Source organism: Podarcis muralis, chromosome 13 (assembly GCF_964188315.1).
Source record: "Podarcis muralis chromosome 13, rPodMur119.hap1.1, whole genome shotgun sequence".
Taxonomy (NCBI): Eukaryota; Metazoa; Chordata; class Lepidosauria; order Squamata; family Lacertidae; genus Podarcis; species Podarcis muralis.
In genome coordinates, this window is record NC_135667.1 from 34,355,824 (window position 1) to 34,500,002 (window position 144,179).

Below are 144,179 nucleotides of genomic sequence, written 5' to 3' on the forward strand. Positions count from 1 at the left end.
CGGGGGTGGCTCGTGGGCCGGTTAAACGACCCTGTGGGTCGCTTGTGGCTGACTCCTGGTTTAGATTCTAGAGCAGCCTTTCTCAACCTGTGGGTCCCCAGATGTTGTTGGACTACAACTCCCATCACCCCTAGCTAGCAAGGCCAGAGCTCAGGGATGATGGGAGTTGTAGTCCAACAACATCTGGGGACCCACAGGTTGAGAAAGGCTGCTCTAGAGGGAAGGTAGAAGCTACTTGACTAGATACTCGCAAAAGAAACATTCTCTTCCAGTAGTGAACACTGAATTTCTGTCATTCCCATTTGAGATGTTGGGTGGCATTTGTGCACCCAAATGTCTGTCAGGGACTGGTTGGATGAGGAAGAATGGTGGAATCTGCCCAATCAAGAGCTCCCCAGGGAAGGCGCAGAGGAAGAGGATTTTGACCCTGGGCCTGGTAGTGGGACACGGGACACACCTGAGGAGGGGACAAGTTGGGAAGTGCTAGAAACAGGGTGCTTGAGGGATAGTGAAGAGACCGGAAAGAACGAGGAGTTTTCCATTTTGGATGTAGGCACCAACAGCGATGACAGAGGGGAGGCGGACCTTGCAGTTCTCTCTTGGGGCCATTCTGACAGCTTCTTTGCTGAAAGCTTTCAACCCCCCCCTCCACAATCCTAGAACGTGATGTTTATTGCAGGCATAGGCAAACTCGGCCCTCCAGATGCTTTGGAACTACAATTCCCATCATCCCTGAACACTGGTCCTGTTAGCTAGGGATCATGGGAGTTGTAGTCCCAAAACACCTGGAGGGCCGAGTTTGCCTATGCCTGGTTTATTGCATGTTGCCAAGCGAGTGGCGAGCCAGGCAGACACAAAGGGAGTCCATTGGAGCTCACCGTAGCCAAAGATCACAGCGAGAGGGGCCTGACAGTGGGCTAGGGAGCAGTGGCGTAGTGTGGGTTGTCAGTACCCGGGGCAAGGCAAGTAATTTGCGCCCCCTAACCCGTGGATTTGCGCCCCCTAACCTGTGGATTTGCCCTAACCCCAGATGTTGCGCCCGGTGCGCCCGGCCCCCCCTGCACCCCCCACGCTACGCCACTGCTAGGGAGTAAAGGAGGGGCTACAAGCCCATCTGAACAACTGCTTCATTAATACTGGAGCAACCTTTAGTAATCTCTGTGCTTTCTTTTCCTTAATGAAGAAACTAACTGCACGTTCACGAAGCGCGCCTCTCTCTCTCTCTCTCTCTCTCTCTCTCCGAGACTTGCGAATGACCTGCTCTGCCTGTCAGCTCTCTGACAGAGTCCATGTTGACTGCAGCTCATGGATCATCAGAGCGGTTTGTCCATCACTCCTGACACCCATTAATGCAGAGACAGAGAACTAAGGGCACTGCAGGTGTTGGAACTCCCATCAGCCCCAGTCAGCGGGGGCAAGGCAGAAGCAGTTTGCCCCCTTTCGCCAAAATGAGAAAGTGCAGTCCTGCCCTACCTCAGCCTCCCTTACCTGGGTTGTGTGGTGGAGGCAGTGCAGGGACTGCCTTTGAGGCTTCCGCTGCCTGAGGCAGCTGCTTCAGCTTGCCTCATGGGTGGGCCAGGTTCTGGGGCAAAGGATGCTGGGAGATGCAGTTGAGCAACATCTGAAGGGTGCCATGTTGTGTAGTCCTAGGCCTTCACAGGAGGAGGGGGAGCTGGTTCTAAGGGTCTGGGCTGTGAAGGGCCTAGCAATTGTGCTTTTCGCACGCGCTGTGGTTAAAAAGGCGTTGTGGACAGGGATGAATATCTGTCGACGTGACGAGACAAGAATATGTATGACTTAACCACCGATGCCATTAAAAGGAAGCTGTGGGCCTGAGAATGAAGAGAGGAACTGAAGGGCTGGAAATATAGAAGTGGCTTAAGATGCTGGTTAAGGTTATGTGCGCGTCAGTGGCTTCAAACACAGTGAGGTTGTTTCTTCCTCCTCCTCCCCATTTCAAGCTATATTTGCAAATTGTGTGTACACAGCTGGGGTTGGGGTGGGGTGTCGATGGTCTTCACTAGCTGCACGTTACCTGTTTGTTCCCCCCATGCAACCTCCCCCAACAACTCTCTATTCATGAATCTTGACATCTGAGCATGTGCAATGGCAGTCCCAAATGTACACACCTCAGCTTCATGGTGAAGTGGACGTGGCTTATGTTTTCAAATGGGATGCGAACCAGTTTGAGGGGAAATGCCACCAAACAGCAGCATTTCTCAAGAAACTACAGCATACAGGTGACTTGTGTGGCTAACGTCATGTGTACGCTAGCAGTGGGAGCACACTGGAGCCAGAGTAAACAGCAATGTGTGCCGGGCTAAGACAGGTGATGTTGGGCTCCAGGTACCATCAGCTTCAGGCAACGCAGCCAAGGTGGTGAGGACTCTTGGGAGTTGCCAGCAGCCCTGGCAAGGATGGGTGGCAGCCGCCTGAGAATGGTTCCATTTTCTCTGGTCTTCAGTTCTTCTTGGAGAAGGGAGGGAAGCACATTAAGAGGGAGGTGACGCGGGTGGCGCTGTGGGTTAAACCCCAGCACCTAGGACTTGCCGATCGCATGGTCGGCGGTTCGAATCCCCGTGGCGGGGTGCGCTCCTGTTGCTTGGTCCCAGCGCCTGCCAACCTAGCAGTTCGAAAGGACCCCCGGGTGCAAGTAGATAAATAGGGACCGCTTGCTAGCAGGAAGGTAAACGGTGTTTCCGTGTGCGGCTCTGGCTCGCCAGAGCAGCTTCGTCACGCTGGCCACGTGACCCGGAAGTGTCTGCGGACAGCGCTGGCTCCCGGCCTATAGAGTGAGATGAGCGCACAACCCCAGAGTCTGTCAAGACTGGCCCGTACGGGCAGGGGTACCTTTACCTTTACTATACAGTCGAAAAGATGGCTTATAAAACCATTCATTGCAAACTAGAAGTGGCTTCACCCCACAGGCCAACGGATACAGTGGTACCTTGGTTCTCAAACTTAATCCATTCTGGAAATCTGTTCAACACCCGAAATGTTTGAAAACCAAGGCATGGCTTCCAATTGGCTGCAGGAGCTTCCTGCACTGAAGCGGAAGCTGTGTCGGACTTTCGGCTTCTGAAAAACATTAAAAACCCGAACACTTACTTCCAAGGGTTTCGACGTTCAGGAGCCAATTTGTACATCAACTAAGCCGCTTGAGAACCAAGGTTCCACTGAATAGGGAGATTGGTTTAGGACAGAAAGGGCAACTCCCCAGGAGGGAAGGATATCCCCCTCTCCTCAATATGCTTGCGAGGGTCTCAAGTAGAGAGATTCATACATTCAACATTGCAGGACAAAACAAAAAACAAAATTAACAGGCTACAGGGCATTTTGGACACTTGGAAATGAAGTCACAGAGCATGCAGCTATTGTTGAAGTGTACGCAAGACAAAATAAATCGAAATTTGTTTGCTAATTGTTTCTTTCTTTTTTTGCACGCTTACAAAAAGAGTTTCCATGGCTTTTAAGTTCCAACAAGCATTGACAGACCAGTGGAGGAAAGGGAGTGAGTTGTTGACAACAAAGCAGGTTTGCAGAGGAAACAGAATTAAGGAGCAGGCGAAGGCGAAGCAAGACAGACTGACAAATGGGTTGGTTGTGCAATCTGCGGTGGATGAGCAGGCGGCAAGCGTAAGGACAGGAACATCTTGCTGGTTTCAGGGAAAGCAGCATGGGAGAGGGAAATTTAAGGCTGCAATAGAAATATCATAAATAGAGAAGAATCTGGCAGGTCTTGGGTTGCACTCACAGAAGTGCCTCTCGAAGCAATCTGTTGATGATCATTGCACACAAGGGCAGGACACACAATCCACATAGGACCGTATGACCCACGTATGATCTCATGGACCATCACTTATTGTTTACGTTAAGCACACCCTTGGGATTTCTGCGGCAGTGGCATGTATCTCACTTAGAAAGATACAGGCTTTGCTCGGATTAAAAGTTTTGCACGGTCCCTTTTTCCAAACTTTGTCCGGTACCTGTTTCCCCCATTGCTAAAGTCTTTGTAGCTATTGACTGAATGGATGTGATTTCTTCCCAGGCATGGGGTTCTCAAGCAATTTTTCCAGGGGTGGAAGAAGCAGGCTCGGTTCTCACCAAAAAAGTAAGAATAGTACCGTAGATGTGCATTTTTGCCCCGTATCTCAGGTTCTACATATGCTAAATACTTGCTCTTTTTAAAAAAAATGAAGGCTAGAGAATGGGAAATTATGGTTCATCTGTGGAAGGAACATCCCCCACTCTCCATAAATGTTCATGTTCCTAGGGGAATGCAGTTCTGCAAAGGCATCCATGGGTATTGAAGAGAGAATGTCAACACCCTTATCAAAATACCATGCCCAGGGTTCTTTGCGCGAAGTCATTAGTGGGTAAAAAAGTAAAGGGACCCCTGACCCTTTACTTTTCAAGTCGTGGCCGAATCTGGGGTTGCGACGCTCATCTCACTTTACTGGCCGAGGGAGCTGATGTATCAGTGGGTAAGTGGGTACAAAAAAACATCATATAGATGTAGCAGAAAGAGCCACCTTTTTCTTTAAAATGATGCATTTGTAGCACAAGACCCAACTCCACGTGGATTTCCCACCTTGCCAAACAATCCGTTTCTACTCCGCAACCCCTGCCTCCAATCCGCCATTCGTTTGGGAGGACGTGGCTGCTGCAAACTGACAAATTCAGCATATGGGGAATAGAAAAACCCAGCCTGAATCTGCAAGGAAAAGAGCTGTGTAGGAATGGGAAAATGCCCAAAGGTGAAACCCAGGCCAGCAAGAGCCAAAATGTGCAACGGGAGCACAACTTGGGTGCTTACCAGGATGATGCACACTTAGAGAAAAATGGCGCCTCAAATGTATCTTTGCTTCTCCTCATTCGCCCACTCTGTAACTCAAGTGCACACCGTCCCCGACTGGCTTCTTCTTCCGACCCATTCAGTTCTCAACACACTGGACTCTTTGCTTGTTTTGCTATTCATTGCAACCTACAGGCCTCCCGATCCTGTTCATTCCCCCTTCATTTTAGACACCAGCCTTTTCTGAGCAGCAGGAATACTGTACTCCTTGAAGAGGTTGTCTTGCCAGGCAAGGAAGGGGAGAGTAGAAAACACCATTCATAGGCTGCTGCAGCAAAAGTGCTTTCCCTTTTTGTTCCCGACGTGCTCGGCCAAAGTCATGGAGTGGGGATGAAGCTATAGTCCTTCAGTTGTTGTTGGACCACAGCTCCTATCAGCCCCAGCCAGCATTGCGAATGGTCGGGGATTATGGGAGTTGTAGTTCAGCAAATATCCAGAGGCTGTAGGTTCTCCGTCCCTGATCAGAGTGGGTCATCTCAGCCACAAAATGAGCAATGATGCCAGGAATCATCAAGTCCAACCAGAAGATGTAGCTGGGATAATCTTTCTGGCTCTCCCATTCTTTTCTGGAGATGCCAGGTGCACCCCAGCCGATTTAGATAAACAATTAAAGACAATTCTGACATCCTGTTAGATGGAGTAGGATCTGGAAATGTAATTTTTTTTTTTAAAGGGTGTTTCGTTAAGTGAGGAGAACTATATTCAACACCTGTGAGCAGTCGAAATGCTTTGGTAGCGACAGAATTTCCCCATGCGCTAAGAGCGCTACTGAGAACCAGCCCGAGCGAAACGAGATGCGTGGGTTTAGCAAATGCAAAAGTATTTTGCTTTTGCTTTCCAAAAAGGCAATCAAAAATATTTAAAGTGGCCTGTCATCCACCCACCCTTCCTTCAATGGATTTCCTAACTGCATAGTGAGCCCTTATCTCTCGGCTGAAGGAAGGGGAGACCCAGAGACAAGAGATTTTGAGGTGGAGAAAGCCCAGAGAGAGCGAGATAGAGCCTTAAGCCAAGCGTGAGAGAGCCGTGATGCTATAATCGTTCAGATCTTTCCAAACGAGAGCAGCTGTTTCCTCCCGCCAAAGGTCTTCCCCGCCCTCAACATTTCTTCTTGAGAACTTCTTGAAGGTGATGAGAAATCTCTACGGCAGAGTCCCAGGGGACGACCGTGGCCTGGTAAGTCCCAGGCTGGCTTTTCCCAGTCTCCTGAATGAGCTGGTGCATGGGGTAGCCTTTCCTAGGGAAGGCGACGTCGCTCGACTTCAGCGCGGTGGAAGGGCAGAAGTCATTGGCTCCGTCCCCGACGTAGAAGACACGGTCGAACCTGGCCCCTTCCTGTGCCCTCTCTGCCAGGTATTCTGTCAGGATCTTGTGCTTACACATGTTGGCCGGGCAACGCTTGCAGTTGTGCGAGTGGTAAGGGCCCAAGGTGAAGTAGCCTCTCTTGTCAAAGCTCGAGGGGTTGCTGAAGATCTTACGGAAGAGGGGATAGGCCCCGGCCGCCTTCAAGGCGCACTCGATGCCAAACATGTTGGCGTCGGAGATGAGGATGATCTCGAAGTGGTCCTGTTGCTTGGAGAGGAGCTGGAAGAGGTCAGCCATGCCGGGGGAGAGCGGGATCCTTTCGTAGGCCGCTTTGAAGTCGGCCATCTTGACCCCTTGGTCGCACATGTACTGCAGAACCCGCTGCATGTACTCGTTGTAGAAACCCTCGCGGTACGTGCTGCGGATCGACTCCGGGAGCTGCTTCCCCGGAGCGGCCTGGAGGATGGACTCGTCGCTGTTTTCGTTCACGATGGTCTCGTCAAAGTCGAAGATGAGGAGGTATTTCTGGCCCTGCGTTACGGCCATAGCCCTGTCCTGCAGCAAGAACAGAGGCGAGATCCATTACGCGGAGTCCTGTGGCTTTCATTCGTTACAGCAAACGGACACAGTAGTACGTTCAAAGCACCTCCAAGAAAGGAGAATCCACCGCCTGAGGGGATGTGTTCTACTCAATGTTAGAAACTCAGATATGCAATCTAGGCGCCAAATGGCTCCTTAAACCAAGGTTGCAGTCGCCAAAACAGAAAGTCTGGTTGCCATTTTGGGGCAATATGGCTCTAAAGTCTTTATTTTTCAAAATATGGGCTGACTGTGACTAATTATCAGTTAAACCTCTGGCTAGTTCAGATGACCACCTTGAGTTAGGTTAAGAACTTGGAGAATTTACAAGAAGAAAAGTCACCGGATTACAGGGACAGTCTAAAACATAGATTGGCCTATCCTGACGTCTTTTCCTTAATGGCGACTGCTCTTGCTCAGGCTGCACAGAAAAAGCATTTTGGTTCCTGAAATTCATTCTGATTGTGCGATATAACTGATCGCATTCTATGGGATGGGGTATTAAGTGTGTGAAAACAGTCTAGAACCAATGATCCCCAGAGGGTGGAGATGTCAGATGCTATCCTGGTGCCCGGGCGCCTTCACCTGATCGCAAGTGGTCAAAAGCCAGCTGCAAAATGCGCCTGGCTCCTAGCTAATTTCGAACACTGGTTCCACTGAGTCTTAAGTACCCAGCGGCAACCCCTAGCCATGGGCAGGGTTTTTTAAATCTCCCCCTGCCTTGTACATTCAATGTCTCCGACTACCAGCGAGTCACCTTTCATTTCCCAATGGAAACTCCGGTATGGAAAAAGCGTAAAAATTTGAGTGGGGAAGAAAACTGGGCCCACAGGCCTGCCGAGTCAGCTACTTAGATGAAATCGCTACAGCCCGGTTGCCTCTTTGAGCATATCTTCCCAGCCATAATCTTTTCCCTCATGTTATCTTCAACTCTGACCGTTAAGAGGCTTAGCCTGCAAGTAAAGGGGATCAGAGGTTTGCGTCCATCTTAATCCAGGCCGCGGCTCCTTAGCGAGCAAGACGATTACTTGCCCTTGAAACCTGCATGCCAGTGCCCCAAAAGGACAACCGATGTGAGGCTGGGAAACTGGAGAATATACTTGAGGTGGGTGGAAAGATGGCTTTAATCTGTGTGGGGATCTTTGTGTTGGGTGAGGATCTGTGTAAGGCAGCTCAATACTGGATTTCCTGGAATTCAGTAGAAGTTATCACCATCTGGATTTTCACTGAGTTTTTAGAACTCAGTGAAAATCAAAGAAATGATGATGGTAGGGTTTTAGTCCCCACAGAGCTTTGAAACCCCTAGCAGAGTCAACACATCTTTCCTGGTGTCAAGGTGGTGGAGCCTCTGAGCCCCACCTGACTGACTGACCCCCTCCCACACCATCTCTCCAGCCTCACTTCTCCTACCTCATCGACTTACCTGCGCGCTTTGCTCTGCCATCGCACTACTTTATATAGATCCTGCCCGCCAATCAGAAATGAGGAATGCCAGCCAATGAAGAGACGGAGGCGTGGCCTAGAGGTTGCGGGCGGTAGAGGCAAAGTGGTTAAGCTAACAGACAGAGGCATCTTCTGCCAGAGTCGGACCAAGGCGTTTTCGCCGCTGAAGTCCAAGCTACCCCCCCTCCACACAAACACACACACACCTCCAGAGGCCCTGCTGCTACCAGGGCCAACCCTGAAAGGAGAAAGGAGCTCGCTTCGCCCTGCCTTCCAGCAATGGAGGCACAGCTTGGCTTGTGGCCCCTCCGTGCAATGGCGACATCCAGGCTTTTGAGATCCTGGTTCCCTGCAGCAGATGCAGCCCATTTCCGGAGATTCGTGCTCACCTTAAGAAAGCATTGCAGCCCGACACCTTCGAAGCACCTTCTCATCTTCAGTTCCTTAGTAGCCAACACGCTGCATCAACCGGGGTTATCTCTCTCTCTGCCTCTCTTTCTCTCCACAGGAAGGTCTCTTTGCTGCCAGAGAAACCACACACTGCCATTTTTGCAAGGGCCCACAGCAGTGGCGTAGCGTGGGTTGTCAGCACCCGGGGCAAGGCAAGTAATTTGCGCCCCCTAACCCGTGGATTTGCGCCCCCTAACCTGTGGATTTGCCCTAACCCCAGATGTTGCGCCCGGTGCGGCCGCCCCCCCCTGCACCCCCCACGCTACGCCACTGGCCCACACTGAAACATGCCTGTCCCGTTATTTCTCGCGAATAAGCTCCAGTTATTTATTTAAAAGACAGCCTTGCTTTCGACACCTCTGTTTCAGTCCAATAAGGCTCCATGCACATCCCACATGGAAAGTACACGGCTTCCTCGGAATAATTCTGGGAACTGTAGTTTCCCCCCAGATACAGCACCTTTAACAAACTGCGGTTCCCAGGATTCTTGGTGGGGGAGTCATGTGCCTTCAATCTACGACATGTACGTGCCATAAATCTGGTGCAAATTGAAGCGCATGGGAGCTCAGGATGCAGAGAAGGTCTGGCTTCTCCATCACTGAGAGAAATCCTGGAGAAAGTCTGCATTCTGTGGATCTCTCTAGAAAAGTGGCGCCCTTGCGCCTGGCAAAGCCATTTTGGAAGAGAGGAAGTGACTTCTTTCAGGGTAAGGAAGTAGTGGACCAGCCTCAACTCTTTCTCCCAAAATGCAAACCACTTCCCACTCCCTACTGGTTCCTGGTAGCCATCAGAGACTACTGCAAGGGCATTTTTTATTTTTATTTTGCAGTCCCAGGACCGCACTCCCGTCGGGGGTGGGTTACCTTTGGGATACGGGGTGAAGCAATCGATGAAGTTGCTAGCTCTCTGTACTAGGATACATTAAAAACATGCAGAAGCCAGAGGGGTCTCTACACCCACCCAACCCTCTTACAGTGGTACCTCAGGTTAAGAATTTAATTCGTTCTGGACGTCTGTTCTTAACCTGAAACTGTTCTTAACCTGAGGTACCACTTTAGCTAATGGGGCCTCCCTCTGCTGCCGCGCAATTTCTGTTCTCATCCTGAGGTAAAGTTCTTAACCCGAGGTACTGTTTCTGGGTTAGCGGAGTCTGCAACCTGAAGCGTCTGTAACCCGAGGTACCACTGTACTGGCTTTGGCTACACAAATCAATAATTTTCATATTCAAAATAATAGTCATTCACACCTCTCTACACCCGTCAATCAAGGTATCATCATAGGATACTTTCCAGCTAGGCAATGGCACTCAGGGAGGGCATGGAATAAGGCCTAGAATCATAGAATTGTAGAGTTGGAAGGGACACCAGTGGTCATCTAGTCCAACCCCCTGCAATTCAGGAATCCCAGCTAAAGCATCCATGACAGATGGCCATCCAACTTCTGCTTAAGAAACCTCCGCTGCCAAGCAGCTCCTACCGTCAGGAAGTTCTTCCCGAGGTTCAGTCAGAAATCGGAATCTCCTTTCTTGCACATTGAAGGCATTGGGTTCGAGTCCTACCCTCCAGAGCAGCCTCACATCCCATTGTAGCCTCACATAATATATTGCCTCACAATCACATCGGGCAGCTAAGATCCTATATAAACCTGCATGGACGGCTTGTTTGTTTCAGCCATGAACTCTTTCTTAAGAGATGGGTGCAATTGGCAGAAGAGAAAAGCGTCATCTTCTTTCGCTCCGCTGCCATCATGTGGCCAGAAAAGGTAAAAGAGCGAAATTCTAAGAAAATGCTTGATAACTCGTGGAACGTAACCTGCAGTTTGATCCACTGAGAGCACTCAAGCATACTTATAAAAATAGCAGGGAGGCAGATGTACAGAACAACAGTTTTAATGCTGGCTGTTGTCAGTCTGCCCCCTGCAAAGCTGCCTGCCTGTTTTCATTGTGTTCTTTTTTTAAAGAAAGCACTACACGGCCATTTATTCATTTAAACCTTCTTTTTTTAAAAGAAAACAAACAAGGAAAGTAAATTTTATGTGTCATAAAATTGCCCTGGGGTGGTGAGCGGGTTTGTGATGTCTCATGGACTAGCCAATCAGCGCTGCCCACTGCCAAATTCTGCTGCAAAGTGGCAGGACTGGTTTCCCTGGTACGCAGATGGCAGCCCTTGCTCTTCGGAACTCCCTGCCACTTGACACCAGGCTCTATTAGACGCCTGCTGAAAAATTGTCTTTTCCAGTGGGCCTATCCAGAAACAGGATTCGGTTACATCTGTTTTTAAACCGCTTTAAATGTTTGATTGTTTTTAGGTGTTTCACTTTTTACAATAGGTCGTGTTTTCTTTTCATTGTATTTTTTTTTAGTCACAGATGCTTTGGGGGCTCCTTGGAAAGGGCAGGATGCTAATTTAATAAACAAAATAAACATACTGAGGACGCCAGATTTGTGCAAGAAAAACTGAAGTGGATGATTAATTTTTTAATCCTCAAATTCATATGCTATTAACTCATCAAGCAGATTAACAGATATGTTGTGACCAATCTGTAGTCTGGGAGCAGACCTGAAACTGACTTTGCTCTCATCTGAAATAAATAAATAATAATAATATTTTGGGCGGCTCCCAAAAGAATATTAGGTAAAGGTCCGACTCTAGGGTTGTGCGCTCATCTCGCTTAAGAGGCCAGGAGCCAGCGATGTCCGGAGACACTTCCGGGTCACGTGGCCAGCGTGACGAAGCTGCTCTGGCGAGCCTGCACCAGCACAGCACACGGAAACGGCGTTTACCTTCCCGCTATAAAGCGGTACCTATTTATCTACTTGCAATTAGGGGTGCTTTCGAACTGCTAGGTGGGCAGGAGCTGGGACCGAAAGACGGGAGCTCACCCCGCTGCGGGGATTCGAACCGCTGACCATACAATCGGCAAGTCCTAGGCACTGAGGTTTTACCCACAGCGTCACCCGCGTCCCTAAAAGAATATTAAAAACACGATAAAACATCAAACATTAAGAACTTCTCTAAACGGGGCTGCCTTCAGATATCTTCTAAAAGTCAGATAGTTGTTTATTTCCTTGACATCTTATGGGAGGGCGTTCCACAGGGCGGGTGCCACTACCGAGAAGGCCCTCTGCCTGGTACCCTGTGACCTCAATTCTTGGTGTCTGAGGGACACTGAGGACGTTGGAGCTGGAGCTGGACCTCAGCATCCTGGCTGAATGATGGGGGAGGAGACGCTCCTTCAGGTAAAGACTTGCAACAGGTAGTCCGGAGAGGTTAAAGGCTTTGCTGGTCACTGCAATGTAAACCTATGCTCCGGCACAGTCTAAGAAGCAATGCCTGTGTGGAGTGAGGAGGGCTGAATTCTATGAATGAATGAATGAATGAATGAATGAATGAATGAATGGGATCCATTTGTCCCAGTCCCCTGCTTTTCTGCCACATCCCTCAAAGCTACGGTTCAAAACCCCAAACACACAGAAGCCTCTGAAAAATCGCTAGCTTAAATCCCACTGCAGGGACACACAGACGGCGAATCTCTGCTCCAGCAGATGGCAAAGTCCTAGCGCTGCTCTGGGCCGGAGAGCACTTTCCTTTTCACAGGATGTTCCCTGTCCTAGGCTGCCCCCGGCTTGGCAAGCGCGGTGCGGAACATGTGGGATGTGCAGAGTCAGCAGTGCCACATGCTACCAATTAAGCACAGCGAGACGTGGCACCTCTCAAGCGATGGTTCATGATTTGTGTTTTGCTTTTAAAATTTATTTTTGGGGACAACCTAAGCTGGTCAGATTCTTGGGACTGGGCTATGCCACAGGCAGGCAGCTGTCTGTGTGCAGATCCATTTATACCTTGCTGCAAAGAGAAGGCAGAATTCAGAGAACTAGCAAATGGCCCGATGCAGGACATCTTTGGGTGTGGGTGCCCATATTGCTCAGCCCCATAGGATGCCAGTAAGGCAGGCATGTCCAGAAGTACATTTCGGGGACCCAATCCGTGGCAGTATATGTTCTTGGGTAAAATTGTTAAAAAGCTCAACCACTTCAATCCTAAAAAAAGCTCAAGAACTTTGGGGTAAACTTCAATCCTAAAAGGGACGCGGGTGGCGCTGTGGTCTAAACCACTGAGCCTCTTGGCCTTGCCGATCAGAAGGTCGGCGGTTCGAATCCCTGTGACGGGGTGAGCTCCCGTTGCTCGGTCCCTGCTCCTGCCAACCTAGCAGTTTGAAAACCTAGCAGTGCAAGTAGATAAATAGGTACCTCTCCGGTGGGAAGGTAAACGGCGTTTCCGTGCACTGCTCTGGTTTGCCAGAAGCAGCTTAGTCATGCTGGCCACATGACCCGGAAGCTGTCTGCGGACAAACGCCGGCTCCCTCGGCCTATAGAGCGAGATGAGCGTGCAACCCCAGAGTCGTCCGCGACTGGACCGAACGGTCAGGGGTACCTTTACTGAGCTAGATAACAGTATATGTCCTGGGGTAAAATTGAAAAAAAAGTCAACAACTTCAATCCTAAAAAAAGCCCAAGAACTTTAGTCGGCCCTCACTTCATCAAATCTGGCCCTATTTGAAAAATGTTTGGGCACCCCTGCAGTAAGGGAAGGTGGACCAGTGTTAATGCTCTCGCCCACCCCCAAGTGCAGTGCTTCTGAATAGCAGGCATTTGCTTATACAGTGGTACCTCGGGTTACATACGCTTCAGGTTACATACGCTTCAGGTTACAGACTCCACTAACCCAGAAATAGTGCTTCAGGTTAAGAACTTTGCTTCAGAATGAGAACAGAAATCGTGCTCTGGCGACGCAGCGGCAGCAGGAGGCCCCTCAGATACTGAACATTTAAGTTCCAGTGAAGGTGAGGGTTGGACACAGCTTCTCACAGGCAAACCCAGCACCATCAAAGCTGCACCACCACTCTGACGCTCAGCCTGCAGCGACCTTTTCCCACTCCTGCACCTGCAAGGCTTGTCATACGACAAATCAGGACCAGTCACGTTCTCGGAGCATCAAAAGCGAAGAGTTAAAAAGCAGGCAAGCACGCCGCAGCCTTGCTAAGGCAGGTCAGCTTGCTCCCTTTGCCTATTCCAGCAAGTCTGAATCTGGTTGGTCAAGGTAAAGAGATAAAGGAGCCTAGCAACTACAGGAATCCTTGTCATGGAAATGATTAGAGTGCAGGGGCCTCTGTTTGGTTTGCAGATTTCTAGGGATGCAGATTTGAGACAGCTTCCAATTTCATGCAACTGCCCAATATTTCATTTCTAACTTGCACACATTTCGTTTTATGGATGTGCATCGTGCATTTGTGAAAGGCCTCATTTCACGATGCAACCAGTGTTGGAAACTCATACAGTGGTACCTCAGGTTAAGTACTTCATTCGTTCTGGAGGTCTGTTCTTAACCTGAAACTGTTCTTAACCTGAAGCACCACTTTAGCTAATGGGGCCTCCCGCTGCCACCGCAGCACTATTTCTGTTCTCATCCTGAAGCAAAGTTCTTAACCCGAGGTAATATTTCTGGGTTAGCGGAGTCGGTAACTTGAAGCATATGTAACCTGAGGTACCACTGTATTTGGCTAATTGTGAAGTGGCATCTTAAGCCTAAGTTACAGTCACCGCAACGGAATGTCTAGGTGCCTTTTTTGGGATTGGATTATTATTTTTATTTTATTTATTTATTTATTTTCATTTCTGTACCACTTTGTATTTTGAAGAGAAACCTCTCAAAGCAGTTTACAACTTATTAAAAACTAAATACAGGCAACTCCCCATTTGCACAGAGGTTGCATTCTGGGTCATTGCGCTGTGTGGGCCCGGGGTTCTGCGTCAAAGCATTCTTGCGGCTCACTTAGTCTAAGAGGTTGAACCTCCCTGATCTAGAGGACCACAGGTTCACCAGCCGGTGTAGTGCAGATGGCAACAAAAGTAGGCTAAGTGTATGGCACACTATGTTCCCCGCCTACACTCCCCAAAGGGAAGTAAAATCAATCACACTCCCAACTCTGCAGATGCAGGAAGTTTGGGCAGAGGGTGTGCGATGCTCCCATGGTCTTAGAGCAAAGGCTACGGTGGAGGCGGCACTTGAACACAGGTCTCCCATGACCAAGACCCAAAGCTGCAATTGCTCCGTCTTCTTTTGGACTTGCAAGGGTGGAATTTGAACTTTCCAGCCAGGGCAAAGGCAGCCCAGGGACAGCCTCTTCCCTAAAGCAGCCTTCCTTCCTTGGGATTCCTCCACATGCCTCTGCACCGAGGTCTTATTGATTTGCAGAAGGAAAGGGCCATTCGGTGTGCAAATAACACAAGCGTGCCTCTCCTTGGGCAATGCCGCCAAAAGCACTCAGAACATTTCAAAATACCTTCCTCTCCAAAGAGGCATTTGCGGCCGCCCTACCTCTGTAGCTGGCGAAAGGCTGGAGAGGAATACAATGTTTGCGTCCCTGTTTAACCTCCCTGCTGAGAAACTCCAAGCACAGCCTAAACATCGGAGAACTGTTCTCTGGAGCACAGCTGAGTCATGCTAATATTTGGCACATCCAGCAGCAGCAGCACTGGGCCTGGGGGAAGGGAGATAAGAGCAACAGAGTTTTCCAGAGAATGAATCAACGATTCCCTGGGCATGGGAAGGGAAGGAAAGGGGGGATATCTAAACACGAGCCAGGACAAATACTCTGCTCCAATTGCCAGCTATCCTGGGGCAGTGATGGGGAACCTCTGCCCCTGCCCCCCGACTCATACCCTTTATCGGATGAAAATAGGGGTGCCCTATTCCTTATTTAGGGACGCGGGTGGCGCTGTGGTCTAAACCACTGAGCCTAGGACTTGCCGATCAGGTGGTCAGCGGTTCGAATCCCTGCGACGGGGTGAGCTCCCGTTGCTCGGTCCCTGCTCCTGCCAGCCTAGCAGTTCGAAAGCACGTCAAAGTGCAAGTAGATAAATAGGTGCCACTCCGGCGGGAAGGTAAAGGGCATTTCTGTGCACTGCTCTGGTTCGCCAGAAGCGGCTTAGTCATGCTGGCCACATGACCCGGAAAAACTGTCTGCAGACAAACGTCGGCTCCCTCGACCTGTAGAGCAAGATGAGCGCCGCAACCCCAGAATCATTTGTGACTGGACTTAACTGTCAGGGGTCCTTAACCTTTTTATTCCTTATTTATTAGCCCACCCATCTGACTGGGTTGCCTCAGCCACTCTGGTCGGCTTCCAACATATATACAAACACGAGAAAACATTTAAAAACTCCCCATGCAGGGCTGCCTTCAGATGTCTTCTAAAGGTTCTATAGTTACTTATCTCCTTGACACGGACGGGTGTGTGTGTGTGTGTGTGTGTGTGTGTGGCTTAACTCCATACCCTCCAATGAAAATAGGGACTTAACGTTCTACCATACCCTCCAGCAATTCCCCAATGAAAACAGGGACGTCCTAAGGAAAAGCGGGACATTCCGTGATAAAGTCAACAACAACAATACAATTTTATTATTTATACCCCGCCCATCTGGCTAGGTTTCCCCCGCCACTCTGGGTGGCTTACAGAATATATATTCAGAATATTAACGGGACGGCTCCTGTAAATCCAGGACTGTCCCTGGAAAACAGGGATGCTTGGAGGGTCTGCAGACTTCAGTTCCCATCAGCCCCAGCCAGCATGGCCAAAGGTTGGCAGCTCAACAACATCTCCATCCCTGTCCTTGGGGACCGCAGAGCCAGTAGAGGGAAGCAGGTGCTGGCCTTTGCCAATCAGAGCAGAGGTGGGGAACCCCAAGCCATATGTGGGGCTCCCCCCCCCCCCAGGCCTCTGTGTGGCCCAAGGTCTCACCTCTCACCAGCCCTGCTCCCGAAGCCAAGCCCTTTTTTTGTTTGCCTTGTGCGCGTCCTCGAAGGAGGATAATGATGCCTCTGGCGTGGGTGGAGGATAAAGAGGGCCAGGCGCGGGTGTGGAAACCAGCCGCGACGTACATGTACTTTTATTGGTCTGCCCACTTTTGCCTGTGGCCCAGAAGGGAACGCAGCCTGTGGTCAGAAAACAATGCTTCCCCACCCCTGGATTAGAAAGAGCCAAGGCTGCTGGGTTGCTTCCGCCCAAGCAAAGCGTCCGGGGAATTTAAGAGCAGCCTGGCTCCAACCAGGTGCCAACCGTCTGTTTTACAGCTCGCACCTTTGCTCTTGACATTGTCACACTGATCTCCCTCCACCTTTGGTCTCCACTCCTCTTTCCTTTATCACTCATCTTTTTAAGTTTGTAGATCTCAGGGCAGAGGCCTGCTTCTCACATTATTATTATTATTATTGTTGTTGTTGTGACTGATGTGAGCAGTGTGGCCTAGTGGTTATACAGAGTTGGACCAGGATCTGGGGAAGAGCAGGGTTCAAATCCTCACTCAGCAATGACTTTGGGAAACAGTCGAAATGAATAAAAAATTGTCCAGTAGCACGTTAGAGACAAACTAAGTTTGTTCTGGTAGCTTATACCCCGAACAAACTTAGTTGGTCTCTAAGGTGCTACTGGACAATTTTTTATTTATCTCGACTGCGTCAGACCAACACGGCTACCTACCTGAATTTGGGAAATAGTATTTGTCTGAAACGTGGAATATACATATTTTTATATATGAAATAAAGTAATCAATCATGGCTATATCGGGAACCTCTGTGCTCAGCTGCGAAATAAGACGAAAAGCAAATTTGGCAATCTTAGTGATTGTCATCTCTCTTCCAAAAACTGGTCAGAGCTTAATAAGCCTTCCCTGTTTTCTTTCGAGCCATTCATGATGTGCACACCCCCCCCCCCCGGATGACGATAGCTCTGCTACCAAAATATGTGAGCAGGACAGTTGAAGTACTACAAGGATGGGTCAGTTAGGTCAAATAGGACCAGATAATCCACAGGGTCCTTTCCAACTCTATGACCTGCACGGAGACGAGACACAATGTTTATCCTCAGCAACTATTACTCGCTGACATACCATCCCTGAACAAGGGGGTTTGTATGTATGGCTGTCCCCCAATATAAAAACATTCCCTCCGGGCAGAAAACGAGCATTTCAGGCCTCCCAGACTTCCTCTCTGCCGTGCTAGCTTCCTATGTGGAGGGGATACTTGCGTACGGTGGAGTATCCATCCAATTCGTGCCAGAAATGGTCAGAAAACTGCCCTTGGTCGTACCAGAGTGATGACACACCAAAAACTGGCCCGATAGCTAAATGTCTTTTCTTTCTGCACAGCCCCTTTCTGCATATAGAGCAACTTACAATCTTTGCCCAATTTATCGTTCTCAACAACCCTGTGAGGTAGGACAAAAAAGGCAGTCACTTCTGCACCGTGTCACCCGCAATCCTCAACCGGGGTTGCCATGTCCATCCAGTTCCAACAAAAAAATTCAGGCATTCCTCCATGTTAAGGAGAACTGCACTGAGCTTTGGAGAGGCTTTGTTTTAAACGGAATGCCTTTAATTTAGAGGAGAGGCATTTAGGTAGATTCTAAATTTAGCCTTCTCTGTTTTTCTTTGAAGAAGCTGGTCTGTTCTAAAATCCCTTCTTTTCCACACTGACAGGATAAACATATCGCTTGCCTAATGGCAGCTGGTTTGTAGGAGTCCCCCCCCCCCCCGAAGGGAAAAACACCTGACCAGGAGGTTTTTTTTGTGGGGGGGGGGAATGGATGAGAGAAGGCCAAGAAGGACAAACAAAAAAGGAAAAGTAATAGGGAATGAAATAAAACTCTGTATGGAGAAACCTCTTATTTGTATTGGAAGGCTCTACATCCAGCAAATAAAACAGCACGTTTGTTTGGAGAGGATCTCTGGGATGCTATATTTGAAGGCGTCTAAACCACGATTTCCAAACATGCCCTACATTTGGAGTTACTCTCTTCTTGCAACAGAAGGCTCAGAGAATGTGGGTGTTGAGAACTTTGCATGGGGAGGAAGAAGGGAAGGGCAGGAAAATGGGGAAGGTAATTGGGCGAGAAGCTTAAGAGCAACTGACGAACGGGGAAGTCAAAGCCGGGATACCAGAAAGATGAGTGCAATTTTTTATCGGTCTGCAGGGGCAAGAGGTATGAGGAACACACCGCATTTTAGGGTGGCGTGGGTGCGTACATGTGGATAAACGTTTCAGCGAAGGGTTTGAGCAAAGCAGCTGTGTCCATGTGCATTCGGGAACGAGGAAGAGCCCTCAAGATAAGACAGGGACTTTTGCCAAGAGGTACAACTCTTTTGATGCAACAGCCTATAATCTCGCCTCCTTAACTCTGCTTGCAGTTACTTTGATTTTTGAGAACCCAAGTTTCTAAGCTTTCAAAATGGGAAGGATCTGAAGATGCAGAGGCAATGATTGGTGATTTTTTTAAGGAGGGCAGTGGGGGTGCTGAGCAGGGTTTCCAATAGCCTAGGTTTCAGTGCCTTGTATAACTTTAGGGCTGGGGAACATCTGGCCCTCCAGATGTTGCCACACTGCAGCTTTAATCATCCCTGGCCATTACCTGGAGGGCCACAGGCTCCCCATATCGGCTTTAGATCCTGACTCAAGAAAGAATAATATAAACTAGAGTAAAAGGTAAAGGTAAAGGGACCCCTGACCATTAGGTCCAGTCATCGCCAACTCTGGGGTTGCGGCGCTCATCTCGCTTTATTGGCCGAGGGAGCCGGCGTACAGCTTCCGGGTCATGTGGCCAGCATGACTAAGCCGCTTCTGGCAAACCAGAGCAGCGCATGGAAACGCCGTTTACCTTCCCACCGGAGCGGTACCTGTTTATCTACTTGCACTTTTGATGTGCTTTCGAACTGCTAGGTTGGCAGGAGCAGGGACCAAGCAACGGGAGCTCACCCCGTCGCGGGGATTCAAACCGCCGACCTTCTGATCGGCAAGCCCTTGGCTCTGTGGTTTAACCCACAGCACCACCTGCGTCCAAGAAACTAGATTACACAATTGCATAATTTGCATGGGGGGACCTCCACCATATGCTGAGGGAAGAAGGCAGAAGCACACACAATCCTGCTCATGGCACAAGGACCAAGCTGGAAATCTGTTTCTACTTGCAGTTACCATGAGACAAACATGACCTTGAAGATGTCCCCCTTCCCCCTGGAATTGCTAATGTAAGCCTTGCATTTACAATCTCGGGGGCACGACAAAATTGCTGCTGGCCCTAAAAGAATTGGGGTGGCCCTGGGAGGGTGTTGGGTTCAAGCCACTCCTCTCTTTGCTTCAGTTCTGCCTCTGTAGAATGGGAATAATAGTCCTGTGTAGGACATTTTTGAGATGGGCAAGGCTTGTAACGTAGTTGTACCTTGGTTCTTGAACGCCTTGTGACTCGAACGTTTTGGCTCCTGAACGCCGCAAACCCGGAAGCAAGTATTCCAGTTTGCAAACTTTTTTGGAAGCCGAACGTCCGACGCGGCTTCCAGTTCAGTGCAGGAAGCCACGCCTTGGTTTTCAGAAGTTGAATGGACTTCCAGAATGGATTCCGTTCAAGAACCAAGGCATGGTTGTATTGTAAACTGCATGCAAGCCATCAGCCTTGCAGGAGCATTTTACACTGCCTTGTACCGAGTTAGATCATTGTGTCCATCTAATGCACGACTTGCCTGCTCTGACTGCGAGGGATTCTCCAGTACAGTTGTACCTCAGGTTACATATGCTTCAGGTTACATACGCTTCAGGTTACAGACTCCGCTAACTCAGAAATAGTACCTCGGGTTAAGAATTTTGCTTCAGGATGAGAACAGAAATCTTGCTCTGGCGGCGCGGCGGCAGCAGGAGGCCCCATTAGCTAAAGTGGTGCTTCAGGTTAAGAACAGTTTCAGTACAGACCTCCGGAATGAATGAAGTACTTAAACTGAGGTACCACTGTATCTCAAAAACCCCTTCAAATCCCAGATCCATCCAATCCCCTTGGATTGATTATGAAGCTTCCTGGATCTGCTTGCCCTAGTACAGCCCGCAGACTGGCACTTCAAACTGGCACTGGCAGCAATGTTGTCTCCTTGGCTCCCCTCAAACACCTATCTACCCCGGCTCTCTTGGAGTAAAACCCCCAAAGCCTGCATCTTTGGAGTCCGCAAAGATCTTGATGCCTAGATCAGAATCTGCTATGACCACCATTCTATCTTCTGTGTATTTGTTGCGGTTACATCCTGTCTCTATAGGGAAAAATATCAGCATATGCCCAGGTTGGGTCCCCAGGCAGCCTTCCAACCAAACACGGACAAGCCAGATCTTTGGCAAGGCTGCTGTGTCATGAGCCTCCAGACGATGTCCTGGGATGATAAGCAACTTCTGGCCTCCCATTCTAATGGGCAGAAGCTGGCGGTTGCAGGGACCCATCCTGCCCCGGAATAAAATATCGGTGGTGGTGGTGGTGGGAGGTAAGCCCCGCCATCGATCACATGACATGGTGCACACACACCATTTGAATGGCAATGTCCATCAACTTGGGGTGGTGGTGGTGGCGGCGGCAGCCCGCTCAAATATTTAAGGAGTTTGCTCCTATGCTGCCCCCATTAGGTAAGACAACTTGCCTAGCCCTTCCCCATCTACGAGATCCTGCATAATCCGCTCACCCCACCCCAAATGGGACAGTGGAATCAAAGCTTTCATGATCTCACAGCATGCAAAACAAGAACAACATTAAAAAATAAATAAATAAAAAGCCAACTACAAGGACAAGTCACTTCCTCCGCACCAAAGCAAGATGCTCGGATGCCATGTGGTTTTTGGTATAGGACAGTGTGAAGGGAAGGCAACTTTTCTAGGCATACCTGTGCCTTGGGCACAATGCACACCTCGACATCCTTAAATGACCTCCCTGGATCATCGCCACCTCTCTTCCCACAACCTCCTTTCGTCTAACACTCCAGCAATCAGCATCTAGAGGCAGAAATTCTTCCTAAGTGCAATGGGCAGCTGTTTTATAAGGCAGAACAACGTAACTGGACCACAGATCGTTAATGGCTAAGGTTATATATAACCTCTCCTTCCTCTGATCCCATCAAAGAGCTGGGATCAACCCCCCCCCAACAAATTAACTCTTCATCACTTACTTATCCACATGACATCTCACCCCATGGTACTTTGTCGCTACACTTATCTATCAGCCTTCCCCCTACCCATCCCAAAACTTCTGCAAAGCTGCTGCCCCCGTCGCCCCAAGTCTACTGCTTCCAAGATCTCCTCTGCCACTCAACGCTACTCGGATTCTGCCTCCCCATCAGCACCCTCCTGCCCCCCCCCCCCAGGGTCCCGGGCCCCATCCACTTTCTCTTGTGTCCCTTTTGCCCTTGGCCAGATCTCAGCTCAACTCTGCTCTCTCTTCCTCTTCCCGTAACACCCCAAGTGCGGCAGACTCACGTGCGCTCTTGGACCGGATCCCAGCCGTCAAGCGGGAGATCCCTAGTTTCGCTTCACACTTCCAACTTTGCTCCCTGCATCGCTCTCCATGGGGAAAAAAACAGCTTTCCCCTTCTCTCTCCCTGGCCAGCTTCCTTTTGAACGCCGAGGGCCGGCGGAGAGCTGATCCTTCCACCCCTCCCCTCCTTTTTTTTTTTTTTTAAAGGAGGGTTGGGGTGGAGGGGTTGTGGGGAGAAAGCGCCCCCCGGGTCCCTCCTTTTGCTTCTCCCTCCCCCCTCCCCACCCGCACCAACCCAGCAGAGAATCCCGGGTCTCTGGAAAGAGACGGAAACTAAGCCCGGCGCTCGCTACATAGGACAACCGCAGTCCCCGCACGTCACAAGAGAGGCAGCCAATAGCAGCGGCTCCTGGGCAGAGATCAAAAGAGGAGACGCCGCAACGGAGAAAGTGCATCCCGGAGCGCGCGCGCGCGCCCTCCTCCACGCCGAGGGGAGACACTTCGGGGCAAGCAGAGAGAGTGGGGTGGGGGGGTATCCCCGTAAAGTTTGCGCCCTGGTCCCCCTTTCATGGGCGTAGCCAGGATTTATGTCGGCAAGGGGAGGAGATGTGTGCTGGCAGGACGCCCACCTGTCACCATCCTCTATCCAGTGGTCCCCAAACTTTTCTCAGCCCACTGCCCCCTTGGTTCCATAAACTCGTCCCCTGTGGCCCATTAGAAAGCATTCAGAACGGCAGTTCGCATGACCCACCGAGGAAGCTCATGACAGCGCAATAAAACTCGAAAAGACAACGATTCATAGCGCATTCATGCAAAATCCAGTTAAAATTACTTTGTTCAATTGATTCAACAAAACTTGATCCACTGATGCCAGCTTTTCAAAGCCTGATAGTCATTTACACGACCCCCAGCGCGCCCCCCCCCCCGTGCCTAGTGCCTCCTAGGTAATCCACACACAAAGACCCCGGAGGCAGTAACTACTTTGGGAACTACTGGTCCAGTAGATTCAGAATGAAATGTCTCAACAACAGTTGTTTAAAATTCATTTCTTTTCACCCCAAGTGCTCAGAAAAATCTGTCAAAACCGTTCTACAATCTCTACTTTTAGCTAAGTATTTTTAATGTATTTGCTTGATTTAAGTGTGGGGCAGCTGCCCCCCCCCCCCCAGCTACGCTTTTTCTTCTTCTTTGCAATCACGCTTTTTAACTTAAGCGCTGCAACCGGTTCAAGAGGCCAAGATGGCGCTTGGAGTCTAACCCCTGTCAAAGGAAAGTGCCGGCAAACGTGTTTTAAAGGGGGAAGAGGGAAGTAGAAGAAGACCTACCTGTACCTGTGCCATCCTGAGGGTGAAAGCCACATGCAATGGGTAGGACCAGAGTGCAAAAAGGGCTCTAATCGAGTCATCGTCACCTGCCCTGAGCCAGCCCTTTATTCTCAGATGTACCTGCACAAGGCGACGCCACGCATTCCCAGCAGAAATCACCCCCAGGGCGAAGGAAGATGTTTCTGATAATTATCTCCTTCCGCATTATTAGGGCGCCGCCTCGCTATCTGGTCAGGTGAAATGCAAAACAACCCTTCCCCGCAGAACAGCTGCTGGAATTCTGCCTCCGAACAAGGAAAAAGCCACAGCGTCCGGCTTTCCAAACAAGTTTCTAGAACTGATGCTTACAACAGCACACTTGAAAGCGTGTGAAGACATAAGCCCTGTGGAATCGGAAGCTGAAGTGCCACACTGGTGCAGAACAAGGCTCTGGTGTCATGCACAAGCACCTGTCCCATTAGACAAAGCTAGAAAGTATTCAAAAATGAAAACTCTCTACCACTGCGGTACATACAGTAGGATTACGTAATTGTGCACCCCTAGATCACGCTGAAAAGGCAGAGAAAGAACGTCAAGTCAAGCCTTATGCTGCAATGTGACCAACTCACCCACTGCAGCCCAACTCCTGCTATTCAGACCACAGTACAAAAACCACACGGTAAAAAACTTCCCTAGGTTTCTTCAGGTCACTGGCCTAAATCCGATATGGATTTGCTGTGCTCCTTTTGTGATCAGAGGGCATATCAAAACCACAAGACAGACATTGGTTTAAGAAACCACCTTCTCCTTCCAGAGGACCCTGAGAACTGCATTCCTGAGTTCACTCCTGAGTTGGCATCCCTCCCCTCCCCAAATCACCCCCGCCCCCATTCTCAGTCCATAAAATTTGCAGCGTCACCTGTTTCATAAATGCCAGAGGCGATCTGCAAAAGTGACAAAGGCAGAGTTTGCTAGAGACAGAGGGTTGCATGCAATGCTTGTCATACTCAAAAGAAGACCCACTGAAATGATTGGCACAGCTAACTTCACCACATTAACCTCAATAGGCCTGATCTGAGTCAGATCAATAGTTGGATGCAGATCAGTGTTTTGGCAGAAGTCAGGCCAGCCTGCAGATTTCAGTTTATGAAAAACGATTTGGTCAAGCAAATGAAACGTACCACTTAAATTGAGAAGGGATCTGATGGGGACTTATCATTACAAGCATTAATTAACTGGGTCATTTTAAAAGTTACCCTTTCCTGAGCTAGTTCTCTGATTTTTCCAACATATCTCTGCCCACTTCTAACACTCTAGATGGGGGACCTAAGATTTCCCTTATGTTAAAGCGAAGCCAAATATATTCCATGACCCTAGTAACTCCTACCCTTATGAATGTTTAAACATTAAAACTAAAATGATTGAAATTATAAAAAATAAAATTATTATTAACCAGGCAGCCAAGGGCACGTGTATCACCAACAAGTGTTAAGGTTTTTCACCCTTTCACTCTGGAAGAGTTTAGTTCATAACATTTGTGTCCTATTATTCAATTTCCCATTAAGAGGCTGGCAAACTAGAGAGTTCCTCAAATGTCCTCACACACCCCTCAAACAAATGTGATTTTAAAAAGCCAGATTCAGCACCTGTACCATATAGCCAGCTCCCGGTTCACTACTCAGCAAAAGACTTGGAAATTAAAGAAACAAAAATAGTCATGTTTAAAAATAAAGTTGCCACGGCTGGAAAACCTCACCCTGCTCCTGGCTAACTATAGATTTCAAACTGTGCCACAGAGAACATTAGATTACAGGGTTCTAAGCAATGGGTGGCATGTTAAACAACCCTGCCACCACCCTAAAATACTGTGGACAGCTCACCTAAAGCATCTTTGGTTTTGCAGAACCTTCTAATTCAACACCACATGTTTGAGAGAGATAAGGGAAACGGGTCATTAAAGCACAGGGTGCGGTCCTTGCAAGGACTATTTTAGCCTACCAGAAAGCTGCAGATGTTGTCTCTACCAACTACCAAAGAATGTCTGAGGTCTCCCTATATTTAAGAAGTCTCCACACTGGCATAATGGCACCAATTATACCCATACCAGGGCAGGCCAGTAGGAAATGCAACTCATTATTAAACTGATCACTCACGCAACTGTGACAAACTTGACCCCCTACCATTTTTCAGACTCAATCAAAGAGTTTTCATCCCCGTGTTCTCACAAGTTCTGTGTAATTGTTTTTCTTTTTCACTTAAATTACCTTTTTGGGGGGTAATTTATTTTTTTGGGGGAGGGGAATAGGAAACCTTTTGGCCATGTTTGCAAACTGTTAACTGCAGTTGCTCTGACCAAGGGAGTCACAAAAGCAACACAACATTCAGGGTCCAGTACCAAACACACAAGTGTTTAGAGATATAATTCTTCTTCTTTGGCGATCACTCGTAGCCGAGTAAGATTGTCTTCCATAAACACAGTCTTAACAGTTGAGTCTGTAAGTGACTGTGGAGGCCAATTCTGGATCCACACGTCTTTCCAATGGGGGAATTAGTTCACCTGTCTTCCCAAGTGATGTGTAAAAATTTTTGGAGACACAGATGAGAATGCATAACTGGGCCTTCTTGGTTGTGGCTCCACAACTCCATATTAAAAGTTAGACATTAAGCAGGTCCCACCTCCTGCATTTAAAGGTGGCTTTAAAATGCTTCCGTAAGTTTTTGATGGGGTGCATGGATGAAGGCAGTTAACTGGGGTGTGGGCTAGGTTACTGTTTTATGCTGGTAGTTTTAGTGTTATTATTGCTCACTATGTGCTTTAAAAAGGTTTTATTAAATGAACCTGTAATTTAAAATACTGTAAGCGCTTTGTGAAGGATTTCCTCACAAGGTGGATTATAATATATCATCATCATCATTATTAAAACATACATTTTTGTTTCACAACTTGGGACCAAGCATTCCATTCAGGCAAGCAGGCTGGTGTGAGAGGGATTGGTCCTCTGTCCCTTCTTCTGCCACCAGCACAAAAGCCAAGCTCTGGTGGAGAGACGGGACATTCTGTCCCTTCTCTGCCAGAATCTCCCTCCCTATTTTTTACTAGTCTGTCCATCATCTAGCAACCTGCATTACAGTCTTGCTCAGTAAGTAGGGGGTGGGCCTTATGGGCCTTGGATAGCTCAGTTGGTTAGACCATGGTGCTGATTACACCAAGGTTGCAGGTTCGATCCCTGTATGGACCAGCTGCATGTTCCTGCATTGTAGGGGGTTGGACTAGATGATCCTCAGGGTCCCTTCCAACTCTACAGTTCTATGATTCACAGAAATGCATAGTGTTAGCTACTTATAACACTTCATAACTTTTTGAGGGCTTATGTACAGTGATGGGTTTGTGTCCATTCATGACGGCATGGGTGCATTGATAAGTGCAGTTTCCCTCACCAATCAGTCTGGGGAATATTATACACTGAAGTTTCAGACACAATTGATTTATCCCTTTTCTCAAGCTGCATTTGATCAGAGCAAGACGATGCAGGTTAAATGCCTAAAGATAAGAGCAGGGGTCAGCAATCTTTTTCAGCAGGGGGCCAGTCCACCGTCCCTCAGACCATGTGGTGGGCTGGACTATATTTTGAAAAATAGGTAAAGGTAAAGGTACCCCTGCCAGTACGGGCCAGTCGTGACCGACTCTAGGGTTGCGCGCTCATCTCGCTCAAGAGGCCGGGAGCCGGCGCCGTCCGAAGACACTTCCGGGTCACGTGGCCAGCGTGACGAAGCTGCATCTGGCGAGCCAGCACCAGCACCAGCGCCGCACACGGAAACGCCGTTTACCTTCCCACTGTAAAGCGGTACCTATTTATCTACTTGCACTTAGGGGTGCTTTCGAACTGCTAGGTGGGCAGGAGCTGGGACCGAACAACGGGAGCTCACCCCGCCGCGGGGATTCGAACCGCCGACCTTACGATCAGCAAGTCCTAGGCACTGAGGTTTTACCCACAGCGCCACCCGCGTCCCTATTTTGAAAAATAATAATGAACAAATTCCTATGCCCCACAAATAACCCAGAGATGCATTTTAAATAAAAGGACACATTCTACTCATGTACAAACACGCTGATTCCTGGACCGTCCTTGGGTTGGATTTAAAAGGCGATTGGGCTGCATCTGGCCCCTGGACCTTAGGTTGCCTACCCCTGGATAAGAGTGTCCAGCTGTGACTTGGGATATATTTCTGAGACAACCCCCTGCAAACAACAATCCATACTCCAGTGTGCTAAAGGGGGAGCAAAGGCAGAAAGAAGCTAGAGTGCCCCATCCCTCAGCTACTCATCCTATTTCATTCCACAGAGATAAACAAGGTTATTTGTGTCCACAATTACACAAAGCCAATCATAAAACAATTCCTGCTGATGCACTCCTCCCCGATAAACATTTATGGTACCAAGGAACTATACCAAGACGTGCCATGCAATGCTATCTTAAAAATAAATAAATACAGGAATTTAAGAGCTGCAATTATATATTTTTATCTCTCAAAACTGACCGCACTTTGGACAACAAGGGAAGAGGGCAGAGTGTAATGCAATTTAGCGTTTTAATTTGCATAAAACTAGTGAAAGGACAGTGGTCAAAAGAAAAAATACAATAAATAGCGAGCTTATCTCTTTCTCAAGTGCTTGCTACAGCTCCAACCTTGCATTTCCTTGCAGTCGGATATTCAGATAGCAGACTGGCTTGCTTCAGGCCAGCTTGCTCCTGTAAAGTTTCACAAGAAAACAAAAAAGAGCCTTTGTACAGAAAGTCAGCTGCTCCAAGCATAACACAGGAAACGTTACATCAACTTGCAACAGTTGTGTCAGCAGCAATTCAATAACCATCAAGAAATGTTGGACCATCTGTTTTAAATGGAAAGGAACTTTGCTTCAGTTATGACACAGACACAACAATGATAGGGCCTGACATCACCACTGCCATCCCTTCAAGTCTGCTGGAGAAAACAGGCTTGCAGCTTTTCAAACTGACCGAAAGATTAAAAATTGCACATATCTGCAACCTCTTTATGCAGCTAGATTCTCAGCAATTATCTGGACAGGTTCTGTAAGAAGTGTCCTAGCTGTTGCTTAAAGAACACCCACATCCCAATTGTGAATTGTGCTAGAGGTTCCTCACATGATAACAAATGAGTATGATTCATGTAATTTTGCATAAATACTTCCAGCCCCACGCATGGGCTTCTGTAGCATTTGCAGTACTGTATTTTTGCAAGAACACTGGCGTTAGAAGGGCAGGGAAGGAGGCAGACTGGGAGAAAACGTTAAGAGGAACCTTTGAATAAGTGGGCGGTCAGTAGGAATTATGCAACACAGAAGCGACACACCCTTCGTCCTAGGACAGCATTATGCAAAATTCCATGTTCGTTTCAAGCTCACATACGCACAGGGGATACACAGAGTTTCCTCATTTTCCTTCTACTGTTGCGTTATAATTATGCACCCTCAGTTACTACTGATAAACAATGCAATTTAGCATTTTAATTTGCATAGAAATTAGTGGAAACAGATGCTGTGCAGAAGCGATGCAGTCTTGACTTAGGAGGGCACAGAATGTTGCTCATTTTGGTTAAGGATTTAGCAGCACCTGCGATGTTGTAGAGGACCACTCCACATGGACACAGTACATTTGGTTGCCTGAAGGGCATGCACTGCCTCCACAAGTGCTCTGGGAATTGGTGGGCACCCAACACACATGTCCCACACGCCCAATGGTAGGACCAGAGCAAAGCTTAACACAAATTAACTGTGATGTTAGGTTAAGGAGAATCAACTCAAGCACAAGAACAAAAATGGGCAACCATGTTCAAGCAGTGCAGCCCTGAGCCCAAAAACAGGTCGCTCCACACCATCAGTTCCCTTCAGAGCAACCCAAAGGCAGTTCTCTTTTTAATGCAGTTGGTTGGCAGACTGGTAGCTTGGTATTTAGCAGCATTGAGCACCAGTTTAGCAAAGCAAAATTATGCCCCAATCATCAAAAAACCAATAAATACGAAAAGCAAAACCTTAAGCAAAGAAAGGCCAACAGCCTGCTGCTCTGACAGTTTAACACAAATGCCATTAACATTGAATTATATTTAAAAGTATGTTTTAGGGAGATGACTGTAGAAGTATTTAAACATGGAGATTTTAAGATGTTGCCCTAGCTGCAAATACCCAACTACTCATTACCTCGAGGCTGTCCCTTTTTCTCAAGAACAGTTTCTGTATATAAAATTTCTTTCCCTGTTGAAAGGTGAGTACAGATGGGAGATAAGGTTGTTAATAAGACATGCTACAGAGCACAACAGAAAAGTAATTTTGCAACAATGCCACAAGGAAGGTTTTCTGTTCTCAGTGTCTAAGATTTAATTTAATTTTTAAAGAAAATATGTAAGTATATAAATATGGGCGACAGGAATGGACAAACAGTGTTTTTATTCACAGTCCACAGTGGACCTGCCAAAGAGGTTGCTTGTTAGAAAAGGGAACATGGAGTCTCTTCTATAAGCAGCAACTTCCACAAGCTACTAATTTTGCAAGTTTGCTTCGATTGCCAGCTAATGCACGATAGCTCCAGCATTTATTCCAAACTGCATCCATGTCTGCACATAATGCAATAAATAAATTGAGGGTGGCGTATTTCTGGTTTGCAACGTGCAACTTATTTTTACTGCAACATGCTGACAGAAGTATAATATGCTATTGTCAACTTGTGCGTTCCATCTATTATCCAATCTTACTACGGTGCCACCTGCTGTAATCCTGAAAGCCAAACTGCAGGAATAGACTTAAAACTCAGAAGCTTATTCAAAAAGCCTTTGCAATTGAAACAGAGATACAGATGCCAAATCAATATTATAGACTCTCTCATTCTGTGTGTGATGGCATTAGTAATATCCAACTAGTCTTTCAAAACATCCACTTTCTGTAGGCTTTTTTTTTACTTGTTTGCTCCACTCTAGTACTCTGAAGAATTGGAGCCCAGTGATTTTTAAATGAGGAAAGTAACTCAATTCAGTAAAACCAAGATGAGCTAGTTCTTAAGTCTACATGGAGTAATTTTGGTGGCAAGGAACTGCACCCTGTTGTTCAGCAACCTTGGCAAAACAAATCCCAAGTAGTTTGTCATACTCACTGCTCAAGCACTTGTGCTGGGGGGAAAATGTACAGTGGTACCTCGGGTTAAGTACTTAATTCGTTCTGGAGGTCCGTTCTTAACCTGAAACTGTTCTTAACCTGAAGCACCACTTTAGCTGATGGGTCCTCCTGCTGCTGCCCCCTCACCAGAGCACGATTTCTGTTCTCATCCTGAAGCAAAGTTCTTAACCCGAGGTAATATTTCTGGGTCAGCGGAGTCTGTTACCTGAAGCGTATGTAACCCGAGGTACCACTGTATTGAGTTTAAATCAGTTCTGGGAATTTCAGAAGGAACAGTGATCCTAAAACCCAGATGAGAAGACGTTATGATGGGGCACAGGTGATTTGCTGCCAAGAGTCTGCTACAGAGGCCCCTCCCACATCTGCAAAAATCTCTATGGTCATAGATCTAGGCTGCTGGTGGTTTCATCAGTGAGAGGCTCTGAAATGGGGCATTCGAGGGGCGAGTTGGAAGTGGCTCTTGATCTGCTGGATCCAAAGTCTTTGATTCCTCCGAGAAGCTCTAGGATGAATTTGAAGCTGGCAGAGCTAATTCCTCCCTTCCCTCTTGGTTTCAATGGGGGGATTTTAAAAAAATAAAACAGAGAATTGCCTGGGCAAAAATAAATAGAGGACAAAGGTAAAAATCCCCCCTTGCTCTCAAACCAGCCAGCACAAACTGGCAGACCTTTGAAAATGGCAATCTGTCCCCTCACCTTAGCCATGGATGCTTCCTAACTTTCAATATGTCAGAATCACTGATTCTGTAAGAAGTTCAGCTTGGAAGAATGTATTGATGCAAAGATCAGTCTTAATTATGCAGACATACTGTGGTTGGCAAATTGTTAGTGCCTCTTTTAAAGTTTGAAGCGACTCGTAACTCAAAGGGATAGACTGTCCTTTCTGACATCAGCGCCAGTACTGCACTAGTTAAGAGCACGAAGAGGAAATCAAATATTCCGTTTAAGCAAAGCTGGCTTGCATTGCCACCTGAAAATATTTGCAATGAGATGCAACAAACTGGATTCTTATAGCATTCTGAAAGTACCGGTATAACTGTCAGACACACTTCCTTCATGGATTTGCCAGGGTCAGGGCACTCAGGCTTTCTGCAGCATCTTTGAAGGAAATGGACTCCAAGGTTTCCCAAGCTAAATTACTAAAATCCAAGCATAAATGCCACTATAGGGAAACGAGAAGGTGCAATATGCAAAGTCTTATGGCCTCTGAGGGACGCACACAAAATCCATGTAACCAGTGCCTGTCCCACTTTTCCCAGGTTCAGGAAGCGATCAGCACGGACACCTCAATATCCCCAATAATGAGAACAAGTCAGAACCCCTCCCACAGAGCTGCATGTTCTGAAACCATTCGCTTTTAGGACAAAAATGTTGAAATTAGTAGTATATCCATGAAATCAGTAGTATATCCATGAGTACGCGGGTGGCGCTGTGGGTTAAACCACAGAGCCTAGGGCTTGCCAATCAGAAGGTCGGCGGTTCGAATCCCCGCGACGGGGTGAGCTCCTGTTGCTCCTGCCAACCTAGCAGTTCTAAAGCACGTCAAAGTGCAAGTAGATAAATAGGTACCGCTCCGGCAGGAAGGTAAACGGCGTTTCCGTGCGCTGCTCTGGTTCGCCAGAAGTGGCTTAGTCATGCTGGCCACATGACCCGGAAGCTGTACGCCGGCTCCCTCGGCCAATAAAGCGAGATGAGTGCCGCAACCCCAGAGTCAGTCACGACTGGACCTAATGGTCAGGGGTCCATTTACCTTTACCTTAGTATATCCATGAACAGGTTTAGTTCTAATTCAGGCTTCCAAAGGACACATGGAGAAATAAATGGGCAAGGGGCTGCATTTGTCAGTTGTCCGCAATATCCTCATGCCTTTCAATTCCACCCCCTGACCTTTTTGTGTTGATGGAGGCTCTTCATGTGTTCTTCCGAACACACTTGGAACCTCTCCACAACCAGGAACTTGGCTTGGCTACTGCAACACAGCGGCTGCAAATCCATCCATAGGTAGGAAGGCAGATAGATAATGTGAGTAGAACTGCAGCTGCCCCCATCTGGCCACTTGCCAGGTTTACCCACACATATATATTAATACAACTCTGAAGTGTATAGAATCAGCCGCATATTCAAAGAGCCAACTCAGCTGCTGTTTGGGGGAAAATAACACACCCGTCTCAAGTAGTAGGATTCATAAATAGCAGCCAAATACTGTAAATTTATTGAGAAAACCATTTTTTTTTGCAAAAGTGGATTACAACTGATTTTACCACAATGGTTTTTTTCTTTCTTTCTTCCTATAAAAGTAGATTTAACAAGCCAGTTTGTTGACCTGTGGCATATCTATACAGAACTGTAGGTTTGCAAACATGACATGGAATGTATAAAACCATTCAGGGTAGTTGAAGATGACAAACTGTTATGTATCAATTATTCACTTTTATAGCTAGCTTTACTACCTACAAAAGAGAAGGAACAGATGTTATCACATTTTTTTAAAAAATACTTAATTTTTCCAGAAAAAAGGAGGAGATTTAGAGGTTTTTATTCAAATATGAATAGGTATGCAAAAGGCCTAACACTATTTTTTAATGCAAAAATCAAAGTTAATAGAGATGGTAAAAACACAATTAGCAACCTTGAGGTGCAATAGACAGGGCTTTCTGTTTGATCAGATGTAATCCCTCACCTAAGATTTAAAAGCCTAATTTTTAAAAAGAGAATGGCATGCTAGGGATCAGCATGATGGTCTTTGGGAGGGGAGGGGGCGTGAAATGAAGCTTAAGGAAATTTCACCTCTTTTAATCATGAGTGTATCACTGTGCCTTCTCAAGGAGCCAACAGCTATTTCAGCTGCTTAAAACGGTGCTGTATTTCAAATTCCGTAAACTACATCTGAATTAAGAACCATGACTCTCTGCATTCAAACTAGTTTGCCACAATTTAGTGCCACTGGAGACTTTGAGAAAACACAACTAGCAACTTGCTTAACATTCAAACATTTCTTTGCCACATACCTGTGAAACCTGAAGTCAAATCTGAAAGAAGCTATCCTATATAATATGCACCTCTTTTCTATACCAGACACTGCTTCACTGCGTGCACATACTCTGTGGGTAAACATTTCAGGCAACATAACAACTGCTTTCCTGCTAATTCAAGGTTGTTGTTTTTACAAACCAAACCAAACAGCACCTTATTTGTGGTTCCCCACTTGTATCCTAACGAACTCTTGAACCTTTCGAGGAGGGGGGGAAACAAAAGCAGCATCAAGTATGATTCCCAGATTAAGTCATAGCTTAAACACATATCTATAAAATGAACTAGGTCCTAATGTATGCTAAAGAAACAACAGCATACCAATTCCAAATGTGTCACTTCTGGTTGAGTTCTTCCTTGCATCTTCATACCCCCAATTCCCCCCCCAATGAGAGAGTCTATCCTTTCTGAAACGTTCCACACTTCAGTCCAGCAGAGGCAAGTGAAAAATGTTTGTGGGAATACAGTAGTTTAATGTTCTTGTCTAGCAACCCTCGAGTGACATTGAAAGAAGGTAACCGTCACGTTTAGGAAAAAAACAACACCCTACAAATAAGTTATATAAAGTTCTGAAATCATCTCCACTTCTGAGGCAGCCTTACCAGAGACTTAATGGGTTCCTTCCTCTCCCTTTCAAAGCACCTTTTTAAGAGTAGTACAGATGTAAGAATATTTTTTGTCCCTATTATAAGCTATTTGCATCTTTTTTCCCCTTAAAGAATCACATTTGAATGATTATAAAAAATTATCTATTGTAACAACATAGGTCCAGCTACACTGAAAAAAATTACACCGCTTATTTGAAATACATTTCATTTTAGAAACAGGCTACTAAATAGGTCTATACAAAAACTCTAAAATAATTTTTCCGTATTAAAATAAAGAGTGTGTTAGGAGAACTACTCAAATGGGATTAAGTTTTGTTTACCGTCTTTTTCCTATAATGCTTGATATTCTGCGATCATGTGGCTGGCTCACTCCATAACCAGCACACACACACACACACAACCACACACGCACACACACACACACACAAAACCACACACACCAAAAAAAAAAAAAAAAAAAAAAAAGCTGAAAAGAAATTAACAAATACACAGTGATAATTAATGCTCTGGGATTTAGTCTCACAGTCTCTGATTAGTACAAAGGAAGCCAGGCTCATCCCCTCTTTGAGGAGAAAGTCCGGGATATAAAAGCAAGCATACCTCATCAGCTGATATGAAATTATAAAAAATTTCACAAGTCTCAGTCATTTTGAAATCTAAAAAAGTCAACAGTAAAACGTGCAAGCCGAGTTGGGCTTCTGTCCTATCGGTTCCCCTGGGCTTGATGACCACTTTGCAGAACAGTCAAGATGCACGTGAAGTTCTTTCCCTTCCCTGGGGGCCTGCAGAAGCCACCGCGAGATTTCTTGAGAAGGGAGCACACTTCCAGGTTCTCAAGACCAACTGAACGGCAGGCAGAAGACAAAAGCAGTTAGTGGTGCTGTACTGAACTGTTTTTCTCTGCTAGGTGTCGTAGAAAACTGTCTTCGCCTTGGCCCCTATGATTTAAAGGCTCACTCTTAAACAGAGCAGGAGGTGGGGGTAAATGAGGGACGGGGGGCACAGGGACAGGGAGGTGATGTGGATGGTGGGGGTGGAGGTGCAGGTGAGAATATGGGTGGGCAATGGGGCGGGGTGGAAGCGTGCTCACTGGGTTCATATTGATTGGTGGAGTAGGAGCAGGGACGTTCTGTGTGTTCGCAATGGAAGGTACAGTGGTGGCAGGAGAGCTTGTGGCTAGTGTGATCTGGGCAGCTGGTGGCACGTTAACAGGACTGGTAACACGGAAGCACTTCTCCTTGTGTGCCTTGAGCATGTTGGAAAAGCGGAACCGCTGGCCGCACACGTCGCATGGATATGGCTTCTCCCCTGTGTGAGTTCTGCGGTGTCTCTTCATGTTGGGGCGGCTGGTGAAGCTTTTGCCACAGATTTCACAGATAAAAGGCTTCTCTCCTGTTGGAAAATTGAAGGTGGAAATTCATTCTCCACCTACCTCAATCAGATATTCATTAACCGCAGGAAAAAACAGATCTACAATCAAAAACTTTTCAAAGGCTGAGGAATACATTAGGTGCTATGTTAAAGGACCCAAGACTTAAAATCACACAAAAATGATCTTAGCTAAGAAATGCTTATGATGTCAACTTGGTTTAAATCCTTGATGCTTCTCTACTTTTCATGCCTAGAGGCTGCACTTCTTCAGTTCCTTGACTCTCAGTATAAAATGGGAGCTATCCAAATGGGAGCTCTTTCCACCCCTCATCCTTCAACACAGCCCTAAACCACCTCCTCCACAGTCTTGCTTGCAGAGACGACCATGTGCCCCAGGATTCTATCCCTTCCAATTCCAGTTTGCCATCTCCCCAATTATTCTTCCTTTTCAGCAGAATATAATCAGCCTATTCTCCAGCTCCTTCTGTATTGTGTTCAAATGAATCAGCAAGACAAAAAGCCCTCTCTTGACCTATTCCACCCTTCTATCTATGGTCACATTTTTTCTGTTAGATCTTTCCTCCAAACTCCCGGAATACGGATTCTATTCTTGCTGTCTTATCCACCTCTTCTCTCAACCTACCACAACTGGCTCCTGCTTTCTGCACTCAATGTAACCTGCTTTATAAGTAGGCAGACCATCTGGTCCAGCACACTCTGGCTAGCAGCGGCCCTCCAAGGTTCCAGAGGCTGTCTTTCCCTCTGAAAGCGGACAGGGTCCATGTGTCACTGCAACTTTCACTTCGGCCTCCCATTTACTAACCTCAGTTCTTTCCTGTTTAGCTAACAACTCATTCACCTCTATCATTCAGATGATGCAACACCTTGTCCCAAATCCCTACGTTCTTTTCCCATCCCCTTCTGTTTCCAGCACAAACACATGCTTAAAGCTCTCCAGCTCCCATAACCTTCTATACTAGATGCTGCTCTTTAAGGCCTTAACTTCTCCAAGAGCACACAAACTCTCCTCTAAACCCGTATTTTCTGGGAAACCTGGATATTAACCCTTTGCATTTCCCCCACGTGCAATTCTGTTTCCTTATGTTTGGTTGTTGTTTACCCTTGACTTTCCTCCACTGTACATCAAAATTTTTAGACTGGGCAAGAACCTGTCTTTTTCTTTTCATGTTCTGCATTATTGTTATTAATAAAACTGAGGGGTACATGCTGATGACTCTCTTTATTGTGGACTGCGTATGACCTTTTTTGGTCTAGTGCAGTGGTTCCCAAACTTGGGTCTCCAGCTGGTTTTGGACTACAACTCCCATCATCCCTAGCTAGCAGGACCAGTCGTCACAAGATGATGGGAACGGTAGTCCTAAAACAGCTGGAAACCCAAGTTTGGGAAACCCTGTCCAGCGTACTTTCACATTATAGAATAAAAAGAGTACATCTTTACCAGTGTGGGTTTTCATGTGCTCATCGAAGTACTGCTTCATGTTGAAGTCTTTACCACACCACTGACACATAAACTGCTTGTGTCCAATGTGGATGCTCATGTGGGAACGGAGCTGGTACTTGTACTGAAACCTTTCATCACAGTTCTAAAAGAAACAAGAGGGTACAAGTCTTTCATTTGCAAGAATCAGGGTAAAATAAACTATAATGCAGCAGCAATGTATCCCATTGTGAAGAGACCCAAAAGGCTCTCATTCTGATTTAGCTTTCATTCTGCCTTACCACACCCAGTTTCAAGGCTGCTTAGGCTATCATAAAAATAATTGCAATAAAATCCTGTTGTGCTACTAAGTTCCCAGGATAGTTTCCATACTATTTCAAAAAATTACACCGTAAAGGCTTGATCAGTTTATTGTGTTGGGAGAAATGAAACAAAAATATTCTTTCAGATTTATGGACTGTTTCTTAAGGGCAAGGTGGAAAATTTCATTTCCAAGTCGAAACACCCAAGAATCAAGCTTTTGAAATGTAAGAATCAAAGTAAGTCACAATACTGATGCACATACTGGATTGTGTCCAACAAAGTCATTCCATTCACGCAAGAACATCTGCCTGCACAATGGAACTTCTTCTTCCCCTACCCAATTTTTGCAGATAACATTTTGGGGGGAAGGCAAAAGCTTCAATTTGCTTTTCTATAAGACCATTTCTTTCTCGCTTTCACCTTTGACAATCCCATTTTCCGCATCTCTAAATCTACACTCATACTCAGTTTTATTCTTCTGCTGCCTACGCTAAGATAAAATAGTCAGAATTTGCTGTATGATGCACCCTGCACCCCGAATTAGCAAGAGTGCATACCTCACACCGGAAAGGCTTCTCTCCCGAATGCTGCAGGGAATGAACTTTGAGTGACATACTGCGTTTGAAGGATTTTCCACAGGTTTCACATGTAAATGGCATGTCCTTAGTGTGTGCTGAAAAGACAAATTAGGGAACAAGTATTTAGAGAGGAGAATCAGTAAGTGGTGAAAACAATGCTAAGTTCTATCCAAAATTCCACTCTGCTGTGATGGGCAAAAAAAAAAGAGGATGGAAAGGGTCAAAAAGCCACTGAGTCCAATCTCATATACTGAGAAAGGACTCTTCAAACCAACATACTAATATCCATAACTGATGTTTATTTTATTTCTATAGTGCCCTTCAGCCAGAATGCTTCCCAGGATGGTTTATAAGAAAATAATTACAATATAAATGAAATAAAGCAGTATCATAATTAGATTTTCCAAATCCGCCCCCCCCCGAAAAAAAATCACCCCCCCATTTTTCTGGGTTTTTTCCAGGCCTTCCAATCTCTAATCACAATAAGAACTAGCAATTAAAAATGGCATGTGAAATTTGAACCATAAAAAGCCCATTGCTGCGCACAATAACCCCAGAGGAGGAGGGGCCCAAAGAACACATCAGATATGTCCATAGAGCCATTATTAATTGAGAAAAAGAAGGCTAATAATCAGACTATGAGAAAAACTTCCTTCTGCTGAAAATCTTTATAAGACCCTGAGGATAAAAGTAAAAAAACTACCTACATAAGACTTAATATCAAGGAAGGAAGCAGCCTTTTACTATCATGCCTACCCTGCTCTACATCACACCAGTAATCTTAAACTTCCCAGATGTATTATTGGGTAAAATAACACACATCAAAGTCAGCACTTGGTGCTCCTGCACTGGGCAGATTTAACAAAACAACTGAATAATAAGGTAGCCTGGCTTTAGAAATGTCAAGTTGGAATATAAGATCTGGTATGATCTTCTAGGTTGTTGGTTAAACAAGTTATTCATTACTGAGCCAGAGTTCTTAGCAGGATGCTGTTGTAACCTTTGTGTCTTGGGCAGATTCTGCTGTAACTCAGCTTTGTCAAAGAAAATGTTTACTAAGTAAGAACCTGGTAGGAAGGAAACAGTGTCAGACTTCAGACCTGCTAAGACTTGAGTTCAGATTCCCCCTTGAGGGTACGAAGCTCACTGAGAGCCAGTCTCTCTCCCTCTCTCCTACCTTATAGGGTTGTTGCGAGGCCCACGTGCAGATGTGTTTGCATTCTTGTGCATGGATTTGATTTGCAACTGGGACAGCCGTGCCTGGACTGGGAGAGCTTGGCCACAGTAGTTCAGGTTCAGGCACTGGTGACTTCAAGGCTGGATTACTGCAATGCACTCTCGTTGGGACTTCCCTTGTGCTTCATGCAGAAGCTGCAGTTAGTGCAGAATGCTGCAGCCTGGCTGCTGACACCTGCCCTGTCTGCATGGAGCACCTCTGCTCAGAGATCTACTGGGCCAAGTTCAAGGCGTTAACTTTAACCACAGGACCCACACTTCAGAACTCCCTTCTTAAAACATTTTTGTTTAGGGAAAACCGATGCAGACCATGTGGAAGCTGAGTTGTATCTCTTTGTTATGATTTTAGTAATTATGTTTGAAATTGTTTTTATTTCTTTTAATCGAGATTCTGAGTGTTTGATTTTTGTTCTGTTGACAGCTCTGTTGTTTTCACCATCGAATGGTATATAAATTTTGCAAAACAGAAGAACAGAATTTGAATTTCAGAGCAAAGGTAGCTTTGCTTGTGCAGGTAACAGCATTGATCTCACCAATAGCTGAGTTGGTTACAGCATGGTGCTAGCAATGTCAAGTTTGCTTATTCAATCCCCGTAAGGGAAAGCTGCATATTCCTGCATTGCAGGGGGTTTGGACTAGATGCCCCTCAGGGTTCCTTCGAACTCTACAATGTTTTTCCCCATGTGAACATTCTGTTGACAAGGGCATTTCCCTCCACATTTTGGCCTCAGCTGCAAATAGAGATGGCAACGGCTGATTAGAATGAATAAGGTTACAGTACTGGAGAGGAGACATAGACAGATCATTTGTCTATTTATAACCCAGGAGGCACTGGCAACAGTATAAGGAAAGTACTTTGAACGTTCTCGGAAACAAGCAGCAGAGAGATAAGGAACCACAATATGGGCAGCAAAAACTCACCAACCATGTGCTTTCGCACGTGAGCCATTGTGTAGAACTTCTTCTCGCATATCTCACAGGAGAACTTTTTCTCTGCATACCCATGGACAATCTTGATATGCTCATGGAGGGACCATAGCTTCTTGAACGATTTATTACAGGAAACACACTGAGGATGGACGGGACAAAGAAGTGCAATTCACACAGAGCTCATTTCAGATGGGACAAACCAGCTGTAACCGAAATGCAGTGAAATAAGGAAGGAAACCACAACCCTAGATACATTATTTTGTGGCAACTGCTGAAATGCCACCCACTTCACTGTAATTCTGCTGCGCCGATAGAGCTCAAAAGCTGATAGTCCGATTAAAGAATGAGTGGGTTGTTCTTGGACTTACATCGCCACCTGCTGCTTCCGAACAGCAGCTACATCTAGATTAAAAACCTGGTGGCTGTGATGGGAGTAAAACCAACACAAGATTGGTGTGGATGGGAAAGAAAGATTAGGATTACAGTATTACAAACCCTATTCAGAGGCTAAAATATAACTTGTACTAGCTGGTTTAGAAGTATGCATGCCCACGAAAGCTTATACCCAGAACAAACTTAGTTGGTCTCTACTGGACAATTTTTAAATTTATTTTAGCCGGTTTAGAGACAGTGATATTCTAACTCAGATAGATGCCAGCAGGTTTTCATTTAATCACAGTGATTGGAACTTGTGAAGTCTAGAAAGCCCCATGTTATGCAAACAGAGTAAATCGAAAGTGAAGCATATTTGCCTTTCTTATCCAGATTCTTGGAATCGAGAGAGTTTTGACAGTAACTGGGACTGGAAGGAAGGAGTAGAACATAACATCCAAATGTTTTCCTTCTACCAGGGATTTATGACAAATTCATCACATCTAAACAAGTTAATGTAAGTTGGAAGTAATGAACCTTGGTTGCAAAGGGAGACAAATTTGAACTTATCAATTAGTAGTCAAAATAATTTTTGTTGTTTTAATAACTAATGTCTCCATTTTCTCCAAACACAGCTCCAAAATGGCTTAGAAAAGTAAAAATTGGACCAACACAGCAAATAAAACACCATGTAACACAATTTACATCAAGTACTAGACAACATGATTATGAGCTAGGAATGTATATAGGCACAAACCTTAACACAACCCCCAATGGCCCAGTTATGCACATGGCCGTGTATACTGTGAGCTTAAAAACTGAAATTCTATACCAAGAAAAGCTGAATTTTGCCCCCCTGCATAAATTATGCTAAATGTATCAACAACGGCAGTTGATAAAAGTTAAACAGCATTTTAAACAGAAATACTTAATACTTTCTCCTAACACTTTAAAGAACTTTGAAGGTTTCTAACTCAACCCCTGGCATTCTTCGAACTAGTTAGTCCACTCCACAGTCCACCTTAGTGGGCTTCAGGTTGTGACTCTTCTCTAATTTACTTGTAGGATTCAGGGAGGTAGATATGGAGACAGAAGTTAATTGGATTTCAGTTCCAACTGAACATGGCAAGAGGATTGTCCTAGCTGAGACAGTGGTAGCAGAATGAGGAGTTGGAACTAGTGAAGTGAAGCAGCAGCAGCAGCTTCTGTGCTTCCGTGTACCAAAATCATACCCAGGTACAAAACTGGAACCTGGAATAGCAGAGGACTTCTTGGAGGGATGAATGAAAACAACCGGATCCCAGCAATAATATCAAGCACTTGGAATACAGCAATTACAAATCTATTGAACACATGAGGTTTCCCTGATCCAAAGCAAGATCCAGCTCTTTAGCCATGGTCCTTAGCTCCAGTGTCTGAGGAATGACACTTCTGCGAGTCTTCCACTTCTAAGCCACCAGATGCAGGTATGTCACCACCCAAACAGGCAACAGCTTAAAAGGCGGCCCATAGTAGGAGCTTCAGAAGGTTTGCCTATTAGTTCCCTTAGTCCTTTGCTACAGATGATAAATGTTAACACAATCAGAATAGCTGGCTTCTGAGTACAGGAACCCTAAGGAAGAGAGCTAGCAGTTGCTAGCGCAAAGTCCTGCCAACTCATTCATCAAACATTTGCTCCCACAAGGACCCCATTTTCATATTCATTCCTGGACTGCTTACAGGCCCTGCAACCCCAGAAGTTTCTTGTCGGAGTTCAATCTGCTCTGCTGCAGATAAGACTGCCCAAAAACTCTGCCTGGTTCTTGGAAACAGCCTATACTTTGACTCATCAAATCTGATAATATTCCTGCAATGCAACACCTGATGCAATGACTATTTACACAGGCACCAGATTAAGAGACACTGATACCCTTTGTACATTTATCCCATTAAAAAAAAATTTAAACAGCATAAGCAAATTCAAAATACACATCAATACACTGAATGCTTTTATCCAGAAGGTTTTAGATTTATACAATCACTTCAAGATCCAGCACAGCGTTCACTCTGGGCTAGTACCCCAGATTCTGAACTCCTCCCCCCCCCCTTTTAAAGCAAGTCACTAGTCCCCCTAGAAAGGAGGTTATGGGGCAAAACGTGCAGGAATCTTCTAAGTGATTTCTGTGAAATGAGTGAGCGTGATGTGGCCATCTTGTATATTTTTCCTGGTACTGTTCTTAAAACAGCAACAACATTTGAATGTATGTGTATGGCTGTCTGGCTAATTTTATGTTACGCCATTCCCCATGGCAGCTATTTTGTATTATGCCAAGTCTAGTGACACCCATTTTGTGTTATGCAACATGTCCCCATGACAGCCATTTTGTGGTTGGTGCCCTTAGCACTCTCTCAAAAATTGAAACACTTCTACTGGTTCAAAAAGGTTGGCAACCCCATTCTAGCAGTAAGGGTAAAGGTACCCCTGCCCGTACGGGCCAGTCTTGACAGACTCTAGGGTTGTGCGCCCATCTCACTCAAGAGGCCGGGGGCCAGCACTGTCTGGAGACACTTCCGGGTCACGTGGCCAGCGTGACATCGCTGCTCTGGCGAGCCAGAGCCGCACACGGAAACGCCGTTTACCTTCCCGCTAGTAAGCGGTCCCTATTTATCTACTTGCACTTTGACGTGCTTTCGAACTGCTAGGTTGGCAGGCGCTGGGACCGAACAACGGGAGCGCACCCCGCCGCGGGGATTCAAACCGCCGACCTTTCGATCAGCAAGCCCTAGGCGCTGAGGCTTTTACCCACAGCGCCACCCGCGTCCCTATTCTAGCAGTAGCCCAAGCCTAAAACATGTCAATGAGTTTACGAGTAACTTCAAATAGCTAACCACATTTACAGACCGATTTGATTCAGATTTACTCATAAGCCCAAATTCAACAGGACTTAACCATCAGAATTGCTGGTTTAATTGCTGCACCTTAGCAAGCCAATGTAATAAGGATAAATGGTAATGAAAACTTTTGTCAAATGGGCAATGACAGTTGTTCGACTGTCTTCTTTGTGACAATTTACCTACAGATTTAAACAGCAATATGAGGGCACATGCTTTGCATTGAAAAGGTCCCACGTTTAATATCTGGCATCTCCAATAGGCATGGGAGATTCTTGTCTGAAATATTGGAGAGTCACTGCCAACACAATACTGGGTTAGACAAATCAATGACCTGACTCAGAATGAGGCAGCTTCTGTCTGTCTGTCAGTGGCCTGATCCACATGTCACTTCATAACCAGGGGTGGGGAACATGGGTCAAATCCTTATCGCTCCTACATCCTTGTGGGCCAAAGCTGACGGGTGGGCAGGGCTGTTTGCACAACATCACAGTGCCATCAGGTGATGGTCACCAGAAGTTCAATGCAGCCTGGGAGTCATTTTGGACTCGCAGCTGTCCATGAGGGCGCAGGTCAATTCTGTGTCCAGGGCAGCTGTTTACCAGCTCCATCTGGAACGCAGGCTGAGACCCTATCTGCCTGAGGACTGTCTCGCCAGAGTGGTGCATGCTCTAGTTATCTCTCACTTGGACTACTGCAATGCACTCTATGTGGGGCTACCTTTGAAGGTGACCTGGAAACTGCAACTAATCCAGAATGCAGCAGCTAGACTGGTGATTGGGAGCGGCCACCGAGACCATATAACACTGGTCTTGAAAGACCTACACTGGCTCCCAGTATGTTTCCGGGCACAATTCAAAGTGTTGGTGCTGACCTTCAAAGCCCTAACAGCCTCGGCCCAGTACAATAGTACCTTGGGTTAAGTACTTAATTCGTTCCGGAGGTCTGTTCTTAACCTGAAACTGTTCTTAACCTGAAGCACCACTTTAGCTAATGGGGCCTCCTGCTGCCACCGCGCCACCGGAGCATGATTTCTGTTCTCATCCTGAAGCCAAGTTCTTAACCTGAGGTACTATTTCTGGGTTATCGGAGTCTGTAACCTGAAGCGTATGTAACCTGAAGCATATGTAACCCAAGGTACCACTGTATACCTGAAGGAGCATCCCCACCCCCATCGTTCTGCCTGGACACTGAAGTCCAGAGCTAAGGGCTTTCTGGCGGTTCCCTCACTGCGAGAAGCCAAGTTACAGGGAACCAGGCAGTGGGCCTTCTCGGTAGTGGCACCTGCCCTGTGGAACGCCCTCCCACCAGATGTCAAAGAGGGAAAAAACTATCAACCTTTTAGAAGACATCTGAAGGCAGCCCTGTTTAGGGAAGCTTTTAATGTTTGACAGATTATTGTATTTTAATATTTTGTTGGAAGCCACCCAGATGGGCAGGTGTGTGTGTGTGTGTGTGTGTGTGTGTGTGTGTGTGTGTATAATACACACACACACACACACACACACACACACACACACAAAATGCACCATGAAGGGCTTGCAAAGAGCATCACTGACCAACAAGCTTGATGGTTGGCATTGTCTGCCTTGGGAGACAATGAAGAAGTATGCCTTTGGGGGGTGAAGTCAAACGGCTGAGAGGTTGCAGTTCCAGACAACCATACACATGACATAATGCTAAGCCAAAAGCAGGAGATGAACACCGCAACCACAATTTCAGCAACATGCACTGTCAAATTTAAATAATAGTTTAACAATGCAAACCAGGCCATGGGAACAAATTCACGACCATGTTTTTGGCATGTTTATGGAGGGTTGTGGGGCACCTTAGGAGAATGAGCGAGTTTGGAGGGCAAACATTTTGGGTGACACATTTTTTTTGTTGGGGGGGGAGAGAAGGAATTCACTGCTTATGGCTATGAGATGCCTGGAGTAGTTTTTCCTTTTATATACTTAAAAAGTTATGCTGCTGTTGTGTCTGGGCTGAGAGATCAGCTTTATGGTTCCCTTCTCACTTCTTTGCCATACAGTTCATTTTTCAAAGCTGTAAGGCTGATTATTTATCAACAAAGCTTTGAGCTGCAACTTGGTTTTTTAAAAGTACTCAAGGAAACACTAAAATTGTCCCCAGCCCCTCATAAATGTAAACAGGAAAGTCTTTACCTGAAAGCAAAGCACTTTCCCTCTTCACTTGGAAGTCCCCGATATTCTCTCCCCACCTTCACCAATGGACACAAATTATGTAAGGTGAGAAAGGAGGCTCTGTCCCGCCGTAGCTACACGTGAGACTTATTTGTTAAGTAAAAAAGGTGAATAAGGGGCAGTTTCAGAAAAGTTTATAAAATTATGCAGAGTGTAGAGAAAAACAGGCAGAGCAGTCTCTCTCTCTCTCTCATATAGTACTAAAATTCAAGGTCATCTAATGAAACTTACTAGAAGGAGATTCAATACAAACAGGAACATTTGGTCTAATTTAGAAGGGTTGCTTTTGTATTTTTAATACCCCTTTCAACATACTCTTTAACATTATCTAATGTAACCAAGTCATCCCACTAGTATGATCGAACGATTCACATGTTTGTCCCTGCTTTTGTTCTCATCCTAGCAAAGCAACCAATTTATCTGTATCCGCCCTTTAAGAATTTGACGGCCCTGGTTTTCAGAGATGGAGAAAATTCAAGGCTGAGAATGTCAGCAAGCATCCTAAGACGGTGTGCTTTGAGGGTTTCTTCATAAGTACTTGTGCTACACGGAATCTGGATGTCAATGCAGTTTAACTTCCATTGAAGTAAATATAGCAGACACCAATACTGTATTATTTTAGATGCCTGGGAACTATTTTTAATTTAGTAGGTCTACCCAGACATATAATTTAATTAGGTAATGTTTTATAAAAGTTTTGTTGCTTTTATTTGTGTTTTGTTGATAATTGTTTTATTATGTACACCGTGTAGGATTTTTTTTTTTTAATTAAGCAGTCTATAGGATTTTCTAAATAAAATAAAATGCAAGGACTCTGAATAAATAAAGTTTGTGATGAGGAGAGAACCCTGAGCAGGATTTGTGGTGATTGTATGCAGTTTCTATAGGACTCTTCATAAAACCTACAGCTTCACAATCCCTACTTCATCTCTTTGTGGTAGCAGCAGTCTCTCTCCCCGTTGTGGCACCTAGAACAGTTTCACACAAGATCATTCCATACATAGTTCTTTAATGTGTGTACAAAAGTCTATTTCACAAGCAGACATGAGCAATAAGTTATCTAGTATACTCGGACTCCTGTCCATTTGTTGCACATGAGTGTTTACAGCTTTCCTACATGGAAATACTATCGAGGTAGGAAAATAGTCTTGCATGAAACAGCATCTGGATCCATCCTTGTATTTGCCTGCCCATCAATTCAAGTTTTCCCTCCTTCCTCATCAAAGCATGTGACACCACACATTCTACAAGCAGAATTACTAAAATAAATAAATACAAGCTTTAAATTCAGCCTGTCCTTAGAACCTGAATTGCCTAGAGCACAGCAAGCTCAGCTTCATGTTCATGATTGTTGGAAATAAACCTCTGCTCATACTAACCAGCACAGAGTGCGTTAAGCTCTATTTTGAAGCACCTTATATTTCACCTCACCTGTAACGTTGTGTAGAAAAACCCTAAGAGCCACTTCTTACTCCCTCCCTTTCCCACCCCCCATTCACACAGGTTAGTTTCCTTAGGTGCGCAACAGGAAACGCTGACAGAAGCAGAAAGGCTTGGGACCTTGTTCTCCTCAAAGGATTTCCCCCCTTTCGAAGTGTCCAGGGGACAGCAGAAGGCAGGGAAATCTTGCAAGCAGGCAAGAGAACCTACCTGAATGTTTTTTTCACAGTCTGTTTGCTGGTGGAGGGAGAGCTCACTTTCTAGAACAAATTTCTTCCCACACTTGTCGCAGATCTGCATGCGCCTGTGAGTGACGTTCATGTGCTTCTCCAGATACCAGCGTGTGTTAAACACCCTGGGGCACTTCTCACAGGTCAAAGTCTCCTTTTCTTCACACTTTGATTTCTGCACAGGTGCCTTGGGCTCCTTTGCAGCTTTCTTCTTACGCTTGGGGGGCTCAACGCTCTTTCTACGGCCCCTTGTAGTTCTGGAAGTAGGGGAAGTTGTGGCGGCTGCAGCAGATGCAGCTCTCCTTGTCCTCCTTTGTGCAACACTATCTTTCTCCTCTCTTTGCTCTTTTTTCTTCTGCCTCTCATTCTCCTCCTCATCATTACTGTCTTCAGTGGCCTCTTCCTCCCCACTGTCACCCTCCTCTTCCTCACTGCTGGTCTTAAGAACAGCAGTTTCTTTGGATTGGGAGGGGACCCCCTTCTCCCCTTTTGAAACATTTAATGTTTGGTTGTTAAGGTTTACCTCTACTATTATCTGCTCCCTTTTGTAAGTCACTTCATCTTCCTCCTCGTCCTCCTGCAAGTCGTCAGAGTTCTCCCTGTCTTCTTTCACGGCTCGGACCTCTCCTACTGTTCTGTCCTCCTTGAAATATGGCTGTTCCTCTCTTTCATGGAGATGTGGTTTACTTGCTTTTGGGTCCACCAATACGGAGTATGGACTCCCAGACTCCCTTTTGTAGACTTTGGTGGACAAATCAAGTTCCTGGCTGGCACCATGGTAGAAAGTGGGTGGCACTTGAGCTCTGTCCTCTTGCGCCATCCCTGCTACATGTGTGCTGCAGTTTTTAGCCATCTGCTGGCAAGAGCTGGCTGTTTCATTCATGGGGGCTCCCGATTCATTGAGCACCTTGTATTCCAGAATACCAAGGAAGTAACTCCTCTGGAGCAAGATGAATTGTTGGAGAGAACTAACACATGACTGCCTTGGGGAAGCAGAGCACCAAAGCACCCCGTGCAGGTCATGGAACTCTGGCTTTACAGCACGAGGAAATCGGCAGCAGTTCACAGGAAGAAAGCTGCCGCTCAACAGCTGAACATCTTGTCTAGAAAAGAAGGAGAAAATTAAGTCAGTGGCTTAAACATAACTAAAAGAACTTATCCCTGTGAAATCATTGGCTGCCTAACCTAAACAGAGTACAGGATTTGCCGCACAAGTTGTTAAACATTCTTAATAATAATGGCTTATTCATCTTATTGCTGGGGGTTGGGGCGGGGAATTAATTCTACTGCTGGAAAATATGTGGCTTTCATCTGATCCTCAGAGCAGAGGAAGGTCCTGAAACACAGTTCCAAATAAATGGCCTCATCTAATTGAAAGATGGCACATAACAAAAAATAGTTTATCCAAGGTCAGTCACCAGCACTGGCATTCGTCCATTTAACATCATTATTAACATACTTCCCTATTCTTATGTTCAACACCACAACAGAATTAATGTGCTGCACAATTAAACTTCATTGAGTTGGTACAGTAAAATACTTCTCAGATTTAATTAAAAATAATAATAATCACACATTTATTCACACATAATTGAAAACTCTTGCACACACTAGTCCGCCCACCCATCAGTTTTGCCAGAAACAAATTATGAGCCCCCCAGGTATCCAACTAAGTTGTATGGTTCCTATGTGTCTGCAGGTACACATTCAAGAGACATAGATTGTAATGCAGCATGGAACTTGGCATTCCCTGTCCTTGGCTTTTATTTTTTTAGATGATTCTAGACCAAGGGTCGGCAACCTAAGGTCCATGGGCCACAAGCGGCCCATGGGGGTCGCTTAACCGGCCCATGGACCCCCACCACCCACTCGGTCAGCTCCCGTGCACAGCACTAAACCGGCACGGAGGGGAGCGGGAACCACCTTCTGCAAAGCTGGGCAACTTCCCATTGGCTGCTGGAAGCTCCTGCAGCCAATGGGAAGCTGCGCACGACTCCTCTGCGCTGGAAATAGCGTTTGCGCATGCGTGCATGCACACTCTGGCCCACCGCGCCCCAACGCACAAAAACTTTGCCAATCCCTGCTCTAGACCCTACAGCTGTGACATCCATATTAAAAAATCATGGGTAGTACCTAGTGAAAAAGCTTCTCATGTTCCTAGTTCACATAAGGACTGGTTACCTGTCTATAGCACAATACTGTCTACTCTGACTAGCAGCAGCTCCGAGCAGTCTTGGACACAGGTCTTCTCCACTCAATCCTCTTTACTAGAGATGCCAGGAAATGAACCTGGGGCCTTTTGGACGCAGAACATGTGCTCAACCACTGAGGTACAGTCTAACTCAGAAGCCAGAGAGGATAGGAATTTCAGGGGTGGGGTATCTCATCATCATCATTTATACCCCGCCCATCTAGCTGGGTTTCCCCAGCCACTCTGTGCAGCTCCCAACAGAATATTAATGATAATAAAAAAGCGATAAAACATCGAACATTAAAAACTTCTCTAAACAGGGCTGCCTTCAGATGTCTTCTAAAAGTCAGATAGTTGCTTATTTCCTTGACATCTGTGGGAGGGCATTTCACAGGGCAGGCGCCACTACCAAGAAGGCCCTCTGCCTGGTTGCCTGTAGCTTCACTTCTCACAGTGAGGGAACCGCCAGAAGGCCCTCGGTTGCTGGACCTCAGTGTCCGGGCTGTCATATGCTCTATATAGCTCCTTTCCTATTCTGCTAGGAGGACAGATAAATGTACACACACTTCCTTGATTTGCATAATTTATTCGGGCTTCAATATTTGGATTTTCTTATTTAAAAGGTTTTATGCTACCTTTCCAAAGTTCCCCCAAAACAACTAAGACTGCCACTTACAAAAATCAACAATGTTGCTTGTAGGGTTTCCCCCCCTGTTTTGTTTTTCTTAAAACAACAACCAAACACTATAAAATCAAACAATCAAAAACTCAGAAACAACCAAGGGCAGGAAAACAGTGTTGGAGGGGGCGGGGAGCAGTCAGTTTTCAAAGGCCAACAGTTTTGCCTGCCTTTGAAAAGCCAACAGGGAGGTAATTGTACAAACATCTCTTGGGAGTGAGCTGCACAGCATCAAGGCTGCTATGGAAGAAACCCTGCTGCGGAGTCAGCTCATGCTGGAACACATTTCCTAAGATAGATAGGACCAATCTGTTTAGGGCTTTAACAGCAAGAATAAGCTCTTCTGAACTGAACCTGGAATGAATGGATACTTCAAAACGGGTCAATATCAGACCACACATAGAGGCTTCTGCATTCTGCACTAGAAGTTTTCAAGTCATTGTTAAAGGCAGCCCCATGTAGAACACAATACTCTACTCTTGGAGGCAACCAATGTATGGATAACCACGGTCAGGTTTCTATTTTCCAGCAACAGGCATAGCCAGTATATCAGCCAAAGCCGATACAAGGCACTCCAGGTCGTAGCCATCAGCTAGGAATTAAGGAGCAACACTGAGTCCAGCAACAAACGTAAGTTACAAACTTGGTCTTTACAGCAAAGTTGACCCTATTCACAAAAGGCATTTCTTCAACCAGTCTACTGAGTTATCATCAGCTATCTTATCTGAATTTAGTTTAAATTCTTCCATCTGTATTTAATCCACTACTGGTCACACACATGTATTCTAGAACTAGGGTGTCTTGTCTGGGGTTTGATGAAAAGTAGTAGTTTTTGTGTGTAGCAAGGTGTCTAAGACAGTGGATTTATAACTCTGGAATAAGGCATATCTACCAGACACATGTTGGACTGATCTGCTTTCAGCAGTTACATAACTATTTCAAATGTCGAAGATGCACACTTGCTACATAGTTTTCAGAATACATATAGTCCCTAAGGACATGCCTCCTACAGTGTCTTTTAGGTGCAGTCACTTTTTCCATGCTGCAGGGAAGCACAGCAAAGCAAGAACTCAAATGGCAGAACCAATAAAAAAGAATTGTCCACCTGCCAGAGGGTGTGTGTGTGTGTGCTCTGGCCAGTGTGCACCAAAAAAAACAGCTCCAGTTTGCCACTGCCATGTCTTCCCTTCAAAAGCTGAAACATTAAAAAGGCTCTTATATAACAAGTAACTTTCTTGACAGCATGTAAATGCACAAACAGCTTAGGTTTTTGCCTTTTGACAGCAAACCTCACTACAATATACTGTGATCAATTGCTCCCTTCCAGGTCAGTTTCCACACAGCTTCATAGTTGCATGTACTTTGTGTGTCCAAATAAAAACCCATAGATTAATTATGCAAATAGCATAGGCATACATTATTTCAGGGGTCAGCAGGGGGCCGGTCCACTGTCCTTCAGACTTTGTGGGGGGCCGGATTATATTTTTTGGGGGATCTGGACAGATTCCTATGCCCCACAAATAACCCAGAGATGCATTTTAAATAAAAGAACACATTCTACTCATGTAAAAACACACTGATTCCTGGACTGTCCACAGGCCGGATTTAGAAGGCGATTGGGCCGGATCCGGCCCCCGGGCCTTAGTTTGCCTACCCATGGTCTAGAAACTATGTTCTACCAGCAGTTTCCATTTGTGATTTTCCCCCCCTAAAGAAACTGGTTTAGCAAGACAACCAAGCAACTGCCTGTTGCCCTAAAACTGCAGCACTAGACTGGGGTAGGGGGAGGGGGAGAGAGGAGGACTGCTGAATGGATCTAACAGCAAACAAGTTCCTGAAGTCAACTTATGTATTCTACATTCTCTTTACCCTGTTCCAACTATATAAAAATAAAACATTTTAATACCACCTTTCAATTATATTCCAGGATGGCTTACAGAAAAGAACAAAACAACTGAAAAGGGAAATACAAACATACAATAACAGTGTTCGAAACTCCCATTGTTCTAGGTGCATTTTTCCACTGGGAATTTCATTAGCTCGAGCAATTTCTGAGCTCTGGGCGCAGTACTGCAACTAAGATTTCAGATTAAAACTGCCGCTGCTGACGGCATGGGAGGAGAAATTCCTGCTTGCTTGACTTCCAAGAAATCACTGCAGCGTCAGGCAAGGTGATAGGTTCTGCCTTTAAGCTGGCCTCACAGGAAGGCAGTGTTTTGAGGGGAGGGCAGGGAAAGCATGGCTTTATTTTTTGCAGTCTTCAGATGAGGACTAGACCATGTGAAAAATGAACATAAGATTTTAGGGGCAGTTCATTCATTTCCAACTTTGTATTCTTATTATTAAAAAAGTGTGCCTCAACATTCCGTTGTGGCACCCATAACCTAGGTTTAAGATGCCATTTAGCTCCTAACTTTCATATCTCAGTTTCTAACACTGTACAATAAGCAAAAAGTCACAAAATCATAAAAGTAGCATAAAGCAGTAAAGGAGGATTAAAAGGATTCAAAATGAATCTAAAAAGCTTGGGAAAATAAACAAAAGTCTTAGCCTGGTGCCCAGTGGACAATAATATAGGTGCCAGACAAATCTCTCTGGGGAAAGTACTCCACAACTAGCATATGACCACCAAGAACATCCTGTGATCACATTTAACATATCTGGGTTGCTTTAGGGTTCAATAACAGCCACACAAGGAGCTGTAGGGAGAGGACTAAGGAGGGAGAGATCAGGACTGCAGGATACAACTTTCCCTTCACATTAAGTTCCCAATGAAAATGGCCTCTCCCAGGTTTCTGATGTGCAATAGCAGCTGACCCTGAATATACACACATCACTACTATTTAACAAAAAATACAGATACATTAACTGTGAACATGAATTTAACACTGTGCATGCTTTGGTCCACGGTCTCTCACAAGAAAAACTCAAACAACGGTTTATTTCACATGACTGTTGTGAAGATATGCATAAAGCAGATGACACATTAAATAGTGCAGCGTCTTCTGGAATTATTTTTCTGTTGTCTGCACTACAGCATTTGGAGAACCTGTTTGTGCTTGGGTGAATGTCTGCTGAACTCCAAATACTTCCTGCAGAATACAAGTAAGAAACAATCTTTTAAGGCAAAAAGAAGGGAGGCTGTGATGCCACTAGTCAACAGAACATGCTTTGTTTGCTTATCCAAAACCCTGAAGCTTCAACAACTAAAAGTTGCAATTAGAACCATTGGGGGGGCGGGGGGCGTATGCTTGAAATGCCTAGGACTGGGTGCAGATTATTTTCAGTGCCAATATCACATTGTGAGCAATCTTATGGGGCTACATGCTAGTGGTGGAAAGGACCAGAAGCACTCATGGATGGTGCAGAGTATGGCTAGGCCTAAGTCCCTAATAGTCACTCACTCAGATGCAGTCTCTCTCAGATATACAGTGGAACCTTGATTCTCGAACAGCCTAGTTCACGAACAAGTTAGAACCCGAACGTCGCAAACCCAGAAGTGTGTGTTCTGGTTTCCGAAATTTTTTTGGAAGTCAAATGTGTCCTGAGCTTGTTTTTAGTGTTGCGCTTCTGTTTCTAGAGAGATCGCACTGATTGGGGAGGTGAGGAGAAGCGTCCCAGCAGCCCAGTCGCTTTGACAAGAGAGAGATCGAAAGATCACGCTGACTGGGGCAGTGAAAAGAAGTGTCCCGGCAGCGCTCCACAACCCAGCTGCTTTGACGAGAGAGATCGAGAGACTGAAAGATTGCGCTGACTGAGGTGGTGGAGAGAAGTGTTTTAGGGGTAGTTTTTCAACAGCCTGGAATGCATTAATCTGTTTTGCATTGCTTTCTATGGGAAAGCGTGCCTTGGTTTTGGAATGTTTTGGTTTTGAAGCGGACTCCTGGAACAGATTAAATTCGAGAACGAAGGTACCACTGTATTTCAATGCACATTTCAAGGGTGCATTGCTAATGCAGCTACAAGGAACAGTTACACCTGAATAGGGTAAAACAGAAAGGAGGCAAGGGCCTATTGTAAAGGTATAGAGGAGGTGCTTAACAGATGAGAGGGAAAGAAAGCAGGGGATAGAAGCCAGAAATAATTCTCTAGGAAAGTCAGCTGTGAATGTTATCAGAGGCTCTCACTTACCCCCCAAATAGCTGCTTCTTCCACATATTTAGCCACAGTTCCATACACATTCCCTGCCATTTGATGGGCAGGAGCAAATCCAAGTTGAAGTTAAGTGGCAGGGAAGGTAGTAAAAGGTGTTTGGGGAACCACCATCCTTTCATTTGGAAGCTCCCCAAGTACCCTTCACTCCAAGAACTGCAGAAAGGAATAAAACAGTACAGTACTCTGCTTTTGAAGAAAAAGGAAAATGATTGTAACAATTGTCAGCCATTGCACCAGTTCCCAACTATCAACTCATTGCATGCCTAGCAAACAATGTATGCAAATAAAGGGGCACTGAGGTCTCAGACAATGGTAAGAATTGGTACAATAGCAGCCACTGTCACAAGAATACCACTCCCCCTGTTCCTTGAAGAAAGTAATAGCAGAAGTCGACTGAAGAGAAAAGCAGAATGGGTCAGACACCTAAGATAAGAGAATAGAGAACAAGGAACAGTGAAAGGCAGGATGAAGGCAACAAAGAAAACAGAAGATGAGGCAAAACTGGATGAGATGGGCAGATGGGACCAAGTCATCACCCAGGTACTGCTCATCTGTATGGTCTCCTTTCCATTCTTATTGCAATCAAGTTGTGTATACCTCATGAAAAATCTAAGATGAAGAATCTATGTAAGCTAAGTTCATGTCACACCAAACCCAGTTCCACTATTTTACAAATTCATTTCCAGTCACGCATCAAAATATTTTTAAAGAACGAATTACAGATCTAACACATGAAATAGCTCAAAGTGATACAATCATTTTAAAAACTGGTTTTAATATATTCCCCCTAATGCATTTGCATGTTCTACAGCTGTGCCAAGCAGAGCAGGCCTGTGATTTTCCCGCTAAAACGGAGGGTGCAATGACAGTCATATTAAAGCAACTGTATAGAAAAGGAATATTTAAAACAAGTTTAATATACTGTTCCATGAAGGACCCACAATATCCTAATAAAAATCTATCAGACGGGTGATAAAACATTTAAACCAGACCTCAGCAAATGCTTTATACAAAAGATTAGAGTAGAACAGGGACAGAAAACAGGTTGTGAAGAAACAATGCCTACTGACTATAGTTACGCTTTTTATTATAAACTTTTTTTAAAAAATTAACAAAACACCTTAAGACAAAGACTGACATTCTTGACCAAGGCTGCATACACACTCACTCAAAGAACCACGGGAACTGTAGTTTTGCAGGTGCTGAGGAACTGTAGCTCCGTGAAGACCAAACTTCCAGGATATTTTTTTAGCATGGGGGGTGGGGGTGGGAATGTGCTCTGACTGTGCTTCAAATGTATGGTGTGTACACAGCCCAAGTAAACATTAAAGGAAATTAAAGGAAACAAAGCTCAGTCACTGTTCATTAATTAATCGTTCAGCGTTATAAGAATGAGCTGTGTTGATCTGCCACATGTGCTCTCTCTCTCCCTTTTCCACACATGTAGGAAGAAAAATGAAAGCTTGTGTATCAGGAAACTGATTTATTCAAAACCAAAAGTGAAAGTTTTCAATCTTCTACCCTAATAGCACTGTGTTCCTCACTATAAAAGCATGGAATGCCACATTGGAATAATAGATGAAAAAGGTAGTATATGAATCTGAATGTACTGAAGACATGACAAATTTCAGTAAGTCAGTTTTGAACTAAATTTCAAAAAGATGCAAAATCCATCTACAGTGATGAATAAATAGACCAAACTAACACAGAAACCTGAAATCCTATTCGTGCATTGAAAAGAACATGTACAGAGATATGTGTAAGGGGGAGTGGCAAGCTCCCCTCCAATCCATTCTTGCCTGCTCCACTCCTAACCTTCCCATACTGAGCAGGAAAGCCTGAGAGAGGCTTCAGTCTGAACCTTAAAAGAATTGTTAGCACATAGAATATTTTACTAAGCTGCTATCATGTTTCCATGAACCATCTTTCCAAGCATAAGAGTTCAGTTTCTTGAGACTCTCATCTTTCATGAAAAAAACAAGTTCTGAGCCCTTGGGGTTGCATAAATATGCTTGAAATATGGCTGCGATTGTAGAAGCCAGAAGGATGGCTGAATGAGGTTTCTAGCGGCTGCATGTGGAGTTTCACCTTTTTACCTCTCCATGGCTAACAGAAAGAAAATTATGGAAAATAATAATTGCTGTGTATGTATAATTTGAACAGGCTGCAGAGTCCAGCTTTTTCCTAATGTCATATAATAGTCCATTGATTTTTCTCCCATTTCTAAAAATGCATTGCTTGATAAAACTTTGTAACCCAATACCAGACAAATCAAGCAATTTCAAAGTTATTATTTTTTTCAGGTGATTTTCTCAAGGAACCATAAATTTCTACTTACAGTCTATTTGTAAATTGGGAAGAGGGGAAGTTATTTTTTGTGTTGAAAATAAGTTGTGTTTCAAAAATAAGTGTCAGCACTTCAACAATTAGTTCAACACTTAACTGACAGCTGCTAGGATGACTATTTGTTTTCACCCCAACTGAGAAATGAAAAGATTCTTCTGCCCCGTCTAAGTGTAACACGAATGGCTGCATGCACACAAATGCAGCGAGAGAATGCACACAAAGGGACACCTGGAAAAGAACAGGGTCATAACCATACATGTAAAGGGGGCAGTAGGAGAACAGGGTGGAGATGCCAGGCAAAACTGGAAGTCTGAAAGGGGTTGAAAAGAAAGGTGAATGTGCTTGAGTGCATGCCAAATGATGGGTTGTTTAAAAATCATCAAGAGCATGTTTCGCATTTTCAAATGCACAGATTTTCCAAACAAGCATGGATACCAACAACTAATACTATACCAGCTAAAAGACAGCCTAAAATTCAACAGAACCTTACACAATGAGAAGCTCTGATCGTATGTAAGAGCCTTTACATGATCATACGAACAAACCATCTAGTAAAGCAGAGCTTTCCAAACTGTGTGTCATGACACGTTAATGTGTTGGCTGCAGTGTGTAGGTATGTTGCGCGAACGCTCCCTGCGCTCCTCCCAGGGCTGGAAAGTGGTTAGTTTAACCTCTGGTTTGCTAGCAAAACTGAATTACTGTGTCGTGAAATGATGCATGTCTAAAAAGTGTGTCACCAACATGAACAGTTTGGAAAGCTCTGTAGTAAAGTATCCTAAACTTAAGAAATTCCATAAAGCCGTCAATTAATTTCCTTGAATATCATGACCATCCAAGTTCTGGTAATGAGACAGTTACAAACTTTTCTTCAGATCACACAAAATTTTATAAACCTCTTTTCATGTCCTGCGTGCCCTGCAGTTGTATCCTTCCTTCGTCAAGAAGATGTTCCAGCCCATTGATAATTTCGATTTCCCTTTCTTGAACCCTTTCCAGCTCTACAATATCCTCATGAAGACTGGGCACCCACACTATTCACAGTATTTTAAGTGTGGTCATACAAGGAATACAACCATTGAAATACTACAGGAGTACCAGGCTGCCCATATGGGCTTTGAAGGCGAACCAGGTAGCTTATACCATGGCACCTCATGGACCCTAATGCTTAGCAATAACTTGGACCCAACACAAATACAACAATAACAGGTAACATATTATTTAGGGTGCTATATATAATGATCAACATCAGAAATGAGATCTCTTTCCTCAGAGTTCTTTTTATGCACAGAAAACTGGTTTCATTTAACCTGTTAGCAGTCATGATTAAATAAATAAAATATAATATAAACTATAGACTTAAGCATTTGCTTGTAAACAGTTCAGATTTCATTTTAATTTGCCACTATTTGATTGTTACAAAACTACCATTGATATTATTATTATTATTAACAAAAATCTATTTTTAATCCATCCTGATATAAGCTTATGAATGTGTGGATCGCATAGGACAGGAGTGCTCAAACTTTTTTCAACGAGGGCCAGATTTGATGAAGTGAACGTGCGTGAAGGACGGCCAAAGTTGTTGAGCTTTTTTTAGGATTGCAGTTTAATCTCCAAACTAAAATAATATACACTGTCAATAATTTATAGTATTTATGTCAGCTGCAAATAAACTACATTTTGATTCTGTTTATGAATCGCTTTCCATAAAACATCTAGAAGTGATTGCACAGTAAAATAATTGATAAGCTTCAGCCCTATGACAACTGGAGTTTAAAAAAGTTTGTGAAGTATCATTATCACCCTACCTGTAAGTTAAAAAGGACTGTCTTAACTGGCACCAGTAAATAATGAAAGGAAGGACTAATGGAATAGAGAAAGAGATTCCTCAAGGTGCTAGCATGATTTTGAGCCAGTTCACAAGACCCTTGTCTCTTTTACTAATCATGTAAACCTTGGGTCTGTTTCAGAAAAGAAGACAAGGGGCGAATTAACTCAACAGCAACACAGAATCACATAACTGTAGCTATCATCATTTTTATTTTGAATGTTAGGCACCTTGAGCAATATTCAGTTGGAAAGGTGGGATATAGATATTCTAAATAAATAAATAAGAATAGTAACTATTCTGTGCCTTCTGCTGATCCCATGTTTCTCTAGGTTAGAGACATGAGATGCAAAACAATGCACAGTTAAAGTCAATAAAATCTGCATGCGTATAACTGCATGCTGCAGCGTATCCATTGCTTTTATAAGCTACTTTGACTTCTACAATTCTGTCGCATGCTATCAAGATGAACTCATCATAATGTAGTGCACATTAATTTTGCACAGGAGTCAACAAACGCTAGCATAATGTTGGCTGTAAATAGTATTGCCAGAGTGAATGCAGAGGACAAGTCAAATGACAGGCCAGTCACAAATCAACACAAGCTGCTATTCAATTCTTGCAATAATCACATATACACCACAGCCAGTCCTGGAACAATTAAGGACACCCTAGGGAGGGAGGAGAGAAAAGAAGACAAGAGGAATGACACTCAGCATATCATGGAAATTTAATACACGGAGCCATCCCCTGTATCTCATTTTAAACCACTGTTTTATGCAATCCATGTACCTCAACAGAAACTAAAATGAAGCGCAAATACAACACTACAACAGAATTAATGGAAAACATTATCTCAAATCACTACAGTTATGGACACTGCCAAAACTTCCCCAGGGCCAAAAGTTGAACACAGGACTTCCGGAGGCGGCGCGAAACCGTGATGGCGGACCTCTTCGAGCTCTGAAGAGGGGCACCGCAGAAAAGGGTTGTTTCGCTACGGCGCAGCGGCAACCCATCAAGATAAACCACGGACAGAGTGAGTTCGTGGCCGTGGGACTCGGCGGGCACCTGGAGCGACCCCAAATTCGCAGAAGGGACCCCGTAAGGGGCTCCGGAGTGAAGGAGGGGGAGCGGTGCTGTGAGTTCATCGCTCTTTCTGCGGAGGCGAAGCCGCGCGGCTGTCACGGATGAGCGCTGACCTTTCTTCCAAAAATATCAGCCTGAAACTGCAAACCCGTGAGTAAGGATTTAAGATTTGTTGAAATAATTTGAAGAAATTCGGCTGAAACCGGGAGACGAGAAAGAGGAAGTCCGTCTTCCGGCACTGCTTTCAAGATCAAAGCAGACTGTTCAAAGAGCGGAAAGCGCTGCGAACAGGGAAGCCTTAAGGCTTTAAAGTGGGACTTTCGTGCACATTTGAACTCTATCTTTAAAGGAAAAATACAGCTAAAGATACAGTCAAAAATATCGTTTAAAAATTGACTTGGAGCGGTCTCCCAAGGGGTGAGGGAAGACTCTAACCCCAAATCTTTGGGTGGCCGGGTGAAGTTGCTTAACTGCGGAACTGTAACAAACTTCCAGATACTTTTGTAACTGAAGTGCAACTTTTGAGCTTACTTAGTTTGAATGGATACAATTGCAGGCACCTTGCTGGAACTTTGTTAAGTGTTTTAAAGTGCTCTGCAGGACTCTCTTCTTAGTGTTTTGGAACTAACTTGTTTTTAAAACTGTCTTCAAAAATGGAACAAAAGGGACTTTAATGGCGGAAAAGTTACCTTCTTCTTACTAAATTTTGGTGGCACTCCCCCTAGAGGATATTGGGATAACAAAGGCCTGGGAAAAGTTTTTTCTGTTTACCTTCTCTCTCCAGATTGTTTTTAAATTTGGGCTTGTCTTTCCCATGGGACTACAACATTTGACCTTGAACATTGACTGATGAGTGGCACAGGAAAGACAAGAGCAGCCAAAGCTAAGGAAGCTAAGGAAAAAGAAAAAGCGAAAAAGCAGGCACAGCTTTTGCAAACAACTTTAACTCAGGGACGCAGACTATCAGTTCCAGCTGTGCTTGCAATACAAAAAGTAGAAAGTGAAAAGCCTGAAAAATCTGAGGAGGAAGATATGGCATCAGGAGGATCAGAGGCAGTACTGAAACAAGTTTTGGAACAATTATCAGCATTAAACCAAAAAATTGATAATCAATCAATAAAAATTGACCAAGCTACATCCTCGATCCAAAAACTGACAGATCAGGTTTCCCAACATACCCAAGCAATTGAAAAATTGCAAGGAGCAACAGAAGAGAATCGTAAATTGGCAGGGGAAGCTGTTCAAATTGCAACAGCAGCTAAAAAAGAGGTTGAGGAAGTGAAAGCAGAAGTCAAGCCTCTGCACAAACAGGTAGGGGACCAACAAACCTACCTTTCCTTGGTGGAATTGAAAAATCGCCAGACCAACCTCAGGCTGAGGGCGGTGCCAGAAATCGAACAAGGAGATTTGATTGGATTTTTGACAACAGAGTTTTCAAAGTTTTGGGGCCTAAAAGAAGATAGTGACTTTAAAATAGTATCGGCTTTTCGATTGGGAAGATTGGTAAGAAAAGATAGATCAAGAGACTGCTTAATAGCTTTGAGATCAAGAGAAGAGAGAGACAAAATATTAGGCCTACATTTTAATAACTCAATTGAGATACAAGAGAAAAGGGTGGAAATTTACCGAGACATCCCTAAACAGTTATTGGATTTGAGAACCACCTATTCAGAATTGGCCAAGCTGTTGAGACTCAACACAATTCCTTATAGGTGGGAATTTCCACAAGGACTATCATTTACTTACAAACAGAAGAAGGTTAAAATAAGAACGCCAGAGGACCTACAAAAGTTCCAGCACGACCACGGAGAAGATCTCCAAAAAGAAGCAGCAGCCCATTGGCCTCTACCTAAACCAGGACCCATTCTGCCAGCAGGCGGAGGGACGCCTATACCCTCGGAACCAGAGGAAAAAGAAGACACACCGCTCTAGGTGTAACAGAATAGTTCAGGATGTCTCTGCAGCTACTAAGTTGGAATATAAATGGTGGAAATTCCCCGGAGAAAAGAAGGAGGCTATTTCATATATTGAAGAAAGAGCAATTGGACATTATTTGTTTACAAGAAACCCATGTAACCAGGCTCCACAGGAAAGTTTTGGTTAACAAAAGACTAGGCCAAGAGTTTATCTCTTCAGATAAGGTGAAGAAAAGAGGAGTGGTGATCTACGCTAAGGAGAGCCTGTCACCTAAATTTCTATTTAAAGATGAACATGGAAGAATTTTGGCAATTGAAATTCAGACTCAAGGAGAAAAAATATTGTTATTAGGAATTTATGCTCCAAATGACGGGAAATCGGAATTTTTCAAGAAGCTGCATGAGACTTTGTTGGACTATCTGGACTATGCTAACATCATAATGATGGGAGACATGAATGGAGTGGTGTCTACACATATGGATAAGTCTTACAACCAAAATTTAACATCAGACGGCAGACTGCCTAAAACTTTTTTTGAAATGACTGACAATCTGGATTTGATTGATATTTGGAGGACAAAGAACCCCCTAGGTAAAGAAGGCACTTTCTTCTCTGAGGCCCACCTGTCTTGGTCAAGGATCGACCAAATTTGGACCTCCAGGGGGCTGGCACCCAAGACCAAAAAGGTGGAAATCTGCCCAAAAACATGCTCCGACCACAACGCTCTGAAAATAGAACTCAGACTAACTCAACCCGGTTCCTTCAGATGGAGAATGAATGACACACTATTAAGAGATCAAGAGATCGTGAAGAAGGCCCAAAAAACACTAAAGGATTACTTTGAGATAAATCTGAACACTACAGTAGAAAAAAGAACAATCTGGGACGCAAGCAAAGCTGTTATGAGAGGGTTTCTGATACAACAGAATACAATTAAGAAGAAGCTCTGGAATGGAAAGAAAGATAAAATATTGGAGAAAATACGTCAGGGAGAGGAAAAATTGAGAACCAAACCAAAGTCAAAGGAACTGCTGAGAGAAATTAAATTCCATCAAGCAGAATATTCAAAATTGACTAACCAGGAGATTGAATGGAAAATAAAACAGATGAAGCAAAGATCTTTTGAATCAGCAAACAAATGCGGAAAGCTGCTAGCCTGGCAGCTGAAAAAAAGACAAAAGCTAAATACGATAACAAATCTAGAGATTGAAGGAAGGATGGTACAGAAACCAGAAGAAATTAGGAAGTGCTTCCACAGATATTTCAAAGAACTCTACACACAGGGGCCTCAGAAAGAATCTGAGATAGACCAATTTTTAAAGATAAATGGATTATCAAGAATAACTCAAGATAAAAGATCAATCTTGAACTCTATAATAACTACTCAGGAAATTGAAGGTGCCATTCAGAACATGCAACTAGGCAAATCTCCAGGCCCGGACGGGCTTACCTCCAAATACTATAAGACTTTGAAGGATTATTTGATACAACCTTTGTTGGAGGTATGCAACCAGATTTTGGATGGGAAGAGGGCACCAGAAACGTGGAAAGAAGCCTTCATCACATTGATACCTAAGACAGAATCTGAAAAGACTCAGCTCAAGAACTATCGCCCCATCTCACTCCTGAATGTGGATTACAAAATATTTGCAGACATTTTGGCAAGCAGACTTAAAAAAGTCTTAAATGAAGTAATTCACAAAGACCAAGCAGGCTTTCTCCCTGGTAGACATTTATATGAGAATACCAGAAACATCATTGATATCTTGGAACTTTTACAAACCAACATGAACACAAGGGCGGTGTTAATTTTTATTGATGCGGAGAAAGCATTTGACAACATATCTTGGAGGTTCATGAAGAAAAACTTGGAAGGGATGGGAGTGGGGCGGGGGTTTGAAAATGGGTTACGAGCAATTTATTCAGAGCAAAAGGCTAAATTAATAGTGAACAATGTGGTGACGGAGGAGTTTAAAATTGAAAAAGGGACACGACAAGGGTGCCCTCTATCCCCTCTTTTATTCATTTCAGTCCTGGAGGTGCTATTGAATATGATAAGGAAGGACCGGTTGGTACAAGGGATAGAGGTCGGAGTGAAACAATACAAATTGAAAGCCTTTGCAGATGATCTAGTTTTGACACTGCAGGAGCCAGAATCCAGTACAAAAAGAGCTCTTGAACTTATATCTGAGTTTGGTCGGGTGGCGGGATTTAAGTTGAACAAGCAAAAAACCAAGGTTTTGACCAAGAATTTGACACTTACAGAAACAGAGGGGTTTCAGAGAGAAACAGAACTGAATGTGGTAAAAAAAGTGAAATACCTAGGGATCTATTTGTCTTCCAAAAATTTGAATTTATTTAAGGACAACTATGAAAAATGTTGGTCGGAAGTTAAAAAGGATTTAGAAATTTGGTCAAGATTGAAACTTTCCTTGTTGGGAAGGATTGCAGCAATAAAAATGAATGTGTTGCCGAAAATGTTATTTTTGTTTCAAACCCTACAGATCGTGGACAGAGTGGAATGTTTTGGAAAATGGCAGAAGGATATATCTAGGTTTGTCTGGCAGGGCAAAAAGCCCCGAATAAAGTATAAAATATTAACAGATTCAAAAGAAAGAGGGGGGTTTGCCCTGCCGGACATGAGATTGTATTATGAAGCTGCAGCCTTCTGCTGGCTGAAAGATTGGTTTTTGCTAGAAAACACTGATGTCCTAGATCTGGAAGGTTTTGATAATGCTTTTGGTTGGCACGCATACCTATGGTATGACAAGGTTAAAGTTCACAAATTGTTTAAAAGCCATATTGTCAGAAAAGCAATTTTTGCAGTCTGGACGAAATACAAAGACTTATTAGAGAGTAAAACACCGAGGTGGGTGTCACCGGTGGAGGCCAAGGCTGGAAAAAGACCCAATATGGAGGCTTATTGGCCGAAATATTGGGAATTAATTGAAAAAATTGGAGACAGTTGGAAGTTGCAGAGCCAGGATAAACTAAAAAACAAGGTGCGAGATTGGTTACATTATGCTCAAATGCAAGAGGTTTTTAAAATGGATAAAAAAGTTGGTTTCCAGGAGGAGAAATCGAAACTAGAGACAGAATTGCTAGAACCAAAGACCAAGATTTTGTCTAGAATGTATAACTTGCTGCTTAGGTGGAACACACAGGACGAGTTGGTTAAATCTGCTATGATAAAATGGGCACAGGATGTTGGACATAATATTATGTTTGAAGACTGGGAGAGGTTATGGAACACCGGAATGAAATTCACGGCATGCAGTGCCTTGAAGGAAAACATTATGAAAATGATATACCGGTGGTACATGACCCCAGTCAAGTTAGCTAAGATACATCACCTGTCTGACAATAAATGTTGGAAATGTAAGGAGGCAGAAGGTACATTTTATCATCTCTGGTGGACCTGCCCAAAAGTGAAGGCTTTCTGGGAAATGATTTATAATGAATTGAAAAAGGTATTTAGGTATACCTTCCCTAAGAAACCAGAGGCCTTCCTGCTGGGCATGGTGGACCAGAAAGTGCTAAAGAAAGACAGAACGCTGTTTATGTATGCTACTACAGCAGCAAGAATTCTCATTGCAAAGAACTGGAAGACACAAGATTTACCCACGCTGGAAGAATGGCAGACGCAGTTGATGGACTACATGGAATTAGCTGAACTGACCGGCAGAATCCGAGATTTGGATAAAGAAACAATTGAGGAGGACTGGAAAAAATTTAAAGACTATTTGCAAAAATACTACAAGCTGTATGAATCTTAAGATAGTGCATGATTAGGAAAAGTTATGCTTCTGCAATTATGATTAAGTAAATTGCAAAATAAGTGATAAAAGAGAAAAGGAGACAATTTGAATCGAACATGTTATGTTTATTTTAAAGGCATCGAATATGAGATACAATATATCGAATTTGGGTACATAACATTGGAAAGTTACAATAAGGCATGAAATAAGGTAACAAAATGCTGACATTGTTAATGTAAATAACGCAGAATCGGAAGGGGTGGGGAAGTCCAAGTTGTTTTTGTTTGTTTTTGTTGTTAAAAAAAGGGAAAATTTGTTTCTTGCAATTATGTTATTTGTTTGTAACCTATAAAATTATGGAAAGAAACGCAATAAAAAATTTATAAAAAAAAAAAAAGAAAGAAAAAAGAGCAGAGAAAGACAAAAAAAAAAAAAAAAAAGTTGAACACAGTCCTGTTGAAAACAACCCTGGGCATGCACACTGTACTATTTGTTACCCTAGGAGTGTCTGAGTGTTATCCGCATGCCTAATAACACAAGCACATATACAGCCTCCCAGCACTTGCACCATCACGAAATCCCACCGTGTTCCAGATCTAGAAAAAACACTAGAAAAAACAGTTTTTCATCCCATTCCTAACTGTCCTGATTGAAGTAGCCACATCTACCAAGTACAATCCTATTTCACCCCAGCTCATGAATGCTTCTGCTAAGGCAGCAGTTATATGGAGAGGAAATCTTTCTAGTACTTTATTTTTTGGTGGAAAAGTTTCCATTTCATAAGTTGATTAGTATCAGTGAATGGATGCCAACTGCAAATACAATATTAGGCAAGCGTGGCTGTTTCAAAGATTTAGCTTTGTTTCCTCAAAGTGTTGTTGTTTTTTTAATAAAAAAGGCTAAAATAGAAAATTCTATTTGCGACACAAATTTGCAAAAATGTCCTAGGCAAATTAGGCTATTATTATTTTTAAACCCCACATGCCTTTACAGAAGGCATTTCAGTAAATACAAGTCACCCTCAAAGAAGCAATGTACACTCAAACTTTCGGAAGGATTATTTTAGATCACAAGGTATCACAGCAAGTGCAGCCTTTCTTCCCCTCTCATTGCTCAAACTGAAGCAGCTACAATGCAGTCAGTACAATTATTCCCTGGGCCAGTATGCTAGGAAATAAGCACTTACCACAGGTGCAGCAGCTGAAATAGCTAGTGCCAACATCCAGATGCTGGCATAGTTTTCTGCTAATTCTGGATTATCCCTTATCATTGCTCCCCCCCCCCCCAATACATCCATGACACAGAAAACAGCTGTTACCCCAAAGACTTTTATTTTACAGTGGTACCTCTGGTTAAGAACTTAATTCATTCTGGAGGTCCGTCCTTAACCTGAAACTGTTCTTAACCTGAAGCACTACTTTAGCTAATGGGGCCTCCTGCTGCTGCTGCACCGCCGGAGCTCGATTTCTGTTCTCATCCTGCGGTAAAGTTCTTAACCCAAGGTACTACTTTCAGGTTAGCGGAGTCTGTAACCTGAAGTGTTTGTAACCAGAGGTACCACTGTACTTCCATTTCTCCCAAGGCAGCCCACTACCTACCAGTGTTAGAAACTCTAATATATAAGCTAGGTTCCAAATGACTCCTTAAACCAAGGTTACAATCACCAAAACTGAATGTCTACTTGCCGTTTGGGGGCAAGATAGCTCTAAAGTCTTAATTTTCAAAGGATGGACTGACTGTGATTAATTCTCAGTTAAGCATCTGGCTAGTTCAGATGACAACCTTGAGCAAGGTTAAAAGCTTTGAGAACTTAAATAAGAAAAGTCCCTTGATCCAGGGACAGTCTACATATATGCTCTTCCTACCTTTTTCCCTTAATGGTGACACAGACCATTCATAACAGAAGAACTGTGAGCACGGGAGTGGGCAGGAGTAAGTGAATACAAGCGGCAACTATTAACTATAACATTGTTCACTGCTTCTGCTTAGGCTGCACAGAAAAAGCATTTTGTTTCTGAAATTCATTCTGATTGTGCAGATAAAATATAACTGATAGAATTCTACAGGATGCGGTATTCGTGTGTGAAAATAGTCAAGATCCAGTGATCCCTGCACCTTCCAGTTAAGTTGTACTGATTTTTTCCATACATTTAAAGTGCTGTAAAATGGATATTTAGCTGAAGGATCTGAACTGGAATAGCATAATAGATTCTATCTGCTAGGTGACCATATGCTGCAAAAAGAGTAGGGCGTAAAGGGCAGTAAGAGCATGCCCACATGAGTTGGGTTGTCATGCAACCCTGTATGCACATACACAACTCTCCACCCGCCTCTTTCCCTCATTAACCCTTGTTGCCAGCTGCTACCATTAGCCAGTTACACCTAGCAAAACAAACTTGATGCTAAGGCTTCCCAATATATATCTAGCCTGTATAGTGTGGTGCTGAAAATGACAAGGTTGCAGGTTCGATCCCCACACGAGGCAGCTGCATATTCCTGCACTGCAGGGGGTTGTACTAGGTCCCTTCCAACACTACAATTCTATGATTCAGTTCTATGATATGGCCCACAACTTGTTTAGGAGCAACATCATCATCATCACTATTATTATTATTATTATTTGTATACTTCCCTTCATCTGAAGATCACAGGGTGGTTCACAACATACAAATACAAAATGATAACATAAAATACAGAACAAAAACTAACACAAATCAATTTAAAAGGCTACATAGAATGTTCAATCAGCCAAAAACCTGATTATAAAGAAATACTTTTGCCTGGCGCCTAAAGATATGTAATAAAGTCGCCAGGCGAGCCTCCCCAGTGACAGCATTCCACAAACAGGGAATGCACAAGAAGGGGTTCAGATTTTGATCACATCTCTTCCTAGTTTTAGTTGGTGCGACAATCTCTGTAGGGCAGACATTTAACTGCATCACTTGAGAAGGTTTTGAGTAGATCCTTTTTCCATCTTCATCATCCCAAAAGCTGTAAACTCCATCCATCATGCAAATAGCTCCAACTGTTTTCCTAGTTGTACAAACTTCTATCTGGAATACAGAATAACTCCACCACCCCAGTTCAGCAACCACTACTGACACCCAGAGACTAGCTTACATGAACATACCTAATTCTCACATCACGCACAATTTGAAGGAGAGTAGATTTGCATCTATTTTCTTATTAATCCTATTTCACCTGAACAAAACTATCCCATTTGTCTCTCCTGCTTTACTCCAGGAACCATCACGGTGCTCTCCACCACAAATCACCTGAGTTCTCCCATTGGTATCCTTGTGAGAAAGAGCAATAGTAACACTCTCTAAAAGTCTGCTGTATAGCAGCCTAACAATTCTCCAATCTATCACCAGAGGAGCATTTTAAGAGTAGGGAGTATTTAAACAATGATGTTTGAAACAAATGTGTAACTTTCTTTTTCTACAAAATGAGATTTTAAATAGGACTTAACCAATTAATTTTCAGACTTTCTAGGAGTTAAGATTCAGGTTGCATAGAGGTACACCATCCAAAGATATACTCCAAGGTAAGCTTTTATGAAAATAGTGTGACATAACACACTGATCTGCCATGCACAGGTTGAAGTTAAGTCAATTTACAAACATTAGACACCTGAAGCTTATTTGCAGATGAGGAGTTTGGTCATCGGATACCTGGGATTTTTACAGCCCTGATTTTAATCATATCAAATGTCAAACTTCAAATAGCAGTGGTTTGGAAGAGAAGGAACATTGTGTGGGGAAATGATAACATTTCTACTTCAGTAGTGGAACTTTTTCTTTTTTTAACTTTTTTACTATTCGCGGACCTAATGTAACAGAACACCCGAGGGTGCAAGGAGTCTCTTAACACTGCTTCCCTTCCCCCAATTCCCAAGATCCGCATTAAACGGAGATATTCCCAGCATCAGAGTTGTCTCAGGAGGCGGCACAACTTCCTCTTCCAACCACGCCAAACCTTTAAAGTGATGCCAAACTAAATGTTCCCCTCTATGCCAACTTCTCTGCTGAAGAAGCACCTTCCACCTCAACTTTCCAAAACCCAGAGAAAGCCTTCAACTTTCAACCCTTCGACCAACTGAGCTCCCCACTCCCCCACCCCACAAAACTCGGCCCATGAAATCTTTCCCTCTTTCTCCTTCGTGGTCCAAAAAGGTTGCCAGTTTCAAGGAAGAAAGGCTCCTGCAGCCAAACCCTCCGACCCCAACCCCCCATCCCTGACACTATCTCAACTGTCCAGATCCCAAGCAAGCAAGAGCACTCTGCACATGCTCAGGTGCACGCTCGCCCCTCCCTGACGCTCCACAGCCGGGCCTCGTTGGCACTTCGAAGCGGGAGGCACGTTACCAACAACTAAGCAAAAGAAGAAGGAGGCTGTGGAGCTGAGCAGGAGGAGCTCGGCCTGCCCTTTCCCCAGCCGGAGGGCCTCTTTCCCTGCACGGACTCACCCAGGCCGGGACTCTCCGGGGCTGCCACCGGCGCTGCTCCTCCGTCGCCGCTCCGCCTCCTCCTCCGCCGCCGCGGTCCATGCCTAGGCAGGGGAGGGGGGAAGGTAGGGGCGGCCAGGGCCCTCTTTCCTTCCTGCCCTCCCCCTCGGCTCGAGCCCCCTCCTCGTCCGCCGCCGCCTCAGGACCAGGCCTAGGCCCCGCCGCTCCAGCGGCTGCTCCCACTGACGCTCTCCCTGTCGCTCGCCCTCCCCTCGGCGGCCGCCGCCGCCGCCGCAGCGCTACGTGGCCGCCGCCGTAGCCAACCAAAGTCAGTCAGACACTCAGCCTCGCGACTGCACCGCCCGCTCCACTCGCAACACCCTCCCCCCCTCCTCCTCCTCCGCCCCGCGCGCGCGCTCTCTCTCTCTCTTCGCTTTTCCTTCAGCGTCGCTGGCTGGCTGGCTGGCTCGTCGTAAAGGAAGACAGCGACTGCGCTTGCGTCGTCGCTGTCGTCGCCTGAGGAGGACTTCGCGCGAGAACGCGCGGCGGCTTCCCTCTTCCTCCCCCTCCCCCTTTACTCCGTTCGCCGCCCCGCCCCTCGCCCAGCTCGTAACCTGCGCGCGCAATAGGCGCGAGCGCCGCTTTCTGAAGCGCGGCCGTTCCGTTCCTTTCCCTCCACCCTCGAACGCTGGCTGGCTGGCTTGGACGGCGGCGCGTGCGTGGTAGGAATCAATGTCCCCGCGCTCGCGCGCTCTGCTGCTCTCACCGCCTCAGGTGAGACGGGAGGAAGGGGCGGGGCCGAAGGCCAACAAAACAAAACGGTGCGGGAGGGAAGGAGGGAGCCATCCGCGCATGCGTGCCCAGGGGCAGCTACGAAATTCTGCTAGTTTCACTGAAATATATATGTTAATAGCAAACATAATATCCCGCCGTTTCCATATTTATCCTTCGTCTCTCTGTCTGCCTGCCTGTTTGTTTCTGTGTATTAAGACCGATCCGGGTTTTTTATTTTTATTAATTTTTTTTATTAAAAATAAAATAAAAAAACCATTATTTCTGTGGAAGGTTTTAATAAATACTACAGCTGCTGATGGTGGTTGGAAAGTGTGGGAAGGCACGGAGGTACTTCAGAGTGTGCACTAAGAATGCACGCTCTTCAGTTAATCTTTGTGAAGGTGGGTCAATGTTTTAGGAATTTTGTTAATAAATTTTATTTATTTATACCCCACTGTTTTCCCTGACAGGAACTCAAGACGGCTTACAGATAAACATAAGAACAGTTAAAAGCATGGGGGGGGGGAAATAATTAAAACAACAACAACAATAATAATAATTAAACATTGATATGAGGTAAAAGTGCTCTCTCTCTCTCTCTCTTGTCCATATATAGTCCTTTACATTTCAGAATTAGAGATAAAGTCCATCTATTTGGAATATACAAAATTGTTATAAGAACTTTTAAGGTCTTAGATATATAATAAATGTGCCAGGCAGGCACGTACATGAGTGTGTGAACAGCGTGGGAACAGTCCTGAAACCATTTTGATACCAAGCTGACCAATTACCATCTCAAAGAAATGGCCAGACTACCAGAAAAGGCAGTCAGATAAGGCATTATCAGATAACCTGGCAGACAGGAAAAACAACAACATTCAAATTTCTGTTGTAGACCGCCTTTTTTGTGATGTAGGTATGATGTATGGAGGGGTGGTCTTGAGCTCCAGGGCAGGGAATTTCAAAATGGCTAGCGTGCCGTTCAAGGTCCTCCTCCTCTCTCCTACATGTGGGGGAGCACCCTGTTTCAACAGCCCATAAAAATCAGGCTTACTAGCTGCTTTGCTTCTCAATATTCTCTGGTTGGTCTCTGTTATTTTCTCCTACCAAGAGAGAACCTACAAAAGGACTCTATATGGGCTCTTGGGTACCCCATAAGGGAAAAGGAGCAGTTTTTTTTTTTTTACTTATACCACAATGAAGCCAGAAAAGCAGCAGTGGTTGCTACCCGTGAGAGGAAAACAAATCCAATTTATACTTTGGAAATTAATGACGAGAATGCCCATTGCCACTGGAAACAATGGGAGCTATCCGAAGGCCCTTAGGAAATAATGAGCTCTCCAAATAACCTTTTTTATATGACTGCTCCACGGAAGTAGAGCGCTTGGTTTGTGTGCAGAAAACTAGGTAACTAGGGAAATAATCCTGTCTGCAATTCTGAATAATCACTGCGGGTGAGCATAGATGACTGTTAGCTAGATAGGCCACTATCTTCTACTCAGTGCAAGGCAGCATCCTAAGCTCCCATAAGAAAGAGCTGCCGTTGTTTCCAGTGGGCATTCTTGTCATTCATTTTAGTCCAGGCATAGGCAAACTCGGCCCTCCAAATGTTTTGGGACTACAACTCCCATCATCCCTATTAACAGGACCAGTGGTCAGGGATGATGGGATTTGTAGTCCCAAAACATCTGGAGGGCCGAGTTTGCCTATGCCTGTTTTAGTCTATCCCAACATAAATACCAGGATTGTTAGGGTTAGCGGACCTAGAAACCAAGGGAAAAGCAGCTTTGAAAAATAGAAGGTAGAAATGTATGCAGCATAGGAATGATGCTTTATTGAAGGTAGTTGGGTGGTGGTTGACGCTTTTCTAGTCTGTCTTTTATTCTCCCCCTCTTTATTATTCTTTCCATGAACAGTGACTGGGTGTGTCTCAAGAACCATCATGCCAAAGTGTTACCCAAATCAGTGCATTTTTTTAAAAAGGCTGAGTCCTCAAATGTAGACCAAAACATCCTCAGGAACCAACAGGTAGAGGGGCATCTAACAATAGACAAAAATTGTTCCATGACATCAGGAACCATCATTACAACTTTGATTTAAGGTATCTTCAGTGGCAGATTATGCATGTGCACAAACAACCCTTGCTGGCTGAATTCCATATGTGGAAACCTTTTGACTGAGTAGACTTGGTGTTGACCTACATATGGCATAACAAAGGTATTTGTATATACTTGTTTGATATTTAAGCAGGATTTTATATAATCATTATCATCGCCAGCTTCATCTTTTTTGTGAACAAACTTCAGTGACTAATAACACAAATATAAAAAAGACAAATGGGTCAGGGCAGGCTGTGGGGAAAGGGGTTGTGCTGTCCCTTCCCGAGCATTGATGGATGTATTCATAGTCAGTATGGTGTCGTGTTAGTGTGTCAGATTAGGATTTAAGAGATTGGTGTACAAATCCCCTTTCATTCATGAAGCTCTTTGGGCAACTTTGAGCCAATCATCGTTGACTGAATTATCTCTCAGGGCTTTTTTTCAGCCAGAACTTGCCAGAACTCAGTTCCGGCACCTTCCAGGTGGACACCGTTGCCATTATAAGAGAACAAGGGAGTTCATAGCGAGTTCTGGCACCTTTTTTTCTAGAAAAATAGCACTGGTTATTATGAAGATAAAGTGGAGAGGGGAACCACAAGTACTACCTTGAGTTCCTTGGAGGAAAAGTGGAATGTAAACAATACAGCAAAAATATTTTGGAAATGTTTACCTCTCATATAATCCCTTTTGCTCTCTCCTGGCCCCCATATTGATATTGAATATTGTCAACAATAATTAAGTACTATCTTTTTTTATTCTTACTTGGGATACCTGCCACAAACCCTGGAGAGCCAGTGCCAGATTTGATGAAGCGAAGGGCCATGGGGGCTGACCAAAGGACCAACCAGTTGTTGACCTTTTTTTAGGATTGAAAAGTTGTTGAGCTTTTTCTATGATTTTACCCCAAAGTTGTTGGGCATTTTTTAGGATTGAAGTTGTTGAACTTTTTAAAAGGTTTTTTAGGGGTGAAGTTGTTTGTTGAGCTTCTTTTAGGATTGAAGCTGTTGAGGTTTTTACCCCAGGAAATAAACTGCTACAAGGACCGGATTAAACCAACCAGCGGGCCGGATCAGGCCCCTGAAGCGGACTTTGGACATGCCTGCCATAGGCCATTCTGGATGGGACTGGTGGGAGTTGTAAATCAATACCCCTGGAAGGCACCAAGTTGGCTGTGCCTGGACAACACTGGACTAGATGGTAAAAGAATATCTGACCTGGTAAACGACTGCTTTCTGTGTTCCCCAGAGAGCAGATCATGGTGAGGTTGGTACGCAGACGTTCTCCACCCGCTGCATCCAAAAGCACATTCTAATCTGCCTCGCAGCTTCTACATTTGCAGGTGAAGAAACACTCTCACACCACCTGTGCATTGGCATGAGAGTGGGATCGTTGCTTCTTGGAAGACAAGTATATGCGGCAACGTACGGCAAGAACTGAAGCTTGGAGCGGCTGCCAAGTGAAACCGCAGGGAGGATATGGAAGGGAGATTATCTGTTGGGATTGCAGCCAGAATGCCTGGGGAGAAAAATGCCATGAGAAATATTCCGAAGGCTAGGGAGCATCTATGTGGAAAGCAGATTAGGCATCTTCAGCCTCCAGTGCCAACAGGGAAATCACGGTCCCGATTAAGATCTGCAGCTGAGGGGCAGGCGTGTCGCTCTGTGTGTTGGCAAATGGCTGCAGTATGCGAACAGGTGTGGGTTTGTTATGCAGTTTCCTTTCTTTCTCTGCCCAGGTGACATGTCCTTTCATGTGAAAATTGAGATCAAAGGTGGGGGCACTGTAGGCAGCCAAAAACAGCCTTGTGAAAACAAGCACTGTAAAATTGACCGTGCAACACTTTGAACATACGTTTCCACTTACAAGGCAGATTTGAGGGGGGCCTTGGGCAAAGTGTGTTTTGGTGAGTCATCTCTTCCGTCAGTGAGCCCTGGCTGTGGTGGCAAAGCAGGGCTGGACAGCTAACTCTAGCCATCACATTAATTTCCCATAATGCCCCAGAACAATGCTAGGCCCAGGGCATTGTGGGGAATTTAAAGAGTGGCTAGATCCAGCTGCTACGTGCTGCTCTGAGTGCCAGCCCAGAATGTAACATTGGACTGTGGCAGGAATCATCTGTTGACTCTGCCAGTGAACAGCACCTAGCTTCAATTACCTTACTGCCCTTGTTCTTAATACTATGCAAGCTTCTCAATTTATTACCTAGCCATGTCTCAAAAAACATTGGGCAGGACATCTTTTTCTTCCAGTGGTCTTCACATATGCATCCAATGTTAGTTCTCCTCAGAGTAGACTCACTGAAATGAAGAGGACTAACCTAGGCCCAAATATTTCAAGGGGTTTACTCTGAGGAGAACGTAGTTGGATATAATTTAAAGAAACCTGCTTCTGTGGAAATATGAGGCCCACGAACGAAACACATTTAGAAACTAAGCATTAATTTGATAGGCATCTTTCCCAGAATCTGATTCACTATGTTCCAGGTATGTGTCAATCACACAATTCAAATGCAGGTCCTGCCCTTTAACATTCAAATGAACACTAAATTCAGTAACTGGGCAGTGGGGGTGGGGTAGCAATCCTGGTTTTTTGCTCACCTTAAACACTGGCAGAACCAGCTGTAAGATTTTAGAGGCTTTTCTGGGACTACTTGAGTGCAAGACAGTCAACACAGCACCTTCCAAATGTTGTTGGATTACAACTGCCACCATCCCCAATCACTGACCATCCTGGCTGAGGGTTAATGGGAGTTCTAGTCCCAATCTGCCATCCACACACAACACTTTTTCGCTAGATTTTCCTCCCCACCTCTGATGGAAAATGCAAATTGTGAAAAGCAAACACAACCATAAATTTTGGTAACACTGTCAACGTGCTAAATACAAACCACACAGTTAAGAAGGGGCATTTTATTTGTTCATTTATTGAAGGTTGGTTAGTACAATTTAATATTTTGCAATATGTTAAAGTGAACATCTTTTAATTAAAAGAGCCCCAATAACACACACATGAATGCAGCCTATCAGTGGAATAAGTACCCCTCTTAAAGCTGGGCCTTGAGACATGTGGAATAGATGCTTGCTGCCTAAAAAGTCAGCCTTTTTCTGCACAAGGTTAGATACAAGCTACAGAGAAGAGAGAGAGCTGTCCCCAGGAACTGTAATTCCACATATGGGAACATTATAATCTCAGATCTATACAGAACTGAAACTATATCAGGTGTTTTAGATCTGCGCTGTTGCATTACTGCAGAACCAGAAATTAGGGAGAAATAAACCAGGAAGAGGAGCTGATATGCTACCTGTATGACACCAGATCTGGCAGGAAAGAAGGTGGGGCAAGGGAAAAAAACCCTTCTCTTTTCCATAAACAGCAGCAAACCAAAGTTGGCCTAGTTCCGATTACACAGACCGCAGGCTGCTATGGCAAGGTCTTACCAAAACAAAAGGCTTTCCCAGTGGACAAAAACAAACACCCCCCACTCCTTTACAGCTTTTATTCCAAGCACTGATCTGCTAAAAATTATATTCTAGAGTGGGAAAGGGAGATTGCCTTAATTAGATCGAGGGATTTTACATCCATTTGATTTCCTGCTATCTGTCAACCCCCAGATGGGGAAATCTCAGTGATTATATACTTATGACTCATCTGTTAAGTTTCAAGGGGATAGTAGAAAAAAACATGAGGATGGGGAGAGTCAGGACACTCATTGTGGTAGCTGGAGCAACACTGACTGTCCTGAGGGCAGGTAGGTGATGTTGCGGGAGCGCGAGAGCTGGTAAGCGATGTCTTCGGCTGCCTCAAGTTTGCGCAGCTCAATGAGGCCGTCGCCCACTGAAGACAGTGACGTGGCGATGAGCTCAGCTGCCTTCGAATCCCCCTCAGCTGAGATTATAGCGGCTTTCTTTTGCTGCTCTGCCTGTGAAGGGGACCGGGTTGGGGGGGGGGAGAGAAGATACAGACAGTGAACTTTGGCCAAAGGGCAGTGCTGATAAACAGGTCATGTGTCCCCAATAATAATGAACTCAGGTGGCGCATGCCGACAGAAGTGTAACCAAAAGTAGGCATCCGAGAAAACCAGAGTAGCAGCAGTTATCTGCAGACTTGCATGCGCAGATACACTCAGTGATGGCTCAGCATGCTCAGTAGCCATAGGAGTGTCAGAAAAAGAGACCAGGCTCCAATTGCTGACCTAGGCTAGGCAGCGTCAAGCAAGTCATCATCTTTCACAGCCCAGCCTATTTTACAGGACAGTCAATGAGATAAATGAAAAGGGCCAGTTTAAAGGTAAAGGGGACCCCTGACCATTAGGTCCAGTCGTGGCTGACTCTGGGGTTGCGGCGCTCATCTCGCTTTATTGGCCGAGGGAGCCGGCGTACAGCTTCCGGGTCATGTGGCCAGCATGACTAAGCCGCTTCTGGCAAACCAGAGCAGCGCACGGAAACACTGTTTACCTTCCTGCCAGAGCAGTACCTATTTCTCTACTTGCACTTTGACGTGCTTTCGAACTGCTAGGTTGGCAGGGGCAGGGACTGAGCAATGGGAGCTCACCCCGTTGCGGGGATTTGAACCGCCGACCTTCTGATCGGCAATTCCTAGGCTCTCTGGTTTAACCCACAGCGCCACCCGTGTCCCTGTCAATGAGATAAATGAAAAGGGCCAGTTTAGGTGGCTTCAAAAAACGAGTTAAGACAAATTCATGGAGTCTTCCAAGGCTTCAATCTGAGCCCAATTGAGTTCAGTAGGACTTAGTTTTGAGTAAACATGCTTAGGATCGCACTGTAAGTCTGTTACGGTAGCTATGGGTCATGCCAGGTGCAAGCAGCCTCCAGATTTCAAGAGGCAGTTCCACTCGCTGAGGAGCAAAAACAGGATATGGCAGTTGCTTTCTTCTCTTGCTTGTAGGTTTCCCAGAGAACATCTGGCTGGTACTGCAGAAAATAGGATGCCTCTGGTCTGATCCCAGAGGATTCTGATGTCTCTTATGCAGGGGTGGGGAACCCACGGCCCTCCAAATCCTTTTTCACTCCCAACTCTCATCAGCTCCAGACAATGGCCAGGCTTGATGGCATTTGTAGTCCAACAACATCTGGAGGGCCACAGATTCCCCAAAGCTGCTCTAAAGCATTTGCAACACAGGAAACAGAGCATTGGAAGGGATGGGTTCTGCAGAACATGAAGCAAGTGGAACACTGAATGAGGTGGAAAAACCCCACCTCGGTTGTTGCATTGGCAAGAAACGACGACAGATGTTGAGGCCAGCTGGCAAGCTCAACGTCCTCACCTTTTCCACGATGAATCTGGCTCGCTCTGCTTCTTGCTGTGCGACTTGCTTCATTTCTACTGCCTCCGTGAACTCCTTTCCGAATGTCAGATGTGTCTAAGAGGGAAGAATAAATGCACGTGCTCAAAAAACATTTCTTTACTGTCTTACTTCCAAACAGATTCCCAGGGCAGGAGATTTACAAGAGGACACAGGCTTAATTGAAACATAATATAACACAAAGTAATTACAAAGATGACCAAGGGATTATAGAAATTTAAAATGACTGGGTAAATAAAAATATGCCTTAACCCGGTGCTGAAAAGATGGTAAAGTAGGCACCAAATCTGGAGAAACATGATCAGTCCCAAAAGGAGGTAAGGTCCACAGCTTATATGCAGGTTTTATTTAAGCACCACTGGCTTAACATATGTATTGCATTGGCTGCTGTTTTCTTTTAATTGATTAGGTTAGCAACATCTACAGACTTGGTACTTTACAAACAGGTTTGACAGGTCTCTGCTGCCCCAAAAGACTTACAGTCTAGAAAAGAAAGAAAAAACAACACAGAGGCAAACAACATAAGGAAAACAACAGAGGAAGGTGGGGTGATGAAGGGGGTAGGGAAGGAAATTAGGGGAAGAATATGTGATTATTTCAGTTCTATGCACTTTCAGTTAGCTATATTAGGGTACTGGGGTTAGGAGGCTGTTCCAAAGTAGGAATGGGCAATCTAGGTGTTGCTGGACCCATCAACTTCATCAGCCTTATCAATGACTGCGATGCAAAGCCAAATCTCAAAATTCAGTTCAATCGAGCATTTTTTCCTGTTGGATGCTGTGTGTGTTTCTCCCTGTTCTACTTGCTATTAGATGTTGCATGCTGTTTAAGCAATCTTGTTAAATTTATAGTATTGAAATACGAGGGTGGGGGTTTGTATGTTGTTGTATTTTTGTTTTGGTGTGCTATTATGAAATTTGTTGCTTTTTTTTTGCTTTGCAAAAAACTGATTTTTTTTGCATTTGTTAGAAATGCACGCCTATTTCTTTGTTGTAAGCGGTTTTGAGCATTATATTTTAGTGGGAAGGTGGCCTACAAATAAAATAAAAATTTATTGCAAAGCTCTTCAGTACGTTATTCACAACTTTCCCCTCTTCTCCTTTTCATGGAATCATAGGACTACCGCATCCCTGTTGTTGTTGGTGGCTGGCTGAGTTCTTGCATTCTTACAGGCAAAGAGCACTGCAAAGCCAGAGAAATAGAGTATACCATATTCTAGAACAGAGCTTTCCAAACTTTTCATGTTGGTGGCACACTTTTTAGTGACACAGTAATTCAGTTTTACTAGCAAACAGGAGGTTAAACTAACCCCTTTCCAGCATGGGGTGTGTTCGCGTGATACACCTACACACCGCAGCTGACACACTAATGTGTTGTGACACGGTTTTGAAAGCTCTGTTCTAGAATCTAGACTTCTAAGAACTACTGGTGAAATCTTGGCCTTCTTCCACATTGCTGGAAGCAGAGATGGAAAACACACAAACACACACACACACACACACACACAGGCTCTCAATTGTGAAGGTTCCTAAGCATTTGGTGATAACAGCTTTGGAGTTTTGACAGGGACGCCACTGAGGGACTTGAGAATTTTGCGTTGCTTTTGTTTGAACCTTGATAGCCTCCCAAACCTCTCACTGCATCCAGCAGAGGCAGCCCTCAAGCTCGCTCACTTCTCCCAATTGTACTTTGAGCATCCCTTTGATGGGGAACCCTTGACCTGTCAGATAGTTAAGACTCCTACTCCCATCAGCCCCTAGCAGCACTACAAATGGTTGGGTATGATGGGAATTGCAGTCCAACAACATCTGAAGGCCCATAGGTCCACTTTAAGGATCAAAACACAACCTCAGCCTGAATTCTGCAAACCGGCTGCGGTAGCTGACCAAAATCACAATCGAGACCTTACTATTGGTTTGCGGTATTGGAAGGGCTAACCATGGCCTTAAGGTTTGCATGCCCGGCAGGTGAAAAACAAAATCACTAACCTATTTAACTCTGGAGAAAATAAGAGACGAACCTAACAGCTTCTGAATAAACACGTATTTTTTCCCAGCAGTAAATATTCCCCCGATCCAAATCTTCTGCTTCCTCTGCCATGAATTTTTTTTCACTGCAGATTTTGTGGTGCAGAGAATGGAATTTGTAGGGTCCAGTCCCTAAAGTCAGAGTGGGAAACCTGTGATCCTCCCGGACAGGCATAGGCAAACTCAGTCCTCCAGATGTTTTCGGACTACAACTCCCATCATCCCTGGCCACTGGTCCTGTTAGCTAGGGATGGTGGGAGTTGTAGTCTCAAAAACATCTGGAGGGCTGAGTTTGCCTATGTCTGCTCCAGAATTTGCTGGATTAGAACCAGTGACTACTGGCCATGCTGGCTGGGGATGATAGGAGCGGGAGTTCAGCGAGGTCTAGAGGGCCACAAGCTTCCTTTCCCTGCTGTAAACCAAACTAGAAGGTAGCTCTTACCAAGGAAACATCATCTAGGATGAGGCCAAAAGTTGCCGCTCTTTCCGTGAGGTCTTCGCTCACTTGCCTGGAAACGAGTTCTCTCTGCGTGATCAACTCACCAGCATCAAAGCGAGCCTAAAAAGGAGACAAGCAATGATAAATGCGGAAGTAAACCAAAGAGCTTTCGTTAAAGCTGCGAGCCCTTGTTACAACATAGCCCTAAGGAGCCTGCAAGGGACACTGCTGGATGTGGATTGCCAAGTCAGCATCCTCTGATCTAGGCAAATGCATGAACACACCTTCCCTGCTCTTTCCCTCCATTACTCTGAGACATTATCCAATACCACTTTAGTTAAGGTAAAAAAAAAAGAAAGGTAAAGGACCCCTGGACGGTTAAGTCCAGACTACGGTGTTGCAGCACTCATCTTGCTTTCAGGCCGAGGGAGCCGGCATTTGTCCACAGACAGCTTTCCGGGTCATGTGGCCAGCATGACTAAACAGCTTCTGGCTCAACGGGACACCCTGAGGGAAGCCAGAGTGCACGGAAACGCCGTTTACCTTCCCGCTGCAGTGGTACCTGTTTATCTACTTGCACTGGTTTGCTTTCAAACTGCTAGGTAGGCAGGAGCTGGGACAGAGCAATGGGGGCTCACCCCGTCACAGGGATTCAAACCGTTGACCTTCTGATCGGCAAGCCCCAAAGGCTCAGTGGTTTAGATCAGTGCCACCCTTTACCACTTTAGTTAGCACCGAGCTAGACATGACACTGTTTATGCTATTGAAAATTATTAAAAAGAAAAGCAGTGGGAAGAGGTGATCTAGATCAGAACTGCAGAACTGGCACAGGGTAAAAGCCCCTCTGCCCACATCAGGGTTTGTATCAGGCCAGCCACGCCTACCATTTATTATTTTATTTATTATTACTACTACTACTACTACTATTATTATTATTGTTGTTGTTGTTGTTATTAGAGTTTATATAATGGAGGTCTCAGGGCGGTTTAACCCTCTCACATCTAGCTTGGCCCTTGGTTAGTATTTAAAAGGATCAATCCTAATGGAAAACTCTGTGACCCAAAGTGTGCTGCTGGTCTCCATGTACCCCTTAAGATCTCTCCTTTGGCTTTCTAATACAACCGCTCCCCTTTTCCTTCCTTCAAAGGATGAGAAAAGAGGAACACAAGGCCCAAAGATAGGGGAGGGGCAGCTGAAGCCCTCCAGCTCTTGTGGGACTCCAACTCCCATAAGCCCTTGCCAGCATAATCAACAGTCAAGGATGATGGGAGCTGCAGTCCAAGGTTCCCCACCCCTGCCATTTAGGGCTCCAGTATTAATGGCTTCCAATGAAAAGAGGAATATCACCAGCTGTTCCTTGGCCCTTACCACCACAGATTTGAGGATCTCAGTTGTGATGGAAGGCAGCACCCGCTCATCGTAATCCTCGCCGATCGTGGTGAAAATCCGGGGGAGCTGCATGGTCACCGGCCTGAACAAGATCCTTAGTGTGATGTTCACGTTCTGTAGATCTACCGGGGGAAGGCAGCAGGGAGAGGGTCAGAGCAGGAACAAGTCTCAGCAAGTGCTAAAGGTCAAATTGTTAAGTTGGACTGGTGGCAGCGGCACAAATTCCACCACTACTGCTTTAGGGGTTCGCAGGTGGGACCCGCAACAAAATGTTGCTGGCATCGAGGATTCCAAACTCCGTCCCCCACTCCCAGTTTTCAGTTCCTGCCCCCTCCCTAAAGCAACAGCTGCTCAGAGTCCAATATCCTGCTCAGAACACTCACTGCTCAATGAGATCTTGGGAAGAGAGGATTCCAAAGGTTTTATGTACTTCTGCAAACCTTGGGGCTCCCCACAAACTTGCTAATGCCACCCCCACTTTGGATATATAAGCAGCAGCACTGAGATGGCTATGACTGTTGTTGTCGGCATTGAGAGACAATGGAGCACACCTCTGGGGGTGAAGTCAAACCACTGTGTCAGCAGCAGCAAAGTGAGCTCCCTGGTGTACAAGCCAGGGCATTGCATACAAAGTTCTTCGGCTGCCCAGACGCCTTGCTGATGTGGTCCAAAGGAAAGCAGAACAATATGTTTGGCACCAGCTTGGCTGCAGTTGCTGCCGGAAGGAGCAGTACAAGGTGCCATTCAACCATCTTAGGGATTCCAAATTTGTGTAGGGTTTACTCCTTAGCCTTTTCTTCTCCTGAAGATGTCCCTCAAAGGCAGCGGTGGTTTAAGATCAGAGTTTTCCTTTTCCTAGATGGGCTGCCTACCCAGGTTGACAAGCCCCATCCGCCCCTCACTTCCGTCTACAGCATGTGCAGAAACTGCCTTCTTGATTGTTGGATCCACTACAGTGGTACCTCAGGTTACATACGCTTCAGGTTACATATGCTTCAGGTTACAGACTCTGCTAACCCAGAAATAGTGCTTCAGGTTAAGAACTTTGCTTCAGGATGAGAACAGAAATTGTGCTCTGGCGGCGCGGCAGCAGCAGGAGGCCCCATTAGCTAAAGTGGTGCTTCAGGTTAAGAACAGTTTCAGGTTAAGAACAGACCTCTGGAACGAATTAAGTACTTAACCTGAGGTACCACTGTATTGGTTTTGTTTGCTCAATCTGCTGGAGCTTGTCTTCACATGCAGGGGAAGTCCCTAGCTCCCTGAGGGTTTGAGACCCACCGACCACCCACACGTGGTTCAGCTGGCCAGTCGAAGCCATTCTCGGGGAGTGGCTGCTATTGCATGTTGGCATCTTCTAGGAGTCCTGGGTGAGAGCTGGGTGCAAGGAAAAGCTGGACAAACCACCCCAGGAGGAGTATGACATGTCCCCTACCAGAGGTATTAGGTAAAGGTAAAGGGACCCCTGACCGTTAGGTCCAGTCGCGGGTGACTCTGGGGTTGCAGCGCTCATCCCACTTTATTGGCCGAGGGAGCCAGCGTACAGCTTCCGGGTCATGTGGCCAGCATGACTAAGCCACTTCTAGCAAACCAGAGCAACACAAGGAAATGCCGATTACCTTCCCGCCAGAGCGGTACCTATCTACTTCCACTTTGACATGTTTTCGAACTGCTAGGTTGGAAGGAGCTGGGACCGAGCAACGGGAGCTCACCACAGTTGCGGGGATTCGAAACGCCGACCTTCCGATCAGCAAGCCCTAGGCTTGGTGGTTTAGACCACAGCGCCACCCGCGTCCCACCAGAGGTATTACCCCTCCCCTAACACCCCATACACCCCTTGCTATGACTACGTGCAACATTATGGGAAAGGACATATTCAAATGGATGTCTTCTTTCTCAATTTTAAAGCAGCCTTTATAGCTGCTGCTAAAAAAATGATGCATTTGGGGTCAGAAGCTGGTATGTAGTTAGGGCAGCTCGCCTTTGTGTTTAGTTTCTCGTTACCCAGACCCAACTTCTGACTCCCGAGTCCAAAGGATAAAAAACTGCATCCACCCACTGCTCACCTTTGCTGCCAGTGATTACAGGAACGTTACGTGGGCGTGAGCGGCAGTCAAAGATGATCGGCTTCTGCACCCAGGGAATGAGAAAATGGGTCCCTTCTCCCACCACTATGTCCTGGACGCCTCGGAATCGGTCAAAGATGACAGCCCTGTGGCCTGCGTCAACTAGAGAAGAGAGAAACAGCTCAGCAACATTGCACTCAAAACACAAAGAAGAAATATTGAATGATTATGTGATGATCGCTATGCCCAGATTCTAGGTAAACCTGGATTCATTTACACATTCTTCTGGAGGCTGTTTTTTTTTGGGGGGGGGGGCACATGACAAAGGTGAGTGGGGCCAGAGGCAAAACTGGGAAGTTCAATAAATGTGAATTTTACATTTGCGCCATCCACACTCCTGAAAAACCATTTTAGAAAACCATTAAGAAAGACCAGTTGAACAGCACATGTTCAAATCCCCAAACACTTACCAATACACCCCCTTACTCCCCATTTGTCCTACTCCCTTGGTGGACTGGTCTTTCTTTTTCTTCCACCTCACCGGTGCATTCTTAAAGGGACACTGTATTAAAGAATACAAATGGGCCTGAAGAATGGAAGCCCCTTTCGGATTATTTGAAGAAATTTTACAACATGAAGAATCCGCAAACAGGTTTTGAGTTATGAGCAAAAGAAAGGATTAGAAACTATTGTGCTAGGAGGACTATAGTAAAAAGAGTGTGGATAGGATGCAGCAAAGGGGGTGAAAAGGAAAAATGGGTTGGGAAGTCAAAAATAGAAAAGTAATTTCTTTTTTAAAGGTATGGGCCAAACAAATGGGCCAAACAGGTCCTGCAGCAAGTTGTTTTGTGGAGTGCTTGATTTAGAGCAGGGATTTGATTTAAATAAAATCAAATCAATGTAAATCATGATTTAAATCACTAGTCTGTAAGACTTGATTTAACTCATTTTTTTTCTAACAGAAAGACTCATTCTTGCTGGTATAATCTTAATATTTACAACCAGATGAAGGTTTCATTTTTGGAATAATAAATTTTCAGGGTAGTTTTTACAGTTATATCAAAAATTAATGATTTGGTTATACTATTGAAAATACATAGACAGATAACTTATTAAACCTCACAATAATTTCATAATTAACTGTTTATATTTGGACAACTTTTCTGCTGTACTTTATTGGAAGGAGAAAAATAATCATTAACAATTTAAACAATTTATTTAACTAAAACAATAACAATGTAGCATATGTATCCATGTTTGTTAACTGATGTGGGTTTTTTTAAACAACAACAAGCTTAGACTGAGTTTTAGCACACATGAAAAAGTTGAAACAAATCCTTATTTCCCAGATGAATAGCCTTTGGACTATAATGTAACTTAAATAGAAAACTATCTTTAAAAAGATTTTTCCTCCAAAAGCATTTTATTTTTTAAAAAATAAAAAAAAATCTGATCTAATTTTTAAAAAAAATAGATATATTTTTTAAAAAAATCATTGATTTTATCCACCCTGATTTAAAGTTCCGCCAGTCATGCCCCCTTCCAAGGTATGTCATTCCATTCACCAAGCCATCAATGTTCTATGCACATTGAGCACGCTCAGTCCCCAAATATATTTTTGTACTTCTGCAGGCCTTGGCGCTTGTCCAAGCCACCCACTTTGGTGAGATAAGGGCTGGTGCTCAGAGAACGAGTTTGCCTATAAATAGGACTAAATAAGCACATTCCTCCTTCTCCCCACTACAAAATTACAGAACCAGGTGAAGCCAACAGCACTGGCCTAAGTTGGATGAACTCAACGGCTACCAAAGCGCAAGTGATCTATAAGAAAGATAGGGAATTAGGCTTGTTGCAGCCAAAGCATTTGGGACTGTCTCCTATCGCACCAGTAGACCAGGGGTAGCCAACGTGGTGGTTCCTTTCTAGATCTTTCTGGACTACAACTCCATCAGCCCTGGCCATTCCCTCTGTTGGCTGGGGCTGACGGGAGCCAGAATCCAACAATAACTGGAGGGCGCCATTTTAGCTACCGCTGCTGTAGTCCATATTCAGGAGAAATACCGTAACTGTATATTCACTGCTGTGCTTTGTTTTTATTTTCCGACTGCAGCACCTATAGAGGTGAGGATCCAGACCCTCATATTTTTTATAAAAATCACTGCTACATAGCCTGTGGGAAAGGATAGGATCCTGTAGACTCCCATCTTATTCCACAGGAAAATCATGAGAGGGTGTGGTTTGTTTTGGGCTGAAGAATTCCAGATAAACAAAAATAGTCATGCAACAGCTCAGTGTTATGGAAGAAAAGGCCTCCTCACCGTTATAAAGAGCAGAGTTGACGACTCCGCCGGCAACTGCCAGCCCCAGGCCAAGTTTGCCGACTGTCTCAAAGATCTTGGTAGCCATCGGTGTCAGCTCAAATCCGCCTCCTGTGTTGCCGAAAAAGTCACACCTACTTAAACATAAAGGAAAGATGCAGCAGCATTAGACAACTCAGTCAGCGAAACACCTTCCCAAAAGATACCATTGTAGGGGGTTGGACTTGACCACCAGGGTGGTTCCATCTCTCCAATCCTATGATTCTAAGCCCCCCAGCCCCCCCCCCCAGCTTGCAATGCACTCCAAGGCATCTGGAACACAGTTTGAACAGAAGCTTCCTGTGCTTTTTCTACACTCGTCTCTCACCTCAACCCCATATTTCCCCCTTCTCAGGGACCACTGCCTTTCCCAGTCTTGCATTACCCGCCTCCTTCTCCCCCCAACCCCCCACCCTCTCTCACCACCACTATATTCTACCGCTGCTTACTTTTTAATTTTACCAATCATGAGAGCTCTGCTGCTGCAGCACGAGACTCCTTAATCTCAGGGTTGTGGGTTCGAGACCAGCGTTGGGCAAAAGATTCCTGCACTGCAGGGGTTGGACTGAATGAAGCTCTACAATTCTATGACAGATACTGCACATCCTTTTCCTGCTCAAAACCACAAAAAGATGGAGGGCAGGAGAATCGCCGCCTTCCACTTAACTTTAGGCAAAGGCATTCCTCTTCTCCCAAGCCTAGGAACAACCAAGGGCCCTTTTAACTGTGTGTGTTTGGGGAGGGTGTGTGTGAATTATTATTATTAAAATTATGCTATATATTTTCGTGTTTTCTATTGTAAACCGCCCTGTGATCTTCGGGTGAAGGGCGGTATAGATATAAAATAATAATAATAATGATAATAATATTCTCAGCACCGTTCTCCCTTTCCTACTTTACCTCGTTACTTTATGTCACTAATTAACCTCCACGCTCTCCCAGCTCCGTTTCCCTATCTTCCCCTCCCCTTTCTCTTCCTTTTCTGCAGCCGCTGGCGCGCCAAGCTCCGTTTGCCAACCCTCCCGGGGCTCCGGGGCGCGAAGGGCGCAGCAGCCAAGGCCCTTCGCCTCCCGCGCTCGACTCTCACCTCGCAGCGCAGCTCTGACCTCCGCGTGAATGCCCAGCCGAGCCACCTGGTCCTTGTCGCTCGAGGCATGACGCGAAACCCGCGCGACCGCGGAGCGTCCCGCGATTGGCTCCCGCCTAAAAGGGCCGCGACGCCTGACGGGATCGGTAGTTCCCCAGTAGTTCGCAGGGCGCTTAACGGCAGGGCCTTCCCTTGGAAGGCGTGAGAACTACAGATCCCGAAGGGCACCGCGGCACCACCGCCTCCTACTTTCGCCTTTGGGGCAGCGCAAGGAGATCCTGGGAGTTGTTGTCCGCCGTATTTGGTGCTCGTTCCCACCTGTAAGCACCAAGGGCAGGAGGCAGCGGTGCCAGTGCGGGAAGGGAGGAAACAAGCGCCCCCTCCCAAATATGGAGCTTGTTCACCCCCACCCCACCCATTGCTGGACACCTGTCATTCTCATATACTCATTACGTTATCGATATAGTTATCGGCGATACAAATATCGGCGTTATCGATATCGTCGGTATCGATATTGATATCGTTATCGTTACCGGACGTATCTCGATATAGATATCGAAACCAACGGTATAATGATCGTTATCGTTAATGATATCGATATTATCGGGTCCGCAGATATCGTTACCGGCGATCTCGATACCGGCGATTTCAATATCGATATTGTTACCGTCGATATATCGATATCATCGTTAGCTGGCTTCCTCTTTAGCCCCATGCAACCTCTCCTTGTGGGGGACGCGGGCATAGGCGCCGACTCCATGGGGCTTGAGGGGGCCCGAGCCCCCTCAAAAATTCGTTTGGGGGGGCTCTGCCCCCCCAATAATCTCCGGCGCCCCTCCAGCAGAGCGCCATCGCCGCCCCTCCCCCAGCCCAAAATGCACAGGGAGGGGCGGGCTGCATGCCTCCTGCCCTCCCTCCCGAGCAAAAGCTCCACCCAATTTCCTTTGGAGCTGATTAATAGGCGCAGCACGCTCTCCCCTATTCGCTCACGAGGAGGCGGCGCCACTTTATTTGCATATTCATGAGCTTATTTATTATTCATGAGCTTTCCCGGGCCCCCCCCCAATATTTTTTATAAGTCCGCGTCCCTGGACGCGGGTGGCGCTGTGGGTAAAAGCCTCAGCGCCTAGGGCTTGCCGATCGAAAGGTTGGCGGTTCGAATCCCCGCGGCGGCATGCGCTCCCGTTGTTCGGTCCCAGCACCTGCCAACCTAGCAGTTCGAAAGCACCCCCGGGTGCAAGTAGATAAATAGGGACCGCTTTCTAGCGGGAAGGTAAACGGCGTTTCCGTGTGCTGCGCTGGCTCGCCAGATGCAGCTTTGTCACGCTGGCCACGTGACCCGGAAGTGTCTCCGGACAGCGCTGGCCCCCGGCCTCTTGAGTGAGATGGGCGCACAACCCCAGAGTCTGTCAAGACTGGCCCGTACGGGCAGGGGTACCTTTACCTTTACCTTTACCTTTAACCTCTCCTTGCCGGGAGAGGCTGCGCAGGGCTAAAGAAGCCATATGGAACAAGCCTGCATTTCCCCTCAATTTTTGGAGAGGAAAAACTGTGTCCAATAGAGCGAAAAATACGGTACATCAAACTATATAATACTTTCTTAAATAGTCCAAAAAGGACTTCCATTCTTCAAAAAAACCCGACACCCCACTATTATGTTGTTGTTTAGTCATTTAGTCGTGTCTTAGTGACCCCCTTCCCCTGAAGATCACAGGGCGGTTCGCAGCATAACAATACAATAGGAGAACACAAAATACATACTAAAAACAAGAACAGAACAGATCCGACAACTATGGAAGATCTGTTGCCTCTGCCAGTGCTGCCTCTACAGCAGCCTTTTGGTGAATAGGAAGACTGCTGGTCTCTCCCCTCCCCTAGTGAGGAAATGGTGGGGGCTGCCCTGTGGGGCCATAGCTGTCAACTTTTCCCTTTTCTTGCAAGGAATCCTATTCAGAATAAGGGAATTTCCCTTAAAAAAAGGGAAACATTGACAGCTATGTGTGGGGGTCTCCAGGGGTCTGCATCCAGCCGGCGTGGACTTGAACTGGGGTTAACAGATGGGCAACCTACAAACCCAGGCCGATGCAGTCAATGATGTGGAGCAATTGTAGTACTTTTCTGCTATTAGAGGAGAGCAACCAAACACACCCATGTCATTGTCAACCATTAAAGCTACTGGCAGCCTCCTACCATCTCTCATGTTGCCACCAGTACTGATGTGGGAAAGGGACTTCCTTTCCTTTTGCTTTGCAGAGGCCCCCTATTACAGTAGTACCTTGGGTTAAGAACTTAATTCGTTCTGGAGGTCCGTACTTAACCTGAAACTGTCCTTAACCTAAAGCACCACTTTAGCTAATGGGGCCTCCTGCTGCCGCCGCGCCGCCAGAGCACGATTTCTATTCTCATCCTGAAGCAAAGTTCTTAACCCGAGATACCATTTCTGGGTTAGCGGAGTCTGTAACCTGAAGCGTATGTAACCCGAAGCGTATGTAACCCGAGGTGCCACTGTACTGCCAAGGAGGTGATGCAATGCAGAATCTTAACTGTAATGCTGTTGTTCCAACAGTAGGTGGCGCTGTTTCCCATAACTTAGTAACAGCGTCTCTTGTATCCATCAGGTTAGAATAATACAACTTGAATTCTTAGCAATATGCTTAGGGTAGCTTTGCAGAACCTGTTGCCCTACAGATGTTTGGGAGCCCAACTCCCACCAGCCCTAGCCAGCCAGCACGGCCAATAGTCAGGGATGATGGGAGTTGTCATCCGAAACATCTGGAGGGCACAAGCTTGGGTACGGTCCAAGAACACAGAGGTGTTCATGGCAAAAGAAAACGCTCTGACGCAGGTGATGTGCTGCAGGTGAAAAGGGCTTCCTTTAAGACAGGCCCGAATCCCAGATTTGGTTTTCAAAGTCAGGGCTCAGCAGCAGTGGGAAATTTCTTGCAGTGATCAAGCACAAAAGGAGCTCTGAGCATGGACAGAATGCCACGGACCTGCCTGTCCAAACAGCCCACAAAGGAAGACATTGAGCCTCTGACCACGTTTCCTTCCCCTTTTGTTCAGCCTGGCTCTCTCCTTGGCAGTTTTCCCAGCTGACTGTGGCATCGAACCCCATTAAAGTACTAACTAAGCAGAATCAGAGCAATAGGTCATTACTTCTTCTTTTTAATCTTCCATTAAAAATGTGGGGGAAAGGCACAAAATTGCCTTTCTTCCCTCCAAGACACTGCTGAGCAAGCAACATTTCTAGGAGCAGAGGTATATTATTGAGCAGAGAGAGAGATAGACCGAGGAAATCTGCTGACAATGTATCTTCGGAGGGCATAATACACTCACCTATCCAGAATAAGAATGATTGATTGGGGGCTATCAATGGCGACTGCCTCTCTTTTCACTGGAGTGCTTAGTTTTTCAAAGGAGAGGTGTCTGGGCTCCACGTTATTGTTGAACTACAGTGGTACCTTGGTTCCCAAACACCTTGGTTCCCAAATGCCAAAACCAGGAAGTAAGTGTTCCGGTTTTCGAACGTTTTTCGGGAGTCAAATGTCTGATGCGGTTGTCGGCTATTGTTTCTGGGGCGCCTGCACCAATCAGAAGCTGCGCTTTGGTTTTCGAACATTTCAGAAGTCAACCGGACTTCTGGAACGGATTAAGTTTGGCGCTTTTGTTTTTGCTATTAATTTTGCATTTTTGTTTTTGAGGCTTTTTCGGATTTGTCTTTGTGACTGTGTGGAACCCAGTTCAGCTACTGATTGATAGCTTGTGTGACTGCATCCAAACAATGACTATCATCATTGCAGGTAAGAAAAATCAATTAATTTTAATTTTTATCATCTACACAGTACTGTCTTATTTATTTTATAGTATTGCTTTCATTTTATGGATCAATGGTCTCGTTTTATAGTAAAATGCATGTTAAATTGCTGTTTTAGGGGTCGTTTTTAAAAGATGAATCCATTTTTCATTACTTTCTATGGGAAAGCACGCCTTGGTTTTGGAACGCTTTGGTTTTGGAACGGATTAAGTTTGAGAACCAAGGTTACCACAGCAAAGTTCCTATTGGCCATCCTGGCAGGATTGACAGGTCCTGGAGACCAGCCTCATTCATTTATTTACTACTGAAAGAAATAAAAAATACAACGTCTCCCCTCACCCACTGCAGTCTCTTGCTTTTCTAAGGCTGGCTAAACATCTCACAGATCTGACTTTACATTAGCAGGGGTGGGTGGGGATAATCAGAGGAACACAGAGTAAAAGAGTCATGTGCTTCCCATCCCTGGTGGCTCGGGCAAGCCTCATGTTTGTGGGGAAGGATGTTCATCACTACATGCAAGAAATATGCAGATTAGCTGGAGCCCCTCTGCTTGGCATATGTTGCCCACCCAAGACATAAACGAGAGACCTCCTCCATCCCATCTTGGCTCCATCTTCTTGCAATCGTTTCTCTCCAGTGGCCACTGGGAGGTGCTGTTGTCCTCACCCATCAGTCTTGGTGGGTGAAAAAAATGACCCAAGTTTTGCTGAAGGTCTGGACTTAACCTGTCGTCTGAGAAGGAAGAAAAGATAACCTAAGTATCTTTTTGTTTAGTCGTGTCCGACTCTTCGTGACCCCATGGACCAGAGCACGCCAGGCACTCCTGTCTTCCACTGCCTCCCGCAGTTTGGTCAAACTCATGCTGGTAGCTTCGAGAACACTGTCCAACCATCTCGTCCTTTGCTGTCCCCTTCTCCTTGTGATGTTGTCTTTCCCAACATCAGGGTCTTTTCCAGGGAGTCTTCTCTTCTCATGAGGTGGCCAAAGTATTGGAGCCTCAGCTTCACTATCTGTCCTTCCAGTGAGAACTCAGGGCTGATTTCCTTCAGAATGGAGAGGTCTGATTTTCTTGCAGTCCATGGGACTCTCAAGAGTCTCCTCCAACACCATAATTCAAAAGCATCAATTCTTCGGATCACTGCCTTGCTGTGGCGAAGGGGCTTAAATAACTCAGAGAAGCTATGAGCTATGCCGTGCAGGGCCACCCAAGATGGACAGGTCATAATGGAGAGTTTTGACCAAACGTGATCCACCTGGAGCAGGAACCGGCAAGCCACTCCAGTATCCCTGCCAAGAAAACTCCATGGACAAAGACCTCAGTATCTAGTTCAGCGTATATCAAGTCCCTTCCATAGCTCCCCCTGCTTCTCTCTAGCATACTCAAGCACTGCTCTGTTGGTCTTGCCTTCAGTTTCATACCCCCAAGCATAGGGTCTTCATTAAGACAAAGGGTTGGTGATTTGCAAGGCAAGAGCTTAGATCTTGACATCTATCAGGTATCAGATAAACTTAAGAGGGCCAGAGGGGAGGGAGGACGAGGCGAAGGGAGTGGGGAGTGGTTCCGGAAAACCAGCTGCTGGCGGGTTCTCCTTGCTCAATGGCGGGTTCTCCTTGCTCAACGGCTCACGGACTGATTTACGAGCTCCGAAATGAATCACTTTTATTGCTGTCCCTTTGTCTTGCTGTCATGCGTTTAACCCAAAACATCAGTCAGGGGCTGCGGAGGGTCTCTGCTTGCGTCAGGCACAAGCTATCTATTCCTGCAATGATGTCTGACCCTCCCATAAGCCCCTTCCCTGTCTCTGCAGGCAATAGAATCACAAGGGGCACATTTAGGTCCACAGCAACATTAGATTTAATCTAATGCCATCATATACGCTATATTAACAAACACACCATATTATTATTATTATTATTATTATTATTATTATTATTATTATTATTATTATTATAGGTTGGATGGCCATCTGTCATGGATGCATTCATTTAGATAGCTCACATTCCAAGGGGTTGGACTAGATGACTCTTGGGGTCTCTTCCAGCTTTATGATATTATTATTATTATTATTATTATTATTATTATTATTATTATTATCATCATCATCATCATCATCATCAAAATTTACATGCATGTCCATCAGCTGATGTCATTCGATGATGACATATAGTGGGCAGGATTTAATTTTGCTGGGTGCTACTTTAAAGCCCATGCGGGACGCGGGTGGCGCTGTGGGTAAAAGCCTCAGTGCCTAGGGCTTGCCGATCGAAAGGTTGGCGGTTCGAATCCCCGCAGCGGGGTGCGCTCCCGTTGTTCGGTCCCAGCGCCTGCCAACCTAGCAGTTCAAAAGCACCCCCGGGTGCAAGTAGATAAATAGGGACCGCTTACTAGCGGGAAGGTAAACGGTGTTTCCGTGTGCGGCTCTGGTTCTCCAGATGCAGCTTGTCACGCTGGCCACGTGACCCGTAAGTGTCTTCGGACAGCGCTGGCCCCCGGCCTCTTGAGTGAGATGGGCGCACAACCCTAGAGTCTGTCAAGACTGGCCCGTACGGGCAGGGGTACCTTTACCTTTACCTACTTTAAAGCCCTAAACGGCTTCAGCCCAGTATACTTGAAGGAGCATCTCTACCCCCATCATCCAGCTCCAAGGGCCTTCTGGCAGTTCCCTCACTGTGAGAAGTGTGGTTACAGGGAACCAGGCAGAGGGCCTTCTTGGTGGTGGCGCCCGCCCTGTGGAACACCCTCCCATCAGATGTCAAGGGTTATTAAAATCCTGCTAAGTGTTATTAAAATCCTGCTAAGGTTTTCATCTGCTTACAGTGGTCTCCTAGATAAATTCTAAATTTTCCCCATTCTTCGTTGAACTTTTGGTCTTCTTGGTTCCTGAGCCTTCTGGTCAGTTTTGTCATTTCGGCATAGTCCAACACCTTGGGTTGCCATTCCTCTCTGGTAGAGACTTTGTCTTCTTTCAGTCTCTGGGCTAGTAGTAGCCCAGCCCATTGCTGTTGTCACATACGCGAATTTTTTTTCCTGTTCCTTGGGAATGTCGGTACCTACAATTCCTAATAAAAGGCTTCTGGGTTTGTTTGTTTGTTTGTTTGTTTTAACAAAGTTATTTTAAACATCCCCCCCCCCAATTCATTATATTGGTACTTTGAAATTTCCCAAAGAAGAGTTTCTTGAAGGGAAATCATCAAAACGGCCATGTTTTCTGGGAGTAATTCCCTTTTTCATGATTTCCCAAAGAAGGATAAGGCAAACTTTTACCTTTCGATAAAAAGTTGCTTGTGTCATTGAAAGCTCTGTTACTGTTTTTTCTTTTAAGACCAAAGATGCTAATGTATGAGTCGTTTTTTTTCTAAACTGAAACCTCAGTAAGGTAAAGGGACCCCTGACCATTAGGTCCAGGCGTGGCCGACTCTGGGGTTGCGGTGCTCATCTCGCTTTATTGGCCGAGGGAGCCGGCATACAGCTTCCAGATCATGTGGCCAGCATGGCTAAGCCGCTTCTGCGAACCAGAGCAGTGCACGAAAACGCCGTTTACCTTCCCGCTGGAGCGGTTCCTATTTATCTACTTGCACTTTGACGTGCTTTCGAACTGCTAGGTTGGCAGGAGCAGGGACCTCCTCACCCCGTTGTGGGGATTCGAACCGCCGACCTTCTGATTGGCAAGTCCTAGGCTCTGTGGTTTAACCCACAGCTCCACCCGTGTCCCGAAACCTCAGTATTCGGGTTAAATTGCCGTGTTGGCACTTTGCGATAAATAAGTGGGTTGCAGTTTGGGCACTCGGTCTCTAAAAGGTTCACCATCACTGGGTTAGATGATCCTCACGGTCGCTTCCAATGCTACGATTCTATGATTCTCCTTTTCTAACCTTTCTACACCTTCCCCCTTCTTTTCTTCTCTCTTTCTCCGATTATTTAAAATGCATGCTGTATCTTGCTTTTATGGGCTTTATATGACTATTACTCTCTGATGGCGTGTTGCCATCTTTGCCTTTTTACGATGTATTAATCTTCCGGCACACACATCGGGAAGAATGCTGAATAGATGGGTTCTCTGGAAGTGCCCCAGGATTTGCCTCTCTGTAATGAAAGGGATGTGGCTGGCGGTGGCACAAAATTAGGTGGGCATCCTATTTCAAAAGGAGAAACAGAATGGCATAATGTTTAGAGCAGGGATGCGGGTGGCACTCTGGGTTAAAGCACAGAGCCTAGGACTTGCCGATCAGAAGGTCGCGGTTCGAATCCCCGTGACGGGGTGAGCTCCCATTGTTCGGTCCCTGCTTCTGCCAACCTAGCAGCTCGAAAGCACGTCAAAGTGCAAGTAGATAAATAGGTACCACTTTGGTGGGAAGGTAAACGGCGTTTCCGTGCGCTGCTTCGGTTCGCCAGAAGTGGCTTAGTCATGCTGGCCACATGACCCGGAAGCTGTACGCTGACTCCCTCGGCCAATAAAGCTAGATGAGCGCCACAACCCCAGAGTTGGTCACGACTTTACCCTTTACCTTTACTAGTCAACCTTTTTATACCTTTGTTGTTGTTGCTTAGTCATTTAGTCGTGTCCGACTCTTCGTGACCCCATGGACTAGAGCACGCCAGGCACTCCTGTCTTCCACTGGCTCCCGTAGTTTGGTCAAACTCATGCTGGTAGCTTCGAGAACACTGTACAGCCATCTCGTCCTCTGTCGTCCCCTTCTCCTTGTGCCCTCCATCTTTCCCAACATCAGGGTCTTTACCAGGGAGTCTTCTCTTCTCATGAGGTGGCCAAAGTATTGGAGTCTCAGCTTCAGGATCTGTCCTTCCAGTGAGCACTCAGGGCTGATTTCCTTCAGAATGGATAGGTTTGATTTTCTTGCAGTCTATGGGACTCTCAAGAGTCTCCTCCAGCACCATAATTCAAAAGCATACCTACCGCCCACTTGTGCATACTTCTTGATGGTAAAATTTCCTTACCGGCCACCAGTGCTCGATGGAAGGAGGATTCAGCTTTCGCCGTAGAACCCCCTACCGCCCACCTAGAATCCTGAAACACCCACTAGTGGGTGGTAGGGGCCAGGTTGGTTAGAGTGATGGACTGGGAAGAAGACATGTGTTCAAATTCCCCCTTGGTCATAAAGCCTTGGGCCAATCACTTTCTCTGAGCGTGACCTATGTTGTGAGGATAAAATGGGGTTCGTGAGAGAGAATCACACACGCCACTTGGCGCTCCTTGGAGGAAATCTGAAATATACATTTAAATATGAGAATGTAATGATAACTATTACTGCTGTTTGGTTCAGAGGAAAGTGAAATATCAACAGCAATAATATTGAGGTGAATGTTGCCGTGGTTCAGATGAAGATGAAAGAATAAGCCACACCTTACCATTTTGTAACTTCCATCAAGATCTCCGGAAAGAATTAACTAATCCATCAATCACTTTGTATCCTGGAAGATCACCTGAATATTATGTCTCTCCTTCTCTGATATAGATAAGAGCAGAGTCACAGAAACCACAGCTAAACTCCCGTTTCGAGCAATTAAGATACAAGTAAAAACAGCACCCAAACAAATGCAATTAAGTGATCTTATCTGTTAATAGAGATCATTGATCATTCTGCACCCTAGTTTTGCATGTTAACTTGAGCTGTAAGTTTTATTGTGAGGTCTCCTGACAGGATCAGTAGATTGACTGACTGATGGCACAAAGGGAACAAGTGGTTGCCAAGGTCCTTAAAATGTTAATTTTGCTGCAAAGTTTGGCATGACTGTTAGATTTTATCAGCGCTAGCCCACCTTCTGAGAATAAATTCTTCTTAACACCCACACCCACAGCTGCACAGCTGCAATTCTTTGCAAACTTACCTGAGAATAAGATCCCCTGAACACAAATGGAACTTAATTCCAAGTAAACATTGGACTGGGCTGTTTATATTAGTTTCCTGAATGATACCTTACTGAGTTCTACAAACCAAACCCCAAATGTTGTGGAATTCAATTGTATATATAATTCAGTCAATTATATATATAGGAAACCCATGCAATGCCTACTATTTTCCCCATTCCAAAAGTAGGAAATGCAAAGTGACCTAGCCAAGCTAGATGGGTGGAGTATAAATAATAAAATTATTATTATTATTATTATTATTATTATTATTATTATTAGCCATTGGCAATGGAAGAGAACCGTCATCCCTCCTTGCCCTGAAGTGTGAACAGAGATGGGGGGTTTGGAAGGTTGCCAGGGCAACTGGGTGTGAGGTAACAGGAAAAGAGAGGGTTTGTTTTTAGCAAGGTGTTCTGGGAAGAAGAAGAAGAAGAAGAAGAAGAAGAAGAAGAAGAAGAAGGAAGAAGAGATAACGGGATCCATCTTGGGCAGGCTGGCTGAAGGCTGGCTGCACTGCTGTGGGTGACAAGTCCCTCTTGAAATGACCATGCTGTAAGATCTGGACTCCCTCCATGCAGACTGAAGGTGTAAATAGGTGGATGAACCATATTTTTTAAAGCTACGGCAGTCTCTGCTGTGTCTCAATTTTCCAAAGGAGCACAGACCCTGGGTGAGTGCCTGGAATCCTCTGGGATCTTGCAGAGAGTGGGGGATGGCACATGATTGTGGCAACAATATGCTTTGTTTTTAATCCTGGAACTGTTTATACCACAAATGTTCCAGGATTTGCTTGTTTGGTCCTACTTTTGCTGTGCTAGAGTGGAAAAGTAACATTGGGGGGACTAATAAGGCAGAACGAGGAGCGGACAGCCCACTATAAACCCACCACTAATGCGCTATTATGGCATCAATGACATGTTCCAGAACACACCCTGTGAAAATCTGCAGGGGCTTCAGAGATGTGCCAAAGTTATCAGTGTCCCAAGACCCCTTGCTTGAATCTGGTTCTGATAAGCACCTCCCTGACCAGCCATATGACCGATGAGATGTATGACCTGTTGTTGTTTTTTGACATTGCAGGGAAGTGTTTTCGGTGGGGAGGAGGAATAAATAGCAGCCTCTTATTTACAAACAGCGAGAGAGGCGGTGGGTGGCCTCGAAAGCAGCTGGAACAAATGTGTGTGTACCGTATCTAGACAAAGCTGCTCAGATGTAGAGGATCTCCAACTGCTGAACTGAAAATTCAAGAAATGATCTCCTGGTTCCACTCGGTGTGAAACTCCCTGTGCACCAAGGACAAGTTCACAGCTGATCTTCACTTCTGGCACCAAGCATGTTCCTGTTTTGTTAAAGGGGGGGGGGGATTAAATGAAAAGGGGAGAGGGGGGAAACAGCCTGCACACCCAAGTCCCTCACTGCACTGGAGACCAGCTGTACAGAACAGATGTACGGCAGCGTGGTTGGAACTGAGTTTTGCATTTCTGGCAAATCCTTTCCCCGCATTCACAAAAGATCTTTTATGTCTTGACAGCTCTGGGAAGCAGAAACTTTAGAGGAGAAAGGAAGAGAGGGGGAAGGTGTTTACAGGTGTGCGGGATTGTTCTAGTGTCTCATCCCCCGGGACAGAGGAAGGGAAGGAGACCCTGACGTCACAGACGGAGGTTCCACAAAAGTTTCTAATAAGCCATTCGCCGGAAGAAGGGGGGGGGGAGGGAAGCAGTGAGGGGATCGAGGATCCTCTGGGGGCTCAAACCTGGATGGAAGAAAAGGAAAGGAAGGCGAGAGGTGTGTGTATGTGCCAGAGCTCGTTCTCATAAAAGAGAAGCTGCGAATCACGGGGGACTCCAGATTGGCTTCTTTTGGAGGTTGAAGGTTGGAACGGACCAGCCCTTGGGACCGGCTAAAGCCATGTGGAGCTGAGCTCATCCATATAAAGGACACTTGGAGGGGGAGGACAGCGGAAGAGAAGCCTGCAGGACGGAAATGGGGTGGGTGATGATAACAGAGCATCACGAGAGATTTGAGCACAAAGGGGCCAAACACCAGCTCATAAGGATAAAGGTAAAGGGACCCCTGACCATTAGGTCCAGTCGTGGCCGACTCTGGGGTTGCGGCGCGCATCTCGTTTCATTGGCCTAGGGAGCCGGCATACAGCTTCCGGGTCATGTGGCCAGCATGACTAAGCCGCTTCTGGCGAACCAGAGCAGCGCACGGAAACGCCGTTTACCTTCCCGCCGGAGCGGTACCTATTTATCTACTTGCACTTTGACGTGCTTCTTAACTGCTAGGTTGGCAGGAGCAGGGACTGAGCAACGGGAGCTCACCCCGTTGTGTGGATTCGAACCGCTGACCTTCTGATCGGCAAGTCCTAGGCTCTGTGGTTTAACCCACAGCACCACCTGCGTCCCGTAAAAGATCGTACCATAACCCCTTATGTACCCGACTGATCACTGTGCTCCAACATCTCATCAGGGAGTCCGTTCCATATGATGTAGGAATGGGACCTTTTGTGTGTGGCATCTGTACTTCGGACCGCCGCCTCCCTTTGAATATTAACCAGGCTCCGTCTCTGTTGTCTTTCTGGCAACTATAGAAACAGCTATCGAAAACCTTCCTTTTTCCAGCAAGCCTTTTAAGCGGAGACCTTTATCCCAGTCTCTATCCATCTTTGATCTGGACTTGATTTTTTAAATATGAAAAAAAGAGTTTGTTTTCAAAATTGCTTTGATTGTATTTTCGCATTTGAAATGGTGTGATTCTTTTTATTGCTGATGTTTATTTTGCTGGTAAATCACTTTGAGATCTTTTAAGGGAAATGATCTGTAAGTAGAGCTTAATAAATAAATTCACACGCACACACATATTCAGAGGAGGACAGGAATAATCAGGGCTGGGCCTCAGCAGCTTCAGCCTCTCCTCGTCTTTGCCCGTTCTCCAGCAAAATCGGGACACTTGGAGGGTATGCTTCTTCTTCTTTGGCGATCATTTGTAGCCGAGTAAGATTGTCTTCCATAAACACACTTTTAACAGGGTGTTCGTAAGTGGCTGTGGAGGCCGATTCTGGATCCACATGTCTTTCCACAGTGGGGACATAGGTTTCCAGGCGGGAGTTGATCATTGTGAGGGTTTGCCAAGCATGCCTTCCTCTTAGCACGTTTCTCCCTTTCGTCCGGAGTTTGAGTGTCTTCAAAATGCACGACACAAAACCAAAACTTGACCAAAGATGGCAGACTACCAAAGACTTTTTTTGAACTTACAGACAATATGGACTTGATTGACATTTGGAGGGTAAAGAACCCTCTAGGTAAAGAGGGAACATTCTTTTCTGAGGCCCACCTATCTTGGACACGAATCGACCAAATCTGGATATCTAGAGGACTGGCACCTAAGACCAAAAAAATTGAAATCTGCCCCAAAACTTGCTCCGACCATAACGCCTTGAAAATGGATTTGAGACTCACACCAGCTGGATCCTTCAGATGGAGAATGAATGACTCTTTGTTTAGAGATCAGGAGATTGTAAAGAAGGCCCAAAAAACGATGAAAGACTTTTTTGAAATAAATTTGAACACTTCGGTGGAAAAGAAAACAATCTGGGACGCAAGTAAAGCTGTTATGAGAGGTTTTCTGATACAACAGAACACTATTAGGAAAAAACTCTGGAATGGTAAAAAGGACAAGATTTTGGAAAAGATAAAGGACGGAGAGAGAAGGTTGAGACTTAACCCAAAATCAAAAGAAGTTTTAAGAGAAATAAAATTCCATCAAGCACAATATGTGAAACTGATAAATCAAGAAGTTGAATGGAAAATTAAACAGATGAGACAAAGATCATTTGAATCGGCAAATAAATGTGGGAAGCTGCTTTCATGGCAGCTGAAAAGGAGACAAAAATTGAACTTTGTTACCAATCTAGAGGTTGAAGGAGAATGTATTCAGAAACCAGAGGAAATTAGAAAGTGTTTCCAGAAATATTTTAAAAAATTGTATACCCAAGGACCCCAAGTGGAGACTGAGATAAATAAATTTTTAAAAAGCTACGGCCTGGAAAAATTAACACAAGATAAACAAACAGCCCTGAACTATAAAATAACACAACAGGAAATTGAAAGTTCCATTCAGAACATGCAATTAGGCAAATCCCCGGGCCCAGATGGACTTACCTCCAAGTATTATAAGACATTGAAGGAATATTTGATTCAACCACTGATGGAGGTATGCAACCAAATTATGGAGGGGAAGGGGGCACCAGAATCGTGGAAAGAGGCATTCATTACTTTGATACCAAAATTGGAATCCGAAAAGACTCAACTTAAGAACTATCGTCCTATCTCACTCCTAAATGTGGATTACAAGATTTTTGCTGATATTTTGGCAAATAGATTGAAAAAAGTTTTAAATGAAGTAATTCATAAAGACCAAGCAGGCTTCCTCCCCGGCAGACATTTGTCTGATAACACTAGGAACATTGTGGATGTCCTGGAACTACTACAGACAAACTTGAATACGAAAGCAGTTTTGATATTCATAGATGCGGAGAAGGCCTTTGACAACATATCTTGGAAATTTATGAAGAAAAATTTGGAAGGGATGGGAGTGGGAAGGGCGTTTCAAAATGGTATTGAAGCAATTTATTCAGAACAAAAAGCTAAATTGATAGTAAATAATGTGGTGACAGAGGAGTTTAAAATTGAAAAAGGAACACGACAGGGGTGCCCCCTATCACCCTTGCTATTTATTTCTGTCCTGGAGGTGTTGCTGAACTTGATTAGGAAGGACCAGCGGGTGGAAGGAATACAGGTCGGAGGAAAACAATATAAACTGAAGGCCTTTGCAGATGATTTGGTTTTGACATTACAGGAGCCAGAACCCAGTACAAAAAGAGTTTTAGAACTAATCTCTGAGTTTGGTCGGGTGGCGGGATTCAAGCTAAATAAACAAAAAACTAAGGTTTTGGTGAAAAACTTGACACCTTTAGAAATAGAGGGGTTTCAGAAGGAAACGGAGCTAAATGTGGTTAAAAAAGTGAAATACCTGGGGGTTAATTTGACTGGGAAAAATTTGAACTTGTTTAAAGATAATTATGAAAAATGTTGGTCTGAAATTAAAAAGGACTTAGAAATCTGGTCAAGATTGAAACTTTCCTTGTTGGGAAGAATTGCAGCAGTTAAGATGAATGTATTGCCAAGAATGCTGTTTTTGTTTCAGGCCCTGCAGATCGTGGACAGGGTGGAGTGTTTCGGAAAGTGGCAGAGGGACATTATGAAGTTTGTCTGGCAGGGCAAAAAGCCCCGAATAAAATTTAAAATATTAACAGATGCAAAGGAAAGAGGGGGATTTGCCCTGCCGGACTTAAGGTTGTATTATGAAGCTGCATCCCTCTGCTGGATGAAAGATTGGTTTTTGCTAGAAAACACTGATGTCCTAGATCTGGAAGGGTTCAACAATGCTTTTGGATGGCATGCATATCTGTGGTACGACAAGGTAAAGTCTCACAAGTTATTTAAAAACCATATTGTCAGGAAATCTTTGTTTATTGTCTGGACTAAATACAAGGACTTACTCGAAAACAAAACTCCGAGGTGGCTGTCACCAATAGAGGCTAAGGCCACAAAAATACTTAATATGGGGGGTGGCTGGGCAAAATACTGTGAAATAATAGAAAAAGTAGGGGACACTTGGAGGTTGCAGAGCTTTGAAATATTGAAAGGAAAGGTGCGAGACTGGTTTCATTATGCCCAAATTTTAGAGATCTTTAAAAAGGACAAAAAAATTGGTTTCCAGGAGGAAAAATCAAAATTAGAGTCAGAACTACTTGAACCTAAGACGAAAGTGCTTTCAAGAATGTATAACTTGTTGCTTAAATGGAATACTCAAGATGAGACAGTTAAATCAGCCATGATAAAATGGGCACAAGATATTGGACACAACATTATGTTTGAAGACTGGGAAAGGTTATGGACCACCGGTATGAAATTTACGGCATGTAGTGCCTTAAAAGAAAATATTATGAAAATGATGTACAGGTGGTACATGACCCCAGTCAAACTTGCAAAGATATATCATTTGTCTGATAATAAATGTTGGAAATGTAAGGAGGCTGAAGGAACATTCTTTCACCTCTGGTGGGCATGCCCGAGGGTGAAGGCTTTTTGGGAAATGATTTATAACGAGTTGAAAAAGGTATTTAAGTATACCTTTCATAAGAAACCAGAAGCCTTCCTCCTGGGCATTGTGGGCCAGAGAGTGCTAAAGAAAGATAGAACTTTCTTTCTATATGCAACTACAGCAGCAAGAATCCTTATAGCCAAATACTGGAAAGCACAGGAGTTACCCACACTGGAAGAATGGCACACGCAACTGATGGACTACATGGAATTGGCTGAAATGACCGGCAGAATCCGAGACCAGGGAGAAGAAGCAGTGGAAGAGGACTGGAAAAAATTTAAGGACTATTTACAAAAACATTTTAAGTTATATGAATGTTGAGAATTTGCTAAGTTTTGAGAAAAACAAGCTTCAGTATTGAGATTCGGAAATGATTGAAACTAAGTTATGTTTGAGAAAAGTTTAACTTTTAGAGTAAATAATTAGATGAAAATACAAATACACATGAAACAAGGTTTTAATTTGCTGTTGATTTTTATTGTAAAGAAAGCAGGGATGGAGGATGTGGGGAAGTCCAGTTGATGTTGAAAAAGGATCTGAAAAAGTGAATCTTTTTCTTTTTTGTTTCTTTACTTTGTAAAAAAAAAAAAAAAGCTCTTGTTGTGTTATTGACGATGTATTAATGTTGTATTTTGACCCTGGAAAACAAAGCAATAAAAAATATTTAAAAAAAAAAAAAAACAAAATGCACGACACCTTTGGTAAAGTCTGTTCTCCAACTGGAGCGCTCGCAGGCCAGTGTTTCCCAGTTGTCGGTGATTATACTACATTTTTTAGATTTGCCTTGAGAGAGTCTTTAAACCTCTTTTGTTGACCACTAGCATTACGCTTTCCATTTTTAAGTTCGGAAGAGAGTAGTTGCTTTGGAAGACAGTAGTCAGGCATCTGAACAACATGATCAGTCGAACGAAGTTGATGTTGAAGAATCATCGCTTTGACACTGGTGATCTTTGATTCTTCCAGTACACTGGCATTAGGTCTTCCCAAGTGATGTGTAAAATTTTTCGGAGACACCGTTGATGGAATCTTTCAAGGAGTTGGAGATGGCGTTTATAAGTGGTCCATGTTTCACAAGCATACAGTAAGGTTGGTAGTACAATAGCTTTGTAAACAAGCATGTTGGTTTCCCTGCAAATGTTCTGGTCCTCAAACACTCTGCAACAGACCACCGGTGACCAGAGCGGGAGGAAATCTCTGCCATATCCTAAACCACTTCTGGTAGCGTGGCTTGTGTGTTAGGAATGCTTTATATGCCTGAGGGCAGGGACAGTTTCACTGATTTTTGCAAGTGGCTCTGGGTATCCTATCTTCAAGTATATGTAGGTAAAGTAACCTGCATTGCCATTTAAAGAGCCTTTCTCCCTTGAGTCTGTAAGACCTTTAAGTACATGGTCTGAAATGGCCTAGCTGCACGCTTGGGTAAGGAAATTTGCAACAACAGGGGGGAGGAAGCGGCAGAAGGGTGCCATCTCTGCTTGCTCCTGAATTTCTCCTACAGCACTTGCTCTCGCTGTTTGGCTTCCTTCATAGGAAAACAAACCTTATCAGTGCATCCATTTGTTAACCTCTCCATTGAGAACCAGGATGGTGTAGTGGTTAGAGTGTTGGACCAAGACCTGGGAGACGGGGCTTCTAGTCCCCTCTTGGCCACAAAACTCACTGTCTGGTTTGGGGCCAGTCATGACCTCTCAGCCACAGCTACCTCACAGGGTTGTTCTGAGGATAAAATGAAGAGAGGGGGAACCTTGAAGGAAAGCTGGGATATAGTAAGGATAAGAAAACACGTGGCCATGAATCAGGCAACTGCACCAATTGATGAGGATGAACCTGCTGATTTAGAATACGGAACACCGATGGGCACGTCCCGAAGACTTGTCAATGGTGCAGCCAACTCATTGAGAACCCAGCAAGTTGTTGACATCTCCAGCTCTCAGTTGAAACATCCCTCCGCATATTGGCGCATTGACCACAGCGGGAGTCATCATGTGCTCTCCCAGTCACCGCCCGGTCACCATCTGTTGACACGTTCCAGAGAGTGAGAGAGTTATGATTTCTAGGCTGGCTGGGGAGGAGGCCCAGGGAAATCAAAAAATGGCCTCATTGTCTGAGGAATATCTCAAGAGTGAGTTCAGCTAAGACTGACGCCTGTCTCCTTCTCCTTCTTCACGATTGTGAGGCTGGGGGACACTGTGTTTGTGTGTGTGTTGGACGGGAGACCCACGAGGCACGCATTTCTACAAAATTAGGTAGCACTGAGGGAATTGTGGAAGGCAGAACGTTTTGGTTCAATTCTGGGTCAGCCTTTCTCCTTCTGCGCCCTGCAAAGAGTCCAACATGCTTCCATGGAAACATGGCGTATTTGAGTTGGTGGGGACCCTGGAGCTGAGGAGGGCAGGCTGGGTAATATGGTACCCTGAAAAGAACAGCATTTGACACTTTCCCGCTAAGTGCTTTTTGTTATTTACAATAATTCCTTTTCGTACAGTTGCCTTTTAAGTTGATCTTCCCTGAAGGCACCTGTATAAATAATAAAGTAAAGGTAAAGGGACCCCTGACCATTAGGTCCAGTCGTGGCCGACTCTGGGGTTGTGCGCTCATCTTGCTTTATTGGCTGAGGGAGCCGGCGTACAGCTTCCGGGTCACATGGCCAGCATGACTAAGCCGCTTCTGGCAAACCAGAGCAGCACACGGAAACGCCGTTTACCTTCCCGCCGGAACGGTACCTGTTTATCTACTTGCACTTTGACGTGTTTTTGAACTGCTAGGTTGGCAGGAGCAGGGACCGAGCAATGGGATTCAAACTGCCGAACTTCTGATCGACAAGTCCTAGGCTCTGTGGTTTAACCCACAGCGCCACCCGCATCCCTGTATATATAATAATAATAATAATAACAGCTCAGCGCCCTGTGTGTGTGTGTGGGGGGGGGGGGGGGACTGGATGCACCACCCTAAATCCTGGCTACAGAGTATTAGAAGCCTGGAAGGAGAGTTTCTATACCAGATTAAAGCTGAACAGGAATGACTGAGTGCTGCTAAACCACCCTCTTCTGCATCATCCTGTGGCTCCTGTCTAGAATGACCAGCTTGTCAGTTTGCATTTCTTAGTGCAGAAAGTATTGCTCTGATGTGTAGAGATCTTTCCTATTCTAATTAATTCAAGAGTGTTCTGGAAGCTTCTCTGTGTGAAAGAAACAGGCAGAAGGCTCATGATGTTTGGGTTATTCCTTCAGAGAAGCTGAGCACAGCAGGCTTAAACTGGTTCTGTTATCTTTTCTGTCAAGGTCATGCTGACTTTAAAAGTAAGGCCAGAAGGAGCCTTTTCTCTTTCTATCTCTTTTTTTCTGGTGTGGTGTTCTGTACATAGTATGCTCAGTGTTAAGGTTTAGATTTATTATATGTTATCGTGAAGCTGAGGCTCCAATACTTTGGCCACCTCATGAGAAGACTCCGTGGAAAAGACTCTGATGTTGGGAAAGATGGAGGGCACAAGGAGAAGGGGACAACAGAGGACGAGATGGTTGGACAGTGTTGTCGAAGCTACCAGCATGAGTTTGACCAAACTGCGGGAGGCAGTGGAAGACAGAAGTGCCTGGCGTGCTCTGGTCCATGGAGTCACGAAGAGTCGGACACAACTAAACGACTAAACAACAACAACGACATTGTAAGTTTAAGTTAAATCTTCCGCAACTGGATTTCTTATGGACAGCGCCAATCCTGAATGTATTGGATTTATGACCATTATGCTCATTTCCCTTCAGTAGCAGTAAAGCTCTGCTGGATGAAATGCAATTGCCTCTGGTCTATTTTTTGTGAATCCTGCAACGTGTTTAAGGCTTTGCTCTGCTAACTATACACTGGAATCTACTCTGGATCAATATTGAGTCAAATTCCATGACACAGCTGTCTCCAGATCTCAGTTCTATGCAGACCGCATGCATAGAACCTTTGACCCTCCAAATGTTGCTGAACCACAACTCCCATCAGTCCCAGCCAGCATGACCAATGGCCGAGGATGATGGGAGCTGTAGTTCAGCCACATCTGGGGAACCAAAGAAACCTGTGGCTAATGATAGCCAAATTTTGAAGCTGCATCACGCAACGATGGTGATGCCTTTCAAAAAGCAAGTTACTGTAGTTGCATGTTGTTCTTGTATTTACATGAAAACCAATAGAAAGTATTTGGATTTTTTTAAAAAAATGACACACCATGGACTGAGTGTTGGGACACTTTTCGGGCTGGAAGCGTTTTATGATCTTCGGCGGGCTCCACAAGAAGCTGTGCTGATGACAACTGCAATTTGCGGCACTTCCCTGCTTGGCTGGCGTTTTCTCCAGGGGAGACCCCAGGCCACTTGGATCCTGGCTGAGAGTCTCAATTACAGGCAGCAGCACCCCCGGCATGCTCAAATCAGGGCTGGCTGAGTGGCTTGATGTTGAGAGAGAGAGCAGATCTCCTGGGTACTTACTAATTAGCTGCTCTTGAAGAATTGATGAGCTGCTAATTTCTGCTCATCTGGGGTGAAACCTGGAGATTTGTTTTCAGCGCTTTCTGCAAAGACCCGGCAAGCTTTGCCGTGCCACCCGGAGAGCGTCGCTGCTTGCTCTGCTTGCAGATTTTACATTTCCCAGGACCCATTGCAAACAAAGTGAAAGCAAAAACTCCCAAGGCCTCCAACAGAATTGTGGGGACTGTCAGTGTCGGATTTATGTATAAACTAAACAAGCTATAGCTGAGGGGCCCCCTCTCTTGCGGGCCCCCAAAAAAATTAAAGGGAAGAAAAACCTGGATGTACTTTTCCAAAATATAAGATAAAAAACAAATAAAATAAAGCCTACATACAGCAACAGTGTTTTGTGTTGTGTAGGCTCCTATGATGTAAGTAAAGGGCCCAGCCTGCTAGCCTGCTCCCTAAAATATCACTGGTTTGCTCCTTTCTATATATGGGGTGCCTACATTCTGCATGGACTAGTTGCATGGCAACATGGGCAAATGGCTTTAGATAACTATGAGGTCCATAAATTACTATATAGCATATATTCAACACAAAAAACAGCGACAATTTGTTGTTGGCAAAGGACAGCTGGACATATAAAGGGCCCCATTGCCTTCAGTAGCTCAGGGCCTCATCAAACCTAAATCTGGCCCTTGGGCTGATGCATCAAAAATATACTTTTTTTTCGTCCCAAAACAATCGGGAGAGAAAAAACCTCACAGGACAACTTTATGAAGGTTTCTTCTCAGAGTTTAAAGGAAGCAAGAACTCATCATAGCATGGTGCTAAGATCACATTTCTGTGCCACTCCTGTAGCAGTTGAAAAGCTTATGCAAAGTGGCCTATTGTTGCATCGTCATCACAGACCACTCTTCCCAGGTGGAACTTAGGGTGTGTTCAATCAGAAAGGAGGGTAGAATGCAACTTCCAGGTGGACCTCTACGTAGAGTCTATGGGATACGTTTCCTTTAAGACATTACAGTGTTACCTCGGGTTACATATGCTTCAGGTTACAGACTCCGCTAACCCAGAAATAGTGCTTCAGGTTAAGAACTTTGCTTCAGGATAAGAACAGAAATCATGCTCTGGCAGCACAGGGGCAGCAGGAGACCCCATTAGGTAAAGTCGTGCTTCAGGTTAAGAACAGTTTCAGGTTAAGAACGGACCTCTGGAACGAATTAAGTACTTAACCTGAGGTACCACTGCAACTACTATCCATGCAAATTGCTGCTACTGCAGCAACACCTTAAGGATTCTTTATTTAAACATTAGATATACATTTGATCTATATAGCGGTGCACAGGAAGGTTGCAAAAGATCCATTAAAGATCAAATCAGTTAAAAGTAACTGGAAAACTAACTTCAAATGCCATGAAAATTAGTAGGCCTTCACCAGGGGCTGGAAGTTCAGCAGGGACTGGGAGCATGCAACCCCTGTTCTTCAGCCAAAAAGACTTCCAGAGTAGCTTACATACAATTAATTAAAACAAGAACGTCCCTGCGCACAGGCTTAAAATCTTAAACATATGATACAATAGAAAACAAGGAAGGAAGGAAAGCCATCCTTTATCCCAAAAGATACTCTTATTCCAAACCACGCCAGTTAAAACCCAACTCCATCTTTTGCATTAAACCAAAATAAATACCATTGCCTGATGAATAACTATTGGAATCATCATGTCAGCTATAAACAACATGGCACCCTCTTTCGCCGTAACCAGGGTCCAGGGAGGAGGGTACCCTCAGCACAGTGCTATCTGGTGGGCCCCCAATGTAGAACAATCATGGCTTTGCTTGCTGCTGGGAGCAGATGGTTGGGAAGCTGCCAATTAGAATTTCCCACAATGCCCCTGTGTGCTCAGTGGACAGTTGCTCCAGAGCACTATGGGAAATGTTTGGTGGAAACCTCCCAGACCCCGCCATCTGGCATGGAGTGGACAGGGCATCCATCAAAACAGGAGGGCCCAGGGCCGGACAGCTGCTGCCGGGCAACCATATGGACTCTGAAATGCCACATATATGTGACAAACTGCCTCTTAAGACTCTCCCTGCTGCCCTCTTCCAAATCACTGTCTCAATCAACTTCCTTTTCTGCAGGGTCTTTCTTTCTTTCTTTCTTTCTTTCTTTCTTTCTTTCTTTCTTTCTTTCTTTCTTTCTTTCTTTCTTTCTTTCTTTCAACGTTCTTATGTCACGTGTGTACATTATCATATTACATTACAGGGCATATTATAATATAATTTCCAACATGTATACAAAGTTTGTATACCAAATTTATGTACCTAAAGAAAGAAAGAAAAAAACAAAAAAACCCAAAGATATAAAGCCATTTCCAAATAATATTTGTACCAAGACTACAGACTTCCTGTCAATCTCGTTGTATATTCTTTTTTTACAAATGAATGTACTCTTATTATTGTATATTTCTTTACATTTTATCTAATACATTCCTATCTCTATATGTACCCTTAATCTTGTTTCTCAACTCAATTTCTCTCCAACGTCAATCGAATGCTAGCATAGATAGCAAACCTTTACTATATTTTTGAACATATATCTTATATCTATCCCATTTTTCCATAAATGTTTGTTTTGAATTGCTTCTCAGGCTATTTGTCAACTGTGCCATTTCAGTAAATTCTTGTAGTTTATTATGCCAATCCATTATTGTCGGGGCTTCTTCTTCCTTCCACCCCTTTCACCTTCTGCAAGGTTTCATATACACATCTGGCAGTGGTGGTACTGCCCTTGAGCTGAGGCCAGGTAGGCAGTTCTCTCCCCTTGCAAGCTGCCATGGTGTGGGATATTCAAAAGGCAGTCACACCAACAATTTATGCCTTGCTAGATAGGCACATGATAGGAGCTGAAGCTCTCAGAGTTTTCCTGTTAAGTCTGCTAGAGAGAACTCTGTGATAGATACTCCCATGGTGCCCTGACAGGGAGGGAGGGCATAGCTAGATATTCACCTACCTGCCTAGGCACACTCTTTTATTCCCTTTCCATCTATGTCCACCTCCTTCCACTCTGCAAGCAATGTGAGAACACCTGCATGTCTGAGCTCCATGCTCAGACACCATTTCAAGCTAGACTTAAGTACAGTGGTACCTCAGGTTACATACGCTTCAGGTTACAGACTCCGCTAACCCAGAAATAGTGCTTCAGGTTAAGAACTTTGCTTCAGGATGAGAACAGAAATTGTGCTCCGGAGGCACGGCGGCAGCAGGAGGCTCCATTAGCTAAAGTGGTGCTTCAGGTTAAGAACAGTTTCAGGTTAAGTACGGACCTCCGGAACCAATTAAGTACTTAACCCGAGGTACCACTGTATGTCTTTGTGACTGAATTACCACCTGAAGCCTGCCTGGACAAAGCTGCTGTATCCATTACTCTTCCAACAAGTATTCTGTGTGAGTAAATGCTATTTTTACCTTTTACAAGACTGTTTGTGTGTTTGTTGCTTTAAGGAGGAGAAAAGGGGGAAATACAGTACCAGGAAAATCCCATCTGCCTTAAAGCTTCCTGGATTCCTTAAACTCAAAAGCTAAAACTAGTCTATCTAAGCTTCCCTTTTAAACTGAAAAGGGATGGCACTCTATTGAACTCACAAATATAAGGATAATATCTAACAAACATATCCTCTCCTAGCATCTAAAAGGTAAAGGACCCGTGGGTTACGTCCAGTCAAAGATGACTATGGGGTTGTGGCACTCATCTCGCTTTCAGGCTGAGGGAGCCGGCGTTTGTCCACAGACAGCTTTCCAGATCATGTGGCCAGCATGACAAAACCGCTTCTGGCACAACGGAGCACCGTGATGGAAACCAGAGCGCATGGAAATGCCGTTTACCTTCCCGCCACAGCAGTACCTATTTATCTACTTGCACTTGCGTGCTTTCGAACAGCTAGGTTGGCAGGAGCTGGGACAGAGCAACGGGAGCTCACCCCGTTGTGGGGATTCGAACCACCGACCTTCTGATCGACAAGCCCAAGAGGCTCAGTGGTTTAGACCACAGCGCCAGCTGCGTCCCCTAGCATCTATTCAAATCCCAACAACATGGAATAACATACACTGGAGCCCTGCTTTCCCAGCCCCCAGTATGAGAGACCACCACATTGATGTACGAGATAAGTGACTGGCTGCAGTTCTCTCCACTCTCACCTCACACCTATTTGCATGCCAAGCAACCAACACATGTCAAACTAAGGGGCGAAGGGAGGCAAGCTGCCATGTTTCACAGGCATGCAAGCCAAGGTTCAAGAAACGAGGATGGGCACGTAGAGGCGAGTCTCAACAAGCGTAGCTACGCTGTGCTTTGCAAATTCTCATTTTGCCCTTGGTAGTTCCTCCCCTGAATTTTGCCTGCTTGTCAGTTCCATTGCGGCTGTTTTTGTTCGAAACACTTCGCAGCCTTTGACGCATCTGTCCGCAAGACAAAACTCTGTGCGGCAAAGTGTAAGGATGCTAGTTTTACAGAGGGAGGGAGCTGAAGAGAAGCGGCTGGGCAAGGGAAAGTCTGTGGGGCTGGCCAAGGTTTGAACCCAAGGCTGCGTGGTCGCAGGTCCAGGACTCCTTCCGGAAATGCTTTCCGTTGCACTGAGCTGTTCAGTAGACGGCACAGTGGCTGCCTAGGGAAGAAAGTGCCGAACCTTTTGCTGAATTAGGACTTTGGAGCAGCAGTGACGCCGACTTGACTCGCTATCAGCTTCCACAGACACACGCCTGGCCAAAGCATCCTCAGAGGGCAGATTTGCCTCTGCCTCCTCTATCCAGATTTGTCACGGGGAGTTTTGATTCTGTTTAATGAGGCTGAAGGATTGCTGAGGAGAGAAACACGTCAGTTGGATTTCATTTACAAATCAAGCGGATGGACTTTTGGCTTCGTTAGGAAAACCAGATGCATAACATGCACGCATGCACACCAAACAAACAAACAAACAACCATTTCCACATTTTTTTTAAAAAAATAGTTTCTCTTAAAGCTTTTTCTTGCGCTGCAAAACAAACGAATAGGGAAAAGTGCATCTTTCGACTCCACTTTCAATTCATAGATTCCTTTTCACAGCTCGTTTACATGTCGCGAGAGACACTTTTGACATAGACATACAGTGGTAACTCGGGTTACATACGCTTCAGGTTACATACGCTTCAGGTTACATACGCTTCAGGTTACAAACTCCGCTAACCCAGAAATAGTGCTTCAGGTTAAGAACTTTGCTTCAGGATGAGAACAGAAATCGTGCTCCAGCGGCGTGGCGGCAGCGGGAGGCCCCATTAGCTAAAGTGGTGCTTCAGGTTAAGAACAGTTTCAGGTTAAGTACGGACCTCCGGAACAAATTAAGTACTTAACCTGAGGTACCACTGTATTGTGATTGGGGGGAAAGGGAGAGAGAGGGAGGGAGGGAGAAAGACGGTGTGTGTGTTTCCCCCCCCCCAGATGGGGGGTGTTCTTTTGTTCTGTTGTGTAGTGTTAGGACAGGGTTTTGTTTCAGAGTCACAATTATTTAGCAAACCATCAAACCGACAAGTCCCACCCCACTCTTGAGTTATTTATATATTTAATTGCTTTCCTTTGTAAAAGATCATCAGTTCCCACACAACATATCCACTTACCTACACTGGCTATAAATGGATGCAAAATGAGAAGTTTGTTTCTTGAGGGAGTGTTTGTGTGTGTGTGTGTGTGTGTGTGTGTGTGTGTGTGAAGCCACACAGTACAAAAACTGCAGAATTTCAAAGGAAAAGGGTTCCTCTGGATCAGTGATTATGCAGAGGGCCCTTTTGACATTTATTGGTCTTCTGTGAAACTCTGGTAAATTGTAGATGATCTCAAACGTGTATTGCGGGGGGTGAATAATAGACCTAGAATTTTTGAGTTGAAATGGGACGCTGGAGGTTTATCCATTCTAGCAGCCTGCACAAGGCAGTTTATGAAGGAACTGGCTAGGCTTATTGGGACTAGGGATGGGTGAACCTGTTCGTTTCAGTTTTCTCATTTTCTTTAAATCTTATGTTTAAAGAAACAAAATGCAGTTTGCGTTTTTCTTTTCCTTTCTTTTCTATATATATATATAAAGCCCTCATGAATATTTGTAATCATTTTACTGTGAATTCTTCAAAGAGACACATTTTGGCAGGGACCTTTGTCTAATATAGTTTGTTTATTTGCTTATTTGTTGAAGTTTTTGTAACCCACAATTTCGTAGCAGTATATCATGGGTAGGCAAACTACGGCCCGGGGGCCGGATCCAGCCCATTCGTCTTCTAAATCTGGCTCATGGACGGTCTGGGAATCAGTGTGTTTTTACATGAGTAGAATGTGTGCTTTTATTTAAAATGCATCTCTGGGTTATTCATGCAGCATAGGAATTCATTCATTATTATTTTTCAAAATATAGTCTGGCCCACCACATGGTCTGAGTGACAGTGGACTGGCCCCCTGCTGGAAAAGTTTGCTGACCTCTGCAGTATATCAGGGGTCCGTTCCAAAACCAAAGCGTTTCAAAACCAAGGCACGCTTTCCCATAGAAAGTAATGCAAAATGGATTAATCCATTCCAGACTTTTAAAAACAACCCCTAAAACAGCAATTTAACATGAATTTTACTATCTAACTAGACCATTGATCCATAAAATGAAAGCAATAAACAATGTACTGCAGTCACACAATCTATCAATCCATAGCTGACTGGGTTCCACACAGCCACAAAAACAAAACAAAAAGAGCCACAAAAATGCAAAATCAATAGCAAAAACAGACAGATCTCAGTGTAACACTCAAAGAGGAGGTGTGGTACTCAAATCAGAAGTGTAACATGCAAAATGGAAGCATGGCACTCAAAACGGAGCACATTCGGCTTCTGAAAAAAGTTCGCAAACCGGAACACTTACTTCTGGGTTTGTAGTGTTTTGGTTCCAAGTTGTTTGAGTACCAAGGCATTTGAGAACCAGGGTACCAATATATTGGATGCTAGCCCGAGGAGTTGCCACTTTTTCTCCAGGTCCATAGCATGCAAAAATTGTGCGTGCAATTTTTCATGGTGTGGCTATCAGAGGGAGGGAAAGCAGGTTCCAACATGAGCTCCTGCATGTACACTTAGAAGGGGACTTCCCCCTGTGGGCACAGGAGTGCAGTTGGTTTAATGCTTGTGTATCATGGGACGCGAGTGGCGCTGTGGGTTAAACCACAGAGCCTAGGACTTGCCGATCAGAAGGTCGGCAGTTCAAATCCCTGCGATGGGGTGAGCTCCCGTTGCTCGGTCCCAGCTCCTGCCCACCTAGCAGTTCAAAAGCACATCAAAGTGCAAGTAGATAAATAGGTACTGCTCTGGCGAGAAGGTAAACGGCATTTCCATGCGCTGCTCTGGTTCTCCAGAAGCGGCTTAGTCATGCTGGCCACATGGCCCGGAAGCTGTACGCCGGCTCCCTCGGCCAATAAAGCGAGATGAGCGCCGCAACACCAGAATTGGTCACGACTGGACCTAATGGTCAGGCGTCCCTTTACCTTTATCATGTGACTGCTAAGCTGAGTAGAACAGAGCCAATAAAGAAAAAATTTAATGCAATCCTGCTGCAAGATGCCTCTTCTCTTGTTATCATTGCCCGCTTGTTCTTGCCTAGGGCAGATGTTGTGTCTGCACAACATCCCACGCCTGCTTGCCTTGCCAGCATCGGCGCCGTTTCTCGTGGGCTGGTGCCGTTGTCCTCCTCCTGCCCCCTCTTAAACTTCTAGCACCGCAGCTCATAAGGCCAGGGTGTCGGGCTTTTCAGGAATCCAGAGGGGCATCTCTTGGTTCTTCCCCGACGGCTAACAATGGGATTTCCGATCGATGACGACTTGCAGAAACAAAGGCGGGAGTCTGAATCGGGGCTCTGTGTGGGAATTGGGTGTATTTGAGAAGATCCATTCCAAGATTGGGGGCAGAGCCTCCACTGGGCGAAGCCACGGCCTCCGAGCCAAGAAGCGCTCCATTGTATTTCTCCGCTGGGAGTCTAGGCCAGCACCAACTCCATGCTTGGAAGGGAGCAGGCGGGCCGGGGGAACAAGAGAGACCCTTCTTCCTCATCCCTCTCCAGCCCGCCAGCCCTAAGACAATGGTGTCCAAAGTCTACCCCAGAGGGGGGAAAGTTGCGGCATGAAATTTGCAAACTCTGGAGAATTTGAAGTGCTTGTCACCGAGTGACCCCAGAGATCTTGTCAGCTATAAAGGCAGCCATTGATCTCTCCCCATCTCGCTTCGGGAATCCTTGTTATTGCTAGAAGCTCGGCATTTCGTTTGGGCAGAGGCAGTCGTGGTGACGGTGGTCAGGATGTCTCAATTGACTGCGTTTTCAAGAAAGGGGGAGTCACAGGTGTTGCGTGATAGCTGCTTGGCTTTGTCCTGCCTAGAGATGGGAAGGCCTGGGAAAAACCTGGAAAAATGGAGGTGGGGACCCTGTCCCCCCCAATTTTTCCAGTCCCCCCCCCAGGCCTTCCCATCTCTAGTCCTGCCCCTTTGGTGATGCCGTAGGAGTGTGCCGGTCAGTAATCACACACTTCAAAGATGGAGCTAGCGATTAGCAAACACATGACCTCCACAGACTTGGTTGAGTGTCAGGCCTAATGAGCAGAGCAGCATTCCCAGCGGTCTTCCTCCATGAAAATCAGCTCTAGAGATTGAAAGTCCCTGCCTCCTCACCAGGTTGTTTCCCAAGCAATCAGAGACTGTGTGATACCAACCTTCTCCTCTGCCCTTTTCATACCTCTCCTGGTCCTGGGAGATCAGAGGGGAGGAGATCTGGTCGCAGCAGGAGGGGGAGAAACCCGTGACTCTGCACCAGCCTGACTCATCTCTGCCTCTTGGCCTCCCTCATCTCACTTTCCTGCTTCAGCTTCTGCCTCCAATTCTGGACCTCTCTCTGCCACAGACTCTCCTGGGTCATTAAGCCCTGTTAGCTCTTCAGCTTCCGACACATCCTCCTCCCAGTCCTGTCCCTCTTCTCCCTCTGGTCACTCATCGTCGTCCCACCACCACCACTCTGAGCCTTCATTTCTTGGGGTTTTCCTTGGGGGTTCCCCAGCTGATGCCTTACACCACTACTCTGCATCCAGCGTGCCCATGATACCTCACTACACCGACCTTGTAATCTGAGGCCCTTCTCTATACACCTGCTCCCTGAGAGGTTCGGAAGGTGACATGAGAATGGGCCTTTTTTGTGGTGGCTCCCCATCTGTGGAATGTTCTCCTCAGAGAGGCACACCTGGCACCATCATTGCATGTCTTTAGGCCCCAGGCAAAAACATTCCTCTTTACCTGGGCCTTTGGCCATTAAATAATAATCTATGACCTGTTAAAGCTGTGGAGGGGTGGGGCTGTTATTATGATTATTTTATTATTATGCTGTCTGCTAGTATGCTTTTATAATTGATGCTCCATAAAATGTGCTATTAATGTTGTAAGCCACACCAGGATCTTTTGATAAAGGGTAGTATACAAATCAAATAAATTATTATTATTATTCAGCCTTCATTCAGCTTTGTTTGCAGGAAGGTTGGCTATTTATTGAGCATTCATTCATGCCCTAAGGAAAAGTGGACATTTTAGGATCAAATCAGAAGTGGGGCAGCTGTAAATCCGAGACTGTCCATGGAAAACAGGGACACTTTGAAGGGCCTGTCATTCTGATTTGTTTTCGGGGAGAGCATGTTCCTGTCACTTTCATCATCACATAAAATCTGATATTCAGAGGAATAAGGGGTTGGGTTTTTTTGCACCAAACCTGCCCATCACCTATAACAAGGGCCAGATTTAGGTTTGATGAGGCCCTAAGCTACTGAAGGTAATGGGACCCTTTATATGTCCAGCTGTCCTTTGTCAACAACAAATTGTCACTGTTTTTTGTGTTGAATATATGGTAATTTATGGACCTAATAGATATCTAAAGCCATTTGCACATAACAACCCCTGATGAACTGAAATACAATTAAGAACCAGTGATATCTTAGGGAGCAGGCTAGCAGGCAGGGCCCATTACTTACATCATAGGAGCCTACGCAACGCAAAACACTGTTGCTGTGTGTAGGTTTTATTTTATTTGGTTTTTATCTTATATTTTGGAAATGTACAGTGGTACCTTGGGTTACAGGCGCTTCAGGTTACATACGCTTCAGGTTACAGACTCCGCTAACCCATAAATAATACCTCGGGTTAAGAACTTCAAGATGAGAACAGAAATCGTGCAGCGGTGGTGCAGCGGCAGCAGGAGGCCCCATTAGCTAAAGTGGTGCTTCAGGTTAAGAACAGTTTAAGGTTAAGAACAGACCACCAGAATGAATTAAGTTCTTAACCCGAGGTACTACTGTACATCCAGTTTTTTTCCTTTAATTTTTTGGGGCCCCCCAAGAGAGTAGGGCCCTAAGCTATAGCTTGTTTAGCTTATACAGTGGTGCCTCGCAAGACAAAATTAATTCGTTCCGCAAGTTTTTTCTTCTTGCGAGTTTTTCGTCTTGCGAAGCACGGTTTCCCATAGGAATGCATTGAAAATCAATCAATGCGTTCCTATGGAACCCGACAGTCTGTCCCCCGACCTCTTCTGAAGGCTGGGGGGGGGGGACAAGGGCTTTTCTTCCCACCCCCAGCATTTTAAAAAACCCCGGGACAGCGGAGACTTCTCCGCTGTCCCGGGGCGATCTTAAAATGCTGGCGGGTGGCAGCGAAGCCTCCGCTGCCGCCCGCCAGCATTTAAAAAAACCCCGGGACAGCGGAGGACTTCTCCGCTGTCCCGGGACGATTTAAAAGCCCCTGGGAAGGCAGGCAGGGGGGAGCAAAGACTTTTGTCCCCCGCCGGCCTTCAGAAGAGGTCCTAGACCTCTACTGAAGGCCGGCGGGGGGCGAAAGTCTTTGCTCCCCCCCGCCTGCCTTCAAAAGCCGTCCGGGATAGCGGAGAAATGAAGGCTGGCGGCGGGAGGAGGTCTCTTCGCCCCGCCGCCAGCCTTCGGAGGAGGTCCGAGGACAGTGGGGAAGACGCGCTGCGCTTCCCCGCTGTCCCGGAGATTTCCCTATGGGCTTTCGTCTTGTGAAGGAAGCCCATAGGGAAATTCGTTTTGCGAAGCGCCCCCAAAACGGAAAACCCTTTTGTCTAGCGGGTTTTCCGTCTTGCGAGGCGTTCGTCTTGCGGGGCACCACTGTACGTAAATCCGGCACTGCCTATAACTGCATGACTTGGATTTGCCAGAGTGTGACTGAATTCCACCTGAAAATAGCAGCAGCCTGGAAGGGCCCTGAGCTAGCATGGGAGCCATTCCAATCCGAAAACGGGATGCATCTTCGATGAGGCCCTGAAGGGCAAAAGCCTTCCCAAGAGCACACAGAGGCAGCATTCAGGCCCGGCTTCCCGACTTGCCCGGCTACCTCCTTGCTCTCCAGAATGGCTTCAGCAGCATCTTTTGTTCGACATTGCTTAAAATAGCTCCCTGGCGGTGGTGGCAGCGAGGAGATAGGAGGGACTCTGAATCACCCGCATTCACAGGGCCTGCTGTGATTCAAGCTGTCGCTCGCAAGCAATTACACCAAGCTGTTAACTTAAGAATGGGAGCGACACAGTTGCGGCAGGGAAGCTGATAGCGGCCAGCCATGCCAGCCTGGCGGGAGAGGAGCTGGCATATGAACTGATGTTTGTTGTTTAACGTATTTGTCAGCCACCCTGAGCCATCAGGCGTGGGTGGGGAGGGGGGGTTGTGGAGATGGAGCGACAAGGGATGAGAACCTAGACACAATTTAGGGCCTCTTTGTACGCCTGTTTCACTTCAACTGGTTTTTATTGTATGTTGTGATCACGTTCGCACCATACATTGAAAGCACTCTGACAGCAATCATGGCAACCTCCCCCTCCCAGCCCAAAAACCCCTCTGGGAACTGTAGTTTGTTGCTGGGAAGTTTCGCTCTGTGAGGAGGGGTGTGTGTCTCCTGACGAAGGCCAGCCCAAGACATTTTGCTGCCTGAGGCAACGAGCCAAGATGGTGCCCCCTGTTTCATATATACAGTTACAGGGAACCAGGCAGAGGGCCTTCTTGGTAGTGGCGCCTTCCCTGTGGAACGCCCTCCCACCAGATGTCAAGGAAATAAACAACTACCAGACTTTTAGAAGACATCTGAAGGCAGCCCTGTTTAGGGAAGCTTTTAATGTTTGATGTATTATAGTATTTTAATATTTTTTTGGAAGCCGCCCAGAGTGGCTGGGGAAGCCCAGCCAGATGGGCGGGGTATAAATAAATTATTATTGTTGTTGTTGTTGTTGTTGTTGTTATTATTATTATTATTATTATTATTATATGGAAGTCAACCGGAGCAGCAGTTCTCTGGTGCTAAGATGGCGTCCTCCATTCCACCCAAGGAAGCAGGCTAATTCAGGGGGTGCAGAATGATCTGGGTGGCAAACCCAGCTCTGCCCTCAAATGGGAGGGAGTGGTTCACCCCTGAATCGGCCACCTGAGACAGTTCCCTAATAGTAAGGCGGGCCCGACTCTGATAAATATTAGCACCTTTAACAAATTGCAGTTCCCAGGGTTGTTTGGGGGAAGCCTTGGCCCAGTATACCTGAAGGAGTGTCTCCACCCCATCGTTCAGCCCGGACATGGAGGTCCAGCTCTGAGGGCCTTCTGGTGGTTCCCTGCCTGCGAGAAGTGAGGTTGCAGGGAACCAGGCAGAGGGTCTTCTTGGTAGTGGTGCCCACCCTTTGGAATACCCTCCTATCAGATGTCAAGGAGATGAATAATTATATATCTTTTAGGAGACATCTAAAGGCAACCCTGTTTAGGAAGGTTTTTAATGTTTGGTGTTTTATCGCATTTGTAATATTCTTTTGGAAGCCGCCCAGAGTGGCTGGCGAAACCCAGCCAGATGGGTGGGGTATAAATAATAAATTATAATAATATTATTATTAACAGTAGCATAAGAGTGCTTTAAATGTATGGCATGGATGTGACTACGTTGTCCCTGTAAATCGTTTTGAGACTTCTGGTACTGCTGCTGCTGCTGTTGTTGTTATTTGCTTCTATAAAGGTAATGGTAAAGGTACCCCTGCCCGTACGGGCCAGTCTTGACAGACTCTAGGGTTGTGCGCTCATCTCACTTAAGAGGCCGGGAGCCAGCGCTGTCCGCAGACACTTCCGGGTCACGTGGCCAGCGTGACAAAGCTGCATCTGGCGAGCCAGCGCAGCACACGGAACGCCGTTTACCTTCCCGCTGGTAAGCGGTCCCTATTTATCTACTTGCACCCGGGGGTGCTTTCGAACTGCTAGGTTGGCAGGCGCTGGGACCAAACGATGGGAGCGCACCCCGCCGTGGGGATTCGAACTGCCGACCATGCGATCGGCAAGTCCTAGGCACTGAGGTTTTACCCACAGCGCCACCCGTGTCCCTATTTGCTTCTATATGTACTCTATCTAATCCTGGTACCCGATGAGGGGAGACTTATAATTATTTTACATTAGAAAATAAAATAAATGTCGCCCTCTTGAGTCTCCCTGACTTCTCCCACCAAATTGCTTTTAAACGCCATACAAAAACGATTGCCTTGAACTTCAAATCCACCACTTGAGGCGACTGCTTTGCCTTGAGGTAAAATAGCTTCTGAACTGTAGCAGCAGCAGCAGCAGCAGCAGCAGCAGCAGATAAAGCGAAGTGTCTTGCCAATGTATACATTTGCACTCACTTGAGATAGCTAGCGGCCTCACCCAACCTTTGGCATTGACATTAACCTGCAGGGAGTTTATAGTCTGTAATTCCTGTCATAATCCCCCTCCTGATCACCTTGCTTTCTGTTTGGATTGTGCACGAGTGCATGTGTGTGTGTGTGTGTTTTTAGCGGTTGTTTTTAACCTGGAGTTAACAACCGTTTTTGCTATTTAACAGCTGGGGGCAGAGCAATTAATGAGCAAAGCCCCACTGGTTGTTAACCGCAGTAATGACTAATTTCCAGACCCTGCAGACATGGGGAAAGCCCCAGTTTACAACTGCAATAACAGACTGTGTGTTTTTAGAAAATTGATAGCCGCCATCACTTTGGTTGGAGATAGCTTTCCTGATGCTGAGCAGAAACGCTTCCAGGCTGAATAGACTTGGGGGCGCATTCACACCATTTAAAAGCACTGTGGCGCCCCTTCTGGGAGCTGTAGTTCCTTAAGGGAAAACTCTATTCCCCTCTCAGAGTTCCCAGAAAAGAGGGATTGATTGTTGAGCTATTTTCGGAATTGAAGCTCCGGGAGAGAAACGGGGGTCTCCTAACAACTCTTAGCACTCTTAACAAACTAAACTTCCCAGAATTCTTTCAGGGGAGTTGTTTAAAATTGTACCACAGTGCTTTAAATGTGTGACCTTCTTTCAAAAGCCAAGCCATACTTTTGAAAAACGTGGTATCACTATGGTAGTTGTTTCATGTCAGTGGGGTCACAGACCCCCCTGGGCGAGTTACACAGACCCCCATTTGGGAACAATTGGGCTAGAGGAAGTCCCAGTGAACCCATTGACACTTCTGAATGAACATTGAATAGGATTACAGCGGTACCTCGGGTTAAGTACTTAATTCGTTCCGGAGGTCTGTTCTTAACCTGAAACTGTTCTTAACCTGAAGCACCACTTTAGCTAATTAGGGCCTCCTGCTGCCACCGTACCGCTGGAGCACGATTTCTGTTCTCATGAACAGAACCTGAAGCAAGGTTCTTAACCTGAAGCACTACTTCTGGGTTAGCAGAGAGTGTAACCTGAAGCGTATGTAACCTGAAGCGTATGTAAACCGAGGTACCACTGTACTTTGAAATGACGGGCCAGGTAGGTATGAAACAGTATTTTTTTTTAATTAAAAAAAATTACACACACACAGAGACAATTAAAACAAGAGCACTTTCCAGATTCATCATAACCAATTCAGACAGCAGAATGGATGACTCCATTTTAGCGTTTAAAATATAGCTTCCTTTCCCATCAGATCTGAGAGAAAAATTCATTTCGCTTAAATTGCCTGAGAGAATAAAATGTCTTTAATTGTTCCATCTGGGAACCATCTAGTTATGAGGATGATGATTTGCAGAGGGTGTTCTTGGTAACTGCCTCACACAACTTAACTTTGGGACTCTGAGGGGAGACGTGATGTCAGGACTTCCTGCCTGGGAGGGACATTTGGTGGCCTGGAGTAAAACTGCATGGCAGGATAGCTTTAATTGTACTGTGCTGAATATTCAGTGGAACTGCGGTTAGTTTCCTTCTTCTTATTTAAAAAATCTTGTGCTATTACTCAACGTATTCCCTTTGGATGGAGCATGTTAGATACATATTACAACTCATAACTAAAGGTTGCAGCAGCAGAAGCTTTTTTTGCCAATTTCGGACGGTGCTTTTCCCTCTGATCCACAATCTCCGAGCTCCATTGAGGTCCTCTTTAAATAATAATAATAATAATAATAATAAAACCTACCTCCTGTCTTCCTGTCCCTTGAGCAAGAGAGAAATTGCTTTTTGGCAGCAAGTGCCAGCAATTAAAACTTTCACTGTCTGCTCAGCTCGACTTCCATTCAACAAGGAACAGATAAATATTAATGGGAAGAGCGCCTATGGCTGGCTCCTTCGGAACAAAGAACTCCAGGCACTAAAATAGGGATGGGGAACCTGTGGCTCTGAGGAGGTTGTGGGACTCCAACTCCCATCAGCCCCATCAAGCATGGACAATGGCCAGGAATGATGGGAGCTATAGTCTTGCACTAAAACATGGACCAGGAAACCAGGTCTTTGAAACTCTCATGATGGACTTTTCCTGGGCCCAGATGTTGATTGAATCATGATCTATGCCAACCTCGATGAAGATCTGAATAGTTCTACACTTTATGCAGAACGAGGTGATCAAACTAACACTATGTACACCCTAATATACAGTGGTACCTCGGGTTACAGACGCTTCAGGTTACAGATTCCGCTAACCCAGAAATAGTACCTCGGGTTAAGGTACTCTCTTCAGGATGAGAACAGAAATCGCACAGCGGCGGCGCGGCGGCAGCAGGAGGCCCCATTAGCTAAAGTGGTACCTCAGGTTAAGAACAGTTTCAGGTTAAGAACGGACCTCCAGAACAAATTAAGTTCCTAACCCGAGATACCACTGTACCTTTAAAGCACACCTGAAGCATGTTTCCCTCTCATCGGCGGAATATTGCACAAAACTGGGATGATGACACTAACGGTTCAGATCCTTGTCAAATGTCCAACTCAAGGAATTACTTGTGATGCTCCTGCAGATGATCTCAGAGACTGAAATATAAGGGTTCAGGTGGTCTCTAAAGTATCCTTGGACCTAACTTGTTTAGGGTTTTTTAAAGCAATACAAGGTATTGATGGTTGGCTGTTGATGAGGTTACATATTAGAAGTCTGTCAAAATCAAACCATCAAGAGATGTCTATGTACATTAGGTAATTGTATTTATATGCAGATTTCACACTGTGTATAAAAAATTGAAATTTTCTCTACCATTTCTCACTGCAATGGTTTGAATGGGAAGCAAGAATGGAAATTCATCAATATCTACTGTATAGATATTAGTTTCTGCTAATTCAGCATCCCTGAATTATAAAACTGAATCATAATTGCCTGCCACTGTCTCTGTACAGAAGAGGATCAGAAAGAGTGGACTATTCATTTTTCTTCTTGTGTTTAATTATAACTTTTCAAAACTCTTTCTTAAAAGTGCATTATGGATTTATAAGAGAATTAAGTTTCAACAAGGCTAATTGTTGCGGGTTTCTGGGAATTGTACCTCTGTGAGGGGGAAACTACAGTGCCCAGAATTCTTTGAGGAAAATAATATGTTTCGGATGTGCTTTAAAGGTATAGCGTATACGCAGCCATAGGTACAGTACTAGGAATGTGGAGCAGTCGCTCTTTGTACTGCAGCTATGCGTGTGGGTTAATATTTTAAAATAGTTCCTCAAGTAAAAGCTGCTTGCGTGTGGTTACTGGAAGAACTTTGTTCTTGGTCTGCATGTTCACTAAGTGCAAGATGTTAGTGGTTTTAATTTTTTTTTAAAGTGGGAATTTGAAGCGGAGGAGAGAGGCTAAAAGGCAAAGCATTTGTTGGGCTGCCCTTCTAGAAGCCTGAAAGTGTTTTGAGATGTGAGAGTTATTCCCCTCAAGCCAACCCACCAAAGTTATGGGGTGGGATAGGAATGGGCCATGGATGGAAGTCTTAGGATCATCCTACTTGCATGTAGGACCCTGGCAGAGACACATGCCCGACTGGCAAGTTCTCTCCCTCCTGGTCTGTTGTTCGGGAGCTTCAAAAGCTTTCTCTAGCCCGAACATAGCAGTGACTGATACGAAGAAGCATCTGCACACTTAGGATCCTGCAAAGTATTGGCAGGTCTCATTAGCACAGCATTTTGGCTAATCTACTTTACTTACATATAATACACTCAGAGCATTCTGACTTAGCTCCTTCCTCTTTCTTATCAGTCAGCAAAGAAAGAAAGAACAAAGGACAATAGTCCTACACAGTAACACAAAACATCCTGTCTCCGTCACTTCCCACACTGTGGAATGAAAACATACACCGTCATGTGATAGAAAACAATCCCATGACTGCAAACACGGAGCAAGAATCCTAACAGGAAGATTCATGTGCAATCTGTGGTCCCTGCTGAGCATGTTATGCCGCATGATGGGGCAAGAGGGGAGGGCAAGGAGGAGGAAAACAGAGAGTAGGCTCTGGCTGTGCCACTCCTGCATGTGCTTGGGAGATTCCCATGGCAATATGAGGGGGAGGGGAAGGATTCCTCACCCGCAGTGTGAAGTGGTACAGCCCAAAATTCTACCAGCTCACTTTGCCACCTTGTGATCCCTCCCCTACCGCGTAAAATGGTGCAGTCCAGAATTCCACCAGCCCAATTCACTACTTGTGTGATCATGCAATATGTGCAAGGTGGCTGGTCTGCTTCTTTAAGGTGCGAGCAGAGAACTGTACACCACTGCACGTCACACCTGCAGCTCTGGGGTTGATTATTTATGCATGCCCTCCCCCCTCTCTCCGAAAAGATGACACAGATCTACATGTTTCGATATGCTGGCTTTAAATGTTCATATGCAATTTCAGAAATAAGGGCTGAATCTACACACATAAAAAAACACTGTGAAAATGCTTTAAAAAAACATGTTTTAAAACATATCTGGAATTTGCCATTAGCTCACCAGCGCCATCTTGTTTCACATTTGTATAAAGCACTTAAAACACACTTAAAACATTATATTTGCAGCTGTATAGCTGAGTCCAAGGACTGTGATATAAAAAGAAATATAAACAATCCATCTGGCTGTTGGGGGGAAGACTGGGCTCAGATGACCCATGAGTTTGCTGACCCTGCTGTCCAGGTTTAACAATTGATGGGCGAGCCTGCGCTCCCTTCGTAGGGTTCTTCTGTGGGAATGTTGTGGATAGGAGGAGAAGATATATTGATTAAATATTATCCTTCCTCACTAGTGAGCTTGTAGCAGAGCACATTCCCTTATACATTGCAGGAAGCTAGTGGATGGATTCATGAGAATTATTTGAGTTAAGCAACCCAGTCGTGGTAAATCCCCTTTAGTTCCCTCTTAAAAACAATAATGACACAACAGTCTTCTTTTAAAAGTAATCAATGTTACTTACATTGAGTTCACAGTATGGTCCTGAAGGCGGGCTTTAGCTCAGGCATAGGCAAACTCGGCCCTCCAGATGTTTTGGGTCTACAAATCCCATCATCCCTAGCTAACAGGACCAGTGGTCAGGGATGATGGGGATTGTAGTCCCAAAACATCTGGAGGGCCGAGTTTGCCTATGCCTGCGTTAGCTTGTAGTTACAGTGAAAAGTGTTGGTTCATCCTCTGTGAAGGATGAGCCCATGTGCTGCTGGCTTAGAGCCAACAGACAGCAAAAGGCAAAATGGAGAGAAAGGGATCAAGAGAGAGAGATGGATGCGTGACTGGCCCTTTTGTAGGGTCTGCCAGGGTCACGCCCATCTCCCTGGTCACACGCAGGGGGAGGATGCTCCAGACCAGGTGTGACAGGAAGTCCTCCTGGCTGGAGCAACATTCCCCTGCGTGTCCACTCTGGGCAAACAGGAAATGTTGCATTTACTGCTTCTTCAGTGATGTTACATCCCACATCTTCAACATTAAACCAGGCCTTGGAAGAGAGAACCCCTTCAATCAGACAACTGCTCTCTTTCAATTGTCATCAACAGAACAGGCCACCCTGCCTAACTCACCTCGCATGGTAGCTCTGCTTCTGCCTTGTCTGTGTGCCTCTCGGCAGAAACCGTTCCAGCTCCCATTAACGCTCCCCTTTTACAGGCAGGTCCATCATGGCCGGTGGTCCCCGCAGGTAGATGCACTTTAGCTTCCGAAGGAGGGAGGCCTGAGCCATGTGGTGGAAAAGGAAGAGAGCGCCAAGAGAAGGGCCTCCGCATCTGGACAGTGTCCTGCTTCTCTCTCCCTTCCTTTAAAGCCACTTCCAGATCTCTTATCGTCTCTTAACAAAGTTGCCTCCTCTGCAGACCTGGCTTGCGCCCTGAAATTTGCTGCGCCTGAGCCCGGTTCTGCTCCAAGGAAGGCCGTAATGGCCGGTAATTGCCTGCCGACAGTCGTAGCGGATGCCAAGAATTGGAAAGCCAAACTGCAGGTGTCTTCCCTCCTCGTCACATCACACCCTTTCTAGGCTTATCCCCTCCCAACCCCACCGCCTCCCGGCTCTTCTCCATTTTCAGGGTTCTCCCACTCCATTATCTCCTCTCTCCATTCAGCCGCTAATCGCTCTCCCATTCAAAGAGCTGTTTCTCATTTAGGAGCAATTATTGTGCGCATCTGGGCCCCCCTCCCCGTATGTCCCTCCCTGGGCCTCCGTAAGCTAAGTTAGGAACGGAGCATGCTACGTGTGCTTCTGCGACAGAGCACCGTTTGTGCGCAAGATAGATGCCTCTAACACAGTGGAAGGCCTGAGACGAAGAATGTCCAAATATCTTGGTCAGGGGTCAGTAACTTTTTTCAGCAGGGGGCCGGTCCACTGTCCCTCAGACCTTGTGGGGGGCCTGACTATATTTTGAAGACAAAATAACAATGAACTAATTCCTATGCCCCACAAATAACCCAGAGATGCATTTTAAATAAAAGGACACCTTCTACTCATGTAAAAACAAGCTGATTCCTGGACCGTCCGCTGGCCAGATTTAGAAGGCGATTGGGCTGGATCCAGCCCCCGGGCCTTAGTCTGCCTACCCATGATCTTGGTGGTTGTTTTCTTACTGCCTATTAACTTTCAGGAAAATGGCAGGCTTTGCAAGAGCTCAGCTGCAAATCAGTAACAGGTCTGTTGTGTGGTTTTGTCGAAACGATCTGAAACTGAAACTGTGCCAGTGGCAAAATAGGACAGATTGTCAAATATTATGACCCTACTCCAGTATGGGAACTGAGCAACCGGTGCTGGACAAAGCCGTTTTGATGCTTGAAGGGAACTCCAAATGACAGCCTGCCCCCTCCAGCTGTTTTGAAGACACTCAAACTCTGGATGAAAGGGAGAAATGTGCTAAGAGGCACGCTTGGCAAACCCTCACCATGATCAACTCCCACCCGGATACTTATGTCCCCACTGTGGAAGGACGTGTGGGTCCAGAATTGGCCTCCACAGTCACTTACGGACTGACTGTTAAGAATGTGTTCATGGAAGACAATCTTATTCGGCTACAAGTGATCACCAAAGAAGAAGACGCAAATGTCTAGAAAGTTTACGCAAGTTTTGATTTCTTCTTAGTCTAATGTTATTTCAAGTTTTCATATGTCTTGCATGATCGCTGTTCATTTTTCTTACTGGCTATTTTATTGTTTTATCTTCTTTTGCCAACCGCTTGGAGCTTCTTTGGCAATCAAGCGGCCCGTAAATTTTATGAAATAACTAAATATATAAATCAGACTTGTACACTTGTCGCTATAGGGGCAGACTATGCAGAGGGAGAAACTGAAAAGGTCTCTCGCCGCCTCCCCTCCCCAGGACCGTAGCCTGAAATTGTTGGGTGAGGACTGCTTTTTGCATAAAAATAAAATAAAATAAATAGCAGGAGATCTTTATCGCAGACCTCCCTCCTGCATCTCATCTAGTTGGAGTGTTTGTGTGACGGAGAAAGAGAAAAGAATGGAGACCACAAGAATGAAAACCATAAGGAGACAAATGCTGAAATGAATGAGGGAAGGTATTTTGGTTGTTGCTGTTTTTTTAAAAAGGCAAGTAGCAGCACCCCGCTGCAAAAATAATCTGCTTGGTTTCCCTCTTTGTCGCACGTGTTTGGAAGAGAGCTGGTTATCACATCGAGGGCTTTTCTGGGATCTATTAGCGTTAACCTCACCATCGCCCGCGGGCAAGCCTCGCGCACACAGCCCTTCAGTCATTAGCTGCCTCGGCAATTAAAATAAGCCGCTGCTGGAAGCAGCTGCAATCTGGGACTTCTTCAAAGATCCCGCAGGAAGTACCTTGACCGTCTCTCCAGGAAACAGCAGACAGCAGAGACACGGCAGGGATGGCGTGGGCTGCGGTTTTAACACAGAATAGCTCTCCGTTTAGGAATTCGACCGAATCGCAAGGTGACCTTTGACCTTCAAGGCCAGGATGAGCATTGCCAAATCGGGATCACAACTACTCAAGGACACCATTTAAGGAAGGGGGTGCAATCCATCAAACCCCCCCCCACAGATGGTATACGATTCATTCACCAAGAGCATCTATTTCCGACCAAGTCACTGGTTGTTTTACACACCGAGTGACTGTTTGTGTTCGTATTTAAAAAATAATAATAATGAAAGAAGCTTGTGTATGAAGTATGGTGGTACCTCAGGTTACAGACGCTTCAGGTTACAGACTCTGCTAACCCAGAAATAGTACCTCGGGTTAAGAACTTTACTTCAGGATGAGAACAGAAATTGTGTGACGGCAGCGGGAGGCTAAAGTGGTACCTCAGGTTAAGAACAGTTTCAGGTTAAGAACGGACCTCCGGAACGAATTAAGTACTTAACCCGAGGTACCACTGTATGCATGAAAAAAGGTATAAGTACTGTATTGGCCCAGATATAAGCCACACCTGAATATAAGCCGCACCTTTAAAATTCAATGGTGGCGGGGGGGGGGGGGGTAATAATACCCAAATATAAGCCACTCCCTTAAAATTCCACAGGTATTCACACCCGTTCCATTTTACTGTATGTCTGTTTCAGCAGCAATGTCATAAAAAAGGCCAATTTTTGTAAGGTCGCGAATTTAAGCCACACTTTAACTTTTCATAGTCAGAATTTGGGGGGAAGTGCGGCTTATATTCGGGCCAATACGGTAACCCTCGTTTGCTTTTTCAAAAGATGACTGTTTGACCCAAACTGATAACATCGCCACAGTTATTATGAACTACAGCTATTATAAACTGCAGTTGTGCTGGACTACATACACATTGTGCCAAAAAAAACTGCAACAAAAAAGCAGCCTCTCTTTAACAAATCTCAAAATTGACTTTTAAACTTTGATTAAAAATCTTGCCCTTTTATTAATATATCTCTTCACCCTGCCCCCAAATCTGAAATACCTCTGCTCTTACTACCACCAAAGGAAAGTGTCGCCCGACATTCCCTAGATGCACATACGTGCAAGTGAACCCGTGGCTGCACATTCTCCATGGAAATACACTCTGCACGTGCTCTGGAGAACTTTTTTTGGGATGATCTTTACCTACTCTAGCAGGGGTGAGCCCTGGTATTCAAAAACAAGCTCGAAAGCTGAGCCTGGTTTAAATTGTCCCACTGCAGCTACATGGAAGGCTTGGTCCAATCCTGGATCCTATTTCTTAACATGTCTCTAGCATCAGAGAGAAGTTGTTAAGACCAGTGAAGAAAATTAAGACATAAGCCACAATGCAAAAGATAAAGGACCCCTGGACAGTTAAGTCCAGTCAAAGAGCACTATGGGGTTGCAGCACTCATCTTGCTTTCAGGCCGAAGGAGCTGGCCTTTGTCCACAGACAGCTTTCTGGGTCATGTGGCCAGCAGGACTGAACCGCTTCTGGAGCAATGAAACACCATGACAGAAACCAGAGCGCACGGAAACGCCGATTACCTTCCCGCCGGAGCGGTACCTATTTATCTACTTGCACTGGCGTGCTTTTGAAGTGCTAGGTTGGCAGGAGCTGGGACCGGGCAACAGGAGCTCACCCCGTCATGGGGATTCGAACTGTCGACCTTCCGATCAGCAAACCAAGATGCTCAGTGGTTTAGTTCACAGCGCCACCTGCATCCCACAGTGTAAGAACATAAGAAGAGCCTGCTGGATCAGGCCAATGGCCTATCTAGTCCAACATCTGTTCCCACAGTACAGTGGTACCTTTGGTTACAGACACTTCAGGTTACAGACACTTCAGGTTACGGATACCGCTAACCCAGAAGTAGTACCTCGGGTTAAGAACTTTACCTCAGGATGAGAACAGAAATTGCGCGGCAGCAGCAGGAGGCCCCATTAGCTAAAGTGGTACCTCAGATTAAGAACAGTTTCAGGTTAAGAACGGACCTCTGGAACAAATTAAGTTCTTAACCAGAGGTACCACTGTAGTCGACCAGATGCCCGTGGGAAACCAGCAAGCAGGTTTCGAACCCAAGAGCACTCTCCCCTCCTGTGGTCTCCAGCAACTGGTGTTCTGAAGCAGTGCTGCCTCCAGCTGTGGTAGCTGAGCCAAGCCAAGCCACTGAGGCTGGCAGCCATCGATAGCCCTCTCCTCCATGAATTCGTCTCATCCTCTTTTAAAGCCATCTAAGTCAATGCCTCCTGTGGAAGCGAGATCCATAGCTAGGGTTGCCAGGACACCCTGAAAGTGGATGAGCTTTTTCAGGAAGACCCTAAAATTGTTGAGATTTTTTAAAACAAACCTGAAAGTTTTATAGAAACTTGCCTAAGATCCAGGACAAAGTGCCCTAGCTTTGGCAGCCCAAGTTTAACTATGCGCTGAAGAAATACTGTATTTTATCTGTCCCAAATCTTCCAGCATTCAGCTTCTTTGAATGTCCAGGAGTTCTAGTGTTACACAGTAAGAAGCTTTTTAAAATATAAATTATAATGCGGAAGTATTTGATCCACCGCAGATCATCTGGTACGATAGATAGGGACAGATTCTCTTATCCCTGCCCAGTTTGGCAGCTGGATATCTCTGATTACCAGATGCTGGAGGGAAAATTAGAAAAAGAGATGCTATCTGCATAATTCTTTTTTTCATGTAACCCTCGGCTGAATGGTGCTATTTGGAATTCCTGAAATGTGCTGGCATCTCCAGTGTCCAGCCAGCTGTAGCCTGCACTGTGAGATGGAGGGGGAGGGAGCAACCCAGCTCACTTAGCCCCTTCTGTGGTCCTCACCAGCCCCCTCAGGGCTGGCCTATGCATGAGGCGCAGACTGAGGTGGCCACCTCATGCAGTGGAATCCAACGGGTGCTTCTGTGGGCACCTCCATGGGCACACACCCCTTGCCACCGCTGGAGAAGTGACTGCAGTGGTTTTCAGGTTCTGGAGAACCTCATGAAAGCCCTGTGAGATGTCACCAGAACATGGAAGCCACAGGTGTGCAATATTGGTATCGGGGACTGCCTGGATGAGGAAGAGTGGCAGGAGCTCCACAGGGAGGACACAGAAGAAGACAACTTTGATCCCAGATCCTGGTGGCGGGACACTATGGGGCAGTCTAGGAAAGGGACGAGCTGGGAGGTGCTTGAAGTAGGGGGTTTGAGCGATCAAGGCAGGTCAGAAGATGTAGGGCCTTCCTGGACAGGGTTAGAGGCTGAGAGTCACAGTGTGAGCACAGACTCAGACATAAAGGAGTCAGAGGTTGCCTTGCTATCCAGCAGCAGGACAGTCTCAGTCCCATCTGTTCTCCTCCTCCTCTGACACCCTGCTAGAGGAGAGTCCTGCTTGAGGTAGGTAAAGGTAAAGGACCTCTGGACGGTTAAGTCCAGTCAAAGGCGACTATGGGGTTGCTGCGCTCATCTTGCTTCAGGCCGAGGGAGCTGGCGTTTGTCCACAGACAGCTTTCCGGGTCATGTGGCCAGCATGACTAAACCGCTTCTGGCACAACGGAACACCTTGACAGAAGCCAGAGCGCATGGAAACACTGTTTACCTTCCTGCCCCAGCGGTACCTATTTATCTACTTGCGCTTGTATGCTTTCAAACTGCTAGGTTGGCAGGAGCTGGGACAGAGCAATGGGATTCGAACTGCTGACCTCCTGATCGGCAAGCCCAAGAGGCTCAGTGGTTTAAACCACAGTCCCAGGAGAGTCCTGCTGAGCAACGGTTCAGACAGGCCCAGAGGAGGAGCCCACGTCCTCGATGCAGCCTTTGTCAGCTTGGGACAGATCCAGAATGAGTGGCTTGGGGTGGGCAGTGGTTAGTTTCAGCAATGTCTCAGCTGAATTAAGACAAATCAGAGGACTCTACCGTCTTGTTATTTTCTGTTAATAAAAAGCCAATGGCATTCCGTGCCTCCCGTCTTTCCCTGCCCTGTGGTTGATCTGGACAACCTTGACAGCTCCTTGACAACTGGCAAGCTAGGCTTTGGTAGGGGTGCACCACACAGGGCGACACCTTCCCGTTTCACCTACAGCAAAACGGGACGGGCTGCCCCTGCCAACCTCTGCCATCTAATGAAAGTTTTTTTTAATCCTAGTTGCCTCTGCTAAAACAGCCCTTTCTCTTATGTGATGTTGTCACTATCCCAGCCAACTCGTTCATCATACTGGGTAAGACAGAAAGGTGATTCGGCACGGGCTGAAATTCAGCACATGAAACCAAGGTTTCGCCAACGACATAATCAGATTCTAACTAAAGGTTTTGAAAGGCTGCAATTTATGATGGTATCTCGGGGGGCAGGGGGGGAAGGAGGAACAGAATTCAAAACAGTTAACTCTGAGAGCAATTAGGATATGAAAATAACATGGAAAAACACATTAATCCGAACCTTGTCTAGACAGTTTCCCGACTTAAGCGAATGAAGTGATTTCAGCTCATCCTAGTCCACCAGCAGTGCTGTTTCCAGCCTTCCTCCTTTCATCTCAACTTATTTAGTCCCTGGAGTCTGGGTCCGCTGCTGCACTCTCCATCCTGTCACCTTCCGATTCATAGCACTTTCATCTTTCTCCAGCAACCCTCTTCAGTTCACCAACAACTCTCTTAACACTGCTTGATAGCTTCTCTTACAGCTGGGGAACCTTTCTGGCCTGCAGGTTTGCTCTTAATCTCCCTGACCGTTGGTCCTTCACCTGTCAATCACCCAATGCCACGGTGATGCCAGGCGTCGTTGAAGCTCAGATTGTATGGCGTCAGGTGTAGGTGGGTGTTTTTCCAAGAATGGCATCCTGAACCACAGGCCAGAGGCTCCCCATCCCAACTTATATGCAGTACAGTGGTACCTCGGGTTACATACGCTTCAGGCCACATACGCTTCAGGTTACAGACTCTGCTAACCCAGAAATAGTACCTCGGGTTAAGAACTTTGCTTCAGGATGAGAACAGAAATTGTGCAGCGGCAGCGGGAGGCCCCAGTAGCTAAAGTGGTGCTTCAGGTTACGAACAGTTTCAGGTTAAGAATGGACCTCCGGAACGAATTAAGTACGTAACCAGAGGTACCACTGTATTTTAATTATTACAACTCCCAGAAGCCCTAGCCAGGGTAGCTAATGGTCAAGGATGGTGGCTGGTGTGGTCTAAGACCTGGAGGGCAGCTTTTTCTCAGGGCATGTTTGTGTAGAGTGGTGTTTGTGCACGCCCATTGTGCAGGCCACGTTCCAAAAAGCCCCAGCGTCAGCCCTGAGTGGCTCAAGTCTGCAGGGAAGTTTAATGGCTTGTTTATATTGCTGCTTCCTTTGCCCTAGATTTAATATTCTCTCTGAAATGTGGTAGGGAAAAAAGAATAACCCGCAAGCAAATGTAATTAAATGAGAAAGGGGGGGGAAACAACAACAAATGAATAAAATAACTTTAGAAGAAGCTGGTGTTTTCTTGTTCCCCCCTCCCTCCTAATGGCGTCATGCCTTTTTTTTTTGTTTAGTGCTGTTATTTTTGGGCCCTTAAAACAGAATAAATTGGGCTTTCATTATTTTTCTGGGTCTAAGTGAAGCATTGCTTTGTACTCTCAGGCATAATCTGATACGACGTGGCAGCTACTCAAGTAAAACCATGGAACCCAAATCGCGGAGACTTGAGGGCTGCAAAGGCACCAAGTGATTATTGCCCAATAACTGTGCGGTCCTTCAAACATCAGCTGCTCAGAGATCCGCTGACATCATCCCTTGGTTGATACACATATTGAAGGCCAGATCTCTGCTGTGCATCTGGGATGGAGACATCCTTCTTCATGTGCTCTGCATGCTTAAAAGAACATAAGCTGAGGAAGAAACCATTCATGGAGTGTGGGGGTACAGGGCACCCTGTTCACCCTCTGCCAAACAGAACAGATGGCTATCTGTGTTGAATATATGCTATATGGTAATTTATGGACCTAATAGGTATCTAAAACCGTTTGCACATAACAAAATATGTATTTTATGTTGAACTGAAATACAATTGAGAAGAAGTCTATTAATAGCGAAATACAATTAAGAAGAAGTATATTTTTAGGAGGCCCCCAAGAGAGTGGGGCCCTAAGCAATAGATTGTTTGTGGTTGTTGTTGTTGTTTAGTCGTTTAGTCGTGTCCGACTCTTCATGCCCCCATGGACCAGAGCACGTCAGGCACTTCTGTCTTCCACTGCCTCCCGCAGTTTGGTCAAACTCATGCTGGTAGCTTCGAGAACACTATCCAGCCATCTCGTCCTCTGCCGTCCCCTTCTCCTTGTGCCCTCCATCTTTCCCAACATCAGGGTCTTTTCCAGGGAGTCTTCTCTTCTCATGAGGTGGCCAAAGTATTGGAGCCTCAGCTTCAGGATCTGTCCTTCCAGTGAGCACTCAGGGCTGATTTCCTTCAGAATGGAGAGGTTTGATCTTCTTGCAGTCCATGGGACTCTCAAGAGTCTCCTCCAGCACCATATTTCAAAAGCATCAATTCTTCGGCGATCAGCCTTCTTTATGGTCCAGCTCTCACTTCCATACCTCACTACTGGATAGCTTGTTTAGCTTATACCTAAAATCCAGCACTGATGCCAGGTGACTCTGTGTGTGTGTGTGTGTGTGTGTGTGTGTGTGTGTGTGAGAGAGAGAGAGAGAGAGAGAGAGAGAGAGAGAGCTGGGAATGAAATTTTCTGCAAGAGGGCATGGCTGGCTAGAATCTTGGACACAACAACGTCCCCCCCCCCCCCACTTTGCCTTTCTCCTAATGATAAAAGCTTCCAGAAAACTCCTTCCTTCCTTAGGCACTGTTTACCAGCTGGCAAACCACAACATATATTATTATTTTTTAAAAAAGAGGCCCAAACACACACATAAAAGAGGGTGATATATTTTTATTTTTTGGCAAGGGGGTGGTTGTTATTTTTTATTTTATTTTTGCTTCCTGTCTCCGCACTGGTGGGCCTCCAAATGAGAGGCGCTGCTCTTGGCCAACTCTTAACTTACTGTAATGCTTGTGGCACAAATGGAATTGCCATTAGAGGAGAGAGTCTCTCCAGGCAGAGGACCCAGCCAGCGCTCTGAGTGAAGCAAGTAATAAATATAACATGAACGGCAGTGCAGAAACACCATTGATCTGAAATCATCCCTGCCCACCAAGTTCATTTGTGATTTTTAATGGATCACTCCCCCTCCGTACAGCTGTCTGAGGGCTGTGTGTGTGAGGGGAGGGGGGGGGCTTTTAATAATTGGTTTTCAGAATGTGCCGCTATTTGGGGCGGGGTAACGGGGGGAGAGCTTGCAGGTGGAACAACAAAAGCCGTTGTTCATTTGGCAAATGAATGAGATGGCCGGATAGCTTCTGTACTCAGTCTGTCACTTGGGACTGAGAGAGAGAAAGAGAGACTCTGAATATGACAAGAAATTGCTGCACCGAGGGACAGAGCTGAGTGGCATTTAGACCGGGAGAGCTAGTGGCTTTTGAAAGAGTGTCTGCCAGGAAGACTCTTTAAAAAACCACTAACTCAGGGTCTAAATGCCATTCAGCACTGTTTATACTGAGTCAAGGCTTATGAAGAGACTCTTCGGTTTATGTGATCTCCCTTGGAGATTTCTTTCTTTTTCTTTTTTGCTTAGCAGAGCTACTATACATTTAAAGCATATTCAACTCACATTTAGAGCACACCGCTTCTCCAAATACTTCCTGGGAGCTGTAGTTTTCCATCCACAGTGCTACGAATTCCCAGCAACCTTAACGAACAAGCATTCCCACTTATTTTCAGCTTTTCCCCCTGCTGCCTTTTCCTTTACAGAAGTTAGAATATCCATGAACATTCTCTGACCTCACGGCAACTAAGCCTTGTGACTGGGGATTTTTACAACCAGAAGGAGCAATTTTAAAACCTACGAATGATGTACAATGTTAGTCATAAATGGAGTAGACCCATTGAACTTTCAATTTATTTCAAAAAGTCTACACTGTGTATAACTTAGGTGGACACCAGCCCATGTACTAATGAACCAAATCAAGACAAACAACCATGAGTAATCAGGTTTGAAACCAGGATGAATTGTGAACATTTCAAACAATGATAACAGTGGTGGTATTTGTTGTTATGGTCAATCAATTGACTCCTGGATTCTCATTGCATCTGTGTCAGTAGGCAATTATCTTGAGGAGCTGTATGTTCAGGTTCCATAAAAGAGGGACAGTCTTCTTGTTGTTTAGTCATTTAGTCCAACTCTTCGTGACCCCATGGACCAGAACACGCCAGGTCCTCCACTGTCTTCCACTGCCTCCCGCAGTTTGGTCAAACTCATGCTAGCAGCTTCGAGAACACTGTCCAACCATCTCGTCCTCCGTCATTCCCTTCTCCTTGTGCCCTCCATCTTTCCCAACATCAGGGTCTTTTCCAGGGAGTCTTCTCTTCTCATGAGGTGGCCAAAGTATTGGAGCCTCAGCTTCAGGATTTGTCCTTCCAGTGAGCACTCAGGGCTGATTTCCTTAAGAATGGATAGGTTTGATCTTCTTGAAAAGTAGGAGTTAAGGAAGGGTTTAAGGTAATAATGGCTGTATAACCTACCTCCATTACATTGACAGGGTGGGAGAGGAGAAATAAGCTCTATAAATTGACATTGTTCCTTTGTGGGAGCTTACAATGTGAATCAAATGTACTTTTTATGATTAGGATTAGGATTGTTAACATAGTTATCTTCCTCTGAATGAGTCTGAGGATCTCTGGATAGCATATATCCTGTTCCCTTCCTCCTCCTCCTCCTCCTCCTCCTCCTCCTCCTCCTCCTCCTCCTCCTCTTCTTCTTCTTCTTCTTCTTCTTCTTCTTCTTCTTCTTCTTCTTCTTCTTCTTCTTCTTCTTCTTCTTTATTTAAATTTATAGACTACCCTTTATCAAAAGATCCCAGGGCTGTGTACAACATTAAAAACACATTACAGAACACCAACACTAAAAACATATTAAAAAGCATACAGACAACAACTTATCTTTGCAACAATTCTGTGAGATAAGTTAGGCTATGTGATTTTGACTGGCGCAAGGTTACCTGGCGAGCTTTGTGGCTAAGTGAGAACTTGAACCCAAGTCCTCACTCCCCCTCCCATCTATCACACCGTGTTAGCTGCCTTTCATATGTCTCCTTATAATATTTTACTCCGCTTTCAGATGGGACACAGAAGTTATCTCGGGGAATACACAATGCACGCTCCACAAATGTGAGGGGTTATCCTTCGCTGCCGTTGGCTCAGAGGGAAGCTGAACCCTTCTTGTCTCTTCATAAATCAGAGCCTCCTCTTCGTCATGATGGCTTGATTGGCAGGAGGGGAGACATCCGGGATGGGCATCTGGTTGCCATGGAAATAAGCAAAGAGGGTCAGGCAGAGGTCTGGGAGGTTTCAGTCTTCCTGTAATATCCTTAATTGCTCATTTATTTAGTGCAATTAGTCCCAGGTGCTTGCTCTCGTTCCTATGACCCCGGGCAAGGCACCGTTTGCAACCTTGCCGTGCTATTCCGAGACGTTCCATCGATTTCTCCCCATCCCCAACCCCCACCTGAAGACGTCTGCTGAGTGAGCAATACAGGCCTCGCAGTTTTACCCGCTGGGTGCGTGTTCTTCTGCTAAGTATAGAACGAAGATTCAAAAATATTTTATGTTAAGATCTTCCCCCGGAGGACCAGGACCAGACATAGCTGTAAACTTTTCCATTTTTTAAGGGAAATTCCCTTATTCCGAATAGGATTCCTCGCAAGAAAAGGGAAAAGTTGACAGGTGGCGCTGTGGGTTAAACCACAGAGCCTAGGACTTGCTGATCAGAAGGTCAGCGGTTCGAATCCCAGCGACGGGGTGAACTCCCGTTGCTCGGTCCCTGCTCCTGCCCACCTAGCAGTTCGAAAGCACATCAAAGTACAAGTAGATAAATAGGTACTGCTCCGGCGGGAAGGTAAATGGCGTTTCCATGCACTGCTCTGGTTCGCCACAAGCGGCTTAGTCATGCTGGCCACATGACCCGGAAACTGTACGCTGGCTGCCTTGGCCAGTAAAGCGAGATGAGCGCCACAACCCCAGAGTCGGCCACAACTGGACCTAATGGTCAGGGGTCCCTTTACCTTTTTATGCTACCAGATATATCGGAAGTGACAGGTGAAGAGGACCCTTTCTGAGGTAATAAAGTGGCACTGCCAGGGTGGGACTTTAGGGTGACAATCCAGCACCCCACTCAGCAGAATGAGCAGGGCTAGGTAATCGCATTTTGAATTAAGTGACGCAATACACATAATAATCTAACGCTTCCCTGCACCCATCAGGTTCAGAATCTATGCCCATGAGACCAACCCTCCTGCCTCCAGGCCTCAGTTGTCAGGGCTTCATGCCTGCTGTGGGGATGCTTGATTGTGCCCCCTCAAAAATATGTGCTTGGGGCCACAGTTCCCCCCATCCCCCCCATGCTATGCCTCTGCTCCCCAGTTTCATTATTTAGTCATCTGCATGGCTATTGTTTTAGGGTCTTTTTTCTTTAAAAAAATGGTTGGCGTTCAACTGTTTTACTCCATTGAAACTAACAGACCTAACTTACTCATGTTTATTACTTCCAGTAGGTCTAAAACAGGCATAGGCAAACTCGGCCCGCCAGATGTTTTGGGACTACAACTCCCATCATCCCTGACCACTGGTCCTGTTAGCTAGGGATGATGGGAGTTGTAGTCCCAAAACATCTGGCGGGCTGAGTTTGCCTATGCCTGGTCTAAAAGTTTGTTGTTGTTGTTGTTTATTGAATTTATATACTGCCCTATACCCAGAGGTCTCAGGGCGGTTCACATAAAAAGATCACAATATATAAAATCAAAATCAAAGCAATAACCCAATAATACCCCCCCAAAAGCCACATTTTAAAATGGTATGGGATGTTGATCAGTTCAACCAAAGGGCTCCAGCCCAATTGCTTCTAATTTCACCCACTGATGTCTCTAGTAGGGTTGTGTGATACCTGTTTTTCAACATTGTGATAGTACACCAGCGAAACATCGCGATGTTTGAAATAAGGATGGAGCTATGCAGAGGCATTGGCTGGCTTCACAGTTTTCCCCGCGTCATGATTTTCGCCAGCGACTGCTCTTGTGACTCGCTGCCCCCCTGTATGAGGCAGAGGAGAGCTAAGCTGGCAGATTTCACAGGGACTGCAGAAATCGAGAGAAGCATTGGCCGGCTTCACAGTTTCCCCCACATTGTGATTTTTGCAGAGAGAGCGAGAGAGCGCACACACATCATGATTCGTGATATATTGCCACATCAGAAATCATGAAACCAATATCATGATATGGACTTCAAACCGGTTTTGGATGATATATCGATATATCACCTAGCCCTTGTCTCTGGCCTTCCACAATATTGGCATACAGCCCCTGGAAGATTTCCCATAAGGCAATGTGGCCCTCAGGCTGAAAGGCCAGTTGGGCTCTTGGCCCCGCACACCAGTTGTGTGGAATCACAGCTCACATTCCCAATCTGTAAATGAATAATAATAATAATAATAATAATAATAATAATAATAATAATAATAATAATTTATACCCCGCCCATCTGGCTGGGTTTCCCCAGCCGCTCCGGGCGGCTCCCAACAGAATATTAAAAACACGATAAAACATCAAACATTAAAAACTTCCCTAAACAGAGCTGCCTCCAGATATCTTCTAAAAGTCAGATAGTTGTTTATTTCCTTGACATCTGATGGGAGGGCGTTCCACAGGGCAGGTGCCACTACTGAGAAGGCCCTCTGCCTAGTTCCCTGTAACTTCACTTCTCACAGGGAGGGAACCACCAGAAGGCCCTTGGAGCTGGACCTCAGTGTCTGAGCTGAATGATGGGGGTGGAGACGCTCCTTCAGGTATACTGGGCTGAGGCTGTTTAGGGCTTTAGAGGTCAGCACCAACACTTTGAATTGTGCTCAGAAACGTACTGGGAGCCAATGTAGGTCTTTCAGGACCGGTGTTATTTGGTCTTGGCGGCTGCTCCCAGTCACCACTCTAGCTGCCGCATTCTGGGTTCGTTGTAGTTTCTGGGTCACCTTCAAAGGTAGCCCCACATAGAGCGCATTGCGGTAGTCCAAGCGGGAGATAACCAGAGCATGCACCACTCTGGTGAGACAGAGATTTCCATAAGGGCACCAGAAGCCTCTAGCGCTCTGTTCTCCAAAGGAAATGGGTCTGCTGCAGGCTGCCCTGAACTTCGCCCTGCTCAAGTAAATGGGAGCAAAACATCATATTTGTTATGGTTTATTCCCCTCTGATGGGCAAATTGGCAGGCAGGCCTCAAAAAAGGAGAAAAGGACAGAGATGCCCTTTGTGGAGACGAGGAAAACATGCAAAGATAAATAAGAAAGCCTCTTTCACTGGACCAGTAATGCAACTCAGTTGGCTGTTCCCTTTTATTTATTTATTTGGTCTGGAGGGCATGGTGGGATCCTTATTCCTTTCCCCCTCCCATCGCCTCTTTTTTTGGCAAAAGGCTCTTCTCATCCGCACAATGGCCCTTCAGTGAAAGCAGGAGGGAGAGAAAAAGCCTACGATATGATGATGCTCATTTTGGCAGCCGAGTTTTTGGTTTTTTTATGGCGCAAGAAACCATAAGATAAAGGGCAAAGGAACTGAGGGCTGTGGGAGTGACTTAGTGACAAGCTGGTTGTCTCAGAATGGTGTTTGGCTGGACCTGGAAATGAGCCGAGGGAAGCGAGACTTTAGGCACAGTTAAGCTGTGAGACATGCTTGGCTTTTGGGTGACTTCCCTCGGCTCCAGCCAAATGGAGCCTGATGCCTTCTGTATCCCAATTCTTGTGGATTATGAATGGGAGAGGGCTAGGGCACTCAGATCATCCTCTAGGGTTTCTTATAGGCATCTGGTTTCTCTGATGAAATGATGATGATGATGATATTACAGTGGTACCTCGGGTTACAGACACTTCAGGTTACAGACTCCACTAACCCAGAAATAGTACCTCGGGTTAAGAACTTTACCTCAGGATGAGAACAGAAATCGTGCACCGGCAGCGGGAGGCCCCATTAGCTAAAGTGGTACCTCAGGTTAAGAACAGTTTCAGGTTAAGAACAGACCTCTGGAACGAATTAAGTTCTTAACCCGAGGTACCACTGTATTTATACCCTGTCCATTTGACTGTGTTGCCCCAGCCACTCTGGGCAGCTTCCAATATATGTAAAAACATAATAAAACATTAAAAACTTCCCTATACAGGGCTGCCTTCAGATGTCTTCCAAAGGCTGTACAGTGGTACCTCGGGTTAAGTACTTAATTCGTTCCAGAGGTCCGTTCTTAATCTGAAACTGTTCTTAACGTGAAGCACCACTTTAGCTAATGGGGCCTCCTGCTGCTTCCGTGCCGCCGGAGCACGATTTCTGTTCTCATCCTGAAGCAAAGTTCTTAACTCGAGGTACTATTTCTGGGTTAGCGGAGTCTGTAACCTGAAGCATCTGTAACCTGAAGCGCCTGTAACCCGAGGTACCATTGCATACTTACTTATCTTCTTGGCTGGGGGGCGGGGAGAGTTGCATAACTCCATACCCTCCAACATTTCTCCAATGAAAATAGGAACATCCTAAGACAGGCATCCCCAAACTTGGCCCTCTAGATGTTTTGGGACTACAACTCCCATCATCCCTGGCTAACCGGACCAGTGGTCAAGGGTGATGGGAATTGTAGTCCCAAAACATCTGGAGGGCCGAGTTTGGGGATGCCTGTCCTAAGGAAAAGCGGGATCAACTCAGAAACCGGGTGAAGCATTTTCTTGCAGCTCCTAAATGATTTTTTTCTGATACCCCTGTGTGCTCATTCCCCATCTTTTGCTGTAGTTTGGTAGGAGGGAAGGTGTTTCTCGGGGCTTGCCGTCTGTTACCTGTCTCAGCAACAAAGGAGACTCGGGGGGGAGGGCTCTGTGATTTCCCCCCAAAAGAGGCGGAGGGCTCCTGGCATTGATCAACCCAGTCCAGAGGCTTTGCATTCTGGATTTTTATTTGCCGTCCATTTTTTCAGGCTGCTAAAACAATCCCAAGCCCTTTGTTTTCAGTGACTGGAGAGATTCTCTTCTCAGCTCCTTCACAGGTCTCCAGGGTCCACTTTGGGCCATGCTAACAGCTTGTATGTTGTTTGCTTTAAGTGAGATGGTGAAAATCTAATGCTAGACAAATATATGACAGGGCTCCTGATATTTTCTCCTTGCTTTCTGCTTTCAGAGCTTTGGTGTTGAAGAAAGGGGGAAAGAAAGCCCAGCAACATAAAATACAGCAACAAGAAGACTTGTCAAGTGGAAAGGAACCAGAAAGATGGATGGGTGCTCAGCCATGCAGAGAAATTATGCAAATAAACGGAAGTAAATATCTGAAAAGTGACTAGGATAAGTTGAGCACTGAGAATTCTGCAAGTGGAAGAAAAGAGGCCTTTAAACATCTGGTTTTCAGACCATGACGTTCCAAATGCTACCCAATGCCCACACGAACAGCCGGATTACATAGTGTGCAAAGCAGTTCCCCAGGATTTATGTGTACAGAGTTGGTGACATAGTGTGCTTTAACTTAGCCTTTGCCATCCTGGTACCTTCCAAATAATTTGGGAGTACAACTCCTATTATCCTCAGCCAGTCCAAAACATCTGGAGGGCACCAAGTTGGCGAAGGCTGCTCCAGTGTGTGCTGTAAAATAGTCCTTTGTGCGCAGAAGGCATATTCTGCATGTACGAGAGAGCATCTTTTGCATCATGTTCTGGTGCTGTGGTTCAAGAAAGACGTTGCTGCTCAGTTGGAAAAACTTCACATGAGAGCAGAAAGAGCTACAGAGATGGTGAAGACTCTAGAAGGCAAATCCCAACGGCAAGTTTAAAAAGCGTGTTGTGGGGGTTTTGCCTAGAAAAAGCATTTATGGAGAAGTCCGCTGAGAATATTCTCAGAAAAGAATCTCCAAAAAAGAGAGAGAGGAACTTGAGTTGCTGAGCTCAGGAGAAAAGGGAACAGGGTTTAACCAGAACGGAGCCAGGATTTCTCAGAAGACATTTCTCAGAAATTGTCCTCGGTCTCAGCCCCCCAGAAAAAGAAGACAACTTTGCCAAACTGGAGGTTTAAGGGAAGAAGAAAGGAACTGCTTCCCCCTCCTTGAGCAAAGTGTGTTCTTGCCATCTTTTCTCCAGCA

At 45.5% G+C, this 144,179-nt stretch overlaps 3 protein-coding genes across 5 annotated transcripts; all 3 read right to left on the bottom strand.

Moving 5' to 3' along the window:
* Positions 1-3,409: 3,409 nt before the first annotated feature.
* PHOSPHO1 (phosphoethanolamine/phosphocholine phosphatase 1) lies at positions 3,410-22,298 on the bottom strand. 2 transcript variants are annotated; one of them, XM_028702534.2, is made up of 3 exons: positions 21,964-22,298; positions 8,572-8,703; positions 3,410-6,715 (listed from the first exon to the last, which is right to left on the bottom strand). In XM_028702534.2, the coding sequence occupies exons 2-3, from the start codon at positions 8,614-8,616 to the stop codon at positions 5,954-5,956; spliced, it is 807 nt and encodes a 268-aa protein (XP_028558367.2). In that variant the 5' UTR covers positions 8,617-8,703; positions 21,964-22,298; the 3' UTR covers positions 3,410-5,953. The 2 variants fall into 2 exon arrangements, with proteins under 2 accessions (XP_028558367.2, XP_028558368.2); XM_028702535.2 differs by lacking the exon at positions 21,964-22,298 and adding an exon at positions 8,163-8,258 and having other exon boundaries at positions 8,572-8,701.
* A 10,328-nt stretch (positions 22,299-32,626) lies between these two features.
* Positions 32,627-69,889, bottom strand: ZNF652 (zinc finger protein 652). The gene is made up of 6 exons (XM_077917357.1): positions 69,514-69,889; positions 47,063-48,185; positions 39,957-40,104; positions 37,779-37,894; positions 36,919-37,063; positions 32,627-35,480 (listed from the first exon to the last, which is right to left on the bottom strand). Exons 2-6 carry the CDS (start codon positions 47,963-47,965, stop codon positions 34,960-34,962), a joined length of 1,833 nt encoding a protein of 610 aa, XP_077773483.1. The 5' UTR covers positions 47,966-48,185; positions 69,514-69,889; the 3' UTR covers positions 32,627-34,959.
* A 5,370-nt stretch (positions 69,890-75,259) lies between these two features.
* Positions 75,260-87,187, bottom strand: PHB1 (prohibitin 1). Of its 2 annotated transcripts, none has more exons than XM_028705164.2 (7): positions 87,051-87,187; positions 85,925-86,058; positions 83,607-83,768; positions 81,523-81,665; positions 80,158-80,274; positions 77,650-77,745; positions 75,260-76,284 (listed from the first exon to the last, which is right to left on the bottom strand). In XM_028705164.2, exons 2-7 carry the CDS (start codon positions 86,010-86,012, stop codon positions 76,072-76,074), a joined length of 819 nt encoding a protein of 272 aa, XP_028560997.1. In that variant the 5' UTR covers positions 86,013-86,058; positions 87,051-87,187; the 3' UTR covers positions 75,260-76,071. The 2 variants fall into 2 exon arrangements, with proteins under 2 accessions (XP_028560997.1, XP_028560999.1); XM_028705166.2 differs by lacking the exon at positions 87,051-87,187 and adding an exon at positions 86,864-87,044.
* Positions 87,188-144,179: the final 56,992 nt, after the last annotated feature.

Coding starts and splice junctions, on each gene's coding strand:
- PHOSPHO1 (XM_028702534.2), bottom strand. CDS start 8,616: ATGAGAAGGTGCTTCGAAGGTGTCGGGCTGCAATGCTTTCTTAAG. Junction 6,716..8,571: donor GGCTGCAATGCTTTCTTAAG/GTGAGCACGAAT, acceptor TTCTTGCTGCAG/GACAGGGCTATGGCCGTAAC.
- ZNF652 (XM_077917357.1), bottom strand. CDS start 47,965: ATGAATGAAACAGCCAGCTCTTGCCAGCAGATGGCTAAAAACTGCAGC. Junction 40,105..47,062: donor ACTGTGAAAAAAACATTCAG/GTAGGTTCTCTT, acceptor GTCCATCCTCAG/TGTGTTTCCTGTAATAAATC. Junction 37,895..39,956: donor CGTGCGAAAGCACATGGTTG/GTGAGTTTTTGC, acceptor TTGTCTTTTCAG/CACACACTAAGGACATGCCA.
- PHB1 (XM_028705164.2), bottom strand. CDS start 86,012: ATGGCTACCAAGATCTTTGAGACAGTCGGCAAACTTGGCCTGGGGCTG. Junction 80,275..81,522: donor AGATCCTCAAATCTGTGGTG/GTAAGGGCCAAG, acceptor TCTCCTTTTTAG/GCTCGCTTTGATGCTGGTGA. Junction 76,285..77,649: donor CCAGATTCATCGTGGAAAAG/GTGAGGACGTTG, acceptor TCCCCTTCACAG/GCAGAGCAGCAAAAGAAAGC.